At 43.5% G+C, this 144,179-nt stretch overlaps 2 protein-coding genes across 7 annotated transcripts; one reads left to right on the top strand and one right to left on the bottom strand.

Annotated features, from left to right (window-relative positions):
* Positions 1-1,780: 1,780 nt before the first annotated feature.
* Positions 1,781-106,248, bottom strand: SLC20A2 (solute carrier family 20 member 2). 6 transcript variants are annotated; one of them, XM_082680294.1, is made up of 14 exons: positions 106,116-106,205; positions 101,812-102,206; positions 100,314-100,412; positions 99,456-99,514; positions 49,558-50,108; positions 44,628-44,768; positions 43,280-43,365; positions 40,254-40,350; positions 30,934-31,050; positions 25,899-26,102; positions 24,050-24,617; positions 15,797-15,982; positions 14,452-14,536; positions 1,781-3,245 (listed from the first exon to the last, which is right to left on the bottom strand). In XM_082680294.1, exons 5-14 carry the CDS (start codon positions 49,844-49,846, stop codon positions 3,081-3,083), a joined length of 1,938 nt encoding a protein of 645 aa, XP_082536420.1. In that variant the 5' UTR covers positions 49,847-50,108; positions 99,456-99,514; positions 100,314-100,412; positions 101,812-102,206; positions 106,116-106,205; the 3' UTR covers positions 1,781-3,080. The 6 variants fall into 6 exon arrangements, with proteins under 6 accessions (XP_082536420.1, XP_082536423.1, XP_082536421.1 ...); XM_082680297.1 differs by lacking the exons at positions 100,314-100,412; positions 101,812-102,206 and having other exon boundaries at positions 106,116-106,248; XM_082680295.1 differs by lacking the exons at positions 99,456-99,514; positions 100,314-100,412; positions 101,812-102,206; positions 106,116-106,205 and adding exons at positions 85,998-86,198; positions 87,447-87,653.
* On the top strand, positions 106,141-119,380 carry SMIM19 (small integral membrane protein 19). The gene is made up of 4 exons (XM_082680298.1): positions 106,141-106,278; positions 110,344-110,481; positions 112,012-112,136; positions 117,567-119,380. Exons 2-4 carry the CDS (start codon positions 110,348-110,350, stop codon positions 117,629-117,631), a joined length of 324 nt encoding a protein of 107 aa, XP_082536424.1. The 5' UTR covers positions 106,141-106,278; positions 110,344-110,347; the 3' UTR covers positions 117,632-119,380.
* Positions 119,381-144,179: the final 24,799 nt, after the last annotated feature.

The raw sequence follows: 144,179 nt of genomic DNA on the forward strand, positions 1-144,179 counted from the left end.
TCTGAGGAGACAAGGAGATTGATTCTTTAAATTATCTTCTAGAAAATGAACAAATGTGTTTACATATTTGCTCAGGAGGTCAGTTCATTTGGAAAAGCAGAGAATGAAGTACAAGAACCTTGTCCCGGAGCTCGAGCTCCTTCTGCAGCCTGTGCTGCATGCAGGCTCTGCCCCAAGGGGAGGCCGTGTCCCCAGGTGCTCCTGAGCTGCACGCCGCTGTCTCTGCACAGTGCAGTATCTGGTGAAAGAGTCACAGTAAGGTGCCACGGATGCGGGAGGGTCCCTTGTCCGAGGAGTGTTTGTTTGCATTTTTAGAGGAAGAGGCTGATTAACTCAACGGAAAGACTATCAGGCGTCCCCTCCCCTCGGGGGGAATCCCTCCTCTGCCCTCATCCCAGTCACGTAACAGGCAGGGAGGGGCAGCGGGGAAGGCTTGTCTCTGCACACAGCTTAGTCATGGCCTAGTCTCAGTGTTGTGTTCTGAAAAGATGCTTGATATGATTTCAATTTTCTTAAATTTACTGTGAATTGATCTGTGGCCTAGCATGTGATCTATCCTGGAGACTGTTACATGTGCACTTGAAAATGGTGTGTATTCTGCTGCTTTGGGATAGAATGTTTTATAAAGAGCAATGGACTGGCCTGAAGGCCAGTGTTTCTGGACTGATTTTCTGTCTGGATGATCTCTCCATTGACGTCAGTTAGGTGTTCGAGTCCCCAGCAAATATTGTGTTACTGTCGGTTCCTCCCTTTATGTTTGTTAATATTTGCACTATGGATTTAGGTGCGCCTATGTTGGGTGCATATATACTTACAATGGTTATATCTTCTTGGATTGACCTTGGATTAATCCCTTGATCATTATGTAATGTCCTTGTCTTCTGTCTTTGTTTCCATTTGTATGGAATATCTTTCTCCATCCTTTCACTTTAAGTCTGTGTCTCTAGATCTTACATGATTCTCTTGTAGGCAGTCACTGAGGGCCCAGTGTGGGTGTGACCTTTGTCCCACTTCACATCCAGGGCCTCTGCCACCCTGGCTGCGGGGCTGAGACAGCAGCCTTTCTCCCAGGACACAGCTTGCAGACTGCCACTGTGTCGTGCTGTTATTTTTCTTACAAAGTTTAGGAGGAAAGAGAACTTCTTGAATGCATGGTTTTAACAAAAGCAGGGACATGAAAGGCTTAAAATGCCATTTAAAAATCAGGGTGGGCAGGTTTCTTTGTTGGATAACTGTTTACACCTGGCCAGCTCTCCTCACCTCTTACCTTTCCGGCTCCAGAAGGAGATGGACTCCTGCTGCAGAGACTGGACGAGTTTCCTTCTGAAGCTCCTGATGCTTCACGGAGCTGGGTTTTTGAGCTGCTTGAGCAAGAAGGGAGATAGGACGTGCATTCCTGCTGGGTCCTCAGCTCTGGACGTGTGAGCTGTGGCCCCAACTCCCCTGAGTCTGACTGACTTAAGAGCGAAGCGGGAAGACCGAGCAGAGTGTGACAGTCCCTTTAACAAAGGTCCTATGGGGGACCAGCTCTCCTGGCAGACGGCTCATCACCAAAGGCTCAGTGTGTGTGAACGCACGGCAATTTCGGGATGCCGGGCTGTGCGGGCCATTCTTTCCTTTTCTCCCTCATGTGTATTTTCTGCACAGACATGTACTCGTAGTAAAATAAGAGAAAAAAAGGTATTTGAAAAATAGAAGTAAACAAATTATAGCTTTTATTTTTGTGGAAACTCAATAAGAAACATTATATAGGCATTTAGAAAAAGACTTCAGAGGCAAAACTTTTGAGGGGCATGTTTTTATTATAAATGTAATATGTTTGATTAATGAAAAATCACAATGAAGTACCGAGAAAATGTTTGTCAATATAAAAGTTTTAGCAGCATTTCCATAGTTTCAGGCTCTAGCATTAGTCACACTTCCTCCCGCTATCTAAAAAGAAGACGCCAGTGGGGCTCCAGCAGAACATCGTGCTGCTCCACTTAGTGAAGGCCTCAAGGAAGTCAAGTCCAGTGTATTGTCTAACAGCTCAGCCCTCCCCACTCCTGAGCTTCCAGAATGTCAGAGCACTTGCCTCCGAGTCTGAGGTTAGAGGTCCATCCTTCAGGCTGCAGGGGAGGAGGGGGCGGAAATTCAAACTGGACTTGATATGTAGTGCTCGGTCACACGTCCTCGCCGCTGTACCTTCTCTACACTGACAACAACGAAGGGCCAAGATCTGGCACGGGGCAGCAGTGGCAGCGTGGTGGCGGGGAGGGGGACCGGAAGTGGGACGTGCACACACGCGGGGGGCTGGTGCCTCACCATACACCCTGCTCCAGGGCAGCTCAGAGCATGGTGGTCCTGCCGCATCCCAGGCTAATGGTAGGATTAGTGAGAAGGGGAGACAAACAGTATGAAAATATAATACTGGCAAACTATTCCCCTGCTTCTTTGGTACTTTCCAAACTTCTCTGATCAAAAAAGGATAAGGGAAGCACACCATTAAAAAATTACAGTTTTAAGTATTTACAGAAGCAATTATGATATATTACATAATCAATACACAGTATATGAACAAATTCTTCAGTGAAAGCACTTGTGAACTCCTGTTCCAGTATTCAGTAGCACACTGACACACATACACCTTCCCAAATGGGTATCATCCATCCTGTATCTCACTTACGTTACAGTATATTAAATGGGAAAAAAATACCATTTTCCAATCTACACTTTCCTTTTCAAAGGTTCTTAAAATTTGCCACTGAAATCAGTATGTACAAAGATTTGCTGAATATCGACTTCTAGGCAAGTGTCTCCACTCCCATTTCGAGTATGTCTGAAATAGCACTACCTATTATTCTATGTATACCATATATATTTAATATATAAGTAACCGCACCATGTTATGTCACCACGATACCAGTTTAGTGCACATGATTATGTACAGTAGTCAAGTTAGCTCTGGAGGACGACTACACCTAGGTGGACGGTGTGGTTTGGAACATCACAGAGGGTCGTGGAGGCGCTGGCGGGAGACAGCACGCAGCGCCCACACGCAGCCCGGCCCATCCCTTGTTTACCGGCTGGAAGAGGACCGGTCACACGAACGGAAGGATCCCGTACACGAGCACAGCCATGACAGCAGCACTGAAGAGCCCTGCTACAGGCACGGTCACGAACCAGGCCACAAAGATGTTCCGGAAGAGGCACCAGTCCACGGCCTTCCGCGAGCGAATCCAGCCCACGGCCACCACCGAACCGACCTGGAGGGGCACAGGCGTTTCAGAGTCAAACCAGAGGCGAGACACAGTCTACACACTCGACCGATGTTAACTGGCTAATCTCAGAAATAAACTACATCACAGGATTCCCAATTCTTTCCCCTAAATTGGGTAAAAGCTTTTAAAAATACTTTTTAGATTTTAGGTACAATTATTTTAGGATTATTCCATTCAGAATTCAGGTTCTGATGCACTTTTCCACCTGTATTCTGCTCTATTTGAGCGGAAGCTTAGCCAACCAAATGTTTTCTATTCCCCCTGCACCTTATCAACTAGCGATGACCGCCCTCGTTTTAAAGATTCCCCAGGCATGATACTGCTTATTACAGTATGTGAACCTGCTATAAGTACACAAGGAAATGGCGATAAAGTATCCTTCTCCTGGAATAACAGCATCATAAAATGTTGGAGCTGGAGACCTCTGCAAATATCTAATCCATCTAATCCCCGTGGCTCAGTCTGCAGAGAATAAAACATTTCCAGAGGGTTTGGGCCATGAGGAGATTTGTAAATCACGGCAGGTTGAGAACTAGAGCTGAGGCCTCGTGATCTTAAACTGGTTTTCTCCACTATCTCCAACTGCCTTGCAGTCCTTGTACTTCAGCTGATTAAAAAATTAACTAAATGGGCTTCCCTGGTGGCGCAGTGGTTGAGAGTCCACCTGCCGATGCAGGGGACACGGGTTCATGCCCCAGTCCGGGAAGATCCCACATGCCGCGGAGCGGCTGGGCCCGTGAGCCATGGCCGCTGAGCCTGCGCGTCCGGAGCCTGTGCTCCGCAACGGGAGAGGCCACAACAGTGAGAGGCCCGCGTACCACACACACACAAAAAATTTAATTAATTAACTAAATGGAGCGTAAATATAATTGGATCTGTCAATCATGCCTCACAAAATGATAGAGATACTTGAAAATCGGAATGTTAACCTGGATTAAGATATTCTTCTGTACACTCGCAGTTCGTTTTGTGATTTGTTGAAAATGTACAAGGGAAACCCCCACAATTTTAAGTATCTAAAAATGGAAATCATAAGAAAGTACAAATCCTGTAGCATCTCACACCTCACTCAGGCTCTGGTGAAGCTCAGAGACATGCCCTTGACGGTGCCCTTGGCCACTGGGAGGTGGCCCCTGAAGATGTCCAGGAAACAGGCTTCGTCTCTACTGACCCACAAATACTTCAGTCAGAAGGGGCCAATGAGGTTCAAAGAGCAACTGGGGTCTCTTCTGGGGTCAACAGAAAAAATAAAATCCAACACTTGTTTATGGAAGCAAACTGGAACACCAAAACCAGCAGCATATTTAAAGGCAGTTAATCTGACATTTTGACAACCCAAGCCGTGATTAACCAGCGATTCCATACATCTCCAGGTAGCAACGAACAACCCATCGAAGGGGCATCAAAATGATCATTCTACGTAAACCCTTTGTCTATAACCAGTGTACTGCACGAACCTGATTATCCTGCTTAGCAGTTCCTAGCACACGCCAGCCAACTGAGACTTTTCTACTGCAAAAGGACTAGCTAGGTTCTTCTGGTCCTCGAATATGGTCAAATCCACTAACACTAGTTTCCGAGATTAGACTCTCCTTGTTACCATCCTTCCAGGGCCTGTCCCTCTTCAGCGCACTTCAGCTCGGCTCACACATAGAGAACGTGCTCAAGTTTCAAGGTTATCTACGCCCTCTTCCTTTGTTAAAATACTTTTCTTAAAAAAGCATAAAAGTAATATAATCGTATTATAGCAAGTTTATGTAAGAGGAGTGGACAATTACCCACTACTAATGGGTTGCCCCAAAACACCACTATTGTCATGTTTATATATTCCTTTCTACTATTTTTTATAAATATACCTTTATTTGTAAACAATAGGGTACATTACTATTTCCTTTCTTTAAGAAAATAAGCATCTTCCCATAGTGCTCACAGACTTCCTGAGTATCATGTAAAATGGTACACCCTATAGGTGGATGTACCTTTATTTAAACATTTCCAATTTGCCTCTAATTTTTCCCTATTAGAAATAATTTCATGATTAATATACTCATTCATATAGCTTATATTTAGGCTTTAAAAAATAATATTCCCTGAAATGGATTATTAGTTACAGGGGGCATCTTAAAAATATCTTGAAATAATGTGGAAACTTAGAGAAAATCTGTAAGAACTCTCATACCCCTCTTATGCAAATTCACCAATTTTTAATATTTTGCCACAATCATGAAGAAACATTTTAATACCACTGAAATATCCTGTTCCTCACCAACTGCCCACGGCCACCCCCCCAACTTCTGCTAAAGATTCAGCAATCCAAGCTTTATTACAGGGGTTGCAAAGTGGTGATTTACCAACTCCCTTCCCATGTTATCAGATGGAATGTTACTTTGAGAAAGAACTCTTTCCTCTCCTAATGCATTTAAGGATCTTGATACCTACTGCCAAATCAGTTGTAAATGTACAAGGGCATCCCTAATCTGTGAATTTCAGCACACTATAACAATCCTGTGAATTGTTCTCTTTTTGCTAATCAATCGACAAAACGTGTTACTGTTGCTTTTATTTGCATATCTTTAATTACTACTAAGGCTGAACTTTAGTTATATATCCAATTTTACTCCCTCTAGTCTTTAGATATAAAAATTGTCCTTTCCATAAAGATGCAAAACATGACACCAAAATATAAAACATGGGAGGTGGGGGAGGAGTAAAAAACCGTAGAGCTCTTAGAATGTGTTGGAACTTCAATGACTATCAGTTTAAAACAAGTAGATATAGGTTGATGTATATGAACTGTATATGATACGATATATATGTATATGTATATGATAACCACAAATCAAACTTATAACAGATGCACAAAAAGCAAAGAGAAAGGAACTCAAGCATAACACTAAGGAAAAGCATCAAACTATAAGGGAAGAGACTAAAAGAGGAAGAAAAGAACAAATGAACTACAAAAACAACCAGAAAACAAAGTGGCAATAAGTACATACCTATCAATGATCACTTTAAACATAAATGGACTAAATGCTTCAATCAAAAGACACAGGGTGGCTGAATAGATTAAAAAACAAGACCCATCTATATGCTGCCTACAAGAGACTCACTTCAGAGCTAAAGACACCCATAGACTGAAACTGAAGGGATGAAAAAAGGTATTCCATGCAAATGGAAATGAAAAGAAAGCTGGGGTAGCAATACTCATATCAGACAAAATAGACTTTAAAACACAGTCTATAACAAAAGATAACAAAGGGCATTATATAATGATAAGAGAGTCAATCCAAGAAGAGGATATAACATTTAGAGACATATGCACCTAATGTAGGAACACTTAAATATATAAAGAAAATATTAACAGACATAAAGGGAGAAACTGACAATAATACAATAACAGTGGGGGACTTTAATTCCCCACTTACATCAATGGATAGATTGATCATCCAGACAAAAATTAGAAAGGAAACACTGGTCTTAAATGAACATTAGATCAGATGATCATCTACAGAACATTCCATCCAAAACCTGCAGTATATACATTCTTTTTAAGTGCACGTGGAACTTTCTCCAGGATGGATCACACAAAACTAGTCTCAATAAATTTAAGAAGATTAAAATTGTATCAAGCATCTTTTTCAACCACAACAGTATGAAACTAGAAATCAATTACAGGGAAAAAAATGGAAAAAAACACAAAACAACAAAAGACTAAACAACCTGCTACTGAAAAACCAATGGGTCAATGAAGAAATCAAAGAGGAAATAAAAAGATACCTTGACAGATAAATGAAAGTGAAAACACAACTGTCCAAAATCTGTGGAATGAAGCAAAAGTAGTTCTAAGAGGGAAGTTTATAGTGATACAGGCTTACCTCAAGAAACAAGAAAAATCTCAAATAAACAACCTAACTTTCCATCGAAAGGAATTAGAAAAGGAAGAACAAAGCCCAAAGTAGCAGAAATAAGGAATAATAAAGATCAGAGAGGGAATAGAGACAAAAAAAAAAAAAAAATAGAAAAGATCAGTGAAATCAGAGATGTTTTTCTTCCAAAAAAAATCCTGACAAACCTTTATCCAGACTCATGATAAAAAGAGAGAGGGCACAAATAAACAAAATTAGAAATGAAAGAGAAGTTGCAACCAATATCAAACAAGCATAAGAGACAACTACAAACAGTTATATGCCAACAAGCTGGACAACTTAGAAGAAATGGATAAATTCCCAGGCACATACAATCTTCTAAGACTGAGTCAGGAATAAAAGATCTGAACAGACCAATAACTAGTTTTGAAACTGAATCCGTAATCAAAAGACTCCCAATAAACAGAAGTCCAGGACCAGATGGCTTGACAGAGGAATTCTACCAAACATTTAAATAATTAATACCTGTGCTTCTCAAACTATTCCAAAAAATCGAAGAGGAGAGAACACTTCCAAACCCGTTTTACGAGGCCAGTATTACCCGGATATCAAAACCAGAAAAAGATGCTACAAAAAAGGAAAATTACAGGACAATATCCTTGATAAACACAGATGCAAAACTCAACAAAACATTAGCAAACTGAATTCAACAATACATAAAAAAGATAATACACCATGATCAAGTGGGATTTATTCCTGGGATGCAAGGGTAGTTTAATGTCCACAAATTAATCAACATGATACACCTCATTAACAAAATGAAGGATAAAAATCACATGATCACCTCAATAGATGCAGAAAAAGCATTTAACAAAATTCCACATCCTTCTATGATAAAAAAATCTCAACAAAGTTGGTATGGAGGGAACATATCTCAACATAATAAAGGCATTTATGATAAACCCACAGCTAACATCATACTCAATGGTGAAAAACTGAAAGCTTTTCCTCTAAGATCAGGAACAAGACAAGGATGTTCACTCTCATCACTTCTATTTAACATCGTATTGGAAATCCCAGCCACGGCAATCAAATAAAAAGAGAGAGAGAGAGAAATAAAAGACATCCAATTGGAAAGGAAGAAGTAAAACTGTCACTGTTTGCAGATGACATGATCCTATATTTAGAAAACCCTAAAGACTTCACCAAAAAACTGTTAGAACTAATAAATGAGTTCAGTAAAGTTGCAAGATACAAGAGTAATATAAATAAATGTGTTGGATTTCCATACACTAATAATGAACTATCAGAAAGAGAAACTAAGAAGACAATCCCATTTATAGTCAAACCACAAAGGATAAAATACCTGTGAGTAAATTTAACCAAGCAGGTGAAAGATCTGTACGCTGAACACTAGAAGACACTGATGAAGGAAACTGGAGACAATACAAATAAATGGAAAGATATCTTGTGTTCATGGACTGGAAGAATAATATTGTTAAAATGTCAACACTACCCAAAGCAATCTACAGATTTAATGCAAAGCCTATCAAAATACCCATGACATTTTTCACAGAACTAGAACAAACAGTCCTAAAATTTTTGTGGAACCACAAAAGATCCTGGATAGCCAAAGCCATCTTGAGAAAAGAGAACAAAGCTGGAGGTATCATGCTCCTTGACTTCAGACTACACTATAAAGCTACAGTAATCAAAACAGTATGTTACTGCACAAGAACAGACAAACAGTTCAATGGAACAGAAGAGAGAGCCCAGAAATAAACTCGCGCACTTATGGTCAATTAATCTATGACAAAGGAGGCAAGAATATACAATGGGGAAAAAACAATCTCTTCAATAAGTGGTGCTGGGAAAACTGGACAGCTACATGTAAAATAATGAAATTAGAACATCTTCTCACACCATATACAAAAACTCAAAATGGGTTAAAGACCTAAATGCAAGACATGATGCCATAAAACTCCTAGAAGAAAACAAAGGCAGTATGGTCTTTGACATTGGTCTTAGCAATATTTTTTTGGATACGTCTCCTCAGGCAAGGGAAACAAAAGCAAAAATAAACAAACAGGACCTAATCAAACTAAAAAGCTTTTGCACAGTGAATGAAACCATCAACAAAATGAAAAGGCAACCTACTTAATGGGAGAAGATATTTGCAAATGATATGTCCAATAAGGGGGGAATATCCAAATATATAAACAATTCATACAACTCAATATAAAAAAAGAAACAACCCGATTAAAAAATGGGCAGAGGACCTAAATAGGCATTTTTTCAAAAAGATGTATAGATGGCCAGCAGGCACATGAAAAGCTGCTTGACGTCACTCATCATTGGGGAAATGCAAATCAAAACCACAATGAGACATCACCTCACACCTGTCAGAACGGCTATCAACAAAAAGACCACAAATAACAAATGTTGGCAAGGATGTGGAGAAAAGGGAACCCTGGTACACTGTTGGTGGAAATGTAAACTGGTGCAGCTACTATGGAAACCAGTATGGCGGTTCCTTAAAAAATTGGAAATAGAACTACTATATAATCCAGCAATTCCATTCATGGGTATTTCTCCGAAGAAAATGAAAACACTAACTTGAAAAGATATGTGCACCCAATATTCACAGCAACGTTATTTACATACAAGAGCCATGACATGGAAGCAACGTAAGTGTCCATCAACAGATGAATGGATAAAGGAGAAGTACTGTGGCACAAGGGAATATTACTCAGCCATAAAAAGGAATGAAACGCTGCCATGTGCAACAACATGGATGAATCTGGAGGGTATTATGCTGTGTGACATAAGTCAGAGAGACACAAATACTGTACGCTTTTACTTATATGTGGAATCTAAAAAATAAGACAAATAAATATAACAAAACAGAAAGAGACTCACAGAATCAGAGAACAAACTAGTGGTTACCAGAAGGGACAGGGGTGGGGAGAAGGGTAAGAGATGAAGGGGATGAAAAGGTACAAACCACTAGGTATAAAATAAATAAGTTATAAGGGTATAATATACAGCACAGGGAATATAATCAATATTTTATAATAACTTTGTATGGAGTATCATCTATAAAAATATCAAATTACTATGTTGTACACCTGGAACTACTATATTGTAAGTCAACTATAATTCAATTTAATAAACACCAGCTAAAATAACATCATGATAACATAAAAAAGTCTCTTCATGTATTTTGCCCATTTACATATTGGAATCTAAATGTGTCTCTTATTTGTTTATGTGGTGTTTAAATAAATTTTTTTTTTTTTTTGCGGTATGCGGGCCTCTCACTGCTGTGGCCTCTCCCGTTGTGGGATGCACAGGCTCAGCGGCCATGGCTCACGGGCCCAGCCGCTCTGCGGCATGTGGGATCTTCCCGGACCGGGGCACGAACCCGTGTCCCCTGCATCGGCAGGCGGACTCTCAACCACTGTGCCACCAGGGAAGCCCTAAATAAACATTAACTCTGATATTTAATGCAAATACTTTCTCAATCCAGTATTTTGCTTTCACTTTTAAGTTTCTAATTTCATGCAATATAATACGCTACGCTTTTCTTCTGTGATTTATCCTTAGCTTGAATATTTGATAAATTCTCATTTATTTTAAATTTTCTAAAATAAAATTCTATTTTATTCTAAATTTTAAAATAGTTTAAAAACATCAAGCCATCAGACATATGTTCACGTATTTTGAGAACTGTGGGTCTACTTTTATTTTTCTAGGGTGATAGCCAGTTACTCAACTTCAATTATTGGTTAAAATTTTCCTGCCCCAAACTATATGCTCATATATACTAGGTTCTATCTCTGGTCTATCTACTTTTTTATACAAGTATCTAATTTTTTATTATTGTGGTAAAATACATAATGCAAAATTTATCATTTTAACAATTTTTAAGTATACAATTTAGTGGCATATAGATCCTCATTGTTTGGCAGCCATCATCACCATTTATCTGCAGAACTTTTTTGTCATCCCAAACTGAAACTCTCTGCCCATCAGCCCTCCTTCTCCCCACCCTCCTGCCTCCTGTTTCCTTATAGTAGACTTCCTATCTGCTGAGGCTACTCCCTCTTCATCGCTTTTCTCTGTAGATCATTTTATATTCTTGCTAATTTAACCCACCAAATTAACTTTAGCCTTATTTTGGAAAGTTATGAGAAAAATTTGGTTGGGCTAGTGTTTGAGGACTTTCCCACCCAATGACACAGTGTGTCTCACATTCAGGTTTTCTTTTACCTCTGAGCAAAGCTTTGTGCCTTTTTCATGTACATCATTCACTTCACTAGGGTTTTCAAATGTCTTTTTGGCATGTATTTCAACAGATGACCGTACATTGTTTTCTAATGGATCGCTGAGCCGTGTGTTATTGAAGACGTCTGTAAACACCCATTTGTTGAGCGCTGTGAGGGGCCAGCCCTGCACAGGCACCAGCCCTGCCCTGTTCGGAGCCTGCATTCTGATAATCCAGATCAATGTGGTCCTGCTGAAATGTTCTTTCATGATATTGTTGATGTCATTTACTAGCATCTTAAAGTTTTAAAATCAACATTCATATGTAAACACAGCTTTCATTGTTTGTGATGTTTTTAATCAGGTTTCGGTATTAGGGTTATTCAGTATATGTTTTATAGACCAAACTGGAGAGTTTCCTGTTTTATTTTCTTTTTTTCTCCTACATTATGGAAAGTTCATATAATGTGAGAATTATCTATTCTTTTAAGATGGAAAAGATTAGCCAGTGAATCCATCTACAACTGGAGTCAGCAGTGGCCTCCTCCTTTTCGCCTTTTCAGGTGAGAAGAATTGTTTTTGGAGAACTTCCTTAATTTCTTCCTATTGCTCTGGTCAGGGTTTCCACTTTTTTTCTACTTTTTGTATCACATTTATTTGTCATGTATATTTTTGCAAAAAATAATTCATTTTACAGAGGTTTTCAAATCCTTAGCATACAGCTATATGGTTTTATATTTAAAAATTCTCTCCCAAATCTGTTATGATGACTTTCTTCTTTCTAACTTAATTCCCCTCCCTTCCTTTTCTAAGAATTTGATGTTATTTTGTTAGTAAACACTTTCCTCTCCCCTTCTCCTTCACTAGTTTTGTTTTAAAATTTATTTTGCTTTTATATCCTTCTTGCTGTTTCCTGAGAATTTTTATTGTTCTGAACTTTTTATAAAATACTAATCTGAATGTTTGGTTCTTTTATTTTCCCTTTGCTCAATTAAAGCATGTAAATATATAAATTTTTATCTGAGCATAAGTTTCCTATGTATACACACACAGACACACAATTTGTTTTTTTCTCTTTTCCAAGAAATCTATGATTATAATTTTTAAACTCCTTGATTCAACTGTTACTTAAAAAGAGCATTTTAAAATGTCCAAGGGGATACTTCCTTTTTTCAACATATATTTTTAGTTTAATTTATTTGGGATTAGAGATTGTGTAGAATATCTGTTCTTATTTTATAAATTTAGTTGTGATTTTTATCATGGTCTTCTGAATTTATGACTAATTTTTATAAACGTTTCATGATACTTGACAAGAAGGCATAAAAATTTGATATATATTTATTAATTATACTGCTATAAATCAAATCCATTATATTCCTAAGTACTTCTGTCTTCTTCATTTGTCACAGACTTAGACACATTAATTTCTGAGTTCTAACAGCTTTTGCCTTATGTTTTTAGTTGTTATGTTATTTGGATCACAAGGGGCCCAGAGTCCCATGTCTTCACTACTGATGAGGTCTTTTGTTGATATAAGGTGGTATTCTTTGCTGCGTTCCGACTTGCCTCTTAATAAGTTGAGTGTGTTTCCAGATTAAGTCCATCACCAGGCACTAACAGCAACAGAATTACTGAGAAGTAGGGGAACCAGACAGCGTCGATATTACGAGTCATCTAAGGTAGCCCTTTCATCTTCCAGATTAGAAACGGAAACCTAGGGGCTAGTGGTCCTATTGGTACTTATTTTTTAAATTGAAGTATAATTGATTTACAATGTTGTATTAGTTTCGGGTGTACAGTAAAATTATTCAGCCATATATATATATTTTCAGATTCTTTTCCATTATAGGTTATTACAAGATATTGAGTATAGTTCCCTGTGCTATACAGTAAGTCCTCATTGTTTATCTATTTTACATATAGCAGTGTGTATCTGTTAATTCCATACCCCTAATTTATCCCTCTTCCTCCGTTACCCCTTTGGTAACCATAAGTTTGTTTTTTATGTCTGTGAGTCTGTTCCTGATTTGTAAATGAGATCATTTGTATCATTTTTTAGATTCCACATATAAGTGATATACGGCATTTGTCTTTCTCGGTCTGACTTACTTCACTGAGTATGATCATTTCTAGATCTATCCATGTTGCCGCAAATGGCATGATTTCATTCTTTTTTTATAAGCCTTTCACATTTAGCGGTGCTTGTTTACAGACACACTGGTTGGAGTTTTCAGGCTGTGTGTAAATGGAGAGCCCATCACTGTCTTGGTCACTGCGGTACCCTTGGTGCCCAGAGTGGGAATAAACAAGCTTTTCAGGAATGACAGGAATCTAGGAACCTAGGGAAATCTGCAAGCCGCTTTTGCTTTGTTGAAGTTGTTGGTGGGTATATTTGTATACAGGGGGCCCACTGGAGATATTTTAGAATTCCTCCAGGTACTGGGCAGCCCTGGGTTACAAGGCCTGGGTTCCAGCCCTGGCCCACCCCGGGGGTCCTTGGGTAACTCCCTGAAACTCGCGGGGCCTGTTTCCTCTTCCTTCATCTTTAAGGTTCCTTGTGGCTCCAACAGCCCAGGTACTAGACAAGGAATTCCCTCTCCCACTGAGTTCTAGAGCACATGACAGTGGTTAATATCATCCGGAATTCACTCGAAGGCAATTGAGTCACTTCGACCACCTTATATTAGAAAAAAGAACTGAAACAACCGTGTCTTACGATTCCATGGAAACCATTTCTGCCTACTTCTGTCCCCCTGTCAAATCCTGGGCCCCTGGGCCTACAAACACGGTTCGTGGACGCACAACCTCAATGCAAAACCCACTGTGGAAACAACGAGAGAACCAGGGCATGTGGAAGGAGGGCAAGCTCCCGCCGGGCACGCGTGGAGCGGCCAGGTCTGCGGGACGGGAGGCGATCCGAACCGCTGCTGGCGGTAAGGGCCGGGATTTGCCCCCGGGACACGCCGCTGTGACTCTTCCACCGACCGCGTGCCGAGCGCTGCCCGAGCTCCCCTCGGCCCCGGGTGACCGGGCAGGACGCGCGGGCGCCGGCCTACCTTGCAGTGCGTGGTGCTGACGGGCAGCCCGACGTTGGAGGCGGTGACCACGGTGAACGCTGAGGCCAGCTCGATGGTGAAGCCGCTGCGGAGGAGACAGGGGATGCGTCACGGGCGCCGCCGGTGGCGCGCCGGCCCTGGGTGCCCAGGCCTCACCAGGACGCTCCTTGGGTGGACTGCGTCCCACGGCATCAGCAGAACCAGGGACTGCGGCATGGCGGCAACATGGCACCAACGCTTGGCATGAGGCTGCTTGCGGCCCTAAGGAGCCTCGTTTTCCCGGTATGTTTTCAAAAACCACACCCTGTAGGAGCTGGGTCAGAAATTCCTGCTGAGCCGAAGACGGTGAATTGTCATGTCTCAAGTGGCGCAGGGAAACTGCGCTCTCATTTTTTAAATGTGTACGTATCATAAAGGAGTGGATTTTTTCTCAGATCACTAATTTTTCTTCAAATCAATCTTGTAAGAGAATCATTCATTAAAATGACTTTCAAGGGGGAAAAGATCTCTTACAATAGGTAGTTTCAAGTTTTATCTGTATTTGGAAAGTTCTCCTGTGAATTTGTTATTTAACCAATAGCTCTAAAGCAGTGGTCCCCAACCTTTTTGGCACCAGGGTCCGGTTTGGTGGAAGACAATTTTTCCACAGGGGGATGGTTCAGGCGGTAATGCGAGCCAGGGGGAGCCATGGGGAGCCACGGGGAGCCATGGGGAGCGGCAGATGAAGCTTCCCTGGCTGGCTCACCCTCGCCCGCCACTCACCTCTTGCTGTGTGGCCTGGTCCCTAACAGGCCACGGACCGCTGCCGGTCTGCGGACCAGGGGTTGGGAACCCCTGCTCTAGAGGATACACACTAGAAGGACCATAGGAAACAACGTGGGAGTCTCCAAACCCCACCCCAGGGCATGGGCACCCCTCCTGCCGGCTTAGCCCAGGAAGCAAAGGAAGGATGTAGAGTAAACCTTGAAGGGCAGCAGGGGACAGCTGCCTGCAGCCAGCAGGTGGAGCTGATGAGCAGAGGATTTTCGGGAAAGGCAGGCCCAAGAGCCCTTCTCTCCCTCCCCGCCTGCTCTCTGGACCTCAGGCGGGGTAAGGGCAGTGGGAGTGTGGGAGGGGAACAGGGTGCGGGTGTGGCTGCAGGTGGATTCGCTTTTTCTCTTCCCTTCCTGCTTCTACCTCCATTCCCATCCCTCCCATTCCCACCCTCATCTTGTGCCACCGCTGAGCAGTGCATGAGGGTGACGGGTGAGGATGGAGCACGGGGACCCCGCTGCAGACCCGGCTGTGCAGAGACCCGCGCTGGGACGTCCAGACACACCCACTCCGCGCCGCCCGGGCGGCTTACCTGGACGGCGTGATGGGGGTGAGGTCCTTCCCCATGGTCTGGATCACTCTTCTCCCCCAAACCCAGAGGCCTGTACAAATTCCAACCCCTCCGTAAAACAGCAGCCAGACGGGAGTCACTGCTTCTTGTAGGACCGCACCTTGTTCATAAATCAGCCACAGAGCTACCAGGGGACCAATGGCATTACTGGGAGGAAAAAAGAGGTTAATTGTACAAACATCGTACATGCATACAGATGACGCTGTACATGACATGCAGGGACTTCTCTTCTTGAGAACAGCCCATCTGTCGCATTTGGGGCTTGCCTATGTAATCTACAGGTGATAAAAATGATTTAGTAACTTGCTTGGTTGTGGTTTAAAAAAACAAAGTTTACCATCTTGACTATTTTTAAGTGTACAGTTCAGTATTGTGAAGGATATTCACACTGTTGTGACACAGGCCTCCAGAACTTTTCATCGTGGAAATCTGAAACTCTGTACTCATTAAATAAGAATTCCCTTTGCCCCTGCCCCACCCCCGGTAACAACCGTTTAACTTCATCTCTGAGTTGGAGTAGCTCTGCGAGGTTTCTCCTTAAGTGCAAGTGTATGGTGTTTGTCTTTTTGTGGCTAGTTTATTTCACTTAGCATAATGCCTTCAAGATTCATCCATGTTGTAGCATATAACAGAATTTCCGTCCTTTTTTTTTTTTTTTTTTTGCGGTACGCAGTCCTCTCACTGTTGTGGCCTCTCCCGTTGTGGAGCACAGGCTCCGGACGCGCAGGCTCAGCGGCCATGGCTCACGGGCCCAGGCGCTCCACGGCATGTGGGATCTTCCCGGACCCGGGCACGAACCCATGTGCCCTGCATCAGCAGGCGGACTCTCAACTACTGCGCCACCAGGGAAGCTCCTCCATCCTTTTTAAGGTGGAATATTCCACTGTGTGTGTGTGTGTATACATACGCACACACATACATACACATACACACACACACACACACACACACGCACACACCCCATATCTTGTTTAGCCATTCATCTGTTGATGGACACTGGGGTTGCCTCCACGTCTTGGCTATTGTGAATAGTGCTGCTGTGAACACGGGTGTGAAAATGTCTCTTTGAGACCCTGCTTTCCATTCTTTTGGGTATATGCCCAGTAGTGGGATTGCTGGGTCATATGGTAATTCTATTTTTAATTTTTTGAGGAATCTTCAGACTTTTCCACAGTGGTTACACCATTTTATATTCCCACCAACAGTGCACAAGAGTTCCAATTTCTCACATCCTTGCCAACACTTATTTTGTTTTTAGAGTAGCCATCTTAATGGTTGTGTGATTTGTTAAATTTTTTTTTTTTTCTGGCTGTGTTGGGTCTTTGTTGCTGTGCACAGGCTTTCCCTAGTTGCGGTGAGCGGGGGCTACTCTTTGCTGCAGTGTGTGGGCTTCTCATTGCGGTGGCTTTCCTTGTTGCGGAGCATGGGCTCTAGGCGCATGGGCTTCAGTAGTTGCAGCACACAGGCTCAGAAGTTGCGGGACGCGGGCCCTAGAGCGCGCAGGCTTCAGTAGTTGTGGCATGTGGGCTCTAGGGCACACAGGCTTCAGTAGTCGTGGCACGTAGGCTCAGGAGTTGTGGCTCACGGGCTCTAGAACACAGGCTCAGTAGTTGTGGTGCAAGGGCTTAGTTGCTCTGCGGCATGTGGGATCTTCCCGGACCAGGGATCGAACCCATGTCCCCTGCATTGGCAGGCGGATTCTTAACCACTGCACCACCAGGGAAGTCCCTAATTTTTTTAAAGTACTGAAAAATCACGAGAAGTGGATACAAATTCTTTTTTTTCTTCCTTTCTTTCTCTATTTCTTTCCATTTTCACTGCCAGCACAGCTACTAACATAAGCTACCAATTTGGGGCAGCTGTGCCAGCCTCCCCACTATGGGATCACAAACATTATTGCTAATCATTAGTTCTCAGGCCCACCCCTTAAACTGGCTATTGTCACTCCCATTTTACTGATGAGAAAACTGATGCCAAAGTCATGTCCCTAGCAGGAAGCAGAACTGGGATGTGAGCTGAGGACTCACTCAGGTGCTCACCCCTCCCCCAGGCCCCCTCTCGTCACTCAGGCCCTTGGCAGGCAGGCACTGACTTTTCTGGGGGGTGCCACAGTCTTTTTTTTTTTTTTTAAATTAAGACTTTATTTCTTTAGAGCAGTTGAAGATTCATAGCAAAACTGAGGGGAAGGTACAGAGGTTTCCCATATACCCTCTGGTCCACACATGCATAGCTTCCCCATCATCAACACCCTCACCAGAGTGGAACATTTGTTACAACCGATGAACCCATACTGACCCATCAGAATCTGAAGCCCATCGTTTACAGTAGCGTTCACTCTTGGTGTTGTACATTCTATGGGTTTAGACAAATGTATAATAAATGACATGTATCCATCATTAGGGTATCATACAGAGAATTTTCACTGCCCTAAAAATCCTCTGTGCTCTACCTATTCATCCCTCCTTCCCACCCCAACCCCTGATCTTCTGTCTCCATAGTTTTGCCTTTTCCAGAAAGTCATATAGTTGGAATCATACAGTATGCAGCTTTTCATATTGGCTTCTTTCATTCAGTAATATGCATTTAAGGTTCCTGCATGTAATTTCATGGCTTGATAACTCATTTTAGTGCTGAATAGCATTGTGTAAATGTACCAGTTTTTATCAATCCACCTATTGAAGGACATCTCGGTTGCTATGTTTTGGCAATTTTGCGTAAAGCTGCTATAAACATCCATGTACAGGTTTTTGTGTGGATATAAGCTTATCAGGATAAATACCAAGGAGCAGGACTACTGGATGGTACAATAAGAGTATGCTTAGTTTTGTAAGAAACTGTCCCACTGTCTTCCAAAGCAGCTGTACCATTTTGTATTCTCACCAGAAATGAATGAGAGTTCCTGTTTCTTCACATCCTTGCCAGCACTTGGTGTTGTCAGATCAGTTGACTGTCATATTTATGTGGGTCTATTTCTGGGCTCTCTATTCTGTTTCACTGATTTATCTGTCTGTTCTTTCACCAATACCATACTGTCTTGTTACTGCAGCTTTACTAGCAAGCTTGAAGTCGGGTAGTATCAGTCCTTCAAGTTTGTTCTCCTTCAATTTTGCGTTGGCTATTCTGGTTTTTTTGCCTCTCCATATAAACTTTAGAATCAGTTTATCAGTATCCACAAAATAACTTTCTGAGGTTTTGATTGGGATTGCATTGAATCTATAGATCAAGATGTGAAGAACGGACATCTTGGCAATATTGATTCTTCTTATCCTTGAACATGGAAAATCTCTCCATTTATTCCATTCTTTGATTTCATCCATCAGTTTTACAGTTTTCCGCATATAGATCCTGTACACATTTTGTTAGATGTATCCCTAAGTATTTCAAGGTGCCAGTGTACATGGTACTATTGTGTTTTTGAATTTCAAACTCCACCTGTTCTCTGCTAATATGTAGGAAGTGATTGATTTTTGTATATTAACCTGTATCCTGCGTCCTTGTTATAATTGCTTATTAGTTCCAGGAGTTTTTTTTTTTTTTTTTTGGTCAGTTCTTTCAGATTTTCTACATAGATGGTCATGTCATCTTCAAACAAAGACAGTTTTATTTCTTCTTTCCTAATCTGTATACGTTTATCTCCCTTTCTTGTCCTAGTGCATTAGCTAGAACTTTCAGTACAGTTTTGAAAAGCAGTGCTGAAAGGGGACATCTATGCCTTGTTCCTGATCTTAGTGGAAAAACTTTGAGTTTCTCACCATTAAGTATGATATTAGCTGTAGTTTTTTTGTATTTTTTTATCAAGTTGAGGAGTTCCCCTCTATTCCTAGTTTACTAAGAGTTTTTATCACGAATAGGTATTAGATTTTGTTAAATGCTTTCTTCTGCATGTATTGATATGATCATGTGACTTTTTCTTTTTAGCCTATTGACATGATGGATTACATTAACTAATTTTCGAATGCTGAACCAGTCTTGCATACCTCAGAGAAAGCTCATTGGTCATGCTGGATAATTCTCTTTATACACTATTGGATTCAATTTGCTAATAGTTTGTTGAGTTTTTCCTTCAGCGAAGTTCCTAAGAAATACAGGTCTATAGTTTTCTTATAATGTCTTTCACTGGTTTTGGTACTAGGGTAATGCTGGCCTTAACAGAGTGAGTTAGGAAGTATTCCTTTTGCTTCTATCCTCTGAAAGAAATTTGTAGACAAGTATAATTTCTTCCTTAGATATTTGGCAGAATTCATCAGTGAACCTATCTGGGCCTGGTGCTTTCTGTTTTGAAAGGTTATTAATTATTGATTCAATTTCCTTAATAGATATAGGCCTATCAGATAGTCTATTTCTTCTTGTGTGAGTTTGGGCAGTTCTGTCTTTCAAGGAATTGGTCCATTTCACCTAGGTTATCAAATTGGTTATTCATAGTATTCCTTTTATAGTATTTTGTAGTATTATCCTTTTAATGTTCATAGGATCTATAGTGATGTCCCTCTTCCCTTTCTGATATTAGTAATTTGTGTTCTCTCTTTTTCTCTGAGTTAGCCTGGCTAGAAGCTTATCAACTTCATTAATATTTTCAAAGAATCAGCTTTTTGTTTCATTGATTTTCTCTACTAGTTTCCTGACTTCAATTTTATTTATTTCTGCTCTAATTCTTATTATTTCTTTACTTCTGCTTACCTTGGATTTAATTTGCTCTTCTTTTCCTATTTTTCTAGGCTGGAAACTTAGATTGATTTTATTATTATTTATATTATTATTTATTATTTACTGATTTTATATCTTCCTTCTTTCCTAATATATGAATTCAATGCAATTTGAACCAGTCTTGCATACCTCAGAGAAAGCTCACTTGGTCATGCTGGATAATTCTCATTATACATTGTTGGATTCAATTTGCTAATAGTTTGTTGATCCACCTGCCAACGCAGGGGACACAGGTTCGATCCCTGGTCCAGGAAGATCCCACATGCGACGGAGCAACTAAGCCCACGCACCACAACTCCTGAGCCTGCACTCTAGAGCCCACGAGCCACAACTACTGAAGCCCGCGTGCTGCAACTACTGAAGCCCACATGCCTAGAGCCCATGCTCTGCAACGAGAAGCCACCGTAATGAGAAGCCCGTTTACCGCAACGGGAGTAGCCCCCGCTCGCCACAACTAGAGAAAGTCCGTGTGCAGCAATTCAATTCAATTTTCTTCTAAGCACTGTTTTTGCTGCTTCCCACAAATTTTGATGTGCTTTCATTTTCATTTAGTTAAAATATTTGAAAATTCCTCTTGATATTCCTTCTTTGATCCAAGTGTTATTTAGAAGTGTGTTGTTTTTTGTTTTTGTTTTTGCGGTACGCGGGCCTCTCCCGTTGCGGAGCACAGGCCCTGGACGCGCAGGCTCAGCGGCCATGGCTCACAGGCCCATCCGCTCTGCGGCATGTGGGATCTTCCCGGACCGGGGCACGAACCCGTGTCCCCTGCATCGGCAGGTGGACTCTCAACCACTGAGCCACCAGGGAAGCCCTGTTACAGTGTTTTGATCTCCAGTATTCTTTTTGGTTCTTTCTTAGGATTTCCTTCTCTCTGCTAACCTTGCTCACCTAATGGATGCCTACTTTATCCATCAGAGACCTCAGCCTATGAATCGTAGCTGTTTTCAATTCCTCATCTGATAATTCCAACATCCCAGCCATGTCTGGTTCTGAATTTTGCTCTGTCTCTTCAAATTGTGTTTTTTGCCTTTTGGTATGCCTTGTAAATTTTTCTTGATAACCAGACATGATCTCCTGGGTAGAAGGAACTGCTGTAAATAGGCCTTTAGTGATGTGGTGTGAGGTCTGGGGATGGAGAAGCCTTCTGTAGTCCTTTGCTGAGGTCTCGGTCTCTCAGTGAGCCTGTCCCTCTGGACTGTGAACTTCACTAGTGTTTCTCAGTTTCTGCTTCCCCCTTAAGTGGGACAGGATGGCTCGAGGTGGGTGCTTCCCTTCGCCCAAGTGGAAGGTGAGGGAAGTCTGGAGTGTATTTCCCCTCCCCAGGTCAGTTAGGCTGTGGTAATCCCCCTGCAGGCTGGGCTCTGGTGACCTGGTTTCCCCTGGGAGCGGGCCTGGTTAAGCACACAGTCGCTCTCTTCTGTCAAATGCTTTCCCTCTTCCCTATCTCTTCCCTGATATTCACTGTGAGGACCTGGTACAGCTCTTGGACGTAAAACTCACAATATCATGGGGTCCCCCTACCATGGGTCCCCTGGAGCCTCTAACTCTCTACTTGTCCCCCTGAACCTCCAGGGTCCATCATTCCAGTCCAGGTTTCCCTGGTTCCATGGCAGCTTCCACTCGTGAGTCACTCTTCCAGGACTGTCTGTCCCTCCAGTCTTGGGGGCAGTGGTTTGTCCTGTGTCCTCCTCTCCTTTCTGGATCCAAGAAGAGTTGTTGATTTTTCAGTCCATTCGGTTTTCTCCTGTTGTTAGGGTAGAGTGACAACTTCCAGGCTCCCTATGGGCTTTCAACAGCCTCTGTAGCTCTCAGCCCACCTCCACTCTGCAGACTGAGTCACGAAGAGCCAGCTCCCAAGCCCGCTTCTCTCCAGCTGTGTGACTCTGGGCAAGAAAGTCACATTTCTGAGCTTCAGATTCCCTGCCTTTGAAGGATACCACTTAGGACTGCACAGGACTGCTCTGAGGAGGGTTAGGGTAAGTTACAAGTGGTTCAGCTCTGAGCCCTGGTATAGACTTGATAACTTCTTCCTGAAGGAACAGAAGCCCCCTCTTCACATCACACTATTATTTCGAAAACCTTGCTTTCATCAGACCATATCCCTGCTCAAAAGCCTCAAAAGCAGCCCCCAAACTGCAAACAGTTGCGCTAAACTCTGGTCACCTATAGCAGCTACCACCTAGACTCTTCCTCTGGCCTTTAAATGCTGTTTTGAGGTGTTGTTACTTTTCTACGTGTATGTCTTTCTTGTCTCCTTAACTGGAATTTAAACTCCTAAAGGACAGGGACCCAATTCATAACACTTTGACAGTACCAGGCTTTCAATAAAGAATTTGTGGATAAAGAGGAGGAAGTGGGCTGGTGGGGGAGGGCAGGAAAAAAATTATTAAGAGGAGACAGAACATGGTGCCCCCAATTAAATAACATGGCGACCCCTAGACGACACTGAGCAGAACATAAGATGTCCAGGCCTCTTCTCTGGCACAAAGACTTCTTTTAAAAAGAACAGAAACGCTGGTGCACGTGGGTAGACAGTGTAAAACAGAGTCATATAACTGAGCAAAAACACAAAAGCAACAACGGCATGTTTTCCTGATTTGGACAGAAACATTAGCCTGTGTGATAACTATAATAATAGTAAGAGTGAAAATGTAGGGATATTGACTATGGGAGAGCACTGTCTTGAGCTTGTTATATAAAGCATCTCACTTAATCTTCACAGAAATCCCATGTGGTTGGTACTAGCTTTACTCCCACTTCACAGATTGGGACACTGAGGCTTTGGGAAATTCAGTGACTGGTCCGGAGCTGCCCAGCCAGTGAGGGGGGGTAGAGACTACACATTCGGGGCTTCCACGACCCGCCGACCTGAGCGTCTCCACGCTCTTGCTTGTGGCTCTTCCCGGAACCCCACCCCCCACTCCCAAGGCATGTCCTGCCTCGGGCCCTCGCATCTGCTGTCCCCTCTTCCGGAATGTTCTCCTACAGACGAGCACACGGCTGCGCCCTCAGCCCCTGCAGGTGTCACTCGGCGAGCCCTCCTGACCCGAGCAGCCGTCCAACACGGCAGCCCTCCAGGGGTCCCACACCCCTTTCTACTCTTCTCTTCCCTTTAACGCGTGTTACCGTCTGGCACACTACAGGAGCTACTTATTCACAGGTGACCCTTGAACAACTCGGCGGAAATCCGGGTACTGCTCTCTCTGACTCAAAACCAAAAGGAACTGATTAATGACTCAGGCAGGGCAGGAAGCTGGAACGGCGTGGGCAGAGTCAGGGCTCAAACCCCACGTCTTCTGATAACGCGTGTTGTGATCTCCGATCCAACACAAACCTTCCCCCACACCTAGTTCATTTAAAGATCCGTGCAGTGAAGATGCGGGTGCTACACTCGTGGGGGAAAAGCCCATGTCGGTGGACCCGGGCAGTGCAGACCCGCGAGGTTCCAGGGTGGCCGTGTGTCTGCCGTGCGCCTCCCCCCCGCCCCGCCCGCGCGCCCTGGGCACTGACCTCACGTCGTTGCCGCCGTGCGCGAAGGAGCCGAAGCAGGCGGTGAGGACCTGCAGGAAGTGGAAAAGCAGGTGGACCTCGGCCGAGTCCTTCTCCTCCTTCTCGTCGTCCGCTGCGTCATCGCGTGGCGGCTCGGGCTCGGCCAGCGGGGTGGCCAGGCGCACCTCCACGCCGCCCTCCTCGGCCTCGATCTCGGCCTCTGCCACGGCGTTGCAGTAGCTGGAGTAGCTGTCGTAGCGCAGCCGCCGGCGGGAGTAGGCCACGGCGTCGGCCACCAGCTTCTCGCTGTCCTCGGGCGCGGGCGCGTCGCCGCGGCGCGTGGCCAGGCCGGGCAGTCCGCAGATGGCCGCCGTGTAGCACGTGTAGCTGTTGTTGCGCCGCAGCAGCCGCGGGGCCCCGTCCGGCGCCGGCCGCTCGTCGCGGATGCGGTGCAGCAGGTCCTTGTAGAGACCCGAGTCCTTGTGCACCGTGTGATACACGTGGCCGTCGCCGCGCGCTGGGCCGTCGAAGCCGAAGGTCCCGTTAGACACGGGCGACTTGGCGCCGTGTGTCATGGACAGCGCCCGGCCTGCAGGGGGACAAGAGGACAGACTGAGAGCCGAGGTCATCTGGGGAAGGCGGGGTGGCGGGTGCTTTTGCTTTTTCCCGCGTGCTCCATTTTCTAACTTGACTATGAAGGCCCTGCAGTATGGTTCAAATAAAAAAGGAAACTTGGAAACATACAACAAAGGGTAAGTAAAACTAACATGGTAGTTAAAAAATGGTGTTACGGTCTCTTAAAATGCGTCTTCCAGAAATCACGGTAGCATTCTCTCCTTTTCTAGGAAGCAGTAAAAGGAGGATTCCCTGTAAGGAGCTCATTTTACAAAAAACTTCATATAAGAGGGACCCAACCCAGACCCCTGTGAGATACACGCTGTAGGTGCTCCTTAAAAATATGACACAAATGGACTCATCTATGAAACAGAAACAGAATCACAGACATAGAGAACAGACTGGTGGTTGCCAAGGGGGAGGGGCTGGGGGAGGGTTGGAGTGGGAGGTTGGGATTAGCAGATGTAAGCTATTACATAGAGAATGGATAAACAGCGAGGTCCTACTGTATAGCACAGGGAACTATATTCAATATCCTGTGATAAACCATAATGGAAAAGAATATTTTAAAAAAAGAATGTATATATATGTATAACTGAGTCACTTTGCTGTAGAGCAGAAATTAACACAACACTGTAAATCAACTATACTTCAATTTTTTAAAGAGAGGCCAGTCTGGGCAGTCAAAGGCGGATCTGTCAGATCAGTGGGCAGTCTGTTTGCCTTCTTTGGCCAAGTCCCAAACGCAGCCTGGAAATCGGTACCAGTGCCCCTGCAGGGAGGTGGGCCAGGCAGACGCTGGTGCCTGCCCATCACTGTCCAGAGATGCTGTGGGACAAAGGACCGCCCCCCCAAGATGGTCCTGATGGTTTCTGTGATTCTCTAGTGGGACCCCCTCCCGTTCCAATGTCAGCTTTCGCTCTGCGTCTTCCAGGAGGAAGGTGTTTGTATTAAGCTGGATAAACCGACCTTCCGATCTCCAGCAGTTAGGTGACTGCACGTGGAAGATGCAGGTGAGGCACTCAGAGGGGTGGTACGGGGGGTCTGGGTGCCGCTGGGAGACTGTAGGTAAATGGCTCTTGGAGGAAAATCACAGGACACGAGTAAGCCTGCTCTGCGACTGCCTGGTCCCTGAGGCCTCTTTAGCGCCTGGGTTTTCTCAAAGCAGAAACCGGGGGACACTTGTGTGCACTGGAGGCTCAGTGCCACACGCAGGCCGGCAGGCCCAGCGCCACCTCAGCCCCCGGGGTCTTACCGTATGGTACGCGGGGGTGGTGTCCCCCTGTCGTGCTTTCTGAGGTCCCGGACGGCTCCGCGGCCGACCCGGTGAGGGGGACGGTGCTGTCGTCATGAACCCTGGCACCCGGTAGCTCTTTAAACACTGGGGACTCCGCTTCCTGAATTTTGTTGAGGCTTTCATCAGAGACTCGCGATAAAGCACTTTCTTTTTGTAATTTGCCTGAAGAAAATAGAGTCATAACTGAAAATTCTGTCAGAGAATTCTTGTTACTGACAAATGAATACAAAAATAAATATTTGACTTGTTATGTACTTACTTTGGGAATGAAGAAAAAAGTTAGACAAAATAAAGTGGAGAGTTCAATCATCTGGGAAACACAGGCTAGAAAACTCAGCTATGGAGGGAAAGTTGGAGGCTTAGGCCTGAGTTATCTCATCCAAGACCAACAAAAAAGACAGTCTTAGATTGATTCCCAAGGTAAACATTCTGTAAATACTACAACCATCTAGACTGGCCTTCCATTTTCTTAAACTAACCTCAGAATCCCTGAAATGTTTATCCTTTTTGTCTTCAAAGATACTGTTATAGTCTGCTTGGTTTTCTTCTGTTCAATAAATGACTGCTCTCAGATTTCTTCAGGCCACCAAATCTTCGGAAACAAGTAAATCATTTTCCTCAAAAGGAACAGAGAGGGCTTCCCTGGTGGCGCAGTGGTTGAGAGTCCGCCTGCCGATGCAGGGGACACGGGTTCATGCCCCGGCCCGGGAGGATCCCACATGCCGCGGAGCGGCTGGGCCCGTGAGTCATGGCCGCTGAGCCTGCGCGTCCAGAGCCTGTGCTCCGCAACGGGAGAGGCCACAACAGTGAGAGGCCCGTGTACCACAAAAAAAAAAAAAAGAATGCTCTCCAGCTTTAAACTGCTTTTCAAAAATCCCTGGTTTCTTTTGAAAGTAAAGGATTTCTAAAAGTAAGTAGAATCTCTCTGTTCCTTTTTTTTGCGGTACGTGGGCCTCTCACTGTTGTGGCCTCTCCCGCTGTGGAGCACAGGCTCCGGACGCGCAGCCTCAGCGGCCATGGCTCACGGGCCCAGCCGCTCTGCGGCATGTGGGATCCTCCCGGACCGGGACACGAACCCGTGTCCCCTGCATCGGCAGGCAGACTCTCAACCATTGCGCCACCAGGGAAGCCCGAGAGCATTCTTTTTAATCAAATCTGGTGTGTGGTGCTGGTGATTTATGACCTTGTTTCCTCACCTGAGCGGATGTCTAAGCTCTTACCTACCCAACTGAAATGGAGACATTCTCGGTTCCTCTGCTGAACACACTCAGCATCACCTCTATTTCTATACTTACCTAGATAGTCAGATACAAGATAGATTTTTAAAAACTAAATTTGTTATGTACTGCAAGGAACAAAAAAGTGTGCATACAGATCTCTGACCTCAAGTTGCTTACAATCTAGATGAGAAAAGATAATATTTGTAAAGATTATAATAACAATTTTTAAAAAAGTTTTTTTTTTTTTTTTGGCCTCACTGCGCGGCTTGTGGTATCTCAGTTCCCCAACCAGGGATTGAATCTGTGCCCCCCTGCAGTGGAAGCGCGGAGTCCTAACCACTGGACGGCCAGGGATTTCCCAAAAAAACCTGTTAACACATGAAACAGGTATTATTATTTTCTCTCCTTTATAAACAGCAAACTGAGGTCCAGAGAGATTAAGTCATTTGCCGAAGGTCACACAGGTAGCAAAATGCAGTCGGTTTACTCTCTGTCCACGCCCTTAACCACAGTCTGTACTTAAATTAATAGAAAAAGATATATATATACTGAAATGTCAAAATACATGGCATTGACCAAAAAATCTCCTGGGAAGCCAGTATGGGTAGTGATGTCAGTTTCCTGCTGTAACATTATAGCCTAAATGTGGAAGAAAAGATTTTACGGCCCATTTCACATTAAGGTTCAGCTATTAGAAAAAGCCTTTAGACATCAGAGCATTTAAGTATAGTTTATCACTGCCCATGGGGTTAAGTCAGCCAAGCAGGGTGTTTAAGGTGGGCTCCTTCTCATCCTGGAGCGGGAACGGCTACACAGGAGACGGAGCAGCAGCTGGTTATCAATCTGGCTTCACTACTCAGTTTCAAGTTGTATGTATTCATGCCGTTTTTTATTTTTAGTTTTTAAATCTACATGCAGTAAATTGGCTCTGTCTGTGTGTATAGAACCTTGAGTCTAACAAATGTCTAGATTCCTACAGACAGTCCACAAGCAGGATAGGGAAGGGTTCCCTCAGCCCCTGAAGCCTCCCTGGCAGTCAGCCCCTCTGCCCACCCCTAGCCTGTGACAACCGCTCATCTGCTCTCTGGCCCTACAGTTTTGTCTTTTCCACATGTCATATAAATGGAACCATAAGACATGAGCTTCTGAGGCTGGCTTCTCTGACCTGGCATGATTAGTGCATCTGAGGTTCACCCAAGTTGTTGCAGGTTTCAGTAGCTCACTCTTCTTCACTGCCAAGTAGTGTTCTAATACATGGATGTATTTATTTACATAAATACGTGCTTGTTTATTCGTTCTGCGGATAATCCGTGCTGTTTCTAGTTTTTGGTGATGGCAAATAAAGTTGCCATAAACATTCATAGCCAGGCTTTTGTGTGGATTTAAATTTGCATTTCTCTAGGGTAAATACCTAGGAACGGGTAAGTGTATATTTAACCTTATAAGAAACAGCCAAACTGCTTTCCTGAGAGGCTGCACCATTTTGCATTCCCACCAGGAGTACACGAGCATTCCAGCTGCTGCTCAGTCTGTAACTTGTCTTTTTAAATTCTCTTAATAGTGTTTCTCACAGAGCAATAGTTTCTAACCTTGAAGTGCGATTTACCAACTTCTTTTATGAACTGTTTTTGGTATCATATCTAAAAACTCTTTGCTTTACCAATGGTCTCCAAAGTTTTCCCTTTTTTGTCCTAAAAGTTTTATAGTTTTCTGTTTTACATTTTTATCTATGATGCATCTTGAGTTAATTTTTACAAGGTGTAAGGCTTAGGTCAAGGTTCTCTTTTTCGCATTCAATATCCAACTGTTCCAATACCATTTATTGTAAGGACTATTCTTTCTCCATTGAACCGACTTTGTATTTTGTCAAAAATCATTTGCCCACATATATTTGTGGCTCTGTTTCTGGACTCTACTCTGTTCTGTTAATCTAGATGTCTCTTCACCAATTCCACACTTTCCTGTAGCTTTATAGTAGCTCTTAAAGCCAAGCAGTACAGGTCTTTCAAATTTACTCTTTTCCAAAATTGCTTTGGCTATTCCAGTTCCTTTCCCTTTCCATATAAATTTTTAAAGTGACTTGTCTAAATCTACAAAATATCCTGCTGGGATTTTTATTTAAATTGTGTTAAATGTATAGATTGATTTGAGACAAACTGACGTTTTCCGGTATTGAGTCTTTGCGTTCATGAGCATGGTATGTCTCCTCATTTGTTTTGTTCTTTGAAATATGGGTTTCTCAAATTCAGATATATCCGTATGAACGTGCGATTGTAAGGTACACTCTGAGGCCAAAATTAAATACTTCTTTTCTTTTGAGAGCCCTGTAAAAGGCTCTGTGTGGCCTCCAGACTTGGAATTCAATCATGTTGCCACTGACAGGAAAATACCTCCTGCAATTTTCTAGGCCACAGTCTTCTTTTTTTTTTTAAATTGCTTTCATTGAGGTATAATTTCCATACAGTGAAATTTATACATTTTAAATGTTCAGGTAGATGACCCGTGACAAATGACTAGAGCCTGTAACTACTCCCCAATTAACAGAGTCCTGCAAAGTGCCTCCTGTCCCTAAAGTTCCCTCCTGTCCCTGCAAAGCTCCATCCTGTTCCTAGAGCTCCCTCCTGTCCCTGCAAAGTCCCCTCCTGTCCCTGGAAAGTTCCCTCCTATCCCTACAAAGCTCCCTCCTGTCCCTGCAAAGCTCCCTCCTGTCCCCGCAAAGTCCCCTCCTGTCCCTAGAGTTCCCTCCTGTCCCTGGAAAGTTCCCTCCTGTTCCTACAAAGCTCCCTCCTGTCCCCGCAAAGTCCCCTCCTGTCCCTAGAGTTCCCTCCTGTCCCTGGAAAGTTCCCTCCTGTTCCTACAAAGCTCCCTCCTGTCCCCGCAAAGTCCCCTCCTGTGCCTAGAGTTCCCTCCTGTCCCTGGAAAGTTCCCTCCTGTTCCTACAAAGCTCCCTCCTGTCCCTGCAAAGCTCCCTCCTGTCCCCACAGAGCTCCCCTCCTGTCCCTGCAAAGTCCCCTCCTGTCCCTGCAAAGTCCCCTCCTGTCCCTAAAGTTCCCTCTTGTCCCTTGTGCCCCTTTGCAGTCGGTCTCCAGCAACCAGTGGTTTCTCCCGCTGTGGATTACCGTTCCCTGGAATCACGCAGTATGTACTCCTTTGTGTCTGGCTTCTCCCGGCACTTCTCTTTACTGCTAATTCGTCTTCTATTGTATGAATAGACCATAATTTGGTTATCCATTCGCTTGTTAATGAGCATGCCGGTTGTTTCCGTTTTTTGCCTAGTATGACTGACCAATTTGTGTACAAGTCTTTTTATTTCTCTTGGATAAATACCTAAGAGTGGAATTAATGGGCCACATGGTAAATGTTTGCCTAAGCTTACAGGAAACTGCTCAACTAACTTCCCCCATGGCTGTACCAGTTTTTATTTCACCATAAATATATGAGAATTCCAGTTATCACACCTGTAATCTAGTCTTTCTACCTTTAGCCATTCTTGAGGGAGGGAAGTGCTACCTGACTGTGGTGTTGATCTGTATAATCTCATGTTTCTCAGCAGGCAGTTACCTTCCATTAGCCATGGCAACTAGGACCTCACTGTCACCTGGGTCCCAAGTTACCAAGGAAAAGTTTGAGCCAGAAAGCCGTCAGGAGCCACAAGCCAAGGACTGGCCTGATCTCGGTGTGCGTCCCTCTGTCAGTCAGGATCACCATGGACGGCAGCGAGGGCTCAGCAGTCAGAGCACTCTTGCAGATCAGAAGAACGGCAAAGCCCTTACCTGCTATCTTTCTCCGCATCCACGGACACACACAGAGCCACACGAAGAGGGCGAACAGCAGCGCGACCCCGAAGGAGATGAGCACAATCGCCCACATGGGAAGGACCAGGCCCAGCACTGGGGATAAAGGGGACACTTCTCAAACGTTGGGCATCACGTCCACATACCTGCCGTTCCCCAAACCTGAAACGAACCACCTGGATTCCGTGTTTAATAAAACTCTCAACCAAAAAAGATGTGCTAGGCTTTCAGGGCGTACAAAGCTGTGTGTTTAAGACACACAGCTTTGCAAATATGTGGTTAAATCAGTAAGTAACCTAATTATTAAAAATCGACCAACTTGGCACAAACGGCATATTAAGTTGGGAATAAACCCATTTACAGTATTATCTCAATATCTAAATTCCTGAGTGGACAAACAGGGGTAACAAAGGGTCCGTCTTCCCTCCTAGTGCCCCTGCCCCCGCCCCCGGGCAGCGCCAAGCCCAGGGCTGCAGTAGGCACCGCAAGGCGGGCAGCTGCCTCTTTGGTTTCTCAATAGTCAGCAGCCCGGCTTTAAATGGACATGACGCTCAGATCACACACACGAACCTTTTTTAACGTCAGATTAAATTGAGAAACAGCAGACACAGGAAGAGTCTGCTGCCCCCTTCGTAAGTGCCTGAAAGCAGGGCATAAATTTCTTGTGAGAAACGTGCCTTCCTTGTTCCAGAAAGAGCAAAGTGACCCTCACCACTGGAAACAAGGCACCAATACCAAGATAAGTCTGCACAAACAGACCTTGCTAAAATAACCGTTCTATTCTGTTTCCTCCTGTATTTCCTAGTCACTTTCCATAACTGATCACCCTTTGTCAAAATGGTATATAAGTCCCAAAGTCTAACTGCTTCTTTGCGTGTTCATGTCTTTTCTGTGAAAGCCTCCATATGCATAAATCAACCCTTTCTACTGTTAAAAATAAAATAAAATTAAAACTTAGATAGCAAAGTTTTTTAAAAGGACACTGACTTTGAAACTCAACTCCTCTTTGAAGTGTCAACTTATGGAATTACAACATAGAAAAACTTTTCATTACTATGCAGTCCAGCACACGAAGTGGCCATTCCATCAGCCAGTGAAAGTACGGAGGGTGGAGAAGCATCAGGCTTCCTAGCCCTGTGGGCCCCAGAGCCCAGCTCTCCCGGCCGCACAGGCGTGACTCACACACGCTCACAGGGGCACCCTTGCACAGGCACAAAGATATAGGCACAGGAACACTCACTACAGCATTATTTGTAATGGGAAGAATTTGCAAGACGACTGATACACGCATCATTCCATGGAAACGTTGTCAGTGTGGTGCAGAGCGTAAAAATGAGGTCGGTCTAAACGTACTCATAAGGAAAGGGGCCCGCGATCTAGTTAAGTAAAAAAGGCCATCTGGACCATGGTGTGTGTACCATGACCCAATTTATGTTTAGAAGAGAAAACAACCCCACACATACACTCCTACCATATAGAAAAAGTTCTGGAAAGAATCAGTGGTTCCTCCTGTGGAGAGATGAGAAATTGGAGGGGGCTCTCCCTTCTCACTACATATACTTTTGTACTGTTAACTTTGAAAATTTATAATGGGCACACACTTTTGTAAATTGTTAAACTGTTTTTCGAAGTTTGAAAGGAGTGAACTATTTAAACCTTTGCTCTTAAACAAATCTCTAATGATACAGGCTCTGTTAGTTACACCGTTAGCCACTCTGTACATACAGACCAACTTACAGTTACTCAGGTAAGGTATTATTAGACATCTTGGTAATGGTAAGAGGGAGAACAGGTAGTTAATACTCTAACTGGGGAGTCAGAATTAACATATATAAATATAAAAAGCAAAAAACCAAGATCACCCAGCCTTAGTACAGCGGAGGGGCCACTGGTGGCAGCAGACACTCAGCGGTCAGGCCGCTCCACCCTCAAACGCCCGATTACACCAGAAAGCATATGGCCCCGTGCAGGGCTGTACTGAGGCACCTGGCAGCCCTGCTCCAGGCCCCGCTGTGGCCTCGGGTCCGAGGCTTAGAACTGCTTGTAGAACCACTCAGGCCACGCTCACAGCCACGGCTTCCTGCTTCTGCTTCATGTCTTCGTTCCAGTGTCTGATACATGTGGTAAAAGACCACTCCAAAGCTGTTTCTTGCTAACCGAGTGGTAACTGTTAATTACCAACATCAAACTGATGAACGAACATCAACACCAACTACAGCTTAAAAATACTTGGCTTTTGAAGAGGTTTCACGGTTTCCTTGGTGGTTCCTGGTTCCGTTGATGATAAAATTGTTACTTGGGCTACTTTTGGCTTCACTGCGTGAACTTGATCTAAGACAGGCGAGCTCTGGGTACTCTGGGGAGGGGATGCAGTTTGGGAGCTGGATATAGGAATATTTAAACGAGTGAATACTTTTGCCCCCAGGCCCCGTTTGCTTCCTTCCCTGCCGAGCAGAGCTCACGACAAGGCAGGGCAGGGCTGCTCTACGGGCGCCTTCCAGGCCCGTCTCCACGCTCTCCGCGGAGGTCACGTGAGTTCTGGAGGGTGTCAGGACCCACATCCGAAAGGGAGGAACTGAGGCCGGCTACACGACTTCTGATGCTTCTCTTAGACATTAAGCCACAATGTCACCTGACCCTTGAACCTTCACCATCACAACTACCTTCACCATCGGTTTGGCCTGGGAAGTGGCCAAGAAGCTCCGAAGCCACCCTCTGAGTCACAAGAACTGGACGGGAGGTCAGGGGCTCCACACATCACTGAGGGTGGAAGGGGTGGGAGACAGAGGGAAAAACCAAGGGTGTGAAGCACAGCAAAGGAACCAGGAAAGCGGGGGCAGTCATCCATGGTGAGTAAGAGAGGAGAGAGGAACAGAACGGGGACAGGACTTGGGTCTTACCAAATTATTATGCCAATTTAGTAAATTAACAGAGCATCAGAAGTGCACAGGATTGAAGTACATACAAAACAGAAACAGACTCACAGGCACAGAAAACAAACATGGTTACAAAGGGGAAAGTGGGGGGATAAATTAGGAGTTTGGGAATTAACAAATACACACTACAATATATAAATAAAGATCTACTGTAGAGCACAGGGAACTATACTCAGTATTTTGAAATAACCTATAAGGTTAAACCTTACAGTAAAAGAACCTGAAAAAGAATATGTGTGTGTGTGTGTGTGTGTGTGTGTGTGTGTGTGTGTGTGTGTGTGTATATATATATATAAAACTGACACCTGAAACTGTACACGTGAAAAACAAAAAAGCGCACCAGGATTTACTTTTAAAGCCTGCATATAAGAAATGCAAACTGACAGTTACGGGATGCAGCTCTAAACTGTACTAAATACATAAAATCAACTTTCATGGATAAAAAAACAATGAGATACAAAAATCCAGCACGGAAAAGCCTTTGAATCAACGTACCTCCAGGGGAAAACTTTTTTTCTCCTGAAAATTCAAGGTTAACCTTTTCACAACAAAATTTTTGACAAAAATACTTCGCACTGATCAGCCTTCCTGCGAGGATCTCAAATTGTTTTCCGGTAACAGCACTCCAGAGGGCACTGAGGCCCGACGCCGTCACCCCGTGGAAGGCGAAGTAGGACACGGCTTGCATTGCTCCGGTCCCCGCGGCCAAGAGCGGCTGCCAGGAGCCCACACTGGGCGCTCGCAAGCCCAGGCCTCACTCCAGCCCCTAAATGGCCTTTCATCTCAAGCCCTTTCATTTTCTGAACAGCAAAGATATGATGAATAGTGATTTAGCTCTAACCACAAGCATCCTTGCAACTCTCTCCCAAATCCCCCGAAGATCAGGATATCCAAGTGACATGAGGAAAAGCGGAGAACTTTTTAGAAACACAGTCTCCTGGAGTCATTATTACTTTGCTACATCTCTTGTTTTTCATATATAACAATCATTGTTAGAATCTAATAAAATAAATTAAGCTTCTGTAAAACCAGGAAGGCTTTTTAGCCCATATTAGTTCCCTTACACTACTCATCAGCCTCTCCTGCACCCTCTCTTCTCTCTCTCTCGGGTTTAATTTTAAAAATAATAATATGGTTATAAAAATATCATCCATAGATAATCATCAAGGACCTACTCTACAGCACAGGGAACTCTACTCAATACTCTGTAATAACATATATGGCAAAAGAATCTGAAAAAGAATAGAGATATATATGTATAACTGAATCACTTTGCTGTACACCTGAAACTAGCATAGCACTGTAAATCAACTATACTTCAATATAAAATAAAAATTAAAAATAAAAATATCAGCTGTATAAAACCGTATCACGTACAACTGTGGAAATTCCTCGTCGTCCATCCTTCTGGAACCCACTTCCCAGAGTAACAGTTAACTATTTGGTGTGCATCTTTTCAGGCATTTTCTAGACATAAACATATGGTGCAGAGTGTTTGTGAGAATTTTTTTTTCTTTTCCTTAAATTTAATAGATGTAAATCACACTATATATATTCTTCTGTGCCTTCATTTCTCACATAACAATATATTATGGACATCGTTCCACAGTAACACGCACACACAGACACACATCTGCCTCATTTGTAGAATTACTTTTTACTAGTCCTCCCTTCCCTGATAAATGAAGTTTCTAGTTTTTGTTTTGTTTTAGATCAACACGCTCAAGCATTAGAGGAGCTCCCTATCTGAAAGGAATCCTGGGGTAACTTTAAGAAAATGAAGCACTGGGCTTCCCTGGTGGCACAGTGGGGGCTGCCCTGGTGGCGCAGTGGTTGAGAGTCTGCCTGCCGATGCAGGGGACACGGGTTCGTGCCCCGGTCTGGGAAGATCCCACATGCCTCGGAGCGGCTGGGCCCGTGAGCCATGGCCGCTGAGCCTGCGCGTCCGGAGCCTGTGCTCCGCAACGGGAGAGGCCACAACAGTGAGAGGCCCGCGAACGGCAAAAAAAAAAAAAAAAAAGAAAGAAAGAAAATGAAGCATTGTTTTGAAATTCAAAAATGCTATTTCCTAATTTGTCCTATAGTTGGGATTTTTTTTTTATGCATATGGTACCAGCTTTCTCAAACCAGGGTTCATTTATAATAATTCTGAGAAGGAAGTGAGTTTAAATCACTCTGTTCTGAATCAAGCTCTCAGTGATACTGGAGAATCTTCTCAGCCCAGGCCTTCCCCACCCAGGGCCCTGGGCTGGGAATCACTGAAGCTCCAACGCCCAGCTTCTCTACAGCCCAGAACATTCTCTACAGCTAACACGGAACACAGAGGTCCTCTGGGAACAAAGCTCCTTCTCCCGAGTCAGTGGGGACCTGAGGGGTGGCTGATGCTCTGGTTCCCTCGAGGGGGCTGGACCAGAAGAGCTGCCACTGGAGGAGGAGGAGATGGAGGAGAAGGGGGAGGGGAGGGAGGAGGAGGAGGAGGAGGAGGAAGAGGAGATGTAGGAGGAGGGAGAGGGAAGAGGAGAGGGAGGGGGAGGAGAGGAGGAGATGGAGGAGAAGGGGGAGGGGATGGAGAAGGGGGAGGGGATGGAGGAGAAGGGGAGCGGAGGGAGGGGGAGGAGATGGAGGGAGGGAGAAGGAGGAGGAGAGAGAGGGGAGGAGAGGAGGAGATGGAGGAGAAGGGGGAGGGGAGGGAGGAGAAGGGGGAGGGGGAGATGGAAGAGATGGAGGAGAAGGGGAGGGGAGAGGGGGGAGGAGGAGGAAGAGGAGATGGAGGAGGAGGGGGAGGCAGCCCCATCTCAGGTGCAGACCACTCTGGGGAAGCCAGAAACCAGGCCTGGTTAAGTCTGAGAATTCGTCTGCTAGTAAGGAGTGAGCAAAGGTTGCTAGCTAGAGCGTTTGAAGAGCACCCCTTACATGAGAACCGTGATAAGGCAGCAGCGTTTACGGTAAAAGGTTATGATAAAGGGGTGGTGAGGGCAGGGGTCCTCTAAATGCACATATATCCGATCACCCAGGGTCTCCCTGGTAAACGCAGGCTGCTGGTCTGCATTTCTGGTGCATCGGGTCTAGGGCTGAGCCTGAGAATCTGCATTTTTGGCAAGTGTCCATGTGACGCTGATGCCGCCGGTCTAGGGACCACACTTTGACTTAGAAAGCTTCGTTAGCGGATCTGCTCTGACGCCTCAAAGCCGTGTGCCATGAACCTCAGCGTTTGTTCTTTAAATGCTAAACAAAAAACAGGTCCTGTACAGCTGAAGACTTTCCTTAAAAATAAACTTCAGGCTTCTATCTAAGCCAACCCAAGTGAGTACTTTATTTTCCTCAAGTTATTTTTGCTGCTTGCAAATTATTTTTTAAAGGACAAAAATGCAAAGACAATTTTTTAAAGTGCAACTCAGTTTCCGAAGGATGACTTTTGAGAAAAGTCATGTCAAACGCAAAGTAAAACAAATCAAGCTAGGCTCAAGATATAAACAACTTCAAAATAACTTAGAGAGGAGGAACAGAGGAAGTCAAACCAGAACCCTGTAACTCAACAGCCCACGGGTCCCCACTGAATTCACGTCCATCTAGAAAAAGGCTACTTATCAGAATCTCTGAAAGTTGAAACGGGGTAAGGTGAATGCTGCCACTCTTTTTTGTTAGCAAACTTTTCATTGTTTCCTTTTATCTCTGGGGCCTATGTGTTGAACGGAAGCGTTCTAAGAAAGCAAAGGACTAGCAAGAATAAATTCCCACAGGCAGAAAGGCAGGCAAGTTCTAAAAGGGGCAGAGGACCGAGTCACTGGGGAAGTGATTCTCCCAGCCCAACCCTATCCCCAACTATGACGCCACACCTACAGATGACCATAGGATGGAATTAATGTCTAGTTTTAACCGTAGACGTTTAAATAAAAATAGGATTTAGACTCACCTATTGAACATCTCATAAACACTCCCCAGGAGCCAAGACATTAGCAAAGCCCTTTTCTGACTGAGTGTATTCTGATCATCATTAACAGCGACATTAGGTACCAGGCACTAGATACTGCGTGTCTTACCCCCGCCCCATCGTGTGTCAGAAGAATGTCATATAATTGGGGCTCGGGACCAGGCTGCCCACTTAACGTCTGCTTCTGCACCTGACTAGTTATATGACCTTGGGCACTCAGTCAGCATCACTGTGCCTGCTGCCCACCTGGCAGGGGGCGTTAGCAATATTACCAATTTCCCAGTGGAGTTCAGAGGACACAAAGGATTAATTCGTGTAAAACTCAGCTCAGTAAAAGCGTTTATTATTTATTTTTCACAACTTCTCTATGAAGTATTTATATTATCCTTAGTTGCCTCATCCGTTATCTAGTTTCATTTTCTCTAGAATTTTTTTTTTTTTTTTTTTTTTGCGGTACGCGGGCCTCTCACTGTTGTGGCCTCTCCCGTTGCGGAGCACAGGCTCCGGACGCGCAGGCTCAGCGGCCATGGCTCACGGGCCCAGCCGCTCCGCGGCATGTGGGATCTTCCTGGACCGGGGCACGAACCCGTGTCCCCTGCATCAGCAGGCGGACTCTCAACAACTGCGCCACCAGGGAAGCCCTTCTCTAGAATTTAGTCCCTTAGTAATCTGATTCTTCTAGCAAATTTGCAATAAAACTGCAGCAAAAGATGAGAAAAAGAAGTGATGGAAAAAATAGGTAAGTATGGGAAAAGTCAAATTTTAATAAAAATCATACAGTTGTGGTCTTCTGACATTCAGACCGAGAACCAGGGAGCAAGAAGAATAGAGGCTAGGAAAAAAAAAAAATGCAGAAACAGAACTAAATGGTTGTCATTTACACCAATTCCCACTTCCAGGACTCGCACCCCGGCCTTCATTTGTTTAATCTCTTAAATCACTAGCCCGGGAGGTGTCTGGCTATTGACGGCTGGTAGGCTTTTTGTTCCGTTACCCTGGGCTCTGAGAGCCTGCACAGAACTAAGAACAAGGGCTCAGGTGGACAAGACATCTCTCTGCTGCGGCTGACTTCCCACCTGGCGCTCCGGGCCCCGCCCAGCACCACATGGAAGCTTGGTGAGATTCACAGACTTGGGGTGGGGTGAGCTTCAACTTCATGGTACGCAACTGCTGTTGCTCTGCCTCTGTGTTTTTGTTATGGATCATGAAAACAGTCTGTGACAAACACACTTCATATTCCGTGAATGATCAAGCCCAAAGCGCCGTCAGGCCGCTGTCATCTGAGGCTAGGGTTTCATCTCCCTCCAGCTCACCATGACATTCAGCCTTGTGCTTTTCAGATTACTTAGAGCCGCTGTGGTGCTTCACGCCCCCTCCCTTCACCCAGAGTCTGAAAGCCCACTACACAAACATAGAATTAGGTATGGCTATACAATCCGAGAAACACTGCCTTGAGAAAACCCGGTTGGAGAAATTAATAAGGATTTCCCCCGTTTGGGAAGAGGGCGCTTTCAACTGTAATACGACACACCATTTAGCAGAAACTTTATCTTTTGAACAGAGAGAGGGAGGTTTTAATCAGATATGGCCCGTAACTGAATCTTAATCCTTAAAGGACATTAACAAGAAGGAAAACGACACACACAAACATCTCTGGTCACTCTGGCCATCCCACAGCAATGGACATGTTCAGGATCTAGCTGCAAGAGGCACATCTCACAGAGGGGAATGGGGGACCCTCTCCACCCAGATACGCGTGGAAATGGTGAGTGAGAACAGTTAACCACCTCCTCCACACGGGAATGTTATGCAAATGACAGTACTGTACGTAAGTTCTTCTTTACCCACTGAAAACGTAAAAGAAAGGAACTTTTAACCCTGCTCCACCCCAAATCCTTGAAAAGAAAGAACAAAAGACATCGGAATGGGAAGAAAAGGAGCAATTCTGAAAAGAAAGTCATCACTGGTTCCAGTATCTGAAACGCAGAACCAGAACGGCAGGGCTCTAGTCCCTGGACTCACAGGTCTGACGAGTTCCGGGGGGTGAGATGTTTGTGCTGTGGACCACGTGACAGCCCCGCCCCGGACTGTCCCAAGGTGGTGACCTACTGCTTAAGCGAGCTCCCCCCTGCCTCCAGGGGCCCCCCCAGCTCAGGGAGGCTCAGGCTGTCCGATCATGTTCTGCGACTCAGCACCAGGAATCTGAGGCACAAGGGGGATTTCAATTTTCTTTTTTTAACCTGAAGTCTGTTGCCTGTGTATTTCACATCTCTCTTGAGCATTTAAAACAAGTAAAGGCATCTCCTACTCTTTTCACTGCTCCGTAATGAGTAATGATTGTGAGTAGTGCTTCTGACTGTTGGCCAACAAATCCACCACCGCCGCTGGACTCTGACACCACCTGCCGGCCGTGACCTTCCGAGGGCTCTTACCTGGGGCTCCTGTGTACATGATGGAAAACACATTGATCGCGATGGTAGCGGCATAGAACACGGGAAGCGCCCGGAGGCCGTTGGGAACGGGGTCCTCCTGTGGGGTAAGGAGATAAGGGGGCAGGTCAGGACTCCAGGGGCATCTGCAGGCAGCACAGGCAAAATGACACAAGTCATTTTTCCGGGAAAGCCCTGTCCCTGCCGCGGGCTGTGTGCACCTCCAGACCCGGGGCTGTCCTGGGCTGACCCTCCTCCTACACGAGTGCTGTGGCAAGGGGCCCATGACGGTGACCAGCAGACGCATTAATGCGCTGGGATCACATGAGGTGGTGACAGATGTGGGGACAGAGAAGGGCTGTTGGTGAGGCCAGCTTCTGGGACTAAAGCCCTGACCCGGAGCACTCACTATTCTAGCTACATTCACATTGGCCCAAAAATCCACTTTCAGCAAATATTTTGAGGCCTGACCCTCTGAGGATGCCCTGAGAAAGTCAAATGACTTCAACACCACAGCATTACTACTAGATTTTATGGTACTCCGCGACACGATCCGCGTTGGCTGTGTTGAAATATATAAAGCAAGGAAATACAGGACCACGTGCTGTGACTTTCAGAATCCTTTGACGAGGTGGAGCATTCCACCTTCAACTATTAAAAAGTGAAAAGAACTGTGGGTTCTTTGTCTAAGAAAACATTTTTTTACAACCTTAGGCTTCTGGTACAACACTTCCGAAATCTAATATTTCAGCGAGAACAGTACTGCACGTGTTTTAGGCAAAGTCACACCTGGGAGAATATTCGAAATTTAGAGTTTACAGAGGAAAAATATAGAGTTTGAGGGTTTAGATCTACAGAGGATTTTGAAGGAAAAATATGAACCGGGAACTCCTCGATGCAGAACTGGCACATAGGTGTTGCTTAAATAATTCAAACACGGGCTAATTTCTGATGACCACGTAAGACACTCTTGTACATTGGTATGAGTCTATGACCCACCCATGATAAAAGGAAAATTAGGTCTAAGGCTTGATGCGAGCTACAGAAGTCAGGATAAGCACAGACTATCTCACAGTTCCTAGTTGACAGTTCCTACTGTCAAATGCAAACGTGTGCAAATCAAGTACGTTTGCAGAACTGTAAACTCATCAAGAACCCGCCTGCAATGTCTCAAGCGGCCACCAGCACTTGTCAGGAGGCCTGAGGTGAATGGAAGTGAGATGTCAGGAAAGGGAGAGCTGGGGTGGAAGGTGATTCAGCCGCATGGGAGCCCCAGCCACAGTCACAGGAGGGCAGGTGAGGAACAGGTACAAAGGAATGGGCAGGAGCCTGGGACGAGGCACATCACCTCCCGATCTGCCGTGGACCTGGGACAGGAACCCAGGCTGAACTGAAAACGAAACGTTGAGATGCTCACATGCCTACTGCCTCCGCTTCCAAAATGCTGTTTTCTGGGGGATGACGGCTGCTACAGAAAGACTCCCAACCAGTAACTCCTGAAGGCGTAAAGTCTTCAGTTTGCGTGTTGTAACTGAATCACCTTATGTTTTCTCAAATAACCTATTCTTTTTTTTTTTTTTTTTTTGCGGTACGCGGGCCTCTCACTGTTGTGGCCTCTCCCGTTGCGGAGCACAGGCTCCGGACGCGCAGGCTCAGCGGCCATGGCTCACGGGCCCAGCTGCTCCGCGGCATGTGGGATCCTCCTGGACCGGGGCACGAACCCGTGTGCCCTGCATCGGCAGATGGACTCTCGACCACTGCACCACCAGGGAAGCCCCAAATAACCTATTCTTAAAATGCAAATGGCAGCTGTCTCATTGAGACCCGTCTCCGTTCCTCCTCCTGTCTCGATCCCTCCCTCCCTCCTTCCTTTCCTTCCTTCTCTGCACCCATCACCTGCCCCCCATCCAAGCAGCCATCCCTCTCTCTTAACAGATGTTCAACCGGTGTCTCTGAAGGGCCTAAGCAGCGCTGGGCGCCGTCTATGCATGCGAAGAGACAGTCATGGTTTCTACTCTCACAGATCTTACGGTCAAATAGCGAACAGGGGGCCAAGCAGGAGATAAATCGCTGCACAACGATGCGAGTGCAATGATAAGAAGGCAGTGAGCGTGTGGGGATACAGAGGGACGTACCCAAGCGGAGGCTGGGGCAGGAGAACCTGGGAAGTGACTCCTGGCGGGGGGCAGATGACGGGGGTGCAGGGGGGGCAAGAGTGGGTGGCACCTTCCAAGATGTTACTGGGTCCTAGGACAGCTGGACCCCGGAGAAGGGCTGGTGAGTTTGTGACCATCCAAGAGACTGAGCCCGCCTAGAAGAAGAGCTGTGTCTTCAAGCAAGGAGACGGCTGAAGGCAGGCGTGTCCCGATGTGCTCGCGTGTGCGGAGCAGCCAAAGGCAAGCATCAGGGCTTATGAAACGCAACAGCCCCATGACGGGCAAATCGAAACGTAACCAAGGTTTTTTTTGTTTCTTGCCGAGAATACTGATCTCAGTAAGCTTCCATTTTCATCTCATTTTATTTTTGATAAAAATGTACCCACACACCCCCCGCCCCCGTAGGTGTTATTTCCTTCTTTTTATCCTATCCTCAAGGATAGGAAGAAAACCAGTGTCTGAAGCTTCCTTTCTCCATTAAAAAACAGAAAACACCTTACACTTGCGTAAAGAAATTCTCCAGCTGTTTTTAGTGCTAGTTAATTTCAAAATCGTAACACTATCTTCCTCTATTCTGTTTACTGTTCACAAAATAATTATCTTTCCTTTTTTGAGGTGTGAGCACAGTGCCCAAGAATGCTGACCAATGAACTAAGTCGTATGGCAAGACACCTCATGTCCAGTGCTGGTTCTGGGGGAGCCCCTGGGCACTCTACCCACCTCTTCCTGCCTACTTTTGAATAACGTCTAATTCCAACTTCAGGGGGCTGTGCCTTAACAATTATTCCTCTGACCCCTCTCACTATTAATTTCTATTGAGTAGAACCAAAATTAGGTCTAAAACTTAATTAAAAAAATAATAGCCTCACTTACCTTTCTTAAGATGAACTTTCTGATCAGTACAAACAGCACACCAGACATGAAACCAGACAACAGCGGAGATATAAACCAAGAAGCAACTGAATAATCAAAAGAAAATCTAATGAATGTTAAAATTCTACATAATTCAGGTCCTATTTATATAATACAGTGATAACCAACATATAGCACATACATTAGTCAGCATTCCTGGAATTGTTCACCTTGACTCAGAACCCAACAAACCCACTGCCTTGGCAGACTGACCTCCACATAGGGGTCACCGTCCTCACAAACAGACCTCAGGCCATGGCACACACACCACCTCCCAGCTCCGGCCTCCGACGACGGTTCCTTTGATTCCCACTGAGCCCCTTCTGCCTGCCCTTCGTGCAGCCCCATCCCTGGACCACCTTCCCTTTCAATTTCCAAGGCCAGCCTGGTACTGTCACCCCGTAGCCTCTGGCTGCACACTGGAAACATCTGTAGAGTTTTCAAAAACTAGTTACGTTCTGGGTCCACCCACAGAATTCTGATCTAAAAGGTCTGGAATGGGGTCTGGGCGCTGATATCTTTAAATTGCTCTCCCAGGTAATTCGAAAGTGGAGCCAGAAGCAAGCACCATTGTTCCAGAAGCCTGGGACCTCGGGTGAGTTTCCTGGGACCTCGGGTGAGTTTCCTGGGACCTCGGGTGAGTTTCCTGGGATCAGCAGAGTTCCCTGGCAATCTGTGTCCTGCTCGCAGTTCGGGGATCCGCTTATCCTAGGCCTCCTAAGGCCACTATGATTCGTAGAAGGATGGAGATGGGCGAGAGAGAGTGTTTTTCACAATGGGCGTGTTGCTACTTAGGGGGCTGAAAGGACTTCCCCCTTACTGAAGAAGTCAGACCCAGGAAGCAGGTCGTCAAACCCCTCTTAACAGTCCCCACTGGGCAGCCCCCAACCCAGAAGCAGCACCAGGCAGACTGGGGGTCTCCTGGATGCAGTGGGGCAAGGAGCACTCGGCTCACTTCCACGCTTCCGCATCACCAGGAACTCTGACTCCTGGACCAGGGCCCAGTTTTTCTCTGCCTACACACTGATTTCAACCAGATAAATTTCTAAATGCCCTGTGAACAACAGATACTGATTTTCAAAGCTGGATGACAATGTAGCATTTGAAAAGAGCATCTGGAGTTAAAAACTGCATAACAGTCCACAATCTCTGCTAACAGAAATTTTAAGGGAAAACGTTCACAGACCTATCCATATAGGTCTTCTAAACGTTAACACTTAAAGAAAAAAGTATAACGGTGACTTTTAATAACACTTACTCTAGAAAATGTAAGCTTTCCTGCTTATAAGTGAAAGAAAATGGCAATTACCAATCTTGACCAGCTCCATCCACTGCACACCTTTTGTACCAATTGCGACGAGGGAGAATCCAATGGTGGCCCCAACAATGCAGTGAGTCCCCGAGATTGGGAGCCTCAGGAAGGATGCAATGAGCTGCCAGACGGCGGAGCCTGCAGGTTGAAGATAAAAAACAAAGACAGAAAAAAGTCAGATATACAGCGGGATGTCTCAAACAGCCATAGATGGAAGAAAGCCAAATTACATTCTCCTTCCCAATGCCTCCCTGGGGTTAATTGTCTCTGGATTGTTTCTTTACAAAGCCCTGAGAGAAACCACTCAAATAACTTCAGCCAAAGGAACATTCTTCAACACTGAAGGGATAATGCTGACTTATTCAAAGGAAAGTACTTGAAAGTATTTAAAGAAAAGCCCCGTGATGTCAGTTCCTAGTTGCCTTTGTCATGGTTAAGCAAGGGTGCGGGTGATGAGGTGAGTTCTGATGTGAAGTGTGGCCAGGACCAAGCAGGAGACTGAGGACTAACGAACATGGAGAAACAGGAAAGGCCGCGTATTGGAAAAGATTCTGCTGTAGTTACGCCGTTCAGTCACATCATGAGGAGGCTAGATACCGCCTACGTATATTAGTCGGTACAAGAGAGAGCATAAAATACAAACATCAAATCACAATGCTGTATACCTGAAGCCAATATAATGTCACGTCGAATATACCTCAGTAAAAACAAAGAGAGAGTGTGTGTAATCCCGCATTACTTTCCACAGTTTTGCCTCTCCTGTGAGAAGTAACCATGATATTTAACCCCACGCTGGGCATCTACCCTCAGCCCCTGCCCAGGCGGCTGGGCCCCTCCAGGCCTTCTAATTCTCAGGAATTAAGAGGATCCCTGGGTTTGGGCTTTGTGTCCTTTTACCTCAATTTCGCCACCCTTTTCTAGGCTTCGTGTTCTTCCAGGCTACAGTTCACTTCAGATATTCTCATAAGCAGATCAAGTTTTGCAGGGAGTATTAAAAGCATTGGCTGGGGAGAGGTCACTTTCAGAAACAGCTGTTGAAAAGCTCACAAAGGGCTGCAGGGGACGAAAGGCCTGGCTGATAAGCAGGGCACGGCCTTAATCCCAAGTGTTAACTCTGGAAATCTGGCTGCTTGGTAGCAGCACTTTTAAACAGACCCCTGGCATTTTCTCCAAAAACATCTGCGTCACAGAGGCTCGTGAGAGGTCGTGCAGGTCCCCATTTGCGGAGCAAGGCTGACAGCTGCTCTGGGAGCGCCAGGCAGGCTGACCTTTGCGCCGCAGCGGGCCGTGACCCCGAACCTACCCCCTGAAACGTGTGCTGGGCGGAGGAGGGCCAGCCTTGGGCTGCCAAACCGGTGACAGGCTTGATGGCAGCAACCAGGCTCCCCCACGGGCAGTCCTGCAAGCCCGGACATCTAAGCCCTGGGCTCCTCAGGGACTAGTTGTTTTAAAAATAAAGCCAGACTTTGGAGCGTGTTTCACACCACAGAACCAGAACTTAAAAAGCAAATATTCTTACAAAAAGTAAAACACCCTAGTGATGTTAAGAGAATGGGATAAACTCACCCACGTGAATTCAGACCATGAGGTTTTCAATCCTGAAAGCCACTCTCCTCTCTCTGGCTGACTTTATAACAGGAGGGTTTGTAAGGAAAGGTAGGGGGATGGGGCTGCCTGAGAGAGGGAGGAATGGGGGGTGGGCACTGGGGAGCAGGGGAGGACGGGGCCTTGCAAGGCTGGCCCTCCTTGACCTTGGGAATTCCTGGAGGTGAATGCGATTACATTAACGTGAAGGAAAACAGTGGGAAAAAGAGAGCGTTTAACCTAAGATAATGATGTCCTGCAGTGAAGGAGGGGATTAAGCACAGGATGAGGCTGCCAGACAAAACCTGGGGAAAGTGGAGGTTAAGATGGGTGTCTGAGGCCACAGCCTCCTGGAGGATGAAAGAACGGCAGAGAAGGTACAGGTTACGCGGAGGCAAAGAAGACTCAGCACTTCCTAGGTGGTTCCAGGAGATGGCTCGGTCGTGCTGTCGTGGGTATTTCCACGAAAAGATGGCGCGTTCCGAATTCTCAGTGGATTTTGGGAACCATTGGCGGTTTCATACTAAGTGGATCGACGGTTGCTTTAGGGCTGAGCTAGAGTCCCCAGAGGTGCCTTGTTCAGGAAGCGTGGCTGGCATGAACAATTTCTTCTACCCAATCAACTTAACACTACCGCAACTTTACCAGCAAGCTCAGAGACTCATGGGCTTGGGGTGAAGATTATAAAGAAAAAAGAGAAAAAAAATAAAGAGATGGGGAGAAAAGGGACAAAGAAAGGGATGTTGACTTTAAAAGAGGAAGATTGGGAGAACTCAGGCATCTGAACAGAATCATCTCGGTTTGGGCCAATCATGATTATACCACCACCCTAAACTCCCCAGTTCCCATGTACAAGGAACCCAATTTTAAAAGTCTAGGTAACTCTCACCAATTCCCAACAAAATAGGCTTTGAGATTCTTCTAACCACACACCAAAAAAAAAAAAAAAAAAAGACACCAAAGCAAACCAAATCAAGTTATTCAAGCAAAAATCCCCAAATGCTTTGGTTGACCTAAATTCTAGTGGAGGTAAGTATCCTTCATTCTTTGAGTGTAGAGACCAAGGCCAGGGGTGGGAAAACGCAAAAACTGGACAACTTATGCTGTCTACACGGCAAGTTAGTGGTGACGTGGAGCTCAGCCCTCAGGCCTTCCGTCCACCCAGGGCCCTGGGGCAGCCTCACAAACAAACCTCCTCAGTAAGCACCACCACTCCCCAAAGGGCTCATCCAACTCAAGGAGGAACCTCTGTTAAGATTGAACTTCATCCCTGTATAGCACAGGGAACTCCACTCAATCCTCTGTAATGACCTATATGGGAAAAGAATCTACAAAAAGAGCCGATATATGTATATGTATAACTGACTCACTGTACACCTGAAGCTAACACAACATTGTAAATCAACTACACTCCAATTATAAAATTAAAAAAAAAAAGATTGAACTTCATCAGTGTTTTTCTTTATTTCTCCTCTACTTTCAATATATCTTGTCCGCATCATACCAACTGGCAAAATCTTAATTTCCTCTTGATACGATTATGTCTTAGATATTGATCATGACTATTGAGGGTGAATTTGACAAACAACTGTCAAACTGTCAGGGAAACGTCAATTATACCGGACTGTGATGAGAAGTACATGTTCAGTGAAGGTGAAAATTCAATCATTACAGTAGCTGTTGTAGTAAATGATTTTTAATTCTTAAAAATAATGATGAATTAAAGTCATCATGAGCCTTACATCTTTCACACAACATGTGCAGCTGACAAAGAGGAACTCCTCAGCACGTATGACCAGCTTACTGTGCTTTAGTAGTATTTAATTCCTTACTGAGGACATCCATCTTCCAACCAAAGGCCTCAACTACTCTACTTCTCAAACTAACCCGCTGTAAAGAAAAGATGATGGGCCACCTTAAACCTGGCAAATGACCTGCACATTCTGGGGGCTTAAGAAGTGCTGGCGGTGGTAAACCCCTGGGGATCCGTGGGATGTAGCCGTGTTCTTGGTCCACCAGCATCCGGCCTCCCGGTGCAGGGCTCTCCCCACAAAAGCACGTGCCCTGTTGAAAGCAGAAGGTGGCAGGACTCCCCTCTCCCACCTCTCCCCCACTACCCGTGTAGACACGCCATCTGCTGTGCATCACCTCGACCTAGAGGCAAGCAGAGGAGGAGCTCGTCGGCTGCACCTAAGGCCCTGCTGCCCGAATCTTCCAGCTCAGCGAGGGCAGCGCCCACGGTGCTGCCAGTGTGGAGTCACCTCGGGCAGGGGAGGAACCACACGCCCGACACCACCAATAAAAGGTCCTACTGCAAACAGGTGACATACAAGTGATCTTCCGGTGGAAAACGAAACAAGCGTACTAGGGCTTCCCTGGTGGCGCAGTGGGGGCTTCCCTGGTGGCGCAGTGGTTGAGAGTCCACCTGCCGATGCAGGGGACACGGGTTCGTGCCCCGGTCCGGGAAGATCCCACATGCCGCAGAGCGGCTGGGCCCGTGAGCCATGGCCGCTGAGCCTGTGCGTCTGGAGCCTGTGCTCCACAACAGTGAGAGGCCCGCGTACCACAAAAACAAACAAACAAACAAAAAACAAACAAAAAAAACAAGCATACTAGATGGAGCTCCCGGGGGTGGAATCAGAAAATCCAAACAAACACTAACAAAAGGAAGACAAATGACAGAGAAGACCAGAATTTCTTGAAAACACAGTCACTTAAGAGTCAATTGGTAACTGCTTTAAAACTTCAACGGAGAATACAGAAGTTAAGCTAATAAACACTGTTTTGGAGCAACCAAGTTTTCAAAACATTACTTCCTAACTGATGGAAAATCTATGAAAAAATAGAAATGAACCTTCAAGGTTTATAAATAAACCTAGGTAAACCTCTCAAACACATTCACTTAGACGTGTTCTTTCTGTAATAACTTTGAAACAGCTTTAAAATGACAAAGAGCTATGCTACAAATATCTTTTTCTGGACTTTATGAAAAGCACTGACTTAACCAAAATCTATTTGGACAAGCAAGTCTGCCATACATTCAAGGAAAGAAATGGTTGCTTGATATTTGAACACTGACCAAAATGATAACTGAGTTAAAACACAGAGAGCACAAATAAGGTACAGTAAATGAGAAATCTGAAACAGTGTACATACATATATATATGGCTGATTCACTGTGCTGTACACCTGAAACTAACACATTGTAAATCAACTGGACTTCAATAAAAAAAAAAGAACCATCAAACCAGTTTTTGAAAAGTTAAAACAAAAATCTCATTTATGTATATGAGAAATGGGTCAGTGGACACATTCCCACAGGTGGAAAGACGAGGCTACTTACCGACCATGGCACTGACCTCCCCGGCCATGAGCGTCTCCACAGTGTGGTTGTACAGGTTCACGTCAATGATGCCTTTCCGGATGGTCTCTCCGACTTTGGCCCCCAGTAACACCGAACCGGTGGTTTCAAAGATTGAAGCCAGGATGCAGGCCTGCCTCAGGGTCACCACGCCCGAGCCCACGGCGGTACCAAACGAATTGGCAACATCATTGGCACCCACGGAAAATGCCAAGATAAAAGCTATGAAAAAACCCAAGATGACCATCCACAGATACTCATCTGCGGCCATTTTGGAAAGGGGGTTCCGGGTACTTTTCTTTTGCAGAAGTATTTGAAAGGTGCCGAGCTTGAGGTTCAAACGTCGTCAGGCCGAGAGTTCTCGTAAACAATGAGTCTGCGCTGGAAAGTGCCGGATGGTGCTGGAGCTGCACAAACTGCTAGCTGCTGGCTTTCAAACTACTGTCAGGACAGTTCATTGGGTTGTGTTCAGTCAGCGGTAAAACACATTCCATATTTTCCTTCCCAGTCTGGGGAAGCTGTGAGATCTCCCCCTGTAACAGAAAGGAGACAAAAGAGATCAATTACCCTGAGGAACCGGTGACAACAGTTTGTTCTTTCAGAAAGAAATGTTTGGAAACTGCTGATAGGATCTCACGCTGGCATGTGGCAGATCTGACCGTAAAGCAACGCAAGGAAGATGATAATCAGGCTACCTGCCCAGCCCACCCCCGGAAAAGCTGATTCTAGAGCGTCCCAGGGTGAAGCTGCTTTATGATCACAGGTAGGAAGTCTTAAGAGGATACATTTTTATGCAATTTGAAAAATATATGCGGTCTTTATTTTAGAAAGAAAAAACTGCCTTGGATGAGCAAAAGATAAGGAAACGAGAAATTCAGAGTTACCGCGTTCCTCAAATACGTGGACCGCGCCTGGAACAGGATGACCCGATGTGGCTGTGACACCGTGGGGTGTGGCAACTGTCTACCTGACCACTTGCACACCCTGAGCTTGGCAGACCCGGGTCAGACACGAAGTGACTCCTTCAAAAGGTGACAGGGTGGGAACTGAAGGGGCTCCCGGGGGACAGGGAAGCTGGAGCGAAGCGACCCTGTCAGAGCAAGAAGCAGATCAGGTCACTACGCCCTGTTTCCCACCTCGCTCGGGGAACAGTCAGAGGCCTGACCATGGCCTGGGAGGCCCTCCCAGATCTCCGTGGGGCTCCCCCAGCAGATGTCCTTGGGGCTCCCCACCAGATCTCCTCGGGCTCCCCACCAGATCTCCTCGGGGCTCCCCCACCAGATCTCCTCGGGGCTCCCCCACCAGATCTCCTCGGGCTCCCCCACCAGATCTCCTCGGGCTCCCCCCAGATCTCGGGGCTCCCCCACCAGATCTCCTCGGGCTCCCCCACCAGATCTCCTCGGGCTCCCCCCAGATCTCGGGGCTCCCCCACCAGATCTCCTCGGGCTCCTCCCCCACCAGATCTCGGTGCTCCCCGACCAGATCTCATCGGGATCCTCCCCCACTAGATCTCGGGGCTCCCCACCAGGTCTTCTCGGGGCTCCTCCCCAGATCTCCTCAGGCCTCCCCACCAGATCTCCTCGGGGCTCCCCAACCAGATCTCCTCAGGCTCCCCCACCAGATCTCCTCGGGCTCCCCGCCTGACCTCCTCGGGCTGCCCCCCCAACCCCGCCCGGGCTCACTGACCTCAGCCCCTGCCCACCCCCTCCCCTCACTGGCTCGCTCACCTCAGGCCCTTTGTACCTTCTGGTCCCTCTGCCAGAAACAGCCTGTCTGATGGCTGCACAGCTCATCACCTGCTCCAAGTCCCTCTCTGCCCAGATGTCACCAGAGCAGCCCTCCCTGACCCTGTCGAAGAGCACCCCCCATGCCATTATCCCTCCCTCTCACCTGACCTTTTGTCTTTTCTACTGACCACCTCATTCATTCATTCACTCACTCACTCCTGTCCGGCCCCTCACGGGACGCAAGGACTTTGCTGCGTCTCCAGCACACAGACTAGCGCCTGGCACGGGGTAAGCCCTAATCAAGTTGTTGAATAAGTGAAGAAAGAAGCTATTAAACAAATGAAATAACTCTTGCATAGGCTTCCTCCTGGGATGAAGATGTGACATCACAGAATTAATACATATGTGAAGTAAAAAGGTCACTAAAAGCCTCAGAACGGTGGTGTTCTATTATTATATGGTCAAAGTACCACATCTGTGTAGTTCCTTTGAGCGGTTCTAGGCATCGGGAATGGTGCCCATAAATGCTAACTGAACTGAATGAAACAGGCTCATACACCACGTCATACACAACATAATGATCAATCAACATTAAGGTTATTTAGAGGGAAAAGAGCAGGACATAAAATTTATGTACCTGTGATTGTGGCAACGTTAAAAGGCATATAAAAGACCAAAAGGTAATCACTAAAATTGTAACAGTGGTTGAGTTTAAGAAGCAGTGTCAGAGATCATTTTTTCCTTTCCTCCAAAAACTGTATACCATGGTGATGTGCTTTTCAAATTAAAATAATACATAAAAAACAAATCAATAAACGTATATTGAGAACCATCTTTTTAAAAAATATAATTCACTAAAATGTGGTGAGTACACGTGCTGGGAGGGCAGTGTAGGCAATGCTACAAGGCACACGATGGAATAAAAACTGTGCCCTGACCACCTTCTCAGTTTCTAAGCTTCATGGCCCACGCAATTCTGGAGATTCTGGGCCCGACGGAGACGCGGGAAAAGACCACTCTAAAGGCAAGAGACAACGTTCTATAAATGAAAATACAAAATTAAACCATTCTGGACCAATATCATCTATCTTAAAATATAAGAGAATTCTAGATGAAAGTTCATCTGTCAGGTTAGGTGGCGCAGAGGGCCAACAAGGACAATGCCCAACAGATATTTACTGCAGGCCCCCGCCTGCCCATCACGAGGAAGATGCTGAGTGATGATGGACGGGGTCCTGCACGTGCGGCGCTCCCCTCCAGGGAGGGAAACAGATGCTCATGGACAAACACACGTCAGACCATCAGCTGCAGCCGATGCTGCGGAAGCAGGAGGCTCTCGCTGCACGTGTGGCATCACGAGCACATGATGGGGGCACGGCCTGGTCTGCGCGGGCAGGAGAGGGTCCCCTGCCATCTAAGGACGGGGGGTCAACCTGCGACTGGGGGAGGCATTCCAGGCGGTTCCCAGCTGGGAAAGAGCGGGACGAGGGGAGGGGACCGGTGGCAGCCGGGGTGAGGGGCCCACGGTGGAAGCTGAGCTGGACCATATTAAAGACTGTGGTCACCGACTAACAACAGGGGGCGCTGAAAGGGTGCTGTCATGCTCAGACCCTCCTTCTGGGAGGCCCCCTGGCCACAGTGGGAAGAGAGAACAGGATGGAGGCCGGGGTGGATGTGGGGAGACTGCCTACGAGGCCCCTGCTCGGCACAGATGGGGTGTCCTGGGCCCAGGGCAGGGGTGGTGACAGGGGAAGAGAAGTGATGCAAAGAAGCCAACCATGGCGTTGGCTTGTCAACAGCGGTGGAGAGAGGAGAGCTGGCGCCTACCTGTGGAGCTGGGCTGAAAAGTCACTGAGCAGGGTGTGTTTTCCCTTCTGCACTGTACTTGGTTTTGTTTGTCAGTGGCAGGATGGTGTCTGAGCACAGCTCGTGGCTGGACACGGCACACACGGGGTGAAGGCAGCTCAGCAGCGATGCCCTCAGCCCAGCTTTGCTTGGAGTGAGGCTTCTCATTGTCTTTATGGTCCCCCTGGCACCATTTCAGAGCAGGGATTCCCTCTCCTACTTAGATGACCTTAGATAACTTATCTCCACAACTGTGTCTATGTTTTCTCCTTCACACTCAAACCCTCAGCCAACCGGCTGAAGTGCAAAAGCAGCTGGTTGAGGAGAAAGGCTTTTGCCCCTTTTCTGAGCCCAGATGATTTCTATCTTGCATGATATTTACCCGGCCAGTTTCTTATTGCAAGTACCAACACCCTGACTTTCTCCATTGATTTTTATCAAACGTGAGCAAAATACAGAGCTTAAATAACCACACAATCTGCTCTATGGAAAAAGACAGCAACGCTGCTGAGACCGAGCCCTCGGCGGGCCAGAGGACCACCGTGCAGGAGGCCACGGTGGAAGCTTGCCAAGAACACGGCCCAAATTCAGAGCGGCTGAGGCCCGACCAGGACGCCGTCGGGGAGCGCTGGTGTCTGAAAGTAGGATTTTGAAGGGAGGCGATCACATCAGTGGGGAAATCTGACTTATTCAATAAATGATGCTGGGACAACGTGCTAGCTGCTAACTAGCTGGAAGGAGGAAAAAAGTGAGACCCCTACCTCACAGCAAGTTAAAGATGGAAAGAATCAACACATGTGAGTTCACGGGGATCCTGCAGCTGGAGACAGAGGAGTCTGAGGTGTGGAAGCATCACTTGGAAATGCCTCTTCTCGTCCTCAGCAATGGTTCTCAACAAGGGGCACTGCTGTTTGGAACCTCCAGCAAATGCCTTGTTCCTTCTAACTCTCCTAGGAGGGCTTTTCTGAAAAAGGCCAGGACGAGGTGGGGGGAGGTTGGAACAAGCTTCCTCTTTCCCTCTCCTTCCCCGAGTGTGAAAGCCCCTACGTGGTCGGCATTCACAGGACTGAACGTTACGAGACAGTCGTCAATTTTCAGATGCCGTCAACCTTCTGCACTGGAAGAACAGAGCCCTTCAACTGTTTGACTTATCGCAGGAGGTACTGAGGGTCTCATAAGCTGTGTCCGAAACGCGTCCTGCTCACAAGATCCTGTCTTTCCTCAGAGGCTTCTGAACAAGCTGCTCGGCTCGGCTCTGCTGCCCTCGTGTCTAGGCCTTCAGCTCTGAATGAGCCCTCCTCAGGGATCCTGAGCTGAGGCTTATAGATTCTCTACTTCCACGAGCATCTGCCTCAACTCTCCCTAACACCCTCTTCTCCACCCTAGAAACAGGAATGTTAAAGGAAGGGTGAAAACAAACGTTCTCAGGATATTTCTAGTCACCTTTGTATGCTGTTTAAAAACAGCATTGTTGCTGAGTTGTAGCACTTAATAGACATTTGTGCACAGAGGAGCTTGGGTGGGAGGGTCCTGCTCTGAAACGCTGCCAAAGGCGACACCCGAGGAGGCCCCTGACCCTTCCAGCAAAGGTGCTGCTCCAGCCCCCCTCCACCCTGCACACCCCTCCCCCCAGCCTGGGGTCTAACCATCTCCCCAGTCCGGCTACCAGCCCCAGACAACCAGGTCAGTGGCAGACTGTGGCCTGTTCAGGAGCTCAGATCCACGCAGAAAAGAATCCCAAAGATGACTTTTGGCTTCTTCCCCAAGCACACACCTATTTTCATCAATTCATGTGCCAATTTCAAACTCAGCTTTTTAAAGAACACCTCTCATCCTGAAGGATGCTTGCCGAGCTGCCCTTACATTTCACCCAATAACTTCGCAGTCCTTCTCCTGTCCCTATGATGCAGAAGGAATTCAATACATCTATAAAATGTCTTCTTTCCTGGGTCTGCTAGGAAACAGTGTAAGTAGGGCAAGGTCCTACTTGATGAGGCTTAATCTCATTTACTGACATGAGCTGAGTAATAATTAATAGCTGCTTACATCCTCCAGCTTGATACACGCTAAAGCAGATACGAGGAGGGCATCCACTGTGCTGCTTCTGGGCTGCGCGGCTCTTTTCCCTGCCACTCACGGGCCACAGCCAGGCCAGGCCCTCCCTTTGACAGATGACGGGAAAGAGCCAGGTCCCCCATGCAGAGAGCCTGGGGCTCTGAAGTTATTTTCCAACACCTCCCCTGAGGCCCAAGTGCTTCACACACACCCTCTGAAAATGTACCACCTGCTCTCCCGGAAACCGGGGCTGGAACTTGAATTCTGACACTGAAGTCGAAATATCTCTTCAGGGGCACGATGTAAAGTCCAGTAACCCTCTGCTACATGTGGGTGAGCCTGACTAGTAAGACAAAGAACTACTAGCTTTTCCTGGTAATATTTAAATAAAACGGAAGATTCACTTTTGGAATCTTATGACTTGCGGAGAACAGTACAGCAGAAACATTTTTCTTTCACCATTCAGGATGTAGATCTTGTCATAAGGAGTTTCTATTAACAACATCATTCTTTTTTTTTTTTTTTAACATCTTCATTGGGGTACAACTGCTCCACAATGGTGTGTTAGCTTCTGCCTACAGCATCATTCTTGAATAGCTCACAGAAACATCGACTGCAAACGCTTAAATGTTAAAAAGACAGTTTAAAAAGTAATAGTATATTTAGGGTAGAAAACGTTGAGTTTCATATTTTCACACGAATGATAAAAAATGGAAACATTACTAGAATGGGTCTGAAACTGGCCTCTGCCCCCTTTAAACAGCATATTCACAGATAAGCGGAGCGGCCCTGGGAGCAGAGGTGCCTGGAGAAAGGCAGGTGGATGCTGTTCTGATGACGGCAGAGGCAGGGGGACGGGCAGAGGGGACGAGGAGGGGAGAAGAGGGAGAAAATGACGTCAGAAGGCAAGGTGACAACGCAGCCAGAGGTCAGGCACCACCTGGAACAGGGGTTTGGAGGCAGAGGATGCAGATAACAGAGGCAGGAGAAGCAGGTGTCCTCGCTGGGGACTGAGCACGGACACAGAGCCTGGAAACAATGACGTACGACGTGCAAAGTGAACGACGCGGGACTTCCCTGGTGGCGCAGTGGCTAAGCCTCCGCGCTCCCAATGCAGGGGGCCCGGGTTCCATCCCTGGTCGGGGAACTGGATCCTGCAGGCATGCCGCAACTAAGAAGCCCGCCTGCTGCAGCTAAGACCCAGTGCAACCAAATAAATTAAAAAAAAAAAAAAGGGAACGACGCAAACTGGAACAGAAGTGGCCTGGACGTCAGCCAACAGATGCGGCCCCTGCCCAGCCCTGTGTGTCCTTCGCCTCCTCCTTTTCTCTCTGCTGTTAGAAAAGAGCATTTGTTTCTCCTGCCCGGAGAAGGGGAAAGAGCACAGGGCCAGTCAGGGCCCCGGGTCCATGCCACTCCAGCCGCCTCCTGGCTCCACAGCCCTGGGCAAGTCATATCAACGCCTCATCTGAAAAGTGGGAAGAACGGCACCCAGCATGGTGGTGGGTGAAGGCCCCCAGCTCAGTGCCAGGGATCCACACGTGGCGACCTGCCGTTACTGGCAGATAAAGCCCTGGGCAATGGTCAGGAAACCTGAAGCCCAAGCCTGGCGCTGCTACTAACTAGCAACGTGACCATGGGTAAGTCCTGTCTCACCATCTGCTAACGGGGACAGGAATAGCAAATCTAATGCATGCAAAGTGTTTTGTAAGTTGCGGGTAGCCTCAGGCAACTTGAAGTTATGGTATCACTGTAGTCACAGGAATTGTAACACAGTGAGGTTCCCAAATCCTTCTAGAAGGATCTTTCTCACTCGTATGCCTCCGTCTCCCTCCAGTGCGGCTCTTCTTCCTCGATGTACCAACTCTGGCCTTGTCTTTGCTTGAAGACTGACATACACTGTAAGGTGCAGGAACTTCTTTGAGGGGAGGAAGGAGGCGAAGAGGTAGAGAAAAAAACACCCTAAAAGGTACTAAGAGAAAAAATCCACACAAAATGGTAAAGCCACTTTGGAAAACAATTTGGTGGTTTCTTATACAATACAGCATACAAGCCAGCAATCCCATTCTGAGGTGTATTTACCCAAGAGAAATGGAAACACACGTCTACACAGGAAACTTTCTGTTCTCTCTCTTGCGTATGGTGGTGGTTATACTACTATGCATGTGTGTCAAAACTCATGGAACTGTACACTTACAGCTGGTGGGCTTGACTGTATATAAATTATGCCTCAATCAAGCGATTAGAAAATAACACTGGAATATATAAATAGGTGAGGTGATGGGTGCACTAACTGACGAGATGACAAGAATCCTTTTGCAATGTAGATGTACAAATACATATCAAATCATCACGGAGTACACTTTATTTTTTTTGCGGTATGCGGGCCTCTCTCTGCTGTGGCCTCTCCCGTTGTGGAGCACAGGCTCCGGAGGTGCAGGCTCAGCAGCCATGGCTCACGGGCCCAGCCGCTCCGCAGCACGTGGGATTCTCCCGGACCGGGGCACAAACCCGTGTCCCCCGCATCGACAGGCGGACTCTCAACCACTGCGCCACCAGGGAAGCCCGACACTTTAAATTGTAACATTTAAATGGTAGTATCTTACCATTTTATTTGTCAATTATATCTCAACAGAGCTGAGGAAAAAAAGAAGGAAAACGACAGGGTCATCTTTGATATTTTCCCTTCCTGTACTGCCACACTGTCCCCCCAACCCCCAAGTCCCCTAGGATAAGGTACAAAAGTTATTAAATAGTTAAAAACAGAAGGAAAGAGCCACTCCCTTACCTGAGGAAAGAAGGAACATTCCACTCAGACACAGTAAAACCAGCCAGTGCAACCAATGGAGCCAGGGGTCAGGGGCAGGCTGTCACCCTTGCTCCAAACAATGGTGTCGAGAAGCAAAGAGCACACCAGATCAGAGGAGGACGCTGCACTGCACAGGGAAAGGCCCACAGAAAGGGACTCACACACAGCTTTTCCGAGGCCAGAGACGAGAGAGGAAGGCCTGCTGCTGGGAGAGCCTACTGACCGCCCTTCAAGATGGGCACTTAGTGCTTCCACAGAGAAGAGAACAGCCGGCCTTCCCGTGGAGGTAAGTCTCCATCAGTTCCGTAGGACCCAAAAAGAGGTACCCTTCGAGAGCATTCAAGGTTAGGGCAAATATAAGCATTTCAGCTGAAAATCACTTCTGTGGAGGGCCACAGACTGCAGGTACTTTAAATCTGAACTTGTGGACATCTCACGTACCAAAGCTTCCAGGAGGTCAGTTACAGTAGATGAGCGCATGAGATAATAAAAGTGTCACCTATTGGAGTTTGCAACTCCAATACCAAACTCGAAAATCAGTCCAGTAATGTCATCTCCCCAAAGTACAGTCAGAAATGATTTACACAGTTCTGAGCAACGGTGTTTATTTTCATATGAGGAATGGTGCTTGTACGCTTGCCAGGCTGGGCCAGAGGCAGGGCCATCCCAGTCCTCTACCTTGAAGGAGGAGGACTCAGGTAGGGAAGGGGTGTTCTTTATGACATCAGTCTCAAAAGTTCAAGAAAACAAGTAAATAATTTAAAATGTGAATAAACACTCATGTACAAAGATGTTTATTAACAGGGTCATTTATAATGATCATGAAAAAGAGGAAACCACCTAACTGTCCCCGGACAGGAGAATGGCTGCAGAAACACGGGTGACTTCTAAAGATGAAATATTATGGAGTCACTAAAATGGTGTTAACTTGAGAGTTTTACATGACATCGGAACATAGTAATAATCCTAAGTGAAAAATCCGTAAACAAAATGGCCTGGGCCATATTTCAACCATGTTTAAGAATGCACCGGGGGTTTCCCTGGTGGCGCAGTGGTTGAGAGTCTGCCTGCCAATGCAGCGGACACGGGTTCGTGCCCCGGTCCGGGAGGATCCCACATGCCGCGGAGCGGCTGGGCCCGTGAGCCATGGCCGCTGAGCCTGCACGTCCGGAGCTAAGGGACTAAAGAAACAGGCCCAATAAGAGCGACTCTCTCTAGGTGTTCTTTACATTTTTTGATATTATGAAAACTGTTTACAATGAGCAATTACTACTTTCATCAATTAAAAAAAAAAACCTTCAAACACTACAAAGAAAAGTACTTTTTTTTAAAAGTTAGGCATGTACAACCAAAATATGCTTAGTTTTTCCTAGTAAAGAAAATGAATTTCATATGAATCTGTCTGTTTTCAGCCTAGGCCTCTCAGACAATTCTTTCTTCCTTACAACCCACAACTTAAGATGCAGAATACGTCTTCTGTTCTCTTCATTTATCTTATCTTTGTTTTTCACTTTCAAGGCTGTCCCTTCGTTCTGGTGTCTGAGCCCTCGGTGAGTAGGTCTCTGCATGGTTTGGGGCCTCGATGTGCAGGAGTCTAAAGGTTCCTCCTCGGTCACACTTGCTCTTTCTCTGGATTCTTTCTTCATCCTTCTCATGCTCCTCTGGAGGTTTTGGCCATCAGGACTGAACTTAACCCAAAGAATAAAGCAATTTCCTGATGGTCCAAGTACTTCACAGTAGTTGAGGTTAATGTTTACAAGAAACAACCTATGATTAACTCTTTTAGCCTATCTTGGTTCACAGAATTAGAGAATCATAAAACATTCGAACTGAAGGGACTTTTAGAAGTTATCTATTCCAATTTTGGTCCTTCTGAAGATGTGACTGTCCTGAGAGTACAGGTTGTGATTACCCACTTACTGTGTAGGCGGCGCTCAAACGAAACCCGTGTGAAGGCAGCAGAAGTGATGCCCCTGGCTGACATGCATCGGGCTTTCTTAATGACACTACTCCTGACCCCGGGGGGGGTGGGATACCTTGAGGTCCTGGCCTCAGCCAGGGGTGGGAGGCAGAGACCATGGGGAAAGAGCAGAGGGTGATAAAGAGAGCGGGCTACCAAGAAGGCTGCAGAGCCTGCACCCTGGAACGTTTTCAGGGTCAGCTGATGTCTCAAGTGCTGTCCAGCTCCATTATTTTACATCATCCAGAGACCACAGGGCCGGGAAGAGGCAGTTTAGCCTGGAACTATGAACCACAGGATTGTCCTGTGGGGAGAGGGAGTGGAAATTTCTGACCCTCTCCTGAGCAGTGCAGTCAACGGCCTTCATGAATTTATGGAACATGAACAAACTTATTTTGGTCCTCTAGCTACAGTTTCCACTGCAGAGCCTGTGGGCTCAGCTCTTCTGTACCAGGCCTCATTCCGGATATATCCACTCTCCCTCCTGCATTTTTGTCATTCTGACATTTAAATGTCTTGTTGGCTCATAAAGCGTGTGTGTTATTCAGATGTTTTCCACACAGCCTTTTGCTCCCTGGGAAGGCACTGTTTAAACCTAGTCAGTAAAAATATTTTTTAAAGGATGAAGAAATAAAAGCAAAATTAATTCAAATGAATTAAAAGTTAAAGGAGTTAGGATGATTTGGCCAGAAGAAGGGAAGATTTAGGAGGTCCTACATGACTTACATGAAAAATATTAGAAACGGAAAGACGGCCTCAGGAGGCATAAGTGTTAGTTTCCTGGAGGTGTTCAAATGGGATCTGAATGACTGAGTGGTGGGTTAGAGCAACAGAGCCCCTACCTATTATTTCCATTTTAAACGGATAATTCAGTGATTCCATGAAAAGGTTACCAAAAGGAAATACATTATCAGCCACTCTTTACCCAGTTGGAGATACAGCAAACACTCTTTCCAACGACAGGTGAATAGATAAACAAGATGTGGCACATACATACAATGGAATATTACTCAGCCATAAAAAGGAACGAAATTGGGTCATTTGTAGACACGTGGATGGACCTAGAGTCTGTCATGCAGAGTGAAGTAAGCCAGAAAGAGAAAAGCAAGTATCGTATATTAATGCATACACGTGGAACCTAGAAAAATGGTACAGACGAACCCATTTGCAGGGCAGGAATAGAGACGTAGACGTAGAGGACGGACATGTGAACACAGAGGGGGAAGGGGACGGTGAGACGAATTAGGAGATTAGGTTTGACATAAATACACTACCATGTGTAAGTAAAATAGATAGCTAGTGGGAATCTGCTGTATAGCACAGGGAGCTCAGCTCAGGGCTCTGTGACGACCGAGACGGGTGGGATGGGGGCTAGGGGGTGGGAGGGAGGTCCAAGAAGGAGACGATATAGGTATACATAGAGCTGATTCACTTTGTTATACAGCAGAAACTAACACAACACTGTAAAGCAATTATACCCCAATTAAAAAAAAAAAAGTCTTTCACTGTAGTAAGAAAAACTACGCTCAGGAGGAAAAAACTTTGTAACTGAATGGGTTGCCACACACTGCAATAAGCTCCCACTGGAAATGTGGAATTACTTGCAGTGAAGATTTGAAAAATAGATTATTACCATCTTGCGGAGCGTTTTAGGTGCAATAGTGCTTGAAAGCCAGGGACTAGAATAGCTGAGCTTTACACGTTTTCTCCCACTCCAAGACAGAAGTGGCTCCTGAGCGTTTTTCCCTTTCTGTAGGCACTATAGACAGATTCCCTCCAAATATTCTAGGTAAAGTTTTTTCTTCACTCATAACCAAAACTAGATGCATTTTCACGAGCAAACCACTTAACATCCCTTCTATCAACTGGCAAACCTAGGATCACTTGTTCCAGTTCTGTGCCCTGAAGTGTTGGGCTGCTTGGCTAAGTTCCAGGAACTATATTAGGGAAATACTTTCCCTTCAGCCACAGTTTAAAATGGAACTATGTACATAAATAGATATCTTGGTTCTTACATATTTATTTGCTAATTCTGTTCCAAGTATAATGGAAGCTCAATAAAAATGTGAATGACACAAAAACATTGATTCCTGATACCACTACGTATTATTTCTATTAATGGAACATTAGTATAAATAGAAGAGTTGATAGATGAAGATTATTATCTTAAGTATTCTCCATGCTCAACTTATAGCCCCATATTTCTTGTTCTCATTCCAGAGGTTCTTAAGCAATAGTTCTTAGGCAGCAGAAGCAAGAGAGGACAGATAACTATTAAAATGATTTAGTCGGACTTTTTGTGATGTAGCAAAGTCTGTTCAAGGCTCTGAAGTGCTTCATCAGAAGGCTGCAAACGATTCACTTCCACCATCAAGTGCAAAATACAGTGTAAGCAGCCTGAACAAGGCAATAAGGCCATAAATCGTTCATCTGGTTGGTAAGTCAGGTGAAAATTTAGCAGTTCTTCATATCTCTGAGACTATGAAATTAAAGTCTTGTTACTAAATTAAGAAACCAGAAGCATTTACTTGATATCACCTTCAAAGAACCACGGAGACAGAAGTTAAAAAATATAAGAGAGATAAGACAGCTTATAAGGTTTCTTTGAAAATTATTTCCCAATTCTGAGAATTCTCCCAGCACTTCATTCCTTGTGCATGATTAAGATAAACTTTCTTGGGCAAGTCACTAGCTCCCTTTGCCTCAATTTTTCTTTCAGAAAACTTAGAGCTGGGGAGGATGCTTTGATATGAACATAAAGAGCTTTCTTAAAACAACCAGAAAGCAACCAGATATAAGCTACTCTTTAGTGATGTTTTAAATCAGTTAAGAGAAGAAAAATATGTAATTATACTGTCTTTTATCATTACCTACTTAATTACCTTTACTGGAGTTCGTGTGTGGATTCAGATTGCTGTCTTGTGTCACTTCCTTTCAGCCTAATGAACTTCTTTTAGCATTTCTTGTAAGGCAGAGCTGCTAGGAGGGGATTCTCTCAGTTTTCATTTACTTGGAAATGCTTTTATTTTGAAAGACAGCTCTGCAGGATGCAGGACTCTCTCGGCACTTTCACAGGTCTTCTCACTGCCTGCAGGCCTCCACTGTTCCTGATGAGACGTCAGCTGTAGTCTTGGTGGGCTTCCCTCATACTCCCCAAGTCACTTCTCCCTTGCTGCTTTCCGATTTTCTCACTTTCAAAATTTTGACTATAATATGTCTGGGTGTGGATCTCTTTGTGTTTATCCTCGTTGGCGTTTGTTAAGCATTTCGGGTGTGTAGGTTAGTGTCTTTCATCAGCTTGGGGAAGTTGTCAGCCATGACTTCTTCGAGTGTTTCTTCTGCCCCTTTCTCTCTCTTCTACTTCTGGTATTCCCATTGTGACACTTAACAGTGGGCTATCTTTTTCTGAGGTTCTGTTCATTTTTCTTCATTCTTCTCTCTTTCAGTTCCTCAGACCAGATAATCTCTGTCATTCTATCTTCAAGTTTGCTGATTCCTTCTTCTGACAACTCAAATCCACGGTGCAGCCCCCTAATGAGTTTTTCATTTTGGCTACTGTACTTTTCCACTTTAAAAAAGTGTTTTAATTGTGGTTAAAATAAACATAAAATTTACCATTTAACCATTTTTAAGTGTATAGTTCAGCGACATTAAGTACATTCATATTATTGTGCAAACATCCCAATCACCCAACTACGGAACTTTTAATCTCAAACGGAAACTCTGTACCCATTAAACAATACTTTTCCATTCTCCCTGGCAACCACCATTTTACCTTCTGTCTCTATGAATTTGACTACTCTATCATATGAGTGACATCATACAGTATTTGTCTTTTTGTGACGGTCTCCATTTCACTTAGCATAATGTCTTCAAGGTGCACCCATGCTGTAGTATGTGTCAGAATTTCCTTCCATGTTTTAGGCTGAGTAATAGTCCATTGTATGTATAGACCACATTTTGTTTATCCATTCATCTGCTGATAGACCTCTAGGTTGCTTCTACCTCTTGGCTATTGTGAATAATGCTATTAAAATGGGTGTACAAATACCTCTTCAGGTCCCTGCTTTCAATTCTTTTGGGTATACACCCAGAAGTAGGATTGCTGGGTCGTATGGCGATTCTGGTTTTAATTTTTTGAGGAACTGCCATACTGTTTTGTACCGCAGCTGCACCACTGTACATTCCCCTAGCAGTGCACAAAGGTTCCAATTTCTCCACATGCTCACCAACACACTATTTTCTATTTTATTTTGTTTTTTAATAGGGGTGTGAGGTGATATGTCTCACTGTGATTTTGCTTTTCATTTCCCTAATGATTAGTGATGTTGGGCATCTCTTCATGTGCTTGCTGGCCATCTGTAAATCTTCTTTGGAGAAATGTCTATTTAAGTCCTTTGCCCATTTTTGAACCAGGTTGTTTTTTGCTGTTGTTGTAGGAGTTTTTTACACATTTGTATTTTGGATAATAACCCTTTATCAGATGCATGATTTACAAATGCTTTCTCCCACTCTCTAGGTTGGCTTTTCACTCTACCGATCGTGTCCTTCGATGTGCAGAGCTTTTAATTTTGAGGTCGTCCAGTTTATCTGTCCTTACTTTTGCTGCTTTTGCTTTTGGTGTAGTATCTACATTTGGTTCTTTTTTTTTTTTTTATCATTTCTATCTCTTTAAGGATAGTCTCTATCTATGCGATGAGTCACTGCTCCCACACTTTCCTTTAATTCTTTAAGAATGGTTTCTTTTAGTTTTTGAACTAAGAAAATAAAATAATAGCTTCTTTGAAGTCTTTGTCTGCTAAGTTCAGTAACCGGGCCCCTCCAAAAGCAGTCTCTACTGCCCAGTTTCTCTAACATGTCCCATAATTTTCTGTTGAAAAATGGACATTTTTAGATAATATATTGTAGCAACTCTGGTTACTGGTTACTCCCTCCCCACCAGAGGTTATCTGTTTGTTTGTTTACTTGGCTGGACTAATTCTGTGTAAGTCTGCTTTCCCTACAGGGTACAGCTGTTGATGGCTCTCCTCAGATATTTATCCCTTTTATATACTTTAGTCTGGCTTGCTAGGGATCACCCATGGGACAGCATAAGACACTTACTGGTCAAAGGTTGTGCTTAAGTCTCCTTAGCTAGTTAGATTTTCACCCTCTACCATGACGTTTGGGGCTTAGAGACTGCTTTCACAGTTCAGAGAGCAAGGGACGGTGGGAAGGTCTGAATATAAAGGAGCTGCACAGGAGTTGGAATTATTATGTATCCTGGCTGTGCTGGTGGCCATAAAAACCTGAGCATGTGTAAAACCTCATACCACTGTACACCAGAAAAAGCGAACTTTACTGTATGTAAATTTTTAAGTGACTGGATTTGCCTTTTAAGAAAAGATACCTCGACACCTGTACTGCTCTTACACAGCTGAATCCAATGTGATCATTTGGGTTCTTAAAAGTTCAGTACTTAATAATTAATAGGGGGACAGAAAACAAAATCTTTCTTATTATACTATTGCCTACTGGGGGTCATTTCTTCTCAGAACACAATACAAACTAAACTTAAAAATCCATAGCCTTCTAATGCTTAATAGTTAGTATGATAAGGTCGAGCTTTTATACCTGACCAAAGAAGTCTCTTCTGGATTAGGTCTCGTCATTTTTCTTCAAGTAAAAATTCTGGATTTCCTTAATTGTTACTGACAAGGCCCACAGAGCCTGAAGACACTGAGACTTAAAGATCCAGAAAAATCAAGCAAATGTATACAAAAGTAGAGATGGCAAAAATCGGGGCTGACAGACGGGGTGCGAGGCTGGACGCACTGCCTGCCGGGTCCCCAGGGATCCCCAAGTCTGCACAGCAGGCTGAGGCACACAGTGACAGAACAGCTCAGCGAGCCTCTCTTCCCACACCAGCCGCCACTTTAATTTCAGGTCAAGTTGAAAGCAATCCCTCTTTTTTTTTTTAAACCTTTACGACAGTAGATGAGCTCATTTATAACTCCCAACCACCTCGCTACTCTCATTTTTGCTTTTAATCTTCAGAGTAAAGGCAAAAACAAACAAAACAAAAAGGGAATGAACAAACAAAAAAACAAAAAGGAAGAAACTCAGTCCAAATTTTTAAGCCAAGATTCATTCTCTTGCTCTTACAAAAGCCACCCTTTCCCTCGACAGCCACCAGTTTCTTGCCTTTTCTAATGTAGCCTATAGTTTCACAAAATACTTTTATCTGCTTTATCCCTTTTATTTTATTTTATTTTATTTTTTTATAAATTCATTTATTTATTTTTGGCTGTGTTGGGTCTTCGTTGCTGCACGCAGGCTTTCTCTAGTTGCGGCAAGCGGGGGCTACTCTTTGTTGCAGTGCGCGGGCTTCTCGTTGCGGTGGCTTCTCTTGTTGCAGAGCACGGGCTCTAGGCACACGGGCTGCAGCAGTTGTGGCGCACGGGCTTACTTGTTCTGCGGCATGTGGGATCTTCCCAGACTAGGGCTCGAACCTGTGTCCCCTGCATTGGCAGATGGATTTTTAACCATTGCGCCTCCAGGGAAGTCCCTGCTTTACCCCTTTTAAAAAGATGCTCTCTTTCTTCCTTCGTGCCACTCAACTGGCAAAGCCTTCTATTAATCAAACTGTGACCACCTGCTTATTCATCTTGATACACATCTGTGCTCTCGCTGTGTGCGGATAGCTCTGTGTCTCACTGAAGTTGGAACCACTTGGTGGCAAGGATGTGCGTAAGTGGCCTCCACGGTCCTCACTGGGAACAGGGCTCCATCCACTGAGTGTCTGACTATCTGGGTTAAACGGTTCACCCACTGCTCTCTTCCCCTCCCCTGCCCAGCAAAAATGAAGATAAACCCATGGGAGATGTGCCTTTACTTCCTCGGGGAGGCAAGAGTGTGGAGAAGGACTACGAGATTATTCCTACTGTGTAAGTGCAGGAGAAACAGACAAAGATGATGAAGAAAGGAAAGAGAGGATGAGGAGAAGAATGCTCCTTGTAAGGATAAAAACAGTAGGAAGGAAACTTGAAAAACCAGCTTTCTCTGTTCTCAGGATTCCAGGAAACACTCCTGATGAGTAACAAAGGTTCTGAACCAAAGACTAGGTCAAAACATGGTTGTACAGGATCCTAGATTCCTTCTGGTTTCTCAAAGCTCTTTGGCTTTAAATTAAGCTTAAGGTATCAGTCCCATTGAAAGTGGATTCAATTGAATCTCAGTCCAGACCTCCGTCTTCAAGTGAACGTGGGGATGGATCCACTCATTTGGGCCGAGGCTTAGGAATAGACCGAAATGAGAGGCCCTTTACATAACCATCAAAAGACTTACCCTCTCGACTCACCATACAGAGCGGGTAGAAAGGGAGGTCTCCTGCTTCTGCTCAAGACTTTCTTAAATCAACGGCCACCCGTACCAAAACACCTCCCCAAAACAGCCTTCTGATTAAGGCCACAGGGACATCCTGGCAGCCTGTGGCAGAAGTAACTAAGACAGCCGGTGCTCTCCTACAGGGCCATCACTCACCTCAGTAAACGCTGCTGAGATACACGCAGATACCACACGGTTAAGTACTGTGGAAACGCTACCCGAGGCCCCCAGCACATGGTTCTACCACCCACTACTATGGATCTGTGATCCAGAAGGATGGCCCCTGACAAAACTTAAGTGGGTAATCGTAACACCAGGCACACCATTTTAATGACTTTATAAAATATGCTGGATTCCCCAGCTCCCTGCCTTTGCTCTCCACATAACACTGAACCTGAGACCCTGGCCCATTTGACATTCATGTGAGAGTTCACAGAACCTCCAGAGCACCCAGCAGTGACAGCAGACCCCTGCCGAATGCCCTTCACACTGCAGAATTAACAGGATCAACCTTCACTGGTAACTGCTACACATCAGCCTATGAGGGCCTCTTCCCAAGAAACAAGATCTCAAGTCTCTGCCTTACAGTTTTCCACTGTAAAAATAATATGCATGCATATAAAAATTTTGGTAAATACGGAAAAGGAGAAAGTAAGGCAAGGAACAATGCTCCTAGCCCACCACTGCAAAATGACCATTGTTTCTGTGTACATTTTGCTGTACTAGTTTTATCCACAGGGGTAGGCATTAATTATGTAAGCCACTGGGAGGCCACTGGTGAATTAAATAAAATATAGAAGTCAAAATAAAAATGAGTTACAGGGCTTCCCTGGTGGCACAGTGGTTAAGAATCCTCCTGCCAATGCAGGGGACACGGGTTCGATCCCTGGTCCGGGAAGATCCCACATGCCGCGGAGCAACTAAGCCCATGCACCACAACTACTGAGCCTGTGCTCTAGAGCCCGTGAGCCACAAGTACTGAGCCCCTGTGCCACAACTACTGAAGCCCGTGTGCCTAGAGCCCATGCTCCGCAATGAGAAGCCGCCTCAATGAGAAGCCCACGCACCGCAACGAAGAGCAGCCCAGGCTTGCTGCAACTGGAGAAAGCCCGCGCGCAGCAACGAAGACCCAATGCAGCCAAAGATAAATAAATAAATAAATTTATTAAAAAGAAATTAATTACAACAGTTCCTTTTTGAAAAGAAAGTTTTTCATTATTACATAAGTAATATATGCTTGTTGAAGAAAAAATGTCTAAAATACAGGTAACCAAAAAGCCAGGGGGAGAAACATCATGCATGAGCTCATCTCCTACAGATAACTACTGTTTATATTTGGTGCACTGCGTTCTTTTTTTATGTACATATAAATGCCTTCCTTTTAAAACAGGAATTAAAGCCATTAGCCCATTTAAAAATGCCTTCCATTCAAAAAATGAGGTGATACACGTTTTCTGTAACCTGCTAGTTTCACTCCATGTACATCCAACATCTTCATTTCAAATGGCTGCAGTGTGTTGCATTATATAGCAACGCCATAAATTATTTAACCTGTACCTTTTTTGGTTGTCTCTGGGGATCTTTTATGAATTATTAGGTAATTCTTGTGTAGTCTAATAACCAGCTAAGGAGTTTTTTTTTCCTCTCCTTTCAAAGAAGTTAAATTTTTTGACTCAACAACTACCATGAGACAAAGTTAATCCCAAACCACTTAACCACTCTCATTTTTTAAAAAATTTTTTTAATTAATTAATTTACTTTTGGCTGTGTTGGGTCTTTGTTGCTGCACACGGGCTTTCTCTAGTTGTGGCGAGCGGGGAATACTCTTCGTTGCAGTGCACGGGCTTCTCATTGCGGTGGCTTCACTTGTTGCGGAGCACGGGTTCTAGGCGCGCAGGCTTCAGTAGTTGTGGCACGTGGGCTCAGTAGTTGTGGCTCGTGGGCTCTAGAGCGCAGGCTCAGTAGTTGTGGCGCACGGGCTTAGTTGCTCCGCGGCATGTGGGATCTTTCCGGACCAGGGCTCGAACCCGTGTCCCCTGCACTGGCAGGCAGACTCTTAAACCATTGCGCCACCAGGGAAGTCCCACCACTCTCATTTTTAATGACACATCTGAGGACTAGATATGACTGATTTTAGAAACAAAATTACTTTTGCCAGGGCGAAATACCCAAGAAGACTATTTTGTCATTTCTCTTTGCACAGAAATGAAAATAGCCTTTTGCCTGCTACCATGAAGAACCAAATCAAGCAGCCATTTGGATTTCCTCTACTGGATATATAGTTATTGAGAGTTCAGGGGTTTTAAAGACAGTATTTTCTATTCAGAGACTGATCCAGGGCGTTAGAAGTCAGTCGTCTCTGCTCTCTGAATCACTAAGACAAACCTGTCCTCTCTGTGTGCAACCACCACAGGGACCAGGTCTCACATACTCTGTGCGTAGATGTAGAACGTGACAGCACACGCGGCCTCATGTCTGAGAAGTCAGGTTTTTCCAACATAACGAGGTCTGAAGACTCAGTGACAGCCTTGGAATACTCACCTGCCACCTTCACCCTCTGTCTCCCATGACAAGGCAAACAAGTCTGCACCAGACTGCCCTCACTTGAAGGAATGTTGAATACTCTGCAAATGTGTGATAAAGAGCAGCTATGAAAGCTAAGGATGCCACTATCCCAGTTCTCAGCGCTGAGCTCTGAGGGCCTCAGAGCCTGGCTAAGGCAGGACGTGGCCTCTCTGGGGACAACAGTGTGATCCAGGTGTGACACTTTCTAGGCAACACTGGCAAAACATGTCCTCAGAGAACCCTTTCTTCACTCTGATCACAGGAAGCTCAGATTGTCCTAAACGCTATACAAAGTGTAACAGACACACTCTCCGTAGTTTGTTTTCAACCCCAGACAACTCCTTCAAGCAAAAGTACAAAGGAAAAATACACAAAAGGGCAAAGACAACTAAATTAAGATGAATTTTTTTTTTTTTTTTTGCGGTACGCGGGCCTCTCACTGTTGCGGCCTCTCCCGTTGCGGAGCACAGCCTCCGGATGCGCAGGCTCAGCGGCCATGCCTCACGGGCCCAGCCGCTCCGCGGCATGTGGGATCTTCCCCGACCGGGGCACAAACCCGCGTCCCCTGCATCGGCAGGCGCACTCCCAACCACTGCGCCACCAGGGAAGCCCAAGATGCATTTTTATTATGTGCAAAATGGGGGGCTGCGGGGGGAGGAGAGGGACTCTTAGGAATAAGTACCTGGACTGGGGAGGGTCAGAACTGCCAGCTGCCCGATTCGAGATCATTAATTACATGGGCAAGGGCGGCGCACCTGTGGCCTTGGACGGTGCAACAGAATAATTCACTAGGTATTTGTGTTAAGTGCCTACTAGGTGTCCCGTTGGTTGTCTGCTGCGGATACAAAACAACAGGATAAACAGGCCCCTATCCTCCAGCTCTAAGGGAGACCCACTACCACAATATATTTAGGTCCCCCTGTCCCCAGCTTCCAGGTGGCAGGTGGAACTCCTCGTGCAGGCACGAGGGATGGCATCCTGCAGGCAGAAGGGACAGAGTTGGGAAGATGGGCTGGCATCACACTGCCCCGTCCCCACGCTTCTTCTGAAACGGGGAAGAGTCCCCCCTGAAATGGGGACTGTCACAGCAGTCTGTGGCACAGAGGGGTCATGGGCCAACATCAAGGGGCTCCCCATTTTCACAGCTGCCCAAACTTGCCCCCAGGTGGCTGCTGAGAAGTCACACGGGGAGCAGACAGTCTATTTAATGACACTGTGATAGAGCAAAGGCAGGAGATAAAACACAATATGACTTCTACCACAATATCTCATCTGTTCCTCATCTGAAACGGGCACTGTCTTAACTACTGAGTTCAGAAAAGTAATTGCAAAATTATCCTGGGTAATTATTAGTCTTCTCTCAGTGACAGAGGAAATCCAGCGCAAAGTTAGGGCTAGAGGGGGCTCTGACAGGTCATTTAACTCCTGACTTCAGACAGAATATTGAAAACACTGCAGACAAATATAAACCCATTTTTAGATGACTTCAGGAAAACCGTTTACATTTTCCAGTACCCAAGTTCCCCATTTTGTAATACTCGTCTTTGTACCTCATCTAGTGGTCCTCCAACTTCATCCGAATCACTTGGGGGGCTAGCTAAACCCAGATTGCTGGGTCCCACCCACACAGTTTCTGAATCAACAGGTCTTGGGTGGGGCCTGAGAATGTGCATTTCTCACAAGCTCCCAGGTGGTACTGATGCTGAGGGTACTAGGACCACACATTGAGGACCACGGTTCTAACTGAACCCTTACTGGACCGAACCCTTACATCCTCAACAGAACTGGATACTAGCTGGCCATCGTCCCCTGGTCCAGAGGCACACAGACACTGGAATAACAATCCAAGAGTCCCCTGGTCATTTTTTTCCCTTCAGCCTAAATAACAGAAATTCCCTAACATCTTATTAGAGGCATCATTTTCCAACCCTTTAATCATTTGTGAGGTTTTCTGTTGGGATCTCTCCAAGTCCCTTTTAGTTGTGGAGCCGTGAACTAGACCCGGAACCTTAGTCAGAGATGGGATGAGGTTGAGTATAAAGGGAAAATGACTCACAGATTCATACCACATCCTCCTTTTATTAACCTCCAATACCCGAGCTTGCCTTGTTACTCCCTCTGATTCCTGCCCTTCTGACACCGTTACAGGCTGCAGTAATGCTGAGTTGACCTTCGAAACGCCTTTCTTCAGAGAAGCTCAAAGCACTTCTCTAACTAACACAACTGTTGACTCGACATCCCCAACCAGATTGGGGATGAAGTAACTTGTTCAATCGTGTATCAGTTTAAGAGGGAGAGAAAATCGGGAACCCAAATTCAGGTTTCCATCCAGACATCACTCTGTGGAGAAAGATGCCCCTTACTTTTATTATACCGCTTTTTTATTACTTTTATTATACCGCTTTTATGCAGTATCAAGTTTCCTCCTTTATAGACTAATAAACAGTCCCTTTCCAGGTGCAGGTGAAACTCCTGATCTCCTTCCCTGCGTGGGGAATCGTCCCAGAGACCTGCGGTTGTGGATCAGGCCCTGGGGGCCATCCCCCTCTTACCTCCATCACTTCCCCAGCTGCTGGAAGAGACAGGGAAGCAGGGCCCCGTGGCACTGCCGGCTGCCTGAATCCTACAAGGCGGAAGCCCAGATGGACTGAAAGCAGCCCACGGGTGACCCCCGACCCTCCCCATTTGTCTTCCTTTCCCTCCTTCTATTCCTTGCTCTGCAGGTTTACTCAGTGTGCAAGTCGCGGCCCAGGCTCTGTCCCGCCTAATTTGAGCATGTGGGCTCTTTGAGAGTAGGAACTATGCTTTCTTTGTGCATTGTATGGCTCTGGGGGTGCTTAATACATGCTAAATAGTAACAGCCGTCCCAGCATTTCCAGAAGCAATCGGCATTCCTGCCGAGGGCCAGATCCTATTACCATACACTTGTGCCCAAGACAGGCAGCGCTGAAGACACCCCTCTGCTCACTGCTCCTTTCATCCGGAACTCAATGTATCAAATCCTATTCCTGCAAGAGTCCCTTCTGAAAGAACATTCTAGAAGTGTGATCACTGAGCACATGCATTAGGCTCCCAACCAAAAGGCAACCTGTTAGATAATGTAAGTCTAGCCACACAGTTACCTATTAAAAACCGCAGGTGGATGAAGGGGAGCCAGAGAAAACGTTCCTCTCCACTTCCCTGAAAACCCCTCAAAGCTTCAGAGCAGAAGACTCTTCTCTAGGAATGAGGTCACAGTAAAAGAAATCTACTGTGATCAGGAGTTACTCTGTCAGAGCCTCTGGGGCTGTAACTATTTTAAGGGGGAAAGGACTAGGACAGAAGGGCGGGCTGCCAGGGAGAGCAGCTTAAACAGGGCTGGAGGTCACACCTGCACAAAGTTAAGTGCAGGAGGCTCAGGTGTGCCCGGCACACGGCTGAAACCACGGGTCCCGGGCTCCTTCCACAGGCCACAAAGCTGCCCATGTTTCTCAGCATCTGGACCCCCTGTTGGTGACTCTAGGTAGAGCTCACTGTGATTGGTCACGGCCAAGGTCACAAGTAGTCAACAGAGCCTCTTCTCAGGAGGGCACCGAGACCACTGTCCCTTTACCAGCCCCCCCCCCCCCAGGGTGAGCCGCAGGAGGAGAATCGAGGCTCCAGCAAACAGGAGAAATTCCCACCCTGACACTGACATCACCTCCTGGCCTAGATCACTCTCTCAAAGCGCATAAATCACAAAAGCAAACACTCGGAGAGTGTCTACGAGCATTTTAGTAACTCCTCCTAAAAGAACATACGCTTCCTTGTAGTAAAAACACCTTGGGAAACTTCCTTCTGTTAAATTAAAAACATGGATAAGTCTTAAACAGCTTTTCTTTTTTGCAGGACTAAACTACAATTGAGCGGATGAATAATAGTTTGAAAAGGATCTAATACGCAACCACAGTATACCTCTAGAAACACTCCACTGAGACTCTGATGGTGCCTTATTAACAGTCGAAAGTAAGAACAGTTACTCTCTTTGGATAAAAGTATGTATTCTGAAGAATATCCTGGAACAAAGTCGCTTTAACTGCTGAAGATGACATTACAGACTTCTCTGTTATAATTACAATGAATCCGGATGGCAAGTTTCTCTTCTACTCAATAAAAAGACTTAAGTTTAAAAAAAAAAAAAGTTTATTTCTAAAAATAGCCCAAGAACTCAGTTCTATTTTCCCATCTTACATTCTTTTCCTACTAAATGTACCACTGAAACATTTCCTTTCATTGTTGGCACCTTGGGTTGTTCGGATTTAAAATCAGACAATACATACTAACAAAGAAGTCTTTAAATGCAGCTTTCCAAATGGAAAATGGCATCTGAGGGCAAGCCTTCCTCCCGGCCCACAGATGATGGAGCCCTAACGCCTGGGAGCAGCTACTACCCCGTTAGAACTGTTTCATTAAAATCAACATTCCCAGGGGGGAGATAATTTACGTATTAATTGATAAAGAAATTCCTGCCAGGTTCTGTGTCATAAGCAAGTTGTTTGGCATGAAGTCAGAGTCTTCTGAATTAAAACACACTTTGAACTAAGCAAGGTGATCCAGACTTAATTGAAAATATTCTACATTAAAATCTTTAGTTTTCTTCAGTCCGAATTTAAGCCGGCGACTTGTTACATTGAAAGCAGTTAAGATTAGGGAATTCTTCCAGAAGATAATTTCAATTACTTTCCAAAAGCTTCCTCCTAAATTCATTTTATTTTTTAAGGGCTTCTCTTTAGGAGTATATGGATTTAAGCACCAAATCGTCCTTTAACAAAAACTGTCCATCTACACGTTTTACAAAATTACATTTGACACTCCCATTATTTCTGCACATAAACTTGTAGCTCACAGTAAGTGTAACAGGAATCCACTTTCAACATTTTTTTTCCCTCTAAGAGTTAGGTAACCATTGAAAATAGAGCTCAATGACACACCATTCCATTAAGCAAATATCTGAGCAGATAAAGTATATAACAATCCACAGACTGCCTTTGCAAAGATAAAAATAGTAAGAATCACATACTTTCTCTTGGGAACATCGAGTAAGGCAGGTTTCTTGCATTAGGATACATTTAAGGAAAGCCCCTTCGCCACCATTCTTAGAAGCCTCTAAAGTGCCCACCCCAGAGTTCCCAGTTTTCCCAAGAGATAAAAAATTACTATGACAGCAACATTAGGAAGATTTAAGGAGAAAAGAACAAAGAGAAATCTGAAAGATTCACCCAGTACTCACAAGTACTTTCAAAGAAAATCGGGGCTGCAGTTCTTCAAAGACTGCTCTCTGGGGATCACCGACACAACCTGAGTCTAAAATAGACGCCTCTCACATGGGGCGGAGAAGTCACATTTCAGCTTGCTAACTTCTACTTGGGTAAACAGTTTTACAACTCATAGAACGAACCCTGGCTAAAATTAACTGCACCGGCGCAGCGGGCAGGAACTCGCTGATCTGCATCATGTGTGCGGGGATTTATTCACTGGGACAACATCGGTGTCCTCTTAATGGGAGATCTGGCCAAGGGGCGTGCCCTGGGGAACAATACGGAGCATCATGATTATGCTAATTATTGAATTCAGTCCCATGGTGCTATCTCCTTTTACGCTGTTTTCCTGTTTTCGCAAGTACTGACAGAGGGAGAGAGAGCAAGCTCTTTTTCACAGCAGGCGTTCACTTGATTTTTAAGCACTTTCAAATCAGACAAAACTTTGGCAACAAGGTGGCAGTGCTGTATGCTCTTCACAAGGAAAAACCAAGTAAAGGGATATTCTGTCAGATTATTTACACAGCATGATTAGACGTGGTACTACGTGAAATTAAACAGGCATCAAAGACACATACCAGTAAGTCTACCAACAAAGAGCGGTAAGTGAAAGCTCTTTTTCTGATATATAATGAACGAATTTCGTTTGCCTTCTGGCTTTGTCTTCTGCATCTCCCAACGAGCCGCTGTGAGGATACAGGTTCACTAATAAATTACAACTGAGAACAAATATCTCAAATATTTGCAAAAGGCATCGTCCTTAGCGAGAAGCATGTTGAAGTGTATTTAACTGCCTGGCTGTCTGGAACTGGTAAACTGTCCTTTATAGGTGACAGACCACCTATAAATCATGTTGAAGCTCAAGTTGACAGTTAAAGACCCCAAGTACATAGCTGATATTCAAAAGAAAACCGGAAGTAACACGGAACTTTCTTTGGAAAATACAAGTTGCCTTAATAAGTACAACTTAGATCAAAGACACAGAACTGCTTATCTACTCAAGATGGTTCAGACTAGTCTGTGTAGATATTTAAGTTCTTATGACACATTTTGCTCTTACTGGACACTTTATGAGAACTATCCAGGCACACTACCAACATCAATCAAATCTCCAAACATCTCTGGGAGATGTCATTTTCCCATTTTGTTTTTTAAACAGATGGGTAAACAGGGAAATTCAATGCCTTGTCCAACGCTTCTCACTGAATCAACACGGGATTATTCCACCTCTGCTCCTAACCTCTCTCTGACATGTCTTCCATGTTAACTATTCAGCTATAATCCTACAAATCTTTTCAGAGCTGTCTGTTTTCCCAATTTTAAAATGTCATATGTCAGTTTAGATTTCAAGAGATTTATTCTGCTCAGCTCCCAGATCCCAGGTCTGAGCTCTGAGGCTCACAGCCCAACTCCCTGGTACAGGCAGGTGACATGGACCCGTAAGACCTGGCTGTGTCCTTATGAAGCACTTGGCCACCTGTGGCACGCCACCCAAAGTGGCGAACGGGCTGGTTCTCACTGGCATGAGCTGGAGCCACCAGCACAATCCCCCTCCCGGCTGTTTACAAAAACTGCTGGCTGCCAGTCCGGGCTTCCACCCCCAGGCCCAGCCTTATGCGGCTATAGCCAGCACGTGCTCACCCCCGTGAGATGGTAGCTGCCCTGCATTCACCATCCCAACCCGTCACTGGAGTGGGCCCCCCGACTCTGCGCCAAAAGGAAAGAACTTATCGCAGATGGCTGACCTCTGATTAACATGATCACTTCTCAGTGATCCACAGCGGACTTACTCTGGAATTCTTAATGCCAAAGGAGGACATCAAGACGCTATTTTTGACACAATTATCCTTATCCTATTATGTCACAGTTCAGTCAAAGAGTTTCTAAGCCAAAACATTATTTCTAGCCTAAACTGAAAAAAAGAAAAAAGCCAATACACCGTAAATACTTATGCATAGGATCTGCCATCGGAGAGGGTCAGGATGATGGGCCCACATCCCTTACACTGAAGGCAGGAGACGCCGAGCAGCTTTCCAGTTCTTCACGTACCAAATATGCTGAGTATGACTCCACTGTTGCTTTCAACAGAGGCCACACCTGTTCCAAAATGCAAGAACTAAAACATTCCAAAGAAAATAGTGTATCCTCCAATGTACGAGTCACCCTGCTGTTTCCTTTTCATGAGTGAAAAGAATGTGAGAGTCATCTGGACTCTTGTTCCAGGCATACCTGTGACAGCAGAGAAAAATCTCTGTGCCTCATTTCAAAGCAAGGTAAAGCCTCCCGTTCGCTGTCATGAACTGTGGGTGGTGGGCAGGAGGCAGAGGCAGAGCTATGTGCGTGGGGGCCGGCGCCTCCGGGCTCTTCAGCCCGACAGACCCATGAAATCCAGACAAAGACAACTGTTCTGACAAACTCACGTTACTGGACTGGCCTGGATCACGACCCTCCAGAGCAGCTACCTCTATAATTTAAAATTTTCTAGTCACGTTAAAAAAGTAAAAATAAACAGGTGAAATTAATTTTAATAACATTTTTACTTAACTCAATACATCCAAGATGCCGTCATTTCAACATGTAATGAATATAAATATCGCCAGTGAGAGGGTGGGAGACATGGAAAGCCGAGGAACTCAGACAAACAGGAAGAATATGACTCAGAAAAGAGAAAGGACTAAAAGGAGGACAAACAGACCAAAAGGAGGAGAGATGAAAAGAAGAAAAGCGTTTCTCCCTGGGTATGGAATCGAGTTATAGAATCATGTAACAAACACTGTTCCCGGAATACTGGAATGTTGCCGTTCTGGGACGTGCTGCTGGGGATACAGAAAGGAAAGACAAGGTCTCTATGTCAAGGAGCTCACGGCTGAGTGGGAGGGACGGACCCCCCCAGCCCCAACCTGGCAAATACACGGTTCTGGTAAATAGGGCGATGCAGTTATGTGCTGTGGGCCATGGGAGCACAAGGAAGGGGGGCAGCTTCATTTTTAAATGAAGGTTATTTCTAATGAAATTTTTTTATTGAAGTATAGTTGACTTTCAATTTTGTGTTACTTTCAAGTATACTGCTAAGTGATTCAGTTATATACATATAGATATTTCTTTTTCAGATTCTTTTCCCACATAGGTTTTTACAAAATATTGAGTAGAGTTCCCTGTGCTCTACAGTAGGTCCTTGTTGTTTATCTACTTTATATATTGTAGTGTGTGCATGTTACTCCCAAATTCCACTGAAATTTTAAATATATGTCCTAGAATATTTCAGGATTCTGAATTTTATTTTGGACTCCAGAACAGTCATAGATAGATTATTCCAAAATATTTAAAAATGACATCTGGAACCAGCAGTAAAGTTTCCCCTCTGAGTTATTTATCATCTTCATTACACCTGGTTATTTGGCCTAACTAGTGAAGGCACAGGGCAGGAGAAAGGTAGGAAGGGGAAAAAATTCACATCTCACCACGGTCCCCAGGTTTTCAGAGGATGGCATAAAGTACTCAAAAACTTCGTGCTGAAAAAAACATCCCCAGCCCACTGGGGAGAAAGTCTTCTTTGGACCATAGCTGGGGAGTCAGTAAGACGGTTCAAAAGGCAGCCCCACCCACCAACTGTATGACCCCAGGCAGCTCAGCGGGCCTGTGAGTCTGCTTCCTTGCCACCCATAAAACAGGGGCAATGGTGCGACAGCAAGGGGCAGCGTGAGGACTCCGGGCCGGCCAGGCACCCGGTCAGGCACGGCCACGCACGCGCTCTCAGTAAACCACTGCGCCTTTAGGGTCGCACCCTTTCCACGTTCAGTGCAGTCCTCGCTGAAGACCGGTTTGGGATGTTACTGAGTGAGGATGAAAGCCTCCCGACTTTCATTCTTCAAAGCTTCAAAACAGAAAAAGTTGAAAGGGGCTTCAAACAACTGTTAAGTATTTCAGGGAAGCCAGGGTCTGCCAACCGTCTCTGAAAAACCTGCGGCCTGGACAGCCTGCTCAGTTCTCCTCCATTAGAGCAGCTCAGGCCGCAAGCCTAAGGCTGGATCAGTTTAGGGACACTGACCAACAGTACGCACAGATTTCATATCTGGCAGGTGGTGCAGTAATAGCCCCCTATCTGTTCCTGCTTCCCTGTACCCACACCCTGGGGGAGCCCCTGCCCACACTGACCTGGGCTTGGCCTGCAGACATCACCCAAAGACTTAAGGGCGGGCCCAGGGGAGCCTGCCGCCTCCTGCTGCACTTCGGAGCCCTGAGACCACCACCTGGAGACTCCGGCTATAGCCTTCTGAGGATGAGACCACGCGGACACAGGCTTGCCCTCTGCCACTGAAGCCCCACCCCGGGCAGCCCGACGATGGCCCGATGGGCCAGGAGGCCATCCCAGGCCTTGCGGCCCCAGCCAAGCCACCAGCTAACTGCAAAGACCAGCCGGGCTAGCTCCAACCAGAAGAGCCACCAGGGTGACCTCCCGAACTGCGAGACAGAAGGTTTCCTTTTCCCAGCTGCTAGAATTAGGTGGCTTGTTATATAGCAAAAGCTCACAAACATACAATCTTCAAAAGGTCTGTAACAGTCCATCCCTTTACCTCCAAACGAAATCCTTTAAGACTAATCTACGTCTATCTTACTCTTAAAAATTCACAATTGTAGCTTAAAAAAATCCACAATTCTGATTACTACATTTACTTTGTCATCTCCACTATCACGTTAATCAAACTAAAATGAAATAGTGATATGGTCTGATGATAAAATTGCTAAAATGTAAGTGCTCTATTTATTTCATCTTATAATTGGAAACAAATATAAGTGGGCTTCGATGCTACAACTCCCTGTGCTAAAGTAATGACTTCTCCATCCTGGCCTTCAGAGTGATTACATGGGCAGAGTTCACAGCCTTTCAGTCTGTCTTAATACTTCAGAAATGGATTAAGAGTACCATTTACACACACATGAGCAGAAAAATCTGACTCAAAGAATAAACCACTTTTTCTCCAGCATTTTTTGCAAGCTAAAAATATATATACACATAGTAGCAAGTTCAAGACAGTTCTTTTTAAAGCCTTTGATAAACAGCTAATTCTGCATAATCTATAACATAATTATATCAGGACTATGAAAATAAAGGCAGCATTATTACTGCTGTTGTTTGAATACTTATTTTAACAGAGTTAATTTTTTAAGTATCTTAGAAAATTTTAAATTTTTAAATTTTTAAATTTCAAATTTAAAAATTCTAAAATTTCTAAATTTTCTGGGGAAAATTTATCCTCACCATACATTCCTAATAGTCACATCCATTTAACAAACACTCGTTAAACAGCTGCTTCCTGCCACTAAGAAACTCCCAGGCATTTGCAAGATTTGAACAAACGGCAGGCGGCCCAAGACTATAGCAGAAAATGGTGTTAATGACAGTTCTACCTTCAAGAGGCTCATAATCTGATAGGAGACATGACAGTATATATATAAACCTTTCTACCATATAAGAGGGTAATCAGTAAGCATCCCAAAGGGTGAAAATCCTTTCCAATAGGAATCTAAGAAAAGAAGAAGAGGCTTCTAGTTGGGTTAGTCAAGAAAGGCATCTTGGAGAAAGTGGCATGTGAACTGAGCCTCTGCCTGCTGATAAGCTTTCAACAGTAAAAGGAGTGGAAAGAACATTATACAGAACCAACAACATGAGCAAAGACACGAGAAAAAGGGAGGCTGTGATGCATGTCTGTAGAATGTATGTCTGGGAAATGGATTTCAGCTCTATCAATTAATAGCTGTTTAGATCACTAATAAAGTTCCTTAATTTCTCCAAGTTTATGCTGTAAAGTGTCCAATGATTGTGTGGAGTCCAGAGCAAGACTGCCCGGGTTCCTTCGAGTTTCAACACTTAATAGTTGTTGACCCTGGGCAATTACTCTCTCTGTGTCTCAGTTTCATCATCTTTAAAATGGGCATAACAATATACAAATTTCATAGGGTGATTATGAAGATTAAGTAAGTTTATATTTGTAAAGCATGCAGAACAGTGCCTGGTGCTTAATATATAAATAATTTGTTAAATAAACAAACTCATGTTTATGCATACATAGCAAGATAGATAGTTAGATAGCTAGACCAGTAGACAGATGTGTATCAATACAGAGATACAGATATAGCTATATCACCAAGGACAGAACATGTATGTAGTAGGTGCTAGATATATTTAATTTTTTCCTTTGTCTGAAGTTCACAGAGCACTGTACTAGAACACGAGGGTCAGCCATGTTTTCCCGTGCCTCAACATGAGCCTCCACTCAGAAGATCAGAGACTGTCCCTCCCCTTCTCTCTTGGGGCAACCGTTGTGCACGTGAGATGCTAGGTTTAAACTGCTAGACAGACACAGCACGGCTGCCAGATTCAAACAAAGCTGTAGTAATGTCTCATGTAATAAATGTACCTTCATTGGAAAAATAAGCATAGGCTCATTAAGTACAATCGAAACCTCTATAATTTATTAGTATTCAAGCTAATCTAAAACAAGAAACCTTAAATGTACTGTAATTTGAGATTTCAGGCGGAAAAAAGTAGACAAAGCCACATGATTCAAAAGGTAGGTTAATGAAATCTTACTAATTCTAGTCTAATTTGGCTTCAAGTAGTTATATATCCAAACTGAAAACACTTTTAAATGCAGTTGTATTACTTGAACCTATTAACAAATATTAAACTGAGTTCCCTCTGTTTTTAAGATGAAAATACAGATTATACTAAAAAAAAAATACTGCTAAAAGTACTTGAAAATATTCTGTCGTGTTGAAATAAGTAAAAATGTCCTGCAATCTTACACTATTTGTTTCAAAACCTCTTTTTCATAGATAATGCAGCAGTGAAAATTTCACCCACCACAGATCAAACTGTATTGTCAATTCCGCACTGGTGAACAGAATGTGAATTAACAAGTTATGCTGAACTGCTAATCGTAAATGCCCACTTCTCAGTTGACTCCATCCAATTATAGGAAAACTATTAAGAATCGGACAACAAGCTATTAACCTCCAAAACCTTCTGGCACATTAGCATTCAGTATTCATTTCTGTTATTTTAGCCACGCTGTTTCACAAGCAATTAAGCCAACTTCAACAGCTCCTACAATCTCTTTTCAGGGTAAGGACTAAAAGAGGGCTGTAGGTGAGCTCTTTAATAGAGCCGTGCTGCTGGGTTCATTCGAATCCCAACTTCACTGCCTACTAGCTTAGCAACCACAGGCAAGTTAACAGACTTGTAAAAATGAGTCAATGGACATACAACATTCAGAACAGTACTTGGCATGGATTTTTTTAAAAAATGTTTATTTTACCTATGTAAAATAATGATGAAGGGGAATTCCTGTTTGAACCACCTGTACATAGTAGAGAATCTACTTTGGGGCTCTGGGTTTTTATAGGAAACTTGCAGGGTAAATCTGAAAGGACCCTCATAATAGCAGCCCAAGGCTGCCAGTTCTACTAATAATAATTTCAAGTAAGTTCTCAGGGCTCCTGTGTTCCATTCTCAAGTCGCCGAGCATTTGTAAGATGCCTAAGTGTGTGGGAAAACACGACACTTGGTACCAGTTTACCAAAACAGTTGGGAAATCAAGGATTTGCTTTCTAACTTTTAACAGGTTTTTTGTAAATGGATGGATGTGGTCTGTTCTCAACCAGACACACTGAGAAGTGGTCACTTCGGGGGTAAGCAGTTCAAAATCAACCTCAAATTAGAAGAGCTGAAATATTCATAAGAGATTCTAACTTCACTTAGCTACAAGAATCCAGTAGGTGGCTGGTTTCAATGGGGGGACAGTGCCTAGTCTCTTGAGATAAATGTACATGATTCTATCTCTTAAGTACTGTATATTTCATTTTAAAAAGTGCTCCAATGAGGGCTCATTTTTCAGAATATCAGCAATAAACAAAAAAACAGAAGGATTAACAACTCAGCTCTTAAAACTGTAATAGCCCAGAAATTATAATAATCCAAGAGGCCATTCTCAGAAACATAGAGACCAGCTCCTTTACACAGACCCTGGTTCACAAAAAGAAGCGTGGACAAATGGTACCGGGGTATTGGGGTTGATTGTAGACTGTGAAGCAGGAAACAATTACCCATTTTAGACCTTAGCGCTCACATTGTAAGACTCGGTTTCTTCTTTTTCTTGACATTCTCTTCCTGTCTCTCTAATTGCCAGGAAAGGGTGCATTTCCCAGTTCTTTTTTTTTTAGAGACGGGGTCTCGCTATGTTGCCCAGGCTGGAGTGCAGCGGCTATTCACAGGCGCGATCCCACTACTGATCAGCACGGGAGTTTTGACCTGCTCCGTTTCCGACCTGGGCCAGTTCACCCCTCCTTAGGCAACCCGGTGGTCCCCCGCTCTCGGGAGGTCACCATATTGATGCCGAACTTAGTGCGGACACCCGACCGGCATAGCGCACTACAGCCCAGAACTCCTGGGCTCAAGCGATCCTCCTGCCTCGGCCTCCCGAGTAGCTGGAACTACAGGCGCGCGCCACCGCGCCCGGCTCCCAGTTCTTTGAGTCAGATCTGTTTTTAAAAACGTGTTCCTAAAAAATAACTAAAAATTATTCTTTTTAGTTTCACTAATTAAGATCCTTTCATGTCAACTACACTGAAAGGAGGAGTTCTTGATAAATCCAGATTTCTTTAACGTGGGGAATACAGCCAATATTTTATAATAACTATAAATGAAGCATAACCTTTAAAAATTGTGAATCACCACATGGTAGACCTGTAACTTATAAAACACTGTACAACTATACTTCAATTTTAAAAAGTAAAAAAAAAAAACCCTCTTTTTAAATAAGATGATGGACATGTAAAAGAGTAGCATATTAATAAAGTCCAACTAACACTTTGATTTTGAATAAGAAAATTCTTGTTATTATTCAACTCTAAGATATGATATTGGATTATAGGATAATAAACAGCCAGTTAGACAAAGGGTATTCTAGTTGTTCATACACAGCCTATCAGAAAAACATGCAAATCATGATGTCAGACTAGTACTTACTGTTCTTTGTGTAAAAGTGTTAAATAAGCCATATCTTCTCCTAAGAGTGTAGTGGTAGGCCAGTGGACAGGAAAAATAATTAAGATTAAACCCCAAACAATATCCAAAAGAATCTCTCTGAGATCATTCACTAAAGTAATCTCTTTCAAGATTTAATCCTGGGCACTGAAGAAAAGGAGGAATCAATCACATTTAAGTTACGATTCTTTAGAATGTGTTGGACAATTCTGAGACACACTGAGAAAAAAAGTATTAACAACAGCCAAGAGAAGACGGCAGCTAAAACTTAAGGGTCAGAGATGAGATCAAAATTAGAAACATATAATGTCTGGAGAACCATCCATATAAGGGTATCTTTAAATCAGTAACTAAGTTAGGATAGTCCACTGGGCAAAATAAACAGCTGCCACCATCGGAGTGGCTGATTCTTCATCTCTCGTTCAGAAACCTCGGCACCATCTCAGGAGCCAAACATCACATGACTGTAAGCTCAACAATGTTTGGAGCTATTGTCAAAGCTGGTCTCGACTTTCCTAGTCCCAGGTGAGAAACTCATATACTTCCATCTTTCCTTTTCATAAAAGTACAAAAAAGCAACAGTAGAGGATGAACTTCTGCCAAGCCTTCCTCACCACATCTGGTACAGCATATTTACTTATACGCTCCAACCCCATGGGCTTTCTGATTCCCCAGAGTAGGCTGCTTTCCCCTCTCATTTACTTATTCATCAGACTTTCAGGGAACTTGTTAAGCTGGTGCCAAGCACGAGAAAGGTGAAATAAATAAGGATCTTACCTTCTAGGAGTTCAGTGTGGTATGGAAGACAGACACAAATAATTGTAATACAGTGTAAGGCCTATAATAGAAGTCTGCACAAAAGGAAGGTTGCAACTGTCTTTGGGACTTGGGGAGGGTCTGCGACGGAAATGACCAGGCAGAGGAAGAGCGAAAGGCATTTGAGGCAGAGCAATCAGTCCAGGCAAAAGCTTGGAGCATGTTCTGAGAATAGCAAAAACTATGTGCCCAGAGTGTAAGTGACAGGATGTGAATGGGGGAAGAGGCAGAAGATTAGGCTGAAAAAGTCGACTGCTGCGGTCCCTATGTGCCATGCTAACGCGGTGGTCCACTGTCTTGTACCGCTGAGGCTCTCAACTCTGGCTACACGTTAAAGTCTCCTGGGAAGGTTTAAAACAAAATATTGATGTCTGGTATTTGTTAGTATCAATTAATTGGTCCAGGATGGGGATTGGGCATTGGTGTTTTTTAACAGTCTTCCCATGTGACTCTGTTATGTGGCTGGGGTGAGAACAGCCACTACAGGCAACAGAGAGTCAACACAACTGTATGCACAGGATGGGGGTGTAAGAACACTAAATAAATAACTGGGCAACAGTGGGAAGAGTAGATCAGAGGCACAGAGACCAGGGGAGGAATGTCAATGGACAGGTTACCAAATACAGTCGAGAGGTAAGAGTCTAAGCCAGTAGTTAGTAGTAACCCTTCCTGCGTCACTGACCTGTGTGAAAGTCAATGATAAAGGTTAGATGCCTTCTCCTCAAGAAAAATGCACCTATGTCAAAATTTCAGGGGATTATGAACCTCTTTGAGCAGTGGACTCAAGTGAAGAAACCCTGACCTAAAAGCAGTGAATAGAAAGAGGAGAGAGGGACTTCTGAGGTAGAATCAATAGCACTGATGACTCCCAGGTGAGGGGAAGGAAGAGGGATTCAGGCTGACACCACCACTTCTAGCTTTAGAATTGTTAGTGATAAACATGTATTTGTGCACTTACTTAAGTGTCAGGAATGACACTAAGCACTTAACGTGTACTCCTCTCAGGGAATCTTCCCAATTCTAGAAGACAGATTGCAATCAGGTTGATCACTGAAGAAACTGAGATTTAGAGACATTAAGGCGCTTGTCCAAGGTCATGCGGCATTAAGTGGTGGAGCAGGAATTCAATCCTCCAGAGCCTGCGGTGCCCTCAGCACCTCTGGAGGGTGGAGAGGAGACAGGACAGAGCAGAAGTAGATTTAGGATGAGAGGAGGAAGGGGGAGGGGAGGGAACACACAAATTAGTTTTAGACATGCTGTGTTGCAGATAGCATAAGACATATCAGTGGCACTATCTGCTACGTCAGGAAAAAAATAGAAAGGAGCTCAAGAGGGGACAGCAGAACACAGCAGCAGAATGTTTAGGGAGTCCTCTCCATGAGCCGGGCACCATGCTAAGTGCTTCTATCGGGGTGTAAGTGCTATCGTTACCTTCCCTCTACAAGGAAACAGACTGGGAGATCAGGTCCCAAAGCCAGCAAGTGGTGGAGCCCATCTCCTTAAGCCCTGACCTAAACCTCTCTGGCACCATAAAAAGGAATGGAACCCATGGTCGGAAGTGGCAGCAGCCCCCAAGCTGTTCTAAGACCACTAGTGTGAGATACAGGGTTTTTCTTTTTTTTAAAAGCTTTATAATTAAAAAAAAAAACAAACTTGACAGTATTTATCCATTTCCACAACCTAAAGGATTTTTATATTGTTTCAGTTATTGAGGGGCGATAAGAGATATCTGTGTCTCACCCAAGTGAAATATCAGAGCTACATCTGCACAGGGCGGTATGCAGACCTGGAAGCAGGCCTGTGCAGACAACAAGCAAGACACAAATTCCAGGCAGTATTATTATCATCTGAGTCAGGATTCACAACAATTAGTCTAATGAAGATAGTGTCCTATGTTTCCGGAGGCCACAATGAAGCCAGGAAGTGGTGAAATTTCCTTTTTTACTCTCTTTTTGCAGCATGAAAAGAATGTGGCTTTTCTCCTCTCTAAAGAAACAAAAATAAAGTCTTAAACCACACACTACAGGCCTAGACTAGTTACTTCAGGTTTAACAGTGGAATAACTTATGCGCCGCAAGTTTCAGATAAAAACCTGTTATATTTCAACATTTCAGCACCTTTCAAACACCTGTACTGGCAATCATGTAGCCTTTGAGTTAAAACCATCGCCTCTATAAAAGTACTTTAAAAGAGCCTACAATATTATCCTAGAATTTTCTCCTGTTTTGGAATTTAAGCACCTGAGAGAAGAAATATGACAATCCAATTAAAAGGGTTTTGAAGTCCTATGGTACAACCTCTCACTTAGAGCAGGAATTCCTTCTACAGCCCCTGTCCGGGTCCCCCCATCATAGGCTTGAAGTCATTACTCTCCAAGGCGCCCACCCCATCACTGGAGAACTCTCACCAGAGCTCAGAGCAGGTCACAATCCTTTGCCTTGTGATGTCCACTCCGTCAGGTATTTACTGAGCACTTGTGCGTCCACACGCACGTCGCTCTTCAACACCCTCTCCTTCTGCTCCAACGACCCAACTCCTCCTCCGGTGGTTCCTCCCGCGACTTCTTTTCTCAGCCCACCACCGGTCTCCCTCCCCTGCTAATGCCTCACCTAAGCATGGGTCACAGGAGTAAACACATTCACCAGGTGTGGTCTAACATCTATTTTCAGCAGCCACATCACAGAGAGGCTCACAGAAGCCTGTGGCCAAATAAACTCATAGCTCGTTTTTGTCTCAGATGCATGTGGGGCAGTCCTCAACTCCTGCAGATGGTTCCTCCTGAGGCCACTTCATCTTGCTGGTTTTAGAACATTACCACAACCTGTTCAGATTATTCTGAATCCAGTCTGCTATGTGTGGTATTAGTCATCTCTCCTAGGTTGCTGTCAGCCTTCCTTGAGGAAACAGCCCTGCTGAAAATCTGATGAAAGCCATAAAATGTACACAGTTTTGCAATCAATATCAAATGATTCTTGGACCCCCATGAAGCCCATCCATTGGCCTGTTTAAGGTGAAACCTTAGGAATTCTAGGACCTATGAAAAACACCTACGGTCACTGGAATTCATTCAGATCCATTTCTAAAATAATTGATTCTCCTATCTAATGCCCAACTTAATACCCAGAAGAAGCCAATCAACTGGAATTCAACTGACCTTAACTCACTAATTCTATCAGAGAAGATATCCAGAAACTAAGAAATCTGCCCAAAACCAAACCACAGGTTTTAAGAATACTTTAGACACAAAAGCACAAGCACCTAAAGTTATACATACAAAGATACGTGTAGCATCACTGTTTGTAGTGACCAAAAAAAAGTGTGTGGGGAGAAACATCCTGAATATCCATCTGCAGGGCAATGGTTGAATAAATTATGGTGTGTTGAAAATTTTAATTCATTTTTTGGAAACAAGAGTTAGAGCTGATCTATTGACTTGGAGAGATACCCATGATATATTAAGGAGGAAAAGCAAGCTTCAGAATAATATATTGAGTATAATCCTACTTAAAAAGCAAAAAAACCCGACAAACCCTACATCCTTAGACATACTTTTCTGAATACAGGAAAAGGTGTGGAAGAATTCACATCTGTGAACATGGGTGGGGGATGAATTCTTTTTTTCTTTGTTCATCCTTGTATACTTTCACTTGTTACAAGCTAATGCTGCTTTTGCAAAGTAATAAATTCTAAAAAGAAAAGAAACTAAATAAAGCCGACAATAGGATCTATAAATAGACTCAGCTCTCTCATCCCAGCACTCCAGGCAGGTTTTCTTTTTCTTTGGCTGCACCCCACGGCATGCAGGATTTTAGTTCCCGGACCACGGATTGAACCCGTGCCCCACACAGTGGAAGCATGGAGTCTTAACCACTGGACCGCCAGTGAAGTCCCAGGCAGGTTTTCTAAATGCCTAATTTCTCCCAAAGGTTCCCACCCACAGTATACCTTGGACGAAATCTAACTTCCTTTTTGACTTTTCAGTGATTCTGAGTTTTTTCCTGTTTGGGGTACTTGATTCCATGTCACAGGCACTCTTCTGTAATACAGAGTAAAGCTGTGTTTTGTAGATTAAATGTGTCCACAATTCACAAGTGTGATTATTTTCCCCCTTAGGAAAATACGCACCTCAGCAGAGCCGTAAATAAAAGGTATGCGGAATCCACATTAGTCCAATAGGCAGGAGATGGACGCATGAAGCACAAACACTAGCAAATTCTAAGGTGAAGACATATGAGCAGAGACGCCATTCCTGTTGGTTCAGGGGTTCTCAACCTTGGCTAAACATCAGAATTACCTGGAAGCATTTTTTAAAAATACCAGTGCCTGGGCGCCACTTCCGGAGATTCTAAGTTAACTGGCCTGGGTGTAGGTACTTGTTTCATTTTTAAAGCTAACTAGATAATTCAGAGAGAGTTAAGAACCACTGCTTTTTACAGTTCATCCTCTTCCTTCCTTTCTCCCAATCTCTTACAAAGAGCTTTTTCTTTATCGGTTATTTCAAGGCTACATTTGGGAAAGCCAAAACCGATCAACCAGCTGACCCGGTCCACCGTCTATAATTCACATTGTCCTTATGTGGACTTTTGATGCCCAAATTAAATAAAGTTATGTAAATCCATGGCTACCACAATTAAGGACCCTTCACATGTCAAAAGAGTATTTGTAGCTTCATCCGAATAATAACATCATTTATTATAAACTTTGGAGACAATGATTTTATGAAACATCTTAGGATGCCAAACATTATGTTGGAAAGCAAAAGTGCCAGCACTATTCTACCGATTATCTGAAATTTTGCCACATATTAGTCAATTAATGGACTTCCTGGTTTTTTGCGCTAATCTAAGTATTTTTAAAAATTCAGCTCTACCACATCGTAGAAAATTGATAAAAAAAAAAACCATTGCATGAACTATTTCCCCCATTCAAATTCAGTATCTGAGAACAATTATATGTCCAAGAAAATTTTTAATAAAGTATGAAAGGGGATTCATTAACAAAATGAAATATTTATTTAGTACATATTACATTACAGTACAAAAAAGACAGAATTCTATACTTTGGACGCATGCCACAATTTATACAGAAAGATAGTTTAAAACAAAGGACAATGTATATTATTTATATGATTTATAATGGCTGGTATTAACAAATAATTGTCTATATATGTATCTACAAGTGTGGATGGCATTAGCATATATTTTCAAAGAAGCTTACAACGGTCCATCACATGAGTTTTGATCCAGGAATTGCACTCCTAAGCATTTATCCTAGTGAAATGAAAACTCAGGTCCACACAAAACACCTGTATACAAATGCTCACAACAGCTTTATCTGCAATAGCCCCAAACTGGAAACCACCCAAATGTCCTTCCAAAAGACAAAAGGTTAAACTGTGATACATCCATACCATGCCAGTACTCAGCAATAAAAGGGAACAAACTTGATACACGCAACAGCGTGAAGGGATCTCCAGGGCATTATGCCGAGTTAAAAAAGCCAATCTCAAAAGGTCACAGGCTGCATGATTCCATTTATATAAGAGTCTCAAAATGACGAAATTATAAAGCTGGAGAACACGTTAGTGGTTACCAAGGGTTGGTAGGTAGAGGGAAGGATATAAAGAGGTAGCAAGCAGAAGCCTTGAGTTGATGGGTCAGTTGTGTGTCCTGGTTGTGGTGGTGGCTACACAGATCTACACGCGATGGAACTGCACACACACACACACAAACACACACCACATATACATACATACCCACACATAGTCACACACACACCACATATACACACACACCCACACAGTCACACACACACACCCCACATATACACACACCCACACGTAGTCACACACACACACACCCCTCACATATACACACACACCCACATAGTCACACACACACACCCCACATATACACACACACCCACACATAGTCACACACACACACCCCACATATACACACCCACCCACACATGGTCACACACACACATAGTCACACACACACACACACATACACACCAGTCACACACACACACACCACATATACACCAGTCACACACACACACACAATCACACACCCACACACACCACATACACATACACACCCATAGTCACACACACCCACACACACCACATATACACACACCCACACCCCACATATAATACACACACACCCACAGTCACACACACAGTCACACACACACACCACATATACATACACACCCACACACCCCACATATACATACACACCCACACACAGTCACACACACACACACACCACATATACATACACACCCACACATAGTCACACACACCCCCCCCACATATACACACACACCCACACATAGTCACACACACACACACACACACACACACACACACAGTGCATGTAAAACTGGAGAAATCTGAATAAGCTCTGTGGATTGTACCGAGGTCTATTTTCCACTTTTGCTCTGGTACTAGCTGCCTCTGGGGGAAACTGGGTGAAGGATACACGGGAACTCTCTGTATTTTTACAACTTCCTGTGAATCTGTAACCATTTCAAAACAAAAAGTTTAAAACAAGTTTGAGGGAAACATGAAGGTGGTGACTTACTTACAATAAACCGTTTTTCTTCATCTAAGTGAAGGTATAAACAAGTAAGGGGAGATATACCAGATGGCTGGAGAGGAAAAGATGACGAATAGTATTTACTGAGCATTTATCACGCACCAGGCACTACAGCTGATCTCATTCAACTCAACACTCAGTCCAGTGAGGTGGTGGCTGCTAAACAGCCTCACTTTTCAGATGAGTAAACAGAAAGGTAAGAAATTCAGTCAAGGTCACACAGCTGGCAAGTAGCAATGATGTCAAAGACCATCTCAAAGCAAAGAGGATGATTACTGTATCAAGAAGGGTTTAAGAGTAGCTTAATATAGGCAGAGTAGGTGAAATACTACAGATGTAAAATCTTAAATACGCCCACAGCATACCTGCTGAACAGTGTGTCTTCCAAGAACTTAAATCCACAATACACATCAGCCCTGGATAACTGAATGCACGTGACCAGAGATGTATTTGAAACTGTGGTTATTTTTTTATCTTTTAAACTTTTGCTTAGAATTGAGAAGAAGAGTAACATTGATTTCTCCTCTTTAAAAGGTGCTCGCTGAATGGAAACAGGTAGATTAGAGGGAGCCAAAATTCGGAAATAATACAAACGAGGCACTCAAGGTGGGGGAAGTAAAGCTGATCGACTGTCACAAAGCCCATTCAGGAAAGAAAAGAGAAAGCTTGCAACCTCGTCAAATGCCAGGCAGGACAGTCTGAATGAGGCTAGAATAAAACCAGAATCCTCATACAATGAACAACAGGGGCTAGCAGGATGAATATTTATTTGCAATAAAATAGTTTTAATACAGTAATGCAGTTAAGGTTGGCTTCAGTATGGCTTAGAAAAAGCAAAAGGAAACTTTCTGCCCTTTATCACTCCATCCGTAAATTCAATGCAAATAATAAGTGTGGGGGGGTAGTGGGTGGCAGTTTTAAACAAGATTGGCCACAAGCTGACAGATAAAGCTGGGTGATAGGGACACGGAGATTAATTCTCAAAGCAGCTTTTCGGGCCACTGGTGCCACCTGCACCACCAGCCCTGATCACATGAAAAAAAGCAAAAAGAAGGGAGGCAGCTACAGTGATAAACACACCACTGTTTTCCCAGGTCAGGTGGAAATGCTCACTCCTCAGAAATCTGCTTAAATATCCTTAAGAAAGAGTCAGGGACACCTAAAATGTAAAATGGGCAGTCCTTTTAACACTGCAACTTTTCCTGAAGGATCAAAGAATATTTTCATAAATACAGTTTTTGAAGACTGTTCATCACCAGCTTGTTTACAATGGTGAGAAATCTGATACCTAAATTATCATTAAAGAGGGATTAAATATATTATGGTGTACTCTTACAATGGAATACCAAGGAGCTATGTAAAAAAAGGAAGACATTAACCCACAATAACAGGGTATGGCAAAGGGAGGCAGGAACCAGCTGAAAGCTCTCCAGATGGCCAAAGCTGGAACAATTTGAGCCAGACAGTAGTGTTGTGTCAGATTATAACACAAGTATAAATACCCACTGGTCTACACTGATATAAGTAAACAGACTGGATAAATGAATACCTGCGGAGAACAGACAAAGCTCCTGTGCTGCAGAATTCCAAACACTGTAGGTAGGTCCCCTGCCCTGCCCCAAAGAGGTGGAGCATGGCCCCCGACTCCTGACACGGGTGCTGCCTTCTTCCCAAGAGCACAGATGCGAAGGGGAGAAAGAGAGTAACTCCGCAGTACCGACACCTGACAAGCACCGCCTCAGTCAGGATACCAAGGTCAACGTCACACAGACAGCAGGCACCCTAGAAACGATGGGATGAAAACGGCTCTTGGCCCCAGGGGTTTCTCTCCCCCAAACACACAACCCCAGTGGAACCATGAGAAGAACATCTGCGAAGCCCCAGTTGAGGGGCACCCTGCAACACCTGACTAGTACGCCCCCAAACTGTCCAAGTCATAAAAAACAAGAAAAGTCTATAAGAAACTGTCACAGGCATGGAGAGCCGAAGGAGACCTGAGGGCTGAAGTATGGAATCCTGGACGGGATCCTGGAACACGAAAAGACAGGAGGTAGAAAAGCTACGGAAATCTGAGGAAGCATGGACTTCGGTTAATAACGATGTATCGATATTGGCTCATTAGTTCTGACAAACACACCACACTAAGGTAAGACGTTAATGATCAGGGAAACAGGGAACTCTTGGCACCAGCTCTGCGATTTTCCATAAACCCAAAACTGTTCTAAAATAAAAGGATTATTTTTAAAAAATGAAAAAGAAAAATTTTCATGAAGATGTAAACTTATAATGCTGTGGAAGGATGGCCAATATATAATAAATGAAAGAAGAATTACTAAACAACGTGAATGTTATGGATCTATTTTTGCTTTAAAAATACACATATGTGTATTTATACACCAAAAAGTCTGGAAGACCAACTATACATCAAACCACATACCTAGTGATTTTCACCACCTCCTTTATACTTTTCCATAGTATTTGGTTTTGTTTTTCCACTAAGCATTGGTTACTTTTAACATTGAGCCTCATTACTCCCAGGTCAAGAACACAGTTGTTTTATTTTTGGGGAAAAAGTAGCTGTACAGCATAGAATTAATAGAAACCACCTTAGCTCAAAATAAGATGCATTTATAAAACAGCTAAACTTTACTTTTTCAAGGGGAAATATTTTAAAGGCGGAACAGAAAAGTGATTGAAAGCATGGGATTTCATCAGACCTGGAGTACAATCCTGGTTTCACCATTTGCTGTCTGTGTGACCTTGGGCAGCTCAAAAACCTCCCTCAACATCCTTACTTTCACAGCGGGGAGATGTAAGGCTCACCACAAACCTATGCATCTGCAGAACTGCCCTAACATTTATCTGCCTATTTATTTATCAATATAAACACATATTGCACATAATACATAAATGTATTTCATAACCTCAAATTTTATTAGAAAATTACCTGACTAGAAGCAAAGAGTTCGATGTATGTCAAGAGCCTGGCCCTACTGAGGCTCCATAATGGTAACTGTTGTTGTTATTAATAATAATAATATTGATTATTAAAATCCAAGAAAAAATAAAACACTATCAGAAAAAAATTTCATTTCTCAAAGTATATAATAAGGAGCACTGAAAGACAAAACCAACACCTCAGCTTGTCCTACACCATCTGCTGTGATGTCCCAAAGCCCTCTGCTAACTTAACCAGACATTCATTAGGGTGATTAAACATGTTAACATGCCCAGAGGACTGCTGTGGAGAATTTTCCAGAGAATACAAGTGAAAGTCACTTGTCTAATCACAGCCGGCTTAAACTAAACTTTGGAATATTAATGCACCAAGCCTCCCTTGCTGTGGAAATGAATGTAACATCAATACAAATTAACACCAGCCATAAAATACAAACGAAACGGATTTAAATCCCTTGACTGTAAATAAGGAACTTTAAAGATGCTTTAGACAAGACATATATTTTCATCAAAATTCTGGGCTGGTAGTTCTAGCCCAATACTGATATTTAAAAATTACCCCAAATACAACACTTATAATACACAAAATCACGACAGAATAGACAAGTCTAATCATGCTATGAATTAGTGGACTTTTATAACAAGACTCAACAACACAGAACAGAAGAATCATTTGTTTCAAGTGAGAAGTTTACCCGGCGGGGTTATCCTATGGTCTAGGACATAGACCCAGATTTTAAAGAAATCAATCAACCATAATATAAGCAAAATAATATTAAATCACTGTGCCAATTTTTTCTACTACACTAGAAAATGCAGACTGTTCAGTATGGTTCTGTTAAAAGAAGTTAATTTAAACGCTTTTAAAATAACAAAAACATAGATATAATCTAGGAACTAAATTTAGGTTCGTATATATAACCCAGTGTTGTGATTACAACTCTACAAAGACTGATTTTATAATACACTCCAAAGTGTCTGTATCCAATAAATCTTACTCTAATTTTCCTGAGAGCAGTTGTTACGGAGACCTAGCCCAGTGATGTCATTCTAGCTGAACACTTTAAAACCTGTGGCATATTTCTGTCAAATATGCTTAACTGTAGCAAATTTTAAATTTGAGAATGGATGTGATGTATGGGAAGAAATCACCGTCACTGACAACTACACCTGGCAAGTAGACTAAGCGAAATAAACTTCTTTTGGTTAAAAAAAAAGAGGGGATTGACTACAAGGTTTTTACTAAGGTTAAGTTTTCCTAAAAACTATAAAACCAAATTTGAAATGGGAATTCCAGGCATGTGGGGCAGCAACATTATCTACATAATAAGAGTATGTTCATCTGCCATGTTCTCTACCGGGTGTTTCCTTCTCCAATTTTTAAATGATAACTGAATAATGGACCATACTGGCACCTCGTATATATTACCTCATTGAATCCATGTAACATTACTAGACAATTATCACCATCTCAAAGTGAAGACACTGAGCCTGAGTGCTTTCAGTAACTTGCCCAGTTCACACAGGTAATAAGGAGAGACCAGCAATTACTTCATAATCGCAATACACACACACGCACATCCCCCATTACCTACACATTACATCTGACTTTTTGAGGTTTTTGACCTCTACTTTCTGACTCTCCCAATTAATCTCTTCCTATGACAGCAGCTACTTACGTATATTTTTGCATCTGCCCTACTGTGTTGCAGTTGTCACTTATCAACATTCCCTACTCAACGATGAGCTTCCAGAGAGAACGGCTCACACCCTGCTCATCTCTGTAATCCCAGAACACAGTCCTGTATTTAGCACATCTGCATGCATTTCTTGTTAGTACTTAACAGCGGTTCTGATGTTGATTCTGCTAGCTGCTCACGGGTGGTGAACATTACAGAACCAGCTTCAAGATACCTGCCAACCACCACCTCAAGGAGGGCAGACGCAGGCAGAAAGGAGATCCAACATGATCAGCTTGAATCTGTAGGGCTGTTCTTACCATAGCATTTAGACACTACATTATGCGGTATATAGGGTTTTTCTTTTTCACGTTTAATAAAGCTGCATCTGCACTCACATTAGTCCACCTCCAGTAGTTCACTGCACAAAACGAAATTACAGGACAGCACGACACGCACAGTGCATGCAAGAATGAAGGAAAAATCTACAACAAGGTAAACCATCAACAGCAGAACGTTAAGATTTTGCCAAAAAGCTACCTTTTCATTACAACATGACTCCAGAGTCCAGAGGGGCAAGACCACACAATTTATACGCTTTCCCACACAAGAAACTAACAGGGTTGGTTATTCATGACATTTGGAGACTGGTACGGTATAATTACAAAATGACACAGGTTAATACTTAAGGAGACATCAAGTCTCTCAAAATAAAATGAATATTTACAAGATTAAGTTTCTGTTTTGTTATTAAAGTCCTGGAACTTCAAGGAACATATAAAAATATAGATGACTTAGTACTCAGATTAGTTAACAGAATTACTGATACTTTTTATTCTTTTAGGGGACCTTTTACCTACTAAATCTTAGAGTCTGCGGTTTGTGGTTTCCGTTTTCCGTCTATAGAAATTGATTGCGAGCCCTTTTGTGGTATTTATCTTTCTCTTCTCATCCTCCACCCGCCCCTACCCCCAAACCTGCTTTGGATGTCTGTCTTCTTTAATTTTTCAAGACAAGGCAGTGAAGTGAAATGGCATGAACTCTTGAATAAAGAGTTAAAAATGTTAAAATCATATGACTCTCCTCTCTTTAAAGTAGTATTAGTCTTCTAGAATACCAATCTAATTCTTAGAAGCAGAAAACACAGGAAGCTCAATGTTCCAAGAAAAGTTAATAATAATTGATTCATCCTGGCTACCCAGGAAATACACAGCAAGGACCTGTGTTCTATGCAAGTACAGACAACAAATGCATCTAGTAATACCTGCCACCCAGGGACAAGGAAAATAGAAAAAGAGCTCACGGAGCAAATGCACAAAAGGTACAGGAAGAAAACAGCATAAATGTAGGGCTGATCAGGAATCAGAGCTCGATGAAACCGTGACAGATCAGTGAGCTCTACAGACAGAAGCGGACGGAGGTGGTGGAGGAGAGGTCGTCACTGACGGGAGGTGACAGAAGTGAGCAGAGGCGAGGAGGAACCAGGCAGGGGTGAGAGGACAGGAACTAAATTACAAGAAGGGACAAGAAAGAACGGTGGGGCCGGCGCGGAAGGAGGCATGCCCAAGGAACAGACAGCATTTTTAATGGGAGACTGAGTCATAGAAAAAGGAAGGAAGGAGGCAAAATGCAAAGATACCAAACAAGAAATTCTGGACAAATGAGGAAAAATGTAAAAGTGAGACCAGGTGATAAATAGGTAGGGTAGAAAGGCAAAAAAAAGGATAAAGTAAAAGAAACCTCTGGGAAAGGAAATATTAAAAAAAGACAAATGGTTTCTGGAATTTCACTATATTAAATTAAATTTTTAAACCTGTTCTTTTGTTTCTGTTTCTCGCTGCTGGGTAAAACTTGATTATGAACAATGGTTTCCACAATCTCCAGAGGAGAAAAGTACTGATGAGATCAACTGACTTAGTAGCAAAACTAAGAAGAGCTGAAAACAATAAAATTTACTTATGTCAGTTAACCATCTTAGCTCTAACCCACAAACTAATTTTCTTTCTTTCTTTTTTTTCTGTCAACTTGTTTCATCCATACCTATTTCCTCCCTCCTGTATTACTATTATTTTTTAACATCTTTATTGGAGTATAATTGCTTTACAATGGTGTGTTAGTTTCTGCTTTATAACAAAGTGAATCAGTTATACATATACATATATCCCCATATCCCCTCCCTCTTGTATCTCCCTCCCACCCTCCCTATCCCACCCCTCTAGGTGGTCACAAAGCACCAAGCTGATCTCTCTGTGCTATGCGGCTGCTTCCCACTAGCTATCTATTTTACATTTGGTAGTGGATATATGTCCATACCACTCTCTCACTTCATCCCAGCTTACCCTTCCCCCTCCCCGTGTCCTCAAGTCCATTCTCTACATCTGTGTCTTTATTCCTGTCCTGTGCCTAGGTTCTTCATAACCTTTTTTTTTTTAGATTCCATGTATATGTGTTAGCATACGGTATTTGTTTTTCTCTTTCTGACTTACTTCACTCTGTATGACAGACTCTAGGTCCATCCACCTCACTATAAATAACTCAATTTTGTTTCTTTTATGGCTGAGGAATATTCCATTGTGTATATGTGCCACATCTTCTTTATCCATTCATCTGTCGATGGACACTTAGGTTGCTTCCATGTCCTGGCTATTGTAAATAGAGCTGCAATGAACATTGTGGTACATGACTCTTTTTGAATTATGGTTTTCTCAGGGTATATGCCCAGGAGTGGGATTGCTGGGTCATATGGTAGTTCTATTTTTAGTTTTGTAAGGAACCTCCATACTGTTCTCCATAGTGGTTGTATCAATTTACATTTCCACCAACAGTACAAGAGGGTTCCCTTTTCTCCACACCCTCTCCAGCATTTATTGTTCCACAAACTAATTTTCACACTGACACATACACATCAATGACCTTAGTGACCAACTGCTTCATTTACTAATCACAAAAGCTTTCTCTCTCTCTCACTTTTTCTCCCTCTGTGCTTATCAGTATTTGGAGAAATCCCTGCTTCTTACTACTGCCCTAAAAAAGAAAGGGCAGAGTAAGAAGGTGACATTTACATCAATACTGCTAAAAAAAAAAAAAAAAAAAGTCTGATGGAAGCTTAACACAAGGTTAAAACAATAACAGTGAAAAGATGCAAATTTCCTATAAATTTCTACGACCCACCTTATTCTGGACTCCTACATAACTGAAAACAGAACACAGAGATCATCCTTCATTTCCATCTAGAAACAATAGAAGAAAACAAAACACTTAACAAGAACATAAAAACAATAAGGAAGAGCTATTCTGAAAAAGAAGGGAAATTATTCTACTCTTAATCCTAGGAAATAACCAAGGGTAGAAGAGCTACCGTACCAAAGGTCTATTTATGAAGCTGTAATTCGTATAACTCTTATTTTTAAGCTGAAAAAATATAGTCATCAGATTTTCAGTCCAAAAAACTGTGCAAGGAAAAAAGCAGGCACACACAGAGGCTGAGAGGAAGATAAAGGAAGACGAACCTAAAGCCCCAAAGCTTTGAACAATCACTGAGAAGAAGCGGTTTCTCAATATCCCGCGCCTTGAGGAATTCTTCAGTGAAAGTCAATTTCTGAGGGCCAACATCCTATTATAAGCTCCCATTCCTCCTATTGTATCTACTGTTTCTCTATCCACACAGATTGAAACTCTGATCGTAAGCAGATTACCAGCTTTAGCAGCAGGGGAAAAATAACTCAAATATTATACACAAAAGCAATGGGGTAACACAGACGATGTAAGAAACATGTAAAGAAATATGCTACAGTCGAGTTGCTCATATTTGCAGAACGATCTTCTTTCAGCTGCTCAAAAATCCTAAATGGCACTGGGCCAATTCTTGAAATTTGCCTTTTCTTCAGTTTTTTTTAAACCATTCTTCCATGAATATCGTAACGGGTCACTTGGCCATACAGTCCATTCACAGGCATCTGACATGATTATTTACTTCTGGAAACAGCTGCTGAATTCCAAGGCACTGGGACACTTCTTGAAGGAACAAACCTGGTTCTCTGGTCTCTACTGAGGACACGGTGAAACTAGGATTCTCTGAACTCAGCGATGACACGGAAGCCAAGCTGTGCTGTTTCCAAGGTAAGATGCCTTGAAAAAAAAAAAAGCTAAAAATCAATCAGATTTTAAAAACAAAAAAACTCTAATAAAGTAGTGAAAATTCTCACACAGTGTTATATTTTCGCTAAGACTGAAAAATAAGTAACTCAGATAAAAAATTTCAATCCTTCACTTCAACTCTAAATATATTTTCAAAAAAATTTTATAGGGCATCACAGGTTATACAATTAAAAATACTGCAAATAACTGACTGTTCCTGAAATTAACAAAAAATAGCCATTAAAATTGTAAAGAAATTCTGGTGACTGACGTTTTGATGTTTACCATGGCCAGGATAGAAGATGGGCTTTGAGAAAACACTATTTCTCTGCGTTCATATCTTATTTGGAAATGGTATGAACAAGCATGATTTATACTGAGCTATAAAGTGAGCTACAGAACTGATGACCTGGAAAATTTCTTCTAGCCATAAAATTCTGAAATTGCATACTATCTGGTGATAAAATCTTGACACCACTGAACCAGCTGTAGGCAAGCCATTTGACTTTTCCCTGATTTTCTCATCTATAAAATACAGGGCTGGGGCTTCCCTGGTGGCGCAGTGGTTGCGAGTCCGCCTGCGGATGCAGGGGACGCGGGTTCATGCCCCGGTCCGGGAAGATCCCACATGCCGCGGAGCGCCTGGGCCCGTGAGCCATGGCCGCTGAGCCTGCGCGTCCGGAGCCTGTGCTCCGCAATGGGAGAGGCCACAACAGTGAGAGGCCCGCGTACCGCAAAAAAAAAACCAAAACTCTAAAATACAGGGCTGGTTCTTCTTACATGAGGAGATGGGTACTAGGGTCACCGGAGGATGGCTTAAAATACAGATGCCTGCCCAGCTCCAGCTCTAAAGAGCTCTAACCTCTGGGATTAGGCTAAGGCATCTGCTCCTGTTACTGTATAACGAACCCTGGGTCATTCTGTCTACACTCATACTTAAAGAACCACCACACTAGGTCACGTTCGGGATGCAGCTCTACAGCCCTAAGAGTCATAAAACAGGGCAGTAGGGATGCCATTACTCCAGCTTGACAGGTTTAAGACAAATGAAATCACTGTGTCATTTTCTCCTTCCCTAAAAATCCCCCGTTCAGAGAAGATGCCAAAACTAAGATTAAGGCTAACGTGCCAAATGGATAAACACTTCAATGGAGATTATTTTTAGCCCAAATTGTCCCAACTATATCCTCAGATATTTAAATAGAACACAACTGCAGGACGATATTCATAGTCATAAGCTGCTGCTCTGACAGGCCATCCCAAAACATGAGCTGATGTGAAAATGATAGCAGCAACATGCCATTTCTTACTCAAGTTATAAAGCTGCCCCCAAGACAAAGGTCACACCCCCCTCCCCAGCAGAAGCGACATGTCACACAGAACATCGTACCTGCAGAGCTGCTAACCGGGGCTGTGGCCCAGGCTTCACTCCAGGGCACCTCCTCCTGTGATTCCTGGACAGCGGGTATGGTGACGTGTGTGCTCCCCTATCGGCCGAGTCATGTGGATTCAATGGGCTCTGTTGGTGCCCAACACCCCCAATATAATATTGTCAGCTCCCGACTAAAGGGATACAAAACTGGGCTTTCAGAGTAAACCACTTTGCTTCATCTTGCTGGATTTTGTTTGCAGGCCCTCATCCAAGTCCACATGGCTTCAAAGTGACCTCACTCCAGGTTTGTCACCAAACCAACAGTGCCGTTAAGTTTTTTTCCACCAAATGAATATTACTTGGTTGGAAGAGGCCTCCGGGCCCCAAGAGTGTGTTCTACTGTCCAAGACAAGCTGAAAATGTGGGTCAAGATTTCACAAAAGGACAAGGCAAACGGACAGATGGGCACCGGAAGCCTTTAGTAATGCTCCCATCCTGGTAAATTACATTCACTAGGGGTTCTTTCACATGAGTTATTTGACACAGAATTAGTACCTTAAACAGTCACTGCCCTTTGTCCTGGTGAATCACTGTCCTAGAATTCAACAGCTACCAAGAGTCCTAGTCTCCCTCAGCTTTGAGGTTCAAAATTTGGTTTTTCTCCTCTTGCCTTCAGTCATTTCAAAATACAGTCCCCTCAACCATTTCGTTATCAACCTCTTCTGCCTGGAAAATCCAGCATTGTTTCTGCAGCTCAAAGTCATTGCCACCATGTACGCTACTTTGAAATTTTTAAAGAGCTTCCTTTACAGCTGAGAAACTAGGGTCAACTTTTAGCTCTCTTTTCTGTCTTTGATAAAGTAAAACTCCCCAGAGAACCCACACTGATTCAAGAGCCAGGCTGCCTGGGTTCATATGCCACCTCCCTGCTTACTACTCACTTTGTGGTCTCGGGCAGGTGACTGAATTACCTCCCTGTGCCTCAGCTTCCTCATGTGAAAAGTGGGATTATAACTGTACCTACGTCAAAGGACTGTTGTGAGAGTCGAATATGTTTACATGTAAAAGCACATTGTAAGCACTACATCAACGTTAGCTATCATTATGTGCTTTATGTAACTCCAAATTCTCTTATTGTTCCACGTGTGTACACGATGTTTGCCCAACTGAAATACTACCTACTCGAGGACTGGGACCACATTTTGAATATTTCTGATGTTCCCCCCATGCCACCTAATATTCACTCAATAGGTAAAAATAAACCTACTCGGTACAAATTATTATACTGGATGAACAAGGAAGTTCTCAAACACAGACCTGTGTAAACATGTATTCCCTGCCCTCGAGCAGCCTGTATTTTGGGTGGGGAAACAAAACACAGGAAATGGTCATGCAACAATATAAAGCCATAAATGATTAAATGCCAAAGTATGTGGTTTAAACAGCTACCATTCAAAGGGCTCACTGTGAGCTGGGACTCTGGAGAGGGCAAGCCTGCAGTGGCCCTGCCCCTAGAGGTGACTTGGATTTCCACGACAGGTGGGAACAGAGAGAGGATTCCAGCATATCTGCTCATTCCACAGATATTTACTGCACACCTTCAGTAGGCCGGCCTCTGTCCTTGGCTCTTGGAATACGGCCATGAGGGACCCAGAAACGGCCCCTGCACCCTGGGACCTAAAAGGGCACTCACTCCACGTGAGAGCCAAGTTCTGAAGTAAGGAGGAAGGGCCTGTCCTCCAACCCGATGAAACACAACATCCCTTAAATGTCTCGTGAACAGGAGCCAATGCTGGCATTACAGTCACTCCGGCTTCCAACAATGGCAAACATACAGAAATTAATAACTTTTCATGTACTGTATTCTAAATATCTTCCATTGTTTATGAAGCACATTAAAGAGATATTCTCCATATTTCTGGATACAAATAACATATAAGAGATTTACAGACACACACAGTATTACTGGAACAGTTTTCGTAATAGAGGCTGCGGAGGCCCAGCTGCTCAATCTTGCCCAAATGAAAGCCTGTTCATTAAAGCCCTGTGCTTTGTCTCCTCCCGCCCTTTTCCCTTCTTCTTCTACTAGTGGCTGCCCACAGATATCAAATATCTACTAGAAAAGTGCCTGAAGATGCATGTGTTGGCAGGAATCAGTTAGTCACGATGGGTGGAAGTGTTAACACATGCATCTTTTTCTTCCTACATCCGTCCACTCATCTCCTCCCAGAAGAGAACGCCTTCAGGTAAAGGAACCCTCTTATAAATACCGACTGGCAAAGCATTCTCACTCCTTTCTTCTGCGATGATGGACCACTATCTGAAGATGCGTTAAGTCCAATACGCTCTAATCACAAATATGACACATTTCCAAGCGCTTCGCTCATCCTCGGCAGGCCTCTCACCCAATCCTACTCTCCAAAGATGCAAACTGCTGGATCCCACCATCATTCTCGTCATTGTTACGCCTACATAAATTATTACATTGTACCTTTGGAATCACAGAATAAACTTCTTGATTAAGAAAGTCAAAACTACTCAATTAAATCCAGTCAAAAACTTAACTTCTTCATGCACAAAGTACTGGACTCAAATATGTTTAAGACATGTAAAGGCAAACTGAAAAGTAAGGTAGAACCCCTACAACGTAGATTACTTAACATTCTCAACATCTACATACCCATGAAAGTTAGACTCATCAACAAAGTAACAGCCAACCCAGTTTTTTATTTCCTTGGTTTGGTACTGGAAAATCACATTCCTGTTTGACTGTCATTCGTTAACCCTTAATTAGGAATGTTGCTTAGAAACTATATATGGAAAAAGGGCACCTCTCAGAAGGGACCATCAAGGCTTTCCCAACATTTACTTTTTTCCAACATCCAAGCATAGCCTGTTCATTGGGTGACAATGACATGTAATGGGAACTCTGATAAAGAGACACAGGGCTTTGGAAACTATTGAATACCCCAATAAAGGGACTAATTGCAGTTCTGTGCAAATGCAAAGCCTTCTTCCAACTTGAAAAACACATTAAATTACTCTATGAGTCATTTTATATTGCCCACACCCTTATTTTACAAAAAACAGAAACAGAAGCAATTAATGTACATATTCCGCATTTGGACACGTTCAAATCAAACTCGTGTACTCAAGTATTTCTAAGCAACCTATGTTTATGCAAAAAGTTATCCGGAAGATTAAATGAGATAAAGCATGTAGACCATTTGGCAAAGGCCTGGCAAGCAATCAGTACTCAACATTGCACATTATTATCGTTCCTAATTTTCCAACTCTGTAATCATACTAAACAGTTACAAATTTATGCACGTGATTATGTATATATAATATATATAAACGAATATGTGTTACTACTAGAAATAAAGCTTTTATGTTATGTACCAAGCAATGCTCTTCATCCAGACAGAGGTGAGTTTAATTTTAACAGAATGATCCACAAAGCAGCAGAGAAAGCTGGCTAAGGGGTAGGATGTTAAACGTTACCTCTAATCTCTGCTTATCAATTAAGGATACAGCCTCTACGTGGCCTAGTATGAATTATAATCAGCAGTCAGCTGATCCTAGAGAACTCGCTCAAAATGAATAGTTAAGACCTCAAGCACGTGGACAAGTGGCCATTTATTTGCAAGGCTGTGCCAACCACTGAAATCTGATTACTTCAATACTCATGCTGAAATCCTACATAAATTCATTACTTGTCTCATGCTAGAATCTTGCAAGTCCTTACAAAAATTTTAAATATCCAAAAGTCACTTAAACTGACAAGACTACAGCATCCTGGGCACATCCAGTTTTTAGAACACTTCAATAGCCTCGGCCACGCATCATTTATTATGACAGGGAAAATGCAAAGCCAGTGACAGCACGTGCTTTCCTAAGCAAATATTAAAAATAACCCTATGCCCTCATTACGAAAAAGGAAAATCTTCGCGTTCCCAGCTTAATCTCGACCCGGGGCCAATGCACACTCCCACCTCCCACGCCGAGACGCCGCCCGGGCGCGCCGAGGTGGGGCTGGAGGCTGCTCGCGCTCTCGGGAGGACCCGTCCCCTCTCCCCGCGCGCTCGGACGCAGCGCGGCCAGACCCACGTGGACTCCAGGCGACGGCGGCCGGACCCACCGCCGGGGTCGCCGCCCAGGGTCGCGGGGAGGGGCCGGGGGCGGGGCCAGCGCCGCGCCGCTAGGCCGGGGAAGGGAGCCGGGCTGCACTCACGCGCCCGGGGGGCGGCACCGGGGCCGTCGCGGCGTCCCTCCGGTTCGCACACTGAGAGGGGGGCGGGGGGGGGCGGGGGGGGAAAGACCTGGCTCCTCGTTCCATCCGGAAGCCGCCGGGCCGGCAGGAAATGACGAAGCAGAGGTCGTCCGGTCCGTGCGGTAACCGGCTCCGCGCGTCCGGCCGCGACTGCCGGGGAAAGAGCGGGGAGCAGAGCCGCCGGCCCGCGTGCCGCCTGCAGAGCTAGCGGCGTGAGTCGCCCCGCCCCGCCCCGCCCCTCCATGCGGGGGGAGGGTGAGAGGGAGGGAAGGGAGCCCGAGGGCGCCCCTAGCCCCGCGCCCGGCCGTCCCAGCTCCTCTGCCGCCGCGCCCCAGGCTGGAGGGAACAGTGAGGCCCGCAGCTCCAGAATCGCGGATCGAAAGGCGGAGGCCGCCGCCTGCGCAGCGCAGGGCACCCGGGCTGGGAGGATGGGGGGATGGAGGTGTGGAGCGGGCGCGCTTCAGGATCGCACCGCGCGCAGCCCGCGGCGGCCGAGCCCTGGCGGCTCCGGCCCCTGCCGCCTGCCGGGGTGGGGGTTTACATTGTCTGCCCGCTAGACTGCTCCTCTCTCCGGGACTGGCAAGCCTCACGAGTCTGGGCAGGGCCGGAAGCGCCCACGTTTGGGAGTCCAGCGTGCGACTCGCTAGCCTGGGTGGTTTTGGGCGAGTTGTGTACCCAGCCCCCCACCCCGCGTCGTCTGCCAGGTGGAGCTTTCGTGCCTCCCAGCAGGGTGATGGTAACAATTAAATGCATATGTGGACTGCCCAGCACAGGCCCCTCAGATGTTAATTGCCTTCGTCTTGCTGGTTGAAGGCCTGTGACCTTGTACCCTCCCGCTTCAGCAACCCAAGCCTTTAGCGTTTCAGAGGACTGAGGGAAAACAACATTGATGCGATGGGTTGTGTTGTATGGAGCTCTTAGAACTGTGTGAGTGACTCCAATCTGAACTTGTTTCAAAATAGCAAAGCTCTAAGCGAGAGACGAAATGGATACCATTCAGGACACGATGACAAGTGATCCTCAAAACTGAACCACCTAGACACGGCATCAGGAACCCCAAATACAGAAAATAATTTAAAAATGATACAGCCGCTTGATTCCAAGAAGAGTACTAGTTCTCTACTTAAAAGTTTGTCAAACTGAAATCAAGCGCCAGTTGTCACATTTTGCCAACTTTATCTCTGGATAGTTATGTTCAGCTCATCCTAGCAACTCCTTACTGAAATAGCTCAAGCATTAGTTTACAGGAAAAATATGTGGAAAAGGTGCAGTTTTCTCAGAAAAGCCCTGAATGACAATCCAAGCACATGGTGGTCTTGCTGAAACATCCATTAACTTGCCAGGAACAAACCACTGTAACGCCCCTGGGCATTGTGCTTCAGACTTAGAGGGAGGCTGTGAGGTGTGCAGTAGCCGCTCAGCAGGTGTGTGTGTGTACACTTGGTTAGACTGTGGCGAGCTGGGTGGGGACCAGTCATAGTTCAGGCCACATGGGAGCTGTGGTCTGTACTGTGACTTTGTACAGGACCACTCCTTATTCCTGGCAGTCTTACAAAGGCATGCCATTGGTCATGATGGAGGACCAGGCACGAAAGGCCTACCCCCGGTGCAAGTCTTTCACAACCATACTACTAAAAGTAACTCAAGTGCGTGTCCCCAGAACAGTAGTGTCACTGCGTACCAATCAAGTTGTGTAATTCACAGTAAAATTTCACCATTCTTGGTCAGCAGAATTTCAGAATCCTTCTCTAAAATATAATGAAAAACTGGCATATTTGTAGGAGGAGGAAGACAGCTCTGTAGGAATACACCATTTATTGAGTGGCACATGAACAGAATTTTGTGGAACACTAAAGCAAGAAATTCATCTGGCTCAGATCCAGTCAGGCGGTAGAAAACACGTAGGAAATACTTTAAAAGTGTGTCAGATAAAGGGCACCTGCAAAATGTCTCAGTAGCCATTGTTAAGTCTGCTCCCCTTTTCTTCTCCAATTTGTTCGTAACTCCCAATCCTGAAACCTGCCACCCTCACTGCATGGCCGTGCCGGCCTTTCCACAGCACCTCAAACCAGACCTCTGAAGTCATCTCTTATGGCCAAAAACAGTCATCGTTATTTTATGTTTTGGCACCAACGGAAATCTAGAAAAAAATGCTAGATTCCATAAATTGTAAAGACAATTATAGTCTCTGATGTTCCAAAAGTTTCCATTCCTGAAGTAGGCTGATTACTTACTATGAATAATGTTACATCCAGAGAAACTCTGGAGTTCAATTTTAAGGAATAAGAATTGAAACTGTGAATAATGCCAAATCCCCCTGCGCCTCCCACTCTCTTAAAAAAAAAACAAAAATCCATAGCCAATCTTTAATATGTAGGAATTGGGTATGTTTAATATTTAGATCTTGCATCTATAAAGTTTTAAGTTCTGTTTTTATTATTCTCTGTCTAATTTTTAAAAGACCAATCCTCATGCTCATCAGACACCAATAGATGTTTCAGAGGAATGACTCTTGCCCTCAATGTCTAGAATGTAAGTTAAATGGCCATTCACGATACTCACTTTAATACAGTCTGTCCGCGAACGTCTGACAGAGACTTCAGGTGCCAGAATGGGGCCAACATGCCACCTGGCCTGGGAGCAGACCCCAAGGAAATTTCATTCATTTTATGCAGAGGCAAACTGTAAGAAAGAAAACAGACTCTGCCCTTAATATACACTTATTAAGTTACTGAGCCAAATCTACACTAAAGAACATTTTGGGGACTTCCCTGGTGGCACAGTGGATAAGACTCTGCGCTCCCAGTGCAGGGGGCCTGGGTTCGATCCCTGGTCAGAGAACTAGATCCCACATGCATGCTGCAACTAAGAGTTGGCATGCCACAGCTAAGGGGCCGGTGAGCCACAACTAAGGAGCCCTGGAGAGGCAACTAAGGAGCCCACTTACCTTAAAAAAAAAAAATTTTTTTTGGAGGCTCACAGGACAGATTGCAAGATATTTCAGTGGAGGAATTTCTGCAATGCCTTCACTGTTATAGGGTGTCTAGAAAAAATTGCAAAACAATTTCTTGGACATTCCAGATACCTTTTTTCTTGGTATTAGAAAATGGCTATCTTAGTAGAAACTACAGTACAGTTATCACCTGTCATTTGTTCAGTTTTTCTCCTTTTTTTTTTGCGGTACACGGGCCTCTCACTGTTGTGGCCTCTCCCGTTGCGGAGCACAGGCTCTGGATGCGCAGGCTCAGCGGCCATGGCTCACGGGCCTAGCCGCTCCGTGGCATGTGGGATCTTCCCGGACCGGGGCACGAACCCGTGTCCCCTGCATCGGCAAGCGGACTCTCAACCACTGCGCCACCAGGGAAGCCCAGTTTTTCTCCTTTTGATAGAGTATCTAAAACAACACTTCCGAATTTCTTTCACATATTAGGTCATTTTACTTAGACTTACCTAGTTTAGATTTAACACAAGAGCAGAACTTTCTCTTTAAGGAAAAATTCAGTGAACTTCCCAAGTGCAAATAAGAAACCAGTACTCTTTCCCTTGCTACTTGATATACTTGCTGTTACCATTCATTTTCTGTGGGAATGTCCAAAGAATGCATTTCCTTGAATAGAAGTCACAGCTGTGTAAATAGCAAAATAACTTTTTATCCCATAGCTTCCACAGTGGGCCAGGAGGCCAAAACTAGATAAAGCTCCAGACATTTTCGTTTTCCAGGTGTGTCAGGGGCCTGTGGAAGAGCACGGTCCTGGCTGGCGCATCTCATCCAGACTGCTGTCACGGGTCTAACGCTGTCCTTCTCTCTTAGCACCCCAGCCATTTGTGTGGACCTCTGTTTTAAGTATTCAGTTGCTTTCATCTGGGTGATAGTTACAGTTTGGAAACTGTGCAGTGACATTTCAACCCATATCCTTTTAGAAATATGATTTTTAAATCCCAAGTTTGAACCTTTATGTAGGAACTGTGATGTTTCAAAGTCAGAAATAGGCGAAAATGTGTTCCATGCCTTAGTGATCTAGACCAGGGTTGGCCAACATTTTCTTAACGGGCCAGATGGTAAACATTTTAGGCTTTGAGGGCTGTGAGGCAAAAATGGAAGATGCTCTGCTTAAAATGTATCCGTTTAGAAATGTAAAACCATTCTTGGCTCCTGGGCCATACAAAGGCAGGCAGGGGGCTGGAACTGGCCAGCAGGCCCTCTGTTTGCCAGCCCTTGTCCAGCCGTCACACCATCACTAACTGAAAGAAACCCTGCCCTCTTTGCTGCCTTACAGTCCCATGCCTGGCGGTTACAGAGTGATGGGTGACGAGGGCTCTATCGATTACAGCGTTCACGAGGCCTGGAATGAAGCCACCAACGTGTACCTGGTAGTGATCCTTGTCAGCTTTGGGCTCTTCATGTATGCCAAGAGGTAAAGGCTTTAGATTCTCAGGGTTGATAAGAACCCAACCATTTATAAGTTTTGTAGGTTTGTTTGTTTGATCTAAGTTAAATGCACAAAAATAATTTCATCAGCATTTTTGTTCCTGCTATGAAATCACTGTCTAGTCGGGTCAGCCCTCACATTACCGGACACCAGGATTTGGCTTGGAAAACCCAGTTGCTCTGAGAGATGGGGATTTAAGTGCAGCTCTTGGCACCCAGACCAGATGCTCTATACTCCTATTCTATCATTTCTGATATAGCTCAGTTTTCTCATTCAGCCAGCTTCACTGTCACCCTTGGATGAGCACATATTTTGGGCCAATGTCCCTGAAATGCACAAACTCTAACTCCTATGTGTTCAGCAATTCTGTCTTCGCAAATTTCAAGCCTTCTCTTCTGTTTCTTGTGCATAATATTGGTATGATCCAATTACTTGTCTGTCCGTCCCCCAAAACTCAGTCCCCTGAGAACAAGGACTTTATTTAACCTTTGTGTCCCTGATGTGCCACATGGTGTAAATCCTCAATAAATATTTCTTGCTGTGATTCCAGATGCTGTAGCGTAATTCAGCTGTTCTTTTCCACACTCCCTGGCTCCTTTCCTTCAAGTACAGTTAAAAACAAATGCACGGTGAGGGGCGTGCTTTGAAGAGGAAAAACAGCAGTAGTTGGATTGAGCTGCTGCTGCCCATAGCCATGTGCTCGGTGGCGTCCTCTACCAAGGTCAAAGGCATTAGACAGTTCAGGATAATTAGTCAACCAAGAATAATTGATGCTCTGCCCGGGGAAAAGTTCAGACCCACACTTGCCACGGGACCTGCAGGCTCGCCCTTCCCGACCCTGAGACCCCTGAGCTGCTGGCCAGCTGGCCGCCTGGACTCTCGGGGGAGCGGGGCCGGGGGGTGGGGGGGGCAGGGGAGAGGAGGCCTCCACAGAGCATGGGGGAGCCGCTGGCAGGTAGCAGCCTTCCCCTAAAAATAGCCACCGTCTCCTCCCCACCCCAATGTTTTAAAGGCAGAGACAGGCTGTTGTTAATTTTAACTATATGACCCCACTAAGGCCATGCTACTCTATTTAAGAAATCCTTTATTCATTGTTTTTCAAAATTAAGGTCTGCTCACATTCTGTTTATTCTCTGCCTGCAATAACTTAGTTTTATTTGCGTGACATGAGAGGGAGGGGAAAAATAATCATACGTTTTTTGTCTGAGCATTTTTCCATACAACAGGGCTTTTTTTGTGGGGATTGAGGGGAGACGCTTTGTTGTATGAAGTGGGCATGTTCAGCTACTGCCTTTTCTTTCTTATAACCCTGTGACTGTACATGTACAGCTTCATACTTCTAGTGAAAGAAAGAATACTTGAGCCCAGGAAGCATCTCACGGGGACAAAATAGAAGATGGACTCAGGGCCACTTACGTCCTTTTAATGCAGCTTCTGGTTACTACGATCGTTTGAATGTTACAGTCCTACAGCTATGAATACAAATCTCTTTTCTGCATTGGTTTTGTGTTTTAGAAATAAAAGGAGAATTATGAGGATATTCAGTGTGCCACCTCCAACAGACACTCTGTCAGAGCCCAACTTTTATGACACAATAAGCAAAATTCGGTTAAGACAGCAACTGGAAATGTACTCCATTTGTAAGTATTCTGTGCTTAATTACGTACATAAGCATATTTAAAATAGACTCTTTGGGGTTGAGTCTCGTTGGCAAAGGTTATCAGAAATAGCTGATAATGACACAGGGAACTATATTCAATATCCTGTAATAAACCATAATGGAAAAGAATATGAATAAGAATATATGTATGTATATCTGAATCACTTTGCTGTACACCAGAAACTAACACAACATTGTAAATCAACTATACTTCAATTTAAAAAAAATTTTTTTTTAAGAAAGAAGTAGCTGGTAATGAAAACGTAGGGCCTTTTTTAGATGCTCAACACAGTATCAGCAAACCCGGTTTGCATGAAGTTAGTGTTTCAGGACACTTCACTTATTTGGGGCCCTTCCAAGACCCTGAGAAGAGCCCTAGCAACGTGTTTCACGTTTTGAAAATTTGGCAGAAATTAGATGCCTTAACAGTCGGTGAGGCTCCTGTCTCATCCTTCTCTAATTTCCCTCCTTTGCACTTCCCTCATGTGCAGTGGCGTTGAGGTGGCCAAGAGCATTTGGGGGATCTGGCTGAGGGGACGTTGAGTTGAACCTACTTTAGTTCAGGTTTGAAATTTTGTGTTTATAGAGTTTGCAGTCACTTCTTGACAATTAAATTGCTATGTGCTGCAGCCATAGCAGTATAGGAACGGCTTCCAGGCCAGAGGTTATTAACATGTCCTGTGGTACTAAACCCTGTGAGTAAGTGGTGGAGAAGAAACAAAGGTTAAAGGGCAAGGAGCCAGGATGAATTGTACATCCAAGCCACAGCCTTTGATGCCACCATTTAAAAAAATGAGGTGTGGTTTCCATGGTGTATCATTAAATGAGAAAAGGCAAGATGTAATTATATATATGCTAGGGTACTGCTCCTTTAAAATCAAATGACCAAAACATCCCTATCTACGTGTAATAAAAATGTAGTATAGAATTTTGTTTTTATTGAAGTATAGTTGATTTACAATGTTGTATTAGTTTCACGTATACAACACAGTGATTCAGATATATATATATATATATATATATATATATATATATGTATGTTATTTTTCAGATTCTTTTCCCTATAGGTCACCACAGAATATTGAGTATGGTTCCCCGTGCTATACAGTAGGTCCTCGTTGGTGATCCACTTTATATACAGTAGTACACATATGTTAATCCCAACCTCCCAATTCATTCCTCCCCAACTCCTTTCCCCGTTGGCAGCCACAAGTCTGTCCTCTATGTCTGTGGGTCTATTTCTGTTTTGTAAGTAAGTTCATTTGTATCTTTTTTTTTTTAAGATTCCACATGTAAGTGATACATGGTATTTGTCTTTCTCTGTCTGACTTACTTCACTTAGTACAACGATCTCTAGGTCCATCCATGTTGCTGCAAATGGCATTATTTCATTCTTTCTTATGGCTGAGTAATATTTCATTGTGTGTATATATATATATATATATATATATATATATATATATATATATATATACACACACACACACACACCTCCTCTTCTTTATCCAGTCATCTGTATATGGACATTTAGGTTGTTTCCATGTCTTGGCTATTGTAAACAGCACTGTAATGAACATTGGGGTGCATGTATCTTTTCAAATTTTAGTTTTCTCTGGATATATGCCCAGGGGTGTGATTGCTGGATCATATGGTAACTCTATTTTTAATTTTTTAAGGAACCTGCATACTGTTTTCCATAGTGGCTGTATCAATTTACCTTCCCACCAACAGTGTAGGAGGGTTCCCTTTTCTTCACACCCTCTCCAGCATTTATTATTTATAGACTTTTTGATGATGGCCATTCTGACCGGTGTGAGATGATACCTCATTGTAGTTTTGATTTGCATTTCTCTAATAAAAATGTTGAGCATCTTTTCACGTGCCTGTATGTCTTCATTGGAGAAATGTCTATTTAGATCATCTGCCCATTTTTTGATTGGGTTGTTTCTAAAAATGTTCTGTATAATTACACAAGTCTGGAGGAAGGCTTGGAAAGATACACATCAGATTATTAACATTCATTACCTTGATGGGAACACTGTGGGACTCGAGGGAAAAGAGTGGATATTTTTAAAAGAAAGATAGATGTCTGTGTGTTTGCGTGCTCGCATAGAAAGAAGCAAGAAAGAGTGATCAGCAAGATGTTACTGGTATGTGTCTCGGGTGGGCTGGAATTTCAGGTGAAAAGTAGAAAAACCATATATATATATATTTACACAAGTAGAACCTCTAGAAATTTCTTCAGCATAAATTTTATCCTGAGAAGTAGTAACAGCAGTTCCTTTGGGGAAAGGAACTGCAGGACTAATCAGGTGGGAGGAAGGTACACCTTCCCTGTTTCCTCTTTTGTCCCTTTTGCATTCATGTTTTACTAGTTCAGAATAAGAAGTAAAACTGAATGTTACAGAGTAGCATTATTCACAGTAGCCAAAAGATGGAAACAACCCAAGTGTCCTTGACTGATGGATCCACAGAATGTGGTCTATACATGAATAGGATGTTATTCAGCCTTTAAGAGGAAGGAAATTCTTTTTTTTTTTTTTTGGTTGCATTGAGTTTTCTTTGCTGCACACGGGCTTTCTCTAGTTTCAGTGAGTGGGGGCTACTCTTCGTTGTGGTGCGCAGGCTTCTCATTGCAATGGCTTCTCTTGTCGTGGAGCACGGGCTCAGTAGTTGCAGCACGTGGGCTCAGTAGTTGTGGCTCGCAGGCTCTAGAGCGCAGGCTCAGTAGTTGTGGCACACGGGCTTAGTTGCTCTGCGGCATGTGGGGTCTTCCTGGACCAGAGCTCGAACCCATGTCCCCTGCATTGGCAGGCGGATTTTTAACCACTGCGCCACCAGGGAAGTCCCAAGAGGAAGGAAGTTCTGACACATGCTACAACATGGATGCACCTTGAAGACATTATGCTTTGTAATTATTTTTATTGTGAAGTGAAAGAAGCCAGTCACAAAAGAACAAATATTGTGTGATTTCTCTTCTGTGTAGCAAATTCACAGAGACAGAAAGCAGAATCGTCACTAGGAGTGGGGGAGGGAGTGGGGAGTTACTGTGGAATGAGGACAAAGGTCAGCGTGGGGTGATCAAAAGAAGCGTGGTGGTGGTGGCAGCACAACAGTGTGAATGTAGTTAATGTCCCTGAACTGTACACTTAAAAATGGTTAAAATGGCAAGTTTATGTTTTTGTATTTCACTTCAAAAAAATATATCCTTAAGGAAATTTAAGTATTTAAAAAACAAAAACAGGGAACCAGAAGCTCTGTATAGAAAATTATAAGTAAAGAGTTAGGTTTTCATTGATGCCTAGTCAAAACAGAAGTTTGTAGGTGTTCCCTGGTGGCCTAGCAGTTAGGATTCGGTGTTTTCACTGCAGTGGCCCAGGTTCGATCCCTGGTCAGGGAACTAAGATCCCACATGGCTGGAGGCACAGCCAAATACAAAAAACAAACAAACAAAAATCAGAAGTTAGATCCTATCAAAAAATATTCAGTAGTATAGCATATACAATTATAAAGCCAGTGTACAGCTCTTTTTCTTCTTTGATGAGAATGGCATAAAATGAAATTTATCAGGACACCTGTGTTTGTAAGGCATGGTAGTTTTCTGTTGCTGCTGTATTATCACAAATTCAGTGGCTTAACACAACACGGATCTTACAATTAGAGATTAAAAGTCCTACAGCAGATTCACTGACTAAAATCAAGGTGTTGGCAGAGTTCTGCTGTTTCTTTCTGGATGCTCTAAAGGAGAAGCTGTTTCTTTGCCTTTTCCAGCTTCTAGAAACCACCCATGCTGCTTGCTTTGTGGCTTCATTCGCCCATCCTCAAAGCCAGTAGCACTGCATCTTTCTGACCGTTCTTCCATTTTTATAGTTCCCTCTCTCTCTCAACTCTGCCAGGAAAGGTTCTCTGATTTTCAGGGCCCCTATGATCAGGTTGGGCCAGATAATCCAGGGTAATCCCCCTTCTCAAGGTCCTTACCTTAAAAACATCTTTAAAGTCCCTTCTGCCCCAGAAGGTAACATATTCACAGATTATGGGGATTAGGATGTGGACATCTTTGGAAACCATTGTTCTTGTAAATAGTGAGTATTTGCACATTTAAAGAGGCCCATCACAGGGACTTCCCTCGTGACACAGTGGTTAAGAATCCGCCTGCGGTGGGGGGTGGGGGGGGCTTCCCTGGTGGTGCAGTGGTTAAGAATCTGCCTGCCAATGCAGGGGACATGGGTTTGAGCCCTGGTCCGGGAAGATCCCACATGCCGCGGAGCAACTAAGCCCGTGTGCCACAGCTACCGAGCCTGCGCTCTGGAGCCCGTGAGCCACAACCACTGAGCCCACGTGTCACAACTATTGAAGCCCGCGCGCCTAGAGCCTGTGCTCCACAACAAGAGATGCCACTGCAATGAGAAGCCTGTGCAGCAACGAAGACCCAACACAGCCAAAAACAGGAGAAGCTACCGCAGTGAAAAGGCAGCGCATTGCAATGAAGAGTAGCCCCCACTCGCCGCAACTAGAGAAAGCCCATGCCCAGCAACTAAGACCCAACAACGAAGACCCAATGCAGCCATAAGTAAATAAATAAATAAATAAATTTATTTAAAAAATAAAGAGTCCCATCACATTGCATCATTCTTAGTGCTGATGATGGCATGTCTAGTCCTGACTTAGTCTGGAAGTTCAAGAGGAAATAGCAAACAAAATTCTTTTCCTTAAAGAGGACTCCCAAAATTGTAAAGCTTTCAGCCACAATAATCTGGATCCACCCTGAGTATATAAACAAACAGTATTTCTTCCTTGGCTGGTAAAAAACTTAATGAAGAGACTGAAAGTTTGAAAGCCAAGCAGTGAACGACATTTGCAAAGACTTTAGCCCTGCACTCTCTCTAGTTTCAGTTTAAGACCTTCAATAAATATTTCTCAGAAGCACAAAAAGAACACAGAATTGCAAGTCTGTTTTTTCTTCTAGTTTATATTAATGACAATGTTCAGTAAATCTCTTAGGCTTCTCATTTAAAATATAGTCAAATTCCTTATGATGTGGACAAAAGCATTATTATTAACTTATCTTGAGGTGGAGATGGGAAATAAGAAAGGACATTACAAAATGTTAATTTAAGTTTAGTAGCTTAATTAGTGTTTACCCTATATTTCAATGCTCTGAATAATCCTGATGTACAAGACAATAATAATAAACATCTGAAAATGGATATCAGCACTGCTGAGAAATTAGAGGATCATGAAGTATAATAAATTGCCTCTAATGAATAAAAAATTGTTTAATTCTAAGCTAATTCTTTACTGAGAATCATGACTTGACTGTGATTTAATGATGTGAGCTCATAATTATTTTGCAATTTTATTAATCATATCTCCTTTTTTCTTGCTTATTGTTTTGTTTGTTTTTCAATAGCCAGAAAGTATGATTATCAGCAGCCACAGAGCCAGGCTGACAGCGTGCAGCTCTCATTGGAATGAAATCTCAGAAAATGAGCAGCAGGAATGATCGTTGTTCAAGAGTGCAGTCTCCTCGCGCTGCCAAGTCATGAGCAGCAATTTTTTTAAACTTCTGTCTCCATAAAATCATTTTATTTGTGACTTTTCCCCAATTTTTTGGTGTGTTTTGTTTCACTTTTTTAAACCTCATCTCCAAATCATTTGTTCCACAAATCAGAAATTCCTCAAAAGGCCTGAACACAGAGAGTCTGCACGTACCTAGGAAGATAGACTATCACCAGAGATGGTGACTGTACCTTGTGAAGACTTTGATCCCTTCAGGAGACAGTCAGGAAATAAAAACACATCTTTGGAAGCAAGAGTCTGGAGCTGATGCCACTTTGGAACTTCTTTGCCAACTTAAAAAATAAAAATCTAATCATTGGAATAACTTCCTCTTCGACTGTGTTCTGGGATAAATATAATAAGGATAACAGACTAACGTATGTTCTTACGGCTGTTGTTACCTCTAACCGAATTAACCGTTTTTGCTACTTCAGAATTTGCACAGTAAACTGTCTTTTCTGCGTTGTGAAATTGTGATGCGCACCCCCCTGCTAACTGTAGAAGTTTTCTGTGACTGGAGTTTGTTCCCCTTAATTGTATTCCCAGGAGTTTCTTCCACCAGAAGAGTCTTCTTTCGGCCGTGCTGGGGCTATACTGCGGAATACATGGGCACCTCTGGTGTCAGTGGCTTGCTTTGGGGTCATGTGACCATCAGTCTTTAATGTAACTGTATGGTTTCTTAGGCTTTTTTAGCATAATAAGCTTCCCTGCAGACTCTCATATCTTGTACCATTTTGTACTGTACATTGAAATGTTTTCACCCAGTTTTTCATATTTATTTAAATAAAAGCCGGTTGGGGATAGTGGCAGGGAAGTTCAACTGTCCATGTAACTGTCCATAAATTAGTTTTTGAATCAAAACTATAATTTTAAGAGTTAGAGTTAATATTTCAAGCATTATTGCCTTTTCCTTTATAATTATGAAGTAAAGAATATAAATGAAAAGGTTTAGACCAAATAAAATCATTTCAGGGAAATTGCATTTACTTTTAAAATTTAAATCTTTTCAAATATATATATATATTATACAAGGTGAATTGTTGACCAAATGGAATAATTATTTCTTAACTCACAGATGAGTTTGAACGTACCGCCTGTATGTAGAATGAATACTCGGACTGAAGGATTGTAAACAGTTACAATTATGGCCTGGGGATAGCAGAGCAGCAAGGGGACAATCTTCTTAAACTTTGCTTTGCTCTCATGTAATCAGGAACGGGGGCGGTTTACCTGCTGTCCCTGATGTGTGGCACAAATCTAGACAAATTACGAAAACTGGCTATCTCAGCTGATTTGTACAGTGCACCTAAATAAACATCAATCACAGCGAAATGGACTGTGATGGTTTTTTATTTGCATCCACTGGACAGAGACAGTCACGACTAAAACCTCACAGATCATTTGGTGAGAGTGGAACTCTGGCAAGTGAGAGAGGAAGATTCCTCATTTCTTCTCCGAAGCCCGCTGATGGGAGTCACGCCTCCACCAGCAGGATCAACAGCAAGTCCGCCTTTGAAGTTTCTTCTCTGCTTCCACAGCTGAGCTGGGAACGCAGGGGATGCCCTGCAGCCACACTTCAAAGGGACACCAGTTATTGTCCTGCTTCTGCCCCTGAATCCACCAAGGGTTTGATGGAACTATTTTCTTTGGAAGAAAAAAGGCATGACTAATAAACAGGTCAGTAACACTTGTGTTCTCTGTTTCCTCATTTCTCTCTTTAACTGCATAAGATGCTCTGCGGTAAGCATGGAGGGGCAGCCTCCCTGGGTGCACAGCTGGGCCCAGCCCACTGCTCCAAGGGGCACAGATGCTTGCTAATGACCCCACACCGTTTCAGGTGGAGCTCCTGATAGGATTCAGCGGAAAACGAGATGCAGAGTTTAGGGTGAAATTGCTGTACTGTCGGAAATATATTTAAGTATTGAGTAAAAATAAGAGAGAAAATGGTAATAAAAATAATTTCAGATATTAAGAATAAATGTATCTTAGTACTATATATAAAATAATCAACAAATTTCATATATCACTTATATGTGGAATCTAAAAAAATGATACAAGTGAACTTATTTACAAAACAAACACGGTTACCAAAGGGGAAAGGGGTGGGGGAAGGATAAGTTAGGAGTTTGGGTTTAACATATACACACTACTATATATGAAATAGATAACCAACAAGGACCTACTGTATCGCACAGGGAACTCTACTCAATATTCTGTAATAACTTATGTGGGAAAAGAATCTGAAAAAGAATGGATATATGTATATGTAAAACTGAACCGCTTTGCTGTACACCTGAAACTAATACAACATAGTAAATCAACTATACTCCAATATAAAATAAAAATTTTTATAAAGAATAAATGTATCTTAGAAAATATAATTAAAGGGAGTAGGGGGATTCCCTGATGGCACAGTGATTAAGAATCCGCCTGCCAATGCAGGGGACACGGGTTCGAGCCCTGGTCCGGAAAGATCCCACATGCTGCGGAGCAGCTAAGCCCATGAGCCACAACTCCTGAGCCCGCGTGCCACAACTACTGAAGCCCACGCGCCTAGAGCCTGTGCTCTGCAACAAGAGAAGCCACCGCAATGAGAAGCCCGCGTATCACCACCAAGAGTAGCCCCCGCTCGCCACAACTCGAGAAAGCCTGCACACAGCAACAAAGACCCAACACAGCCAATAAATAAATAAATAAATAAATTTTATTTTTTAATAAAAGAGAGAAGGGACCAAAGCATATTACAGGGAGCCAGCTGATTCGTTCAACACACAGTTACGGAGGACAAACTGGGCTAGCCATATGTCATCCTCTATAGGCTATTTGATTCTAATGACAGAATAGGAATAGGTGCTGGAGAACTGGAATTAAAAAGGACACCTGGCTTATATCCAACCTGTATGCAAAATAGTGAGGCTCACAGAAGAGGAACTGGAGCTTAGTCTTAAACTGTTTCCCACTTGACACCCTAATAAATCCAGAGCCAGACTCACACAAAACTACAAAGCAAGAAACATTTCCCACCCGTCTTTTTGTCCCTCTTCAGCCTCCTGTCACTCTCTTTGGGCGAGACAGGTCTTGACTGAGGATTTAAGAGTGGGGATGATGAATAAGCCAAGAACTAAGGAGGTGGAAGAACATGGAAACTTCCAGCAGCAGGTCGTCTTTCTTCTATCCTGGATCTCTCGCCCCAAAATAAATGAGTGACCTTTAGCACTGGAGTCTATGCTGACCTTTATTTTATTTAGATATAGTGAAAAGCTAAAGCCATTTATGCAGCATTCCACACCCGAGGTAGCAAGGTGATAAGTCAAAGGGGAAGCCAATCACTGTCTGGGGTTATTGGTAGCCGTTCAGCACCAAATTTGATACTGAAGGACCACTGTGCTTTTCACGTCTTTTATTTTTGATGTTTCTAGTTCCAAAGTTTCTTCTTTTCCAAATCAAGAAATGACAGAGGTGTCACTGTTGCAAGAGAGTGGCTCCATCCCAGGGATTTGTATGAAAAAAATATTTTGACAAATTGCAAGCTAGCTGAAGAAAGTTGGGGCTTTTTAACTGCAACCAATATTGATGTTATTAAACTCAACTGCAAATGCCTTTGGCCTCAGAAATCTGAAAAAAAAATGCACCACATAAATGTAAAGTATTTATGACATAACAAGTTAATGTATGTTTTTTATATTCATTTTGGGGGAAGGGATTGCAAGTGTCTCTGAATAACACTTTATCTTGAGGTTTTAAAAAAAGGCCCATTTAAGTTGACTACAAGCTAATATAAATCTTATATCTGAAATGCTTTCTAGCGCCCAGTACTAGAACAGTAACTAGCCCAAAGTAATACTTGGTAGGTAGTTGCTGAAATAATTAATTTATTGGCAACAATTTACAGAATTGATGTTTATTTTTTATATTTTAAAAAAGTGTTTGTAGGTTCTGTCTCTGGTAATGGAGGAATAATTGTGTCAGACTAACTCTCTTACAGATAATGAGTTCAGGACAAAACATAAAAACAACTCTCTGAAGGAAACCATAAGCAGACAAACCAGGAAGAAGATGACGCTTGAAAGAAGGAACGGCACTGGCTGAGATTTGTGTTTATATGGGTTTCTTGCCTGAAGGTATTTCTTAGTCCACCAGTTGAGAATAGCTAGAACTCAAGGAGAAAGCTACAGTGAAATTGGTTTGAGGAACAGGGCAGTATTCAGAGCTTCTAGACTGAAAAGTGAAGGGGGACATCACAGAAAGAAGTGAACCCCAGAAGGGGGCACCCCAAAATATATATGTAAATTCTGCCAAGTCCTTGGCTGATCCCTGAATTACGAATCTACGTGAGAGACCCTAAGGAGACTGGCAGAAAACAAACAGCTGAAAGGCTGAAAGAACTAAGCAGGGTATTCAGCTGTTGCCTGTTGTATTGGAGATACAATTTGAATCCTGCCAAATTAATTACCTGCTAGAACAAAACTCAACACTTTTCAGAGGAAGATAAAAGAATCTAGAGTCTCTAACACTGTATCATCCACAATGCCCAACATACAATCAAAAATTACAGGAATGAGAAGAGCAGGAAAATGTGATCCACAGTCAAGAGAAGAAATGGGACAACGTGGTCCATCAAGAGAAAGAACAGTCAATGTAAACCGACTCCAAGATGACCCAGATGTTGAATTATCAGACAAGGACTTCAAAGTAGCTGTTACAAATATGTTTAGATAAATGAAATACTTTCAGGTAAATGATAATTGAAAGGCTCTATCATCAGCAGGTCTTCTGTAAAAGAAATACTAAAGGAAGTTCTTTGGGGGAAAAAAAAAAGAGAAGTGATAGCAGCTGGAAACTCAAATCTAAGCAAAGTCTAGGCATAATGAATGACCAGTTGGGGAAAGACAATGATGAGCAAGTAGGGGCTCTTATCAAGTGGGAATAAAGAGTATATAGGACTTTTTGTACTATTTTAACCTTCTATAAGCTTGAAATTCCTTTTTTAAGTTATAGAAAAAGTATTTGTCAGTCAATTTCTTAGTCAACCAGAATCTATTTTTTGTATCACACCAATCATTGGCAAAACTGAAAAACAGGCAGTGTGTCTGAAGGTGTCTTGGACAACATTATACTTCTTTCTTCTTTACTTGTTCACACAGTTTCCAATATCCTTCTGTCTATCAAAATCTATTCCAAGAAAGAATCTAAAACACACTTCCACGAAAGTATAAATGACTGTTAAAACAGGGTGTTTGTTCTGCATTTTAACAGAGAGAGCCTTCAGCTGGAAAGGAATGAAGTTTTCAGACATTACAGAGAAGTTTAATTTTTAGGCATAAGAGAGCCTTTACGTAAGCTATTATGTAAGCAATTAACTAAACTCCACCTATTCATTTGGCTACCACATCCAATTCTGCCCTTCTCCATCATCTTAGTTCAAACTCTAGCAATGAGAATGTCACCTCTTCCCCACCAAAATGATTAAATGCATTGGAATCCCTAAATAAAGAGAGTGATTCTACAGTTTTGTATCTGTTAAAACAGTCAGCTCTGTCTCATCCCAGTGAGGTAGGAAGAGATGTGAGCTTTTGGTTACCATTTTACAAATGAGGAAAAGAGAACAACGGGATTGACTCTTCCAGTCCTGAACTTCTGCAATACTGAGAAATGTAAAGATTAAATGGGAAGAAATGTCTCCAGGGGCAAACAGAGAGAGGTACGAAGGCAGGTATATGAAAAGGCAGTTTCTGACAAACATATAGCTTGCTGTCAAGTTTTTTCTTTATCCACTACAGTGGATACTTAAAAAATTCTAGGTGTTTAACAAATAATCACTTAATTAAATCATCCAAGAAGGCAGCCATGCCTACGGAATAAAGCTGTCTTAATAGTTTTCTAGTTTTTCCCAGTGCAAGAGAGTAATAGTGTTTCTACCATCCTTGCAGCCCTTGCTAGAAGTCCTGTATACTTTGTGACAGTGATTAAACTCCAACAACATATAGTAGTTTATTTTATTTTATTTTTTTAGTGCCTTACAATAACATTTATTTTCTCACGGTTGAAGAATTTGAGAACAGGGTCTCTGGGTGGCTCAGGGTCTCTCGAGGTAGCAGTGAGTATGTCAGCCTTCAGGTGGGGTCACCTTCAGCCGAAGGCTGGAAGGGCTGCTTCCAAGGTGGCTCCCTCACATGCTGATGGCAGGAGACCTCACTTCTCCACCATGTGAGCTGTATCATGTTAATACCCTCCCAAAAGCAAAAAAAAAAAAAAAGGATTTATTTTCCTTAAAATATCCCAGAGCACAGTAAGTATACTATATATTTTTAAGGTGTTACAATTTTAAATATATATATAATTATTCTTCAAAAAACATTGGTAGTTAAATCTCATTTCATCATACCAATGAAAATGGTCGCATGGAAAGTCAAAAAAAGCAAACAATCCCAAAACATCAACCTCTGTTTTGTGTGTGGTTACACATTTGCCTTTCCAAATTCGTTTTGCTACACCAGTATTTTAATCGGTTTGTGATTTCTTAAACTCTTTCACCCCAATGGTAAAGGCCAGCAAATGCAATGCTCTTTGAATTCCAAAGGGAACAAAGCTGGCCTGGGGCTGTGAAGGGATTGCAGGTAATCTACAGATGCGCCAGTTGCTTTCAGACCATCTTTAGTGGACCAATTCCATCTTTTGAAAGAGTAGTCAGGTGCAGGTTTTTACAAATTAATTTCTCTGTTGTTACATTCAGGTTTAGTAGATTACCAGAGCATCACATTTTGAATTTACTTAAGTCACCATCTCCCACAATTTATAATTCTTAAGTAAAATCTAATGGATCTAGAGATTATCATACTAAGTGAAGTAAGTCAGGCTAAGACAAATATATGATGTCACTTATATGTGGAATATATGCTTTGTTTGTTTATTAAAAGGAAAAAAGACGCCGGCAAATCAAGTATGCTTCAAAAGAGTTACACGATTTTTAAAAACACTAGTCCTTAATTACTGTTGTGGAGAACTTCGAGCTGAATGTATTAACCATACACTTACTGTTCTGCTAGCTGACAGCTTTGACTGACGCTTGACGTTTGCTTTTTCAAGCTATTTGAGGGTACATTTAGCTTGAAACAGTTCTGAGTAGAGGGAAGCCACTTCATGGTCCAAACAACCCATTTCCTTTTGAACTCTATTATAACTTGTGATTTTTGGCCAATCAGAAGGATCTAGTTCATCTTTCTCCTAAGAATTTTTTTTTTTTTTTTTTGCGGTACGCGGGCCTCTCACTGTTGTGGCCTCTCCCGTTGCAGAGCACAGGCTCCGGACGCGCAGGCTCAGTGGCCATGGCTCACGGTCCTAGCCACTCTGTGGCATGTGGGATCTTCCCGGATCGGGGCACGAACCCGTGTCCCCTGCATCGGCAGGCGGACTCTTAACCACTGCGCCACCAGGGAAGCCCTTTCTCCTAAGAATTTAAAATATAATTTGATTTTGATTTAGTTTGTATCAAGCCACATTTAATACAATCAAAGACAATTCTTCATTTCTGTATGTTTCAGGACAATTTTGAAAGCACCAACAGAGATACAAAATGAACTAGGTAATGGTTTAGTTAATAGAACACAGGATTTGAAACCTGAGTTCCAGCCTATTTCTGTCTGTGTGGTATGTATTTGAATTTGAGCGTAGCTCACTAACTTCACCAGGCCTCAATTTGTTCACCTGTTAAATGGACATAAGACTGCCTTTAGCCCAGGGATGTTCACATCCTAAATGATATACTACCTGATCCCCTGGGAAGGCAATGGAATGATCCTTGGCGATGTTAAATATTTTTTTACTGTGTAATCAATGTCTATATTTAAGAACTCGAAAGAGCAGAATCAGACAAGGATGGAGTCCCTAAAGCCTCCTGTGGCCACTACAGCGTGTATTCATCAGCTTTCTCTGCAGTCCCAGGAAAAGCAGCCAGCTCATGAAAATGTATAAAGTCCAGGAATCAAGCATCAAACCAAACTGCCACGTGTGAACACACAGCTAGGTATCTCACGACATCTAAAACCCTTTGATCTCTGTTTCATCCTTCAAGTAATGAAAATATCTTCATTTTTTCCAGATGGAAATATGGGCACAGAGAAATCAGGGGAGAGGCCCAATGTTAAAAACCAGGGCTTCCCTGGTGGTGCAGTGGTTGAGAGTCCGCCTGCTGATGCAGGGGACATGGGTTCGTGCCCCAGTCCAGGAAGATCCCACATGCCGCGGAGCATCTAGGCCCGTGAGCCGTGGCCGCTGAGCCTGCGTGTCGGGGGCCTGTGCTCCGCAACGGGAGAGGCCAGAACAGTGAGAGGCCCGCGTACCGCAAAAAAAAAACCAAAAAAACCCCCCAGAATTATGTTGTCTCTTGAGATCCTTGTCACTCTGTGCTTCTTATGATTCTCATAGAAACAGAATGGTTTGGAGGTTCAAGCATTGTTTCCAGTAGAAAATAATGCAGATGTTACTGCTGGGGAATAAATTAGCACACCTAATTTATCAACCTTATTCAACTCGGTTGGAGAGCAAAGAAAAGTCAAGCAAATTGCAGTAAGTTTTCCTTACAGTATTTTTAGAGTATCATTCCCAAATACTCAAATATAGAGGATTCTTTCCTTTTCTTTGTATTCATTTGATTACCCCATAGTTTATAAATCACATGTCTGTTTTGTACACTTTGTACCAGACAAGTCCGGGCATGCAAAGCTTGTAGCCAGTTCACAAAAGCCACTTAACATATTTGTTGGTCATTTAAGTTATGACTTTGAAAACAAAAGAAGACAAGGGCTTTCACAGTGACAGGCAGGTTTACATAAGCTGCTGCACGAACTAAATTCAAAATAACTCTAGTTCATATTGAAAAAGTTATTCTTTCATTGCCACTCTGTCATAACACTCTTTGATATTTTTTAAAATATCCACAGTAATTAATAAGTATGACACAAAGCTTTCCCTACCTCTTCTCCTGTGTATCCTTTTTGTAAGTCACAGAAACTGCAGCCACCAAGGCTTTCTACTGACGACTGGATGAAGTCTTGCTTTTCCTCCAAAGCACTTGTCCTGACATGCTGTAAATCAGGAAAACAACCAAGAGACATAGGCTTAGGGGCACATATAGGATATGGGGTTGGTTCATTTGCTTCTTTCTAGTATCTCTTTCTGCTACAGTTTCAGTTCAGTTACTCAAGAATATGCAAGTTAAAAAAAGAAGAAGACTCCTACAGTGCAGGTACCATCAGTGACCCAGTGAACACAAAGTCAGTAGGTGTGTGTGGAGGATGTGCATCCGAGGGGCTAGCAGCGAGAGCTGTGGCCCGAGAAAGACCTGATTTCCATTCCAGCTCTTTTTCTACTGGCTTCGCTCTGTGTCCTTACCTATAACATGGGGATAATAACTCCCACCTCAAAGAACTATTTTCAGGGTTAAATGAAATTCCCAGTTTTAACTGCTCAGCATCGAGTCCGACAATATATGTTCCGTAAGAATTGTTGTATGCTCGCTTTGAGCCAGCCTATTTATTTTATGCTAAAAATAAAGTAAAACGTTGCTAGGATGAATCAAGAAAAAAGACCATTCTCAGGAGTGAAATATTTGTATGATATAATTTTTAAAATATGGAGTTTCTTACTTTCAGTAACATACAGTAACAGAACATGCATAGATTATGGCAAACCTGTTTAATGAACAAATAAGAACCACTTAGAATTATCATAGCAGGATATCATGGAAAGGGGGTTAGATCTGCTTGATTTCAATTCTACCTTTATTCCTTGAGCAAATTTCTTTATCTTTGATCTTTAGCTTCATTGTTTGTTAAGTAAACCCCTGGAAGGGGTGTAGTGAGGATAAGATATTAAAACAAAATATATGTCTGTCCTTCGGTCTAAGATAATATATTAAAGCTATATACATATCTATCCATCTATCTGTCTGCCTACCTATCTAGAGAGGGAGAGAGACCACACAATAAACTATATAGAGTAGTGATTATTCCAATATTATGATAAATTTTTTTACTGCAAGTAAGATTTTTAAATTAAGTGCTAAAAATTAATATGATATATGTAAACATTCTCTTTGCAAAATTATTTGCATAATTGCTTACCTAATCCTTTTGTCATTTGTATAATTGAAACTTAACCTGAAGGAAGTTGTGACTGTGATGGGCACATGGGGTGGGGGGAGCGAGTTTCTATTTCTTGACCTGAGTGGTAATAACAAGGATGTATCTGCCTTATCATTACTAATTAAGCTATACATTTGTTTAGTGTGGGTTTTGGTGTCTGTGTTGTATTACACAATAACATTTTTTTAAATAAAAAATTCACTCAGTACAATAGCCAAGACATGTAAGCAACCTAAGTGTCCATCAACAGAGGAATAAAGAAGATATATATATGTATATGTGTATATATATATATATTTTCATTCCCCCAATGGAATATTACTCAGCCATAAAAAAGAATGAAAAAATGCCATTTTTAGCAACATCAATGGACCTAGAGATGATCATACTAAGAGAAGTATAAAGACAAGTGACAGAGAAAGACAAGTATCATATGATATCACTTATTTGTGGAATCTAAAAAGATGATCCAAATGAATGTATTTACAAAACAGAAACAGACTCAAAGACATAGAAAACAATCTTATGTCACCAAAGGGGGCGGGGGGAGAGCTAAATTAGGAGTTGGGGATTAACATATACACACTACTATATATAAAATAGATAGACAACAAGGACTGACTGTATAGCACAGGGAACTAAATTCAATACCTTGTAATAACCTATAATGGAAGAGAATATACACATATACATATATATCACTTTGCTGTACACCTGAAACTAACAAAACATTGTAAATGGGGCTTCCCTGGTGATGCAGTGATTAAGAATCTGTCTGCCAGTGCAGGGGGACACGGGTTCAATCCTTGGTCCGGGAAGATCCCACATGCCACGGAGCAACTAAGCCCATGTGCCACAGCTACTGAGCCTGTGCTCTAGAGCCCGTGAGCCACAGCTACTGAAGCCCGTGTGCCTAAAGCCTGTGCTCCGCAACAAGGAGTAACAGCCACTACAATGAGATACCGTGCACCGCAACAAAGAGTAGCCCCCACTCGCCGCGACTACAGAAAGCCCGCTCAGCAACGAAGACCCAATGCAGCCAAAAATGAATAAACTAAAATAAATACATTTATAAAAAAACAAAAACCAAGAAACATTGTAAATCAACTATATTTCAATTTAAAAAATTTTTTTTAATTCACTCAGCCTGGGAAATCCCTGGCGGTCCAATGGTTAAGACTCTGCGCTTTCACTTCTGAGGGTGCGGGTTCAACCCCTGGTTGGGGAACTAAGACCCCACAAGCCACAAGTCGTGGCCAAAAAAAAAAAATCACTCATCCTAGTTACTGTATGAACTACTACAAACGTGAACTCATAGAAGACGGATTCAGGTTTAATTATGTTTTAAAAACATATAAAATAGAATTAACACACAAATAAATGAGTGATATTGATTCCTACCTTTTTACTGGGTCCTTCCACCAACACACCAAATTGCTATCTGAGTTTTCCACTTTCATGTGAAAAATTTTGGATGCAATAAGCATGGTGTGCCCAACTAAAGACCAAAAAGTGTAACCAGTTAAAAAGAGATCAGTGGAAGACAAGTTGAATGTGAGTTCACTTTTGTATGGCTATTAAAAGAATAAAAAGATGCCTTACCACTCTCTCACTTCGGGTGGATAGGGACGATGGGAGAGAGACGCAAGAGGGAGGAGATATGGGGATATATGTATACGTATAGCTGATTCACTTTGTTATACGGCAGAAACTAACCATTGTAAAGCAATTATACTCCAATAAAGATATTGAAATAAAAAAGATATCTTAGCCATAATATTGAGTAAGTTACTATTACCTCTAATAAAAATGTGAAAGTTGCAATTATTCTGTTACTAAGTAGAAAACATGTGACTAGGTATCTTTGAGATACTTACTGGAGCTTTCTCGAAGTAAAGGGATAGAGAGGTACCTTATGACCAAAGCTGCATGAGGGATCAGAAGCAGAAAACCTGGCAAAAAATAAGGAAAACCTGATCTCCCTCCCTTGGCCCCTTGGACTTTCGCTCTCTTCTCCCTGCAGACAACCTCCCCTCCTTGAAGAGCAGCACACATGCCCCGAAGGGCTGCCCCTCTTCGAGATCTCTCGGGGCCAGCATCTGATGCTGTCTTTTACTCGCTCTGTCTGAGTTCCAGTTCCAAGTAACTGTGGACAAAAGAGACCATGGGAGCGGAAGGTTCTCTGCTAATGCATTGTAGGGGCGAGAGGAAATGACTTACTGGAATGCCACATAGATAACGACACGGCCACTACCATGAGTCATTTATTCATTCCACCAACATGGAACTACCATGAGTCAGAATGCACTGGGGATTCAGAGATGAACAACACTCAGTCCTTACCCTTGAGGAGGTCAGACTTCAGAAAGCAAAACAGAACATCACAAGAAATTCCTTAAAGCAGATAAAATAAAGGAAGTATAAATAACGTCTTTCAAGCTCCTAGAGGAGGTGATGACTAATTTCATGGAGCAGATTATAGTAGAATAATCTTGAAGAATGAGTATTAAAACGCACAACAGACTCCAGCAAAAGATATGTTAATTTACTTTCATCAAAATTGGGAATATCTCTTCAGTGAAGGACACTATGGATTAAGTCTTTTCGGGTCCAAGAGGAGATTTTTTTAAAAAAAATTGGAGTATACTTGCTTTACAATGTTAGTTTCTGCTGTACAGCAAAGTGAATCAGCCACACGTATACGTATATCCCCTCTTCCTTGGATTTCCTTCCCATTTAAGTCACCACAGAGCATTGAGTAGCGTTCCCTGTGCTATACAGTCTATTCTCATTAGTTATCTATTTTATACATAGTAGTGTATATATGTCAATCCCAATCTCCCAGTCCATCCCACCCCCCCTTCCCCCACTTGGTATCCATACGTTTGTTCTCTATTTCTACTTTGCAAATAAGTTCATCTATACCATTTTCCTAGATTCCACATATGTGCATTAATATATTTGTTTTTCTCTTTCTGACTTACACTTCACTCTGTATAACAGTCTCTAGGTCATCTATGTGTCTGCAAATGGCACAACTTCGTTCTTTTATATGGCTGAGTAATATTCCATTGTATATATGTACCACATCTTCTTTATCCATTCATCTGTCAATGGACATTTAGGTTGCTTCCATGTCCTGGTTATTGTAAATAGTGCTGCAATGAACATTGGGGTGCTTGTATCTTTTTGAATTATGGTTTTCTCTGGGTATATGCCCAGGAGTGGGATTTTTGGGTCACATGGTAGTTCTATTTTTAGTCTTCTAAGGAACCTCCATACTGTTCTCCATAGTGGCTGTATTGATTTACATTCCCACCAACAGTGTGGGTTCCCTTTTCTCCACATCCTCTCCAGCATTTATTTGTAGACTTTTTGATGATGGCCATTCTGACCGGTGTGAGGTGATACCTCATTGTGGTTTTGATTTGCATCTCTCTAATAAATAGTGATGTTGAGCATTTTTTCATGTGTTTGTTGGCCATCTGTATGTCTTCTTTGGATAAACATCTATTTAGTTCTTCTGCCCATTTTTTGATTGGGTTGTTTGTGTTTTTGATATTGAGCTGCATGAGCTGTTTATATATTTTGGAGATTAATCCCTTGAGAAGATTTTTGAAATATCTAAAACTGAAAGGATCTAAGGCAACTCAGGGAGAAAATGATGGGTGCTCCAAGTGAAGATGGTAACGTTTGTAAGCAAGCAATGACCAGAGGAGGAAACCATAAGCATTAAGCATCACTCATCCCTAAACATTTTATACCAGTTAGACCAGCAAAATCAGCAAAATGGATAGTGCCAGGTGTGGGCAGGGGCTGTGGGCTGTCAGCTCTGGCGTGGGAGTACTAATCGGGGTATCCATCCTGGAGAGAACTCAGCAGTGCTTGTCAAGTCTGCATTAATACTCTGCGTCCAGTGCAGGGGGAGGGGGACAAAGCAGAGAGGCCAGCTCAGAAGGTGTTCTGTGAGTTTGGCTTTGATTTTAAAGACAATGGAGAACCAAGAGAAGATTCTAAGCAGTCCAGGGACATGGCCAGACAAACCTGATGGAGTGTGAAGTTAAAAACGGAGTGGGGTGGGGGAATGGCAGCTTAGAAAATGAGTTAGGGGCATGGATACGTAAAATGACACAGTGAGTAAAGCAGAATGCGAAATAGTACTACATAAGAATGCAGAGTACATTTACTAAAAATCAGGAGTGAATCTGGAATCGAGCGCGTCATATTTAACATTCGTAGGTTTCTCTTTTCCCATGCAACAGCTTGTTTATGATTTCTTCTAAATTTTTTTTTGTTTGTTTTGTTTTTTTTGTGGAACGCGGGCCTCTCACTCTTGTGGCCTCTCCCGTTGCGGAGCACAGGCTCCGGACACGCAGGCTCAGCGGCCGTGGCTCACGGGCCCAGCCGCTCCGCGGCATGTGGGATCCTCCCGGACCGGGGCACGAACCCGCGTCCCCTGCATCGGCAGGCGGACTCTCAACCACTGCGCCACCAGGGAAGCCCTATGATTTTTTTAATTGTACAGAATATTGTTTAGAATTCTGTAGTCTAAATTAAAAGCATTACTTCAAAAAAAAGTACATAGAGCTTTAAGAACAGTCATTATCCTCCAATCCTGTCTGGAAGGTGAGGTCTTGGCAGCCTTGGGGCAGTTTCAGACAGTTACTTTTTATAAGTCTATTATGAAAATTTAGAACCTAGTTATACATAAATTACTCTTTAAAGAATGTAACTACTCTGAATTTATGGGATTGTGAATTTTTTTCAAAATATGTTTTACATTTTTTACCATTTTTTACAATGAGGTTGTACCTCCTTAATCTACTATTTTTCCAAACTAAATTCTGATTTTTAAGGTAGATGTATGTGGGATTTGTTTTATATAGAGGTGCGGTGGAATCGTAAACCTTGACGCTGAACCTAGTTCCTCTTGGGAAATGAGCTGAGTGGGCCAGCTCATCACTGATGTCACTGTGACCTCAGCCAGTGGGCGAAGCAGCCCAGGCCCCAGGGCATGTGGGAAAGTCAGGCCTGGCCACCAGCAGGTTCTCTTCAGTGATGAGACCTACAGAGTCCATGCCACTCACCAGTGCAACCTGTAGGCGGTCAGGAAGGGCTGGTTAGCTTCTTTTTTGTGTGTGCAGACAGTTAATTGCCTCTACTCTTAGAAACTGTCCATTTTGGCTTCTGCCACCTGAATATTAATTAGCACCCTTTTCTCTTTCTGTGCACCTAACCATCTCAGGGCAATGCCAATGTCGAGGATACACAAAGTCTTTTTTCTTCTTTGCGTCTAGTTTTCTGACTTTGCTTTCTCCCTCTGCCTCTCTCCCTGCTTTCTCTCAGCCCCAATCTGCTGTCTTTCCTTTTGTACCCTGTGTCCTAGGCTTGCTGGCTGTTTTCCTCATTAATCCACAAGGAGACTGCATTGAGGCCTGGACACGATCTAGACCAGTGGGCCCTCTGGGTAGAATGTCTGTGTGGCCTTCTGCAACAGGACTGCACAGAGAGCTGGTTGGAGGATTTATGCCCCTTCTGCAGTGATGTATTCTAAGGCCAAAGAGCCATGTAAACATTATGTTACCTGCTGGAATGTTTTTTTAAAAAGTAAATACTTAGGATGCAGGCAAGCTCTTCATTTTATTGAAAATATCATCCAACTACTAGAAATGATATTCAGTGGCACCAGGGATTATGATATGTCAGGCCCAATTTCCTTATTGGTTTTAACTTAAACACCTTTAAAGAATTGCTTCAGGGTTTCCCTGCTGGCGCAGTGGTAAAGAATCTTCCTGCCAATGCAGGGGACACGGGTTCAGACCCCGGTCCGGGAAGATCCCACATGCTGCGGAGCAACTAAGCCCGCGCACCACAACTACTAAGCCTGCACTCTAGAGCCTGCGAGCCACAACTACTGAGCCCGTGTGCCACAACTACTGATGCCTGTGCACCTAGAGCCTGTGCACAAGAGAAACCACCGCAATGAGAAGCCTGCACACCACAACAAAGAGTAGCCCCCTCTCACCGCAACTAGAGAAAGCCCGCTCAGAGCAACAAAGACCCAACGCAGCCAAAAATAAATAAATAAATTTATTAATAAAAAAAGAATTGCTTCATATTTTTTGGCCTTTGTGGTATGATTTGCTATATTAAAGTAATAAATCAATAATAAATAATTGACATGATTTACTTATTTTTATCTACTTAATGCAATAGGCGAGCTCCTGAAAAGTAGTATATAAATAAAATTAAGAATAGAAAGAATAGAATTTGAAATGACTGAGCTCTGTGAAGAAATTCTGTTGTTAATTGCCCAATAATTAAAGAATCTTCTTGCAAATAAGGTGGCAGCATTAGAGTGTGGGAAAATAATAGAATCTGGAGTAATATAACCTGGGTTTCAGTTCTGATTCTGCAGAGTATGAGCTGTATGATACCCAAATGCTCTCAGCCACAGTTTTCCTCTGTGAAACAGGTAGGGATTATTTCACAATATTGTTGCATTTTGCAAATTATAAAGGACTATACAGGTGTGAGCTGTTGCTATGATTACTGCAGAGCCTTTTAATATACAGGTTCTTGTGTGATCCTTCTGCAACCGGTGGTGGTGACAGAGCAGATTTTATTATATTTTTCTATACAGATGAGGAAAGTAAGGGTCAGGAAAGTCTAGGGATTGACCTAAGGTAACATCTCTTCAAAGGTGGCAGAGGCAAGAACCCAAATCCAACTGTTTTGGCTCCTGAGTTAGGACTTTGCACTATACTACACTGCCTCAGACTTTAGGAGTAGGGAGGGGAAGTGGAGGGAAAGGGGAGATGAGTTGTTACACATCGATATGCTTTCCCTGCTACAGTGGAGAGTGGGCAGGTATGGGAACCAGTAGTGGCTGAAATTCTAGGTCTACCTCTTATTAGCTGTGTCAACCTGGATATAATAGGTAATCTCACTGAGTATCCCTTTAGTCAACTATAAAATAAAGATAATAATATATAATTTGTAAGGTGGCTAAGATTAAATAAAATGATGTGCGTCTTACACACGGTACATAAAAAGCATTCGTTAAGGCACATATTACTACCAAATTCCGTCCCACAAAGGTGTGGGAGAAAAGAAACCCAGTATGTCTAAAGTGGCATGTGGAAAGGCAGTAGTTCTGCCTGCCCTGCTCTCCTACAGGGCTGCTTGTGGACCAGGAGAAGAGAAACATTCTCATCTTCCATGAATTTCCTCCATGCAGTCATTCTAGCCATTGAAATTGCCTGCAATTCAGAATATCCTTCCCACTTCTTCCTGAGAAGCAACAATGGAATTCTTTCTCTTTTTTTTTTTTTTATAGAAGTATAGTTGATTTACAATGTTGTGTAATTACTGCTGTACAGCAAAGTGATTCAGTTACACACATGTCTACATTCTTTTTTTAATATTCTTTTCCATTATGGTTTATCATAGAGCATTGAATATAACTCTCTGTGCTATACAGTCGGACCTTGTTGTTTATCCATTGTCTCTATTATAGATTACATCTGCTAAGCCCAACCTCCCCCTCCATCCCTCCCCCAGCCCCCTCCCCCTTGGCAACCACCAGTCTGTTCTCTATGTCTGTGATTCCGTTTCTGTTTCATAGATAGGTTCATTTGTGTCATATTTTAGATTCCACATACAAGCGATATCATATGATATTTGTCCTTCTCTTTCTGACTTACTTCTCTTAGTGTGATAATCTCTAGTTGCATCCATGTTGCTGCAAGTGGCGTTATTTTGTTCTTTTTTATGGCTGAGTAGTATTAACAATGGAATTGTTTCTTGATTACTAAAGGAAATGGAAGGTTTTCAGTCTCAGATGGTAGACTGAGTACATAAAATTATAAACTCTGCATTAAGATGCTAATAAATAATATCTTGAAAACTTCAACAATAAAGAGGCTAGGAAGGTGTGTCATCAACAAACAAGGGAGTTTAACAAACTTCTGTAAAACAAAAAGTGTGTATCGCGCTGAGTGATGAAGCAGACCCTCTGGAGCCCAGATTACGGGATTGCGTTTCAGGCACTGGGGTGACAGAGGACCTATAGACAGCCCTGAAGAGCTTTCAGATCCCATGGTGGGCACGAAGTGAGGGTGAACACAGCGACTGGTTAGAGACTTACACATGACAATCACTCCTCCCCCATAATTCTCCCCTATTTCTCTATGCATGATGCCTTATAGCCAGGCGTTTAAACCCCAAGCAAAGAAGATACAGTTTTTCTAAAAACATCAGAAGAATTCTCCGGGGAGAACTAAAGAGGCTAGACTGATGGTGACCCAAGTAAAACTCCCCTCTTCCCGGTTCTCTGCAGAGCACGGCCTCCACCCGCCTGTCTGCCTAAGTCTAAAGCAAAGTGTGTCCAGAGGAAAACTCCCACCTCTGTACCCAGTACTCGCAGTCAGTCTTTGAATTTCCACATTGCCAAATATAAGCAGATACCCAAAGCTAATCAGACATTTGAGTCAGACCTGCAAAGTGGAAGAGAAAGAACAAGTACACAATAAGAAAAACTGTCCCTAGAAGACATAGAACTCATTAATGAAACAGAAGATAACACTTTAAATACTGCAATTAGTACCAACAGAGATATGAGTAAAACAATATATTCATGAAACAAGGAAAGGAATCCATGCAAAAGAAACAGAAAATTAGAAAGAGCTCTTAGAAAGAAAAAGAGAAAGATTTTTGAAATTAGAAATTCAACCGAAATCCCTCAGAAAGTAAACCAAAATGACAAACATACAGAAAACGTAACCAAAAACTAAGAGGCATAGAGCCTTAATCTGGGAGGCCTGACTTATAACTAGTAAGTTTTCCAGAAGCAGAGAACAAAGGAAACAGAAGGAATGAGTTTATCCGAAAAACTGTCATAAGTTCCAGAGGTTGTAGGGAAAGAGACTACAGGATGTCCAGAAGGATAAGTGAAAAAAGAGCCATACCTAGAAATCTCACTGTGAAGTTTGAGAACTCCAGAGATTTAAAAAATTCGAAAAGCCTCCGAACAGCAAACAGGAAGGAAGAGGTTTATAAGACACTCGTCCCACCAGAGCGATGGCAGGATAATGGCCCTTTCAGATGGGCAAGGCTGAAGAAAATTTACTTCCCACCCAGTTTTTTTGTAAAACGAGGAGTAGGGTCTAGGCCACGGTGCCTATGAGCCAGGGGAGTACTGATGGTTGCCGTGTAGTGGGCCCAGAAATCGATCAGGTCCAGATCAGAGCATGGGGTCCTGGAGGGGAGGACCCAGGGAGAAAGATGGTGCAGCCATTTCTTTAGACCAAATAGAAGGACTCACTCAGAAAATATAAACGAAGATATTGGGTTGGCCAAAAGTTAGTAACATCTTATGGAAAACCCAAACGAACTTTTTGGCTAACCCAATATAATAAAAGCATTGGATCCAAGAAAGTAACCAGAGACACCAGGAAAAGCAAAAAGCTGTTTGAGAAAACCACAGTCTACACACGAAAAAACTGGAGTTTCAAAAAGAAAAATGGAATCGTTTCCAAGCAATGGATAACATATAAGAACCTGGAAGAGTGGGGATCTGGTCAAGAAGACATATCATGTTAACGCATCTGTTCCTTCTTACAATGAAAGAGTAATTAGAAACTCATAAGAAAAAGTATAAGAAAGACATTTTCCAAATACAAGGCAAACTGCAATGTGGCCTGTTTGAATCCCATGTTAGAACCTTCGTATCCGAGGGACACAGGTGCTTGGGAGAAAGCATTGTGTTTAAAGACACTATTTGACAGTCATGATAATGTCAATGCTGCTAATTATCTTTAACATTTAGAATCGATTTATAGACAAACAGCAGAAAAGAGCGTTAGGATTACAATGCAGGCTATGCTTGTAACCACCTTTGATATTTTAAAATAAAGGTTCAGCCCCCAAAGTTGAGATGGAGAGGAAGAGCCTGCTCACTAACATTCATAACACAACATGGGGAGTTGGGGAGAAAGAGTCCATCTCAATGGAGCCAGAAATGGAGGTTGAAGTGTCCTGTGAGAGCTGCAATGGTGTCAGGGCACCAAATCCTTAACTGTTATAGCAGGAATTGAATAGATAACATTTAAAGCTGATGAATCAGTAGCGGTATAGATACACAATGGTGTAGATGTGTAATTTACTGATAGGGAGTAAACTCCTAGAATAAATAACAATAGAACGAGGCTAAAAGTGACGGCTGTGGTAGGAGGACAGGAAGTACAGAGGAGTGAGGGCGGGGGGCAGTTTGCTTTCCTTGTAGCCCCTTTACAACGTGAGTGTTAGTATTATTATTATTTTTTTTTGCCCGCACCGCGGAGCATGTGAGATCTTAGTTCCCCGACCAGGGATCGAACCCGTGCCCCCTGCAGTGGAAGCCCGGAGTCTTAACCACTGGACCGGCAGGGAAATCCCTACAGTATGTTTTTTTAGTCTGATAAAAGTTCTAATTTTTTTTCAGCTTAATTAAAGTCTAGTACGCATTGCATATTATGTTGACACTTTTTACATACTTCTGTCCCATTTTACAGAAGGGACACTGAGGCTTAGAGATGCTGAATACATCCCTTGATGCACAGCTCCTAAGAGCAGCACCCAAATGCCAGCCCAGGTGACAGGAGCTCTTATTCTCTCTTTTCAAAAAAATTTATTTATTTAATTTATTTATTTTTGGCTGCGTTGGGTCTTTGTTGCTGCACGCGGGGACTACTCTTCGTTGCGGTGCGCGGGCTTCTCATTGCGGTGGCTTCTCTTTGCTGCGGAGCACGGGTTCTAGGTGCGCGGGCTTCAGTAGCTGTGGCACACGGGCTTAGTTGCTCTGCGGCATGTGGGATCTTCCCGGACCAGGGTTCGAACCCGTGTCCCCTGCATTGGCAGGCAGATTGTTAACCACTGCGCCACCAGGGAAGTCCCATTATCTCTGACTTAAATAACTGATTTTTCAAATCATATTTGGGATCCGGGTGGTCCAGGTCCTCACTCTTGATGCTGGCCCTTGAGTCCATTCTTAAATCTGAACGGGTTTGAGTTCTGATGGTCTGAACTGTAAAGCAAGCGCACAAAGCATTTTCTTCAACAGACATACAGGCAATTTGACAAAGGAACCCGTGGTTTTTATTTCACTTTCTCCTGAATCCTTCAGATTCTTACTCTTTCCGTTTTTCCCATTCTCTGCATCCTATTATCCACCGACTTCCTGAATGATTAGTCTTCACTTCCTGTCTCTACATTCTTACTTTCCTATTCCTGCTCAACCTCCTGAAATTCGACTTCCTGTCCTTTCCCCAGAAGCCCTGTCCTGCTGGGCAGGGTCCTCGCGGGGTCTCTTTCGGTCATGCACCAGAGCTCAGGATGACGTCTGTTACATCGCATGGCAGAAATTTAAAAAATACATGTTGTTGGGAAAACTTACGTAGGCCACGGATAATTAAGAGAAGGTTAGACATGGATTTCCTGATTCTTCCGTCATCTCATAGAGAGACATATTGGGGTTGCATCCCAGGTGAGGCGCTCTCCCTCCATCTGTCTTTCTTTTGAGGACAAGTGAGGGAAAACTGTGTTGCTTAAGGACAGTGTGGGTGCCTGCTGTTTAAGGAGTTATCTGGGAACTCCGGATGCCCAGCCTGGGGAGACTGGGGTTCATAAAGTATCCAGGAAGCTACACATCCGGTGAGAAGCTGAGCTTGGGTTCAGGGATTCGAGCTCTCAGTCCTCACCTGTGCCCTCCTCTCTCCCCATCCCAGGTCATTGTCCAGACAACCCAGAATGAGTTCCCTTTGCCACTTTCAAACAGTTCTGTTCATTTCACAACAATCACTAGCCCTCTTGAAGCTGTTACAGCTGGAAGTGTAAGTCAACAACTTGATAGCCAAATAGAGTGGACATTACTTGGTCCTCACCTCCTTATCAGCTTTAGGGCCCTTGACACCATTGAGCCCTCTGGTCCTGAAATCCACACTTCTCTTGGCTTTTCTAATATTACTTTCTTGATTCTCCTTCTACTGGTCTGACCTCCAACTCATTCGCTAGCTCCTTTTATCTCATCTAAATGTGGGAGTGGTGAAAAGATAATAGATAATGTTTAAAACGGAAAACACAATCCAAGATTTTGAATATTTTATATAATATTTAGAAATATGAGAAATAGATCCATGAAGAAATAATGAAAAGAGTTGAACGTGGTTTTCTCTAAGAAGATTAGGAATTAGTGACAAGGAGAGCTATTGTAATCTGTAATAACCCCTTTGTGATACTTGACTTTTTAAATGAAGTATAACTATTTATTTGATGAAAATTTAAAATCTACTTTAAAAACTCAGTAGAAAGGCTGAAAGATAAATAAATCTATACATGTACTGATATATGGAAATATCTCTAAGATTTGTTAAGAGACGAAAATCACAAAGGAAAAAAGTGGTTAGTACGTGGCTATGTGTGTGTACAAATATGTGTATACAGTGCTCACATATGTATAGAATATCTCTGGAAACATGTAAAATAATTTCACAGGAGTCAGTTCCCTGACTCTGGGGAGGGAAACCAGGTAGTTGGAGGTCTGGGATATGATTAATATGTTTCAGGGTATGGATACCCTTTTTATTTTTTGAATTTTGTATTATGTGCACTTTTTTCTTTTTTTTACTTATTGAAAATAAAATTCTACTCATCCAAATCAGTTTAAAGTAACATTTGACAAGTAGCTCTTGAAAGCATCACCTCCCAAGCTTTTATTAAAATATCCATAAAGGTAAAAGTTCATACCCTCACCAGAAACTAAGACTGATGGACATCAATGAATTCTCAAAGGACTTACTCCTAATTAATTATAAGCCAAATGAAGGCGAGTTGAAAACATGTACCCAAACTTTCTCACGGCATGCCACTCTTAATTTACAAAAGACACTACCTTAAAACGGTGGGAAATGCTTTAAAACCTACACCCCACTCACAGCTCAGAGGTTTGGGTCCATTTATTGGTTCATTCTTATGACAAACATTACAGACTAAGTCCCTAAGTATTGTGTGACATGCTGTCCTTGTACTGGGGCTAAACCCAAAGGCAAGACAGCCACGGGCATGGCCGTGCTACATTTGTAACCTGGCCAGAAGACTGGGAAAGCTGTCTCCATAACGCTGGGACTGTTTTTGTTTTTTTTGGGGGGGGGGGTTGAGACCGCCAGAGCACAGCTGCCATCACCTTGCCCCCCTCCAGCCCACCCACACCCCTTTGTCATCTGTCTACACACATTAAGAGACAGGAACTCTCGGGTGGCAGCTGGAAGGGGTGCAGAATATTCCTCACAAGTACAGAATTTCTGTCATGGGTAGCTGGGAAAAATCCTGGTAGCTGGGCAGCCCCAGTTGTATTTCCTTTGTTTAGAATATTACAGAATCAGGCAGAGGGAGACTAAGTATACTTGTGAGTACTGGCCTCAAACTTAGATTTGGACTGAGAGCTGGACTCACCACCTCGTCTCCAGAGGTGGATCTGTGATAGGACTTTTTTGTTTGTTTTTGGGTTTTTTTGCTCCTACAATTTTTTTATTAGAATATAGTTGATTTACAATGTTGTGTTAGTTTCAGGTGTACAGCAAAGTGATTCAGTTATACATACCTATATATCTATTCTTTTTCAGATTCTTATCCATTATAGGCTATTACAAGATATTGAATATAATTCCCTGTGCCATACAGTAGGTCCTTGTCCTTTATCTATGTTATATATAGTAGTGTGTATATGTTAATTCCAAACTCATGATTTATCCTTACCCCCTTTCCCCTTTGGTAACCATAAGTTTATTTTCTATGTCTGTTTTTGTAAGTAAGTTCATTTGTATCATTATTTTTTTTAGATTCCACATATAAGTGATATCATGTGATATTTGTCTTTGTCTGTCTGGCTTACTTCATTTAGTATGATCATCTCTAGGTCCATGTGATGGGATTTTTTTATCATCACTCAAATAGACAGAGTGAGGCCAGAGGCAACCCATATACTCTAAATATTGGTAAATGTTGCCTTAGCATTCATTCAAAAGATATCAAATGAGGCCTATACACATATATCACAACAAAGAGAAGGGAGTAGCATACTGAAGACTTCGAGAATTCCAAACACCAGAAGAAACTTTCAGAAACTGTGCTGTCCTTAACAGAATACAGGAAGGTGTGGTCAATATGAAATACAACCGAAAAATCGTAAAGAGTAAATAGAGGAAGATGAAAAGGCATCAGAATGAATTAAAAGGGTCAGGGATGAGATAAAAAGGGAAAACATGGAAACTAAAAACAAAATAGCAAAATATAATCTATAGACCAGAATTGATTGTGTAGAAAATTGAATAGGTAATATGAATGAAGCATATGGTAGACTGACCACGTTAATGACCCTAATTTAGAGTCTCCCTCTGCCTATGTCCTTTACCCTAAAACTTTGGAGTTCCTTCCACTTTGACTTTGGGCTCAGCCATGTGACTTGACAAAGAGACAGCAGCAAACTTGACCCATATAGAAGCTAGAAAAGTGCTTGAGCATTCTGAATCCTCACCCTGTCCTCTGCCTTCGCCCTGAGTGTGTGCCTATGCTAGCCTGCTGGAGGATGAGTGACCACATGGGGCAGAACCAAGCCATTCCCACTAAAGATAGCCTCACCCAATGGCTATCATCCCTCCCGCCGACCACAGACACATGAGCAAACCAAGCTATTAGCAGAGTCCAGCTCAGATGGGCAGAACCACCCAGCTGACCTATAGATTCTTGAGAAATAATAATACATGGTTATTGTTTTAAGCCATTTTGTTTTGAGGTGGTTTGTCATATAGCAGTAAATAACACAAGCTTGAGAAGGTATCCCAGAATTTAGGGGAAATAACAAAGAAACAGAGAATGTGTGTTTAGACAATAGAGGACATCCAATACATGGATAACTGGTATTCCTGAAAAAGACATCCGAATAAGTCAAACAGAAGGAATTATCAAAAGCAAAGTAAAAAACAAACAAACAAAATTTCCTGGGCTGAAGAAATCCTATGTAGTCAGATTAAAAGTGTTCATCAAGTTTAAGACAAAATTTATTTTTAAAGGCTTATACCAAGACATCATCTAGCACATTCTGAATTACATGAACATTTTCTTCTGTAGTCTATTAATATGATAAATTACATTGATTGATTTTCAAATGTTAAAATACCTTTGCATTCCTGGATAAACCCCATTTGGTTGTGATGTGTTACCATTTTTATATATTTCCAAGCTCAATTTGCTAATATTTTGCCCAGAATTTTTGTATTACATGTTCATGAGAGATACGGGTCTGTAGTTTTCTTATAATATCTTTGTCTAGTTTTGGTATTAGAGTAATGCTGGCCTCATAAAACAGGTTGGGAAGTATTCCTCTTCTGTTTTCTGGAAGAGGATGTGTAGAGTTTGTATTATTTCTTTCTCAAGCATTTGGTAGAATTTGCCAGTGAAATCATTTGGGTCTGAAGTTGTATTTATAAGAAAGTTTTTATTTTATTTTATTTTACTATGAATTCAATGTATTCAATAGATATAGGACTATTTCAGGTCATCTATTTTCTTCTTGAGTGATTTTTTGTTTTCATCTTTCAAGGAATTCATTGATTTTATCTAAATTGTCATATATATGATCATAGAAGTTTTCATAGTGTTTCCTTATTATCCTTTTAATATCTGTAGGTTCTGTAGTGATAATGGTAATTTGTGACTTCTCTTTTTTTTCCCCCCCTTGGTCAGTGTGGCTAAAGGTTTTTCAAGTTTTTTCTTTCTCTTTCTTTCTTTCTTTCTTTTTTTTTAAATCATATCAAAGAACCAGCTTTTGGTTTCATTGATTTCTCGATTGTTTTTGTTTCTGATTATACTGCACTCAGGATTTATCTTTGTTATTCCCGTCTTCCTGATTGCTTTGGGTTTAATTTGATCTTCTTCTTCTAGTTTCATAGGGTGGAAGCTTAGATTATTGTGTGCCATGGACTGAACACGTCTCCACAACAAATTCGTGTGTTGAAACCCTAAGCCCCAGTGTGATGGGATTTGCAGTTAGTGAGTAGGGTTAGATGAGATCATGAGGGTGAGGCCCTTATAAAAAGAAAAGGAGACATGGGATTCCTTTCTGAGAGCCATTGCCAAGAACCTGACCATGCCGGCCCCCTGATCTCAGACTTCCTGCCTCCAGAACTGTGAGAAATAAATGTTGCTGAAGCCATCCAGTCTATGGATATTTTTTATAGGCCACCTGACTGAGACTGTGGGAAACTTTTTTTTTCCCTCTAATATAAGCA

Source organism: Grampus griseus (assembly GCF_964374135.1).
Source record: "Grampus griseus genome assembly, chromosome: 21".
NCBI classification, from domain to species: domain Eukaryota; kingdom Metazoa; phylum Chordata; class Mammalia; order Artiodactyla; family Delphinidae; genus Grampus; species Grampus griseus.

Excerpts from the sequence above, each read along its gene's own strand:
- SLC20A2 (XM_082680297.1), bottom strand. The coding sequence starts at position 49,846 with ATGGCCGCAGATGAGTATCTGTGGATGGTCATCTTGGGTTTTTTCATA. Across the intron at positions 26,103-30,933 it reads GATGCGGAGAAAGATAGCAG|GCAAATTACAAAAAGAAAGT; the intron begins GTAAGGGCTTTG and ends TATTTTCTTCAG. Across the intron at positions 14,537-15,796 it reads ACCCCCATCACGCCGTCCAG|CGGCTTCACCATCGAGCTGG; the intron begins GTAAGCCGCCCG and ends TCTCCTCCGCAG.
- SMIM19 (XM_082680298.1), top strand. The coding sequence starts at position 110,348 with ATGCCTGGCGGTTACAGAGTGATGGGTGACGAGGGCTCTATCGATTAC. Across the intron at positions 110,482-112,011 it reads CTCTTCATGTATGCCAAGAG|AAATAAAAGGAGAATTATGA; the intron begins GTAAAGGCTTTA and ends TTTGTGTTTTAG. Across the intron at positions 112,137-117,566 it reads ACTGGAAATGTACTCCATTT|CCAGAAAGTATGATTATCAG; the intron begins GTAAGTATTCTG and ends GTTTTTCAATAG.